This window comes from Dicentrarchus labrax, unplaced genomic scaffold, assembly GCF_905237075.1.
Source record: "Dicentrarchus labrax unplaced genomic scaffold, dlabrax2021, whole genome shotgun sequence".
NCBI classification, from domain to species: Eukaryota; Metazoa; Chordata; class Actinopteri; family Moronidae; genus Dicentrarchus; species Dicentrarchus labrax.
This window is the reverse complement of record NW_026136706.1, coordinates 16783435-16927613: the sequence shown is the minus strand read 5'-3', so window position 1 is coordinate 16927613 and position 144179 is coordinate 16783435. Positions and strand designations below refer to the sequence as shown.

Below are 144179 nucleotides of genomic sequence, written 5' to 3'. Positions count from 1 at the left end.
TTCAGTCTGATAGCAGCACTATGGCACTTACAGCACAGAAACATGTCCTTTACACCACTTGTATCAAAATGGCCATTAGTGATTATTTTTTAAAGGTGGGTGTGACTTAGACAGGCAGTATTCCTGTTTCATTTAACTCAGTCTGCTCTGTAGTTGAATACCACAGGCGTTACAGTACATCATCACTACTTTCATCTTCTTTTTCCCCCCCTCGCCACGGTCCTGAAATGGAACTGTTCGACAATAATGTGCAGCAGAGCACAATGTTTTGCAATGTCAAGGCAATGTGAATGTACTGTGAAATTCATCAATTATTTATAAAAGGAAGTTGGAACATTAGAAAGATTTTAAATTTCTCCAGCTCTTTCATCAACTGTCTTCCCCAGCATGCCTCTGGATGATTTAATGTAGTAAGGACAGAATTAATTTACCAACAGCAGTCTTTCCAGACATGTTTGTGCATGTGTGTTTGTTAGTGTGCTGCTTGTGTGTCTGTCTCTGTATTTACTCCCCTCGCATATCTCAGTACCTGATCCCTGAGTGTTTGAGATAATGTAATTAATCATTATGCAATCGTTAACACATCACTTTAAATTTGTCTACCAGGCTTACTAGGGTCTAATTACAGACTGAAATATGAACTACCATAAGCAGAAGATGGTTTCCATGTGCTTCGAGGCAATTGAGGTGGACAGGTTTATTTCATGCTCAAGGGTTGACTGTACATCACTTTGTGGTACACCATTAAAGTATAATCTACTTCATTAATGCTATTGCAGTATTTTGCAGTAAATACAACTTTGAGACCAAAAAGCTCAAACTGATTATATAGAATGCATAAATTGAGATATGTACAAGTAAACTTTCATGGTTGGATGTTTTTTCCAGTTCCCGGTGTTGCAATTGCTGCATCACCTCTTTTCTACTTCTATTTATGATAGCACTACAAATTACACTCATACATAACAAAAATACACCATAAATTTGTCAAATAGAAGAACCGCATGTCCTCAACTGCCAGCATTAAATATAGTCACATATTGATATTAACCTGGAGGCTAAATGTCTGTTTGCTTGATGAGCTTCTAAGAAGGCAGGATAAGCATAAACATGATGTGAAGAGCCTTCATTTTGTGCTGTGTGGGCACCCTTTATAATTTGTGCCTTCAGTAGGCTTATAGGACAATCAATGGAGATATATTAGGAGTAAACCAAGCAATTCCCATTGCCATTGGATTTGAATTTAATTTTTTTGACATACTTCATATCTGTTTTACAGCAATCTGTATTGTCAGTAATAGTGGTATAGCTGCTGGAGGATTAATTTAAGTATGTGTCTACAAATCCAAAATATCTGTGTCAGAATTGTATGTAGCATTTTGAAAGTGTTAAACTAGACTAAACATGGAGATCCAAATAATATTGCAGCTTAATCATCTTTAGTATCTTTAATATATAGCTTAACAAATATCAACATAGCACAGGAGTTACAACAAATGTGAAACATTTGTTACTAATTAAGAAATTGCCTGAATATGTAAACTGAATCTTGTTCATGTTTTTCATGTTTATACATCTTTAATCATTTTGTTTTTCCTTTATATTATGTTACCATGCTGGGAAAAAATGTCAGAAATGTTAGTTTAATTAGGTCCTTAATATACCTCAAGGACCATCATACCATTGGTATCATTTAGGTGATTATCCAGAACAATATATGTACAAACTAATTTAAAACCCTGCAAGTGCTCTGTATCCTGAGCTTTTGCTTAATGTGCCCAAAATAAGGATGTCATTGATCCATCCCAAAATTGCAACTCTTGGTCCGTCCGTTCTGCAGCTGTTTCTCATCTTCACCCATCCTGCAGAGTAAGCATCCTGAATCCTGATATGTGTCAGACTGAAGTTTCATTGCAGTGACTCAGCTTTTGTTGAAAGTTTTTAAGCCCCGATAATTGAAGGAGAATGCATCAACCCATTTAATACCCACATAAAGAATAAGTCCATCAATCTATTCATCTGAAGCTCTCAAAATAAGCTTGCAATATCTTGTAGGTTTTTTTGTGTATCGCTTGGGAGAGTGCTTTGTGTTTTCAGTGTCTAAAACCACACATACAAAGATACTTTTGGGGCATTTTGCGTGTATGTTTTTTTGTTTTTTGGGGGGCAGTTGGTCAAAATAGCAAGTGCATTTTATTAATAAAGGTCTAAAAGTGCATGCAACACTGGTTTCTGTCTCTCTGTATCATTTTTAAATGATAAAGTTAACAGTGTTACCTGACACTGGCTTTTCTCTTTCGCATCACGTCCAAAATGTGCAGCCATTATTTCCTGCAAATCCCTTGAGCATGGTTAACATATTTGAATTCCTCAGCAAGGCAGACTCCACCAATGACAAAGAAACCACAATATAGAGAGGCAATTAGTGTGCAAATACACAGATTGGGTTTTGCTGGAAAAAATACCATACATAAATAGTACAGAAAATGGGATATGATGTAATGATAGACTTATTATAACTTTATGGTTTGATGTAGCACTGTCATGAAATGAATCAAAACTGACCTTGAAATGCCTTCCAATATGCCAGCCAGACTTTACATGATTATGGAGTTTTATAAAGGGATGACCCCCTTGAAAATGCCATGTGGAACTGTATTACAGTGACTCCGCTGTTACACTTCCACTCTGTTTAGTGAGCTTACATCAATCCTGCTTTGAGCTGTAATGATTTGTGTGACCAAATGATGAGTGTAGAGGGACAGCAATGTGGTTATGCAATACAATGCTGTCTGCACAAGTGTCATCTTGAACTTATCTCACGCAGGGAGTGGCCCACATAATGTTAATTAGCTTGAAAACACAAGTGTTTTTCTTTCAATACCATCCTCTTTTACAAGCTTGCTAAAAATAGCCACTGCGTTATGAGTCAGAGGATTTTTTAATTACAACAGCATATGCTTTAAATACTGTAATGTCTTCTTCGCAAATGTTTATTTCTGTTGAACTTCTGAACTGAGTTGCCAAGCTGCATATTGTCATTATTATCTGTGTTCAGCCTTCTCTCTTTAATGTGCCTTCTGGTCATGATTTTTTCATGGGCCAACAGTTAATGCTTCTATGGATAGTATGAATTTACAAAATCCATGAGAAGCAAGATCTACAGACGTGAAAATCTTAAACATCCCCCTGCTATGTTATGTCAAATGGTGTAATAAGATATCAGCGCCTGTGGTTACATGGTCATATCACATATTTCTCTGTCTATGCCTGACTATAGCTTGAGTAATAGTGCATGACATTCTTCCCAAGCATCATTATTTATTTTTAAGTATACAAAAATACAACGCTAACAATCCAAATCCACCGTGTTATTGAGGTGAAAAGGTTTATCCACTAGGATATGAGGAACCGAGCGACAAATCTTAAACTTAGTTAATAAAGGCCTATCAATAGCAGCAAAGACAAGCGCTGAATGCAAACACTCCTTGTCAGTCGTGTCCCTGCAGCAGTTGGTTTAGCAGAGTGTGTGTGTGTTTGGAATCTTAAAGGCAAGGATCCAGACACATTATTGAATGCCACTGAAGGGGTCAGAAAGGAAGTTGCACTGAGAGGGACTGATACAGAAACATGCAGCACACTGGCAGTATTTAGCGCCAGCATAGTGCAACATTGTGATGGGGATCATTTGTTGTCACTCTCAAGGGAAAATAATTTGCATATATCTGGTTAATCCGTACTTGCTTCCCTAACTTGTGAATGTCAAGGATCCAACACAATGAAGTGGATGTAGTAGGGGTCTTGCATCAATGCTTAAAGAATATGTGACATTAGGATTTGTCTGTTTCATACAATAACCTAAATAAAGGAATTATAGCATGCAGACAGTAGTATCTCTATTCTGAGATAACTTAAGAAATGTTGATGCAAGTCTAGCCTACATTCAGACTGTGCTGGATTAGCTTCCAGGCTGAAAAATGCAAAAGAATTGAAATGCAAATAAGACGGGGATTACTGAGAGAGCATTCACTCTACCAGAGCCTCCTCTATTAATGGGTGAAATACTGGTCACATTTTAAAATAGTGCCTAAGCCTAATGATTATTCTCTACTTACTACTTATTTGCTTTTGTTTATACCAAGTTAATAACTCAATAAATGTCTTGTCATCAGTGAGACATGAACAAATCACGGAACGTTTAGCACCTTGCTTGGAAGACTCAGAAGACAATATAATAACAGCATAATGATCTAATCTAAGCTGATAATCACTCCCATTACTCCACACACACTAATAAAACTACTGCACTGTGGCAGACAGCCCCTATTCCCTAAACATGTTTGCCCTTGTTAGCGTCAGCCTGAAAACATAATAGAGATGACACATCAGTGAGAGAGGTAACGGTTTCTCCCTACATGGATAAGGGATTTATTTGGTGATCCATTGAGTTGCATTTGAATCCAAAGAAAATGGTGCTAAATGAGAAACTGAATCATCTCAACTTCAAAAGCTTGATTCCTGCACACCCAGAAGTGTGAAATTTGTAGCTGCAGGGATGGCACTGACTTGAAAGTGCCCAAATGTGAATTCTCTTTTGTAGTTTTTCAGATCTGTGAAGAATAGGAGAGGCATTTATTGACTCTTCTCTGCCTTATTAAAATGTACTTACTGCCCTCAAATGCATTTGTCTCCTTTGTTGGGTCTGCAAATTCACTGTATTGTCAAAAACATTATGTAATATTGACAAAACACATTTTTTTTTTTTATGTTATACTAAACTTGTTAGAACTGTTTATGCAAACATAATAAATATTTTCTTGCATTCATATTAATGTGAGTTATAGGAAAATGTTCTAATGTCATGAAGTCAAGGGACTGTTTGTCCATCATTGTCAGTCAGACAAAATGGCCAGTTTCCTAAATAGAGAGTGCCCTCTGCTGGCCAATTGTAAGGATAGCATAACATTCATTCTCTTCTCATTCATCCTGATCAGAGAGAAATGGCAACAGAGCAACCAAAATGTCCCATTTTTCCCAGCACCTTCCTCCAACTTCTCCAGGGGGATCATCAAGCGCTCCAACACATGCTGACAGATGTAGTGTTGATTGAATTTGCCTCTTCTACTCTACTGCTACTCTTCATGCCACTTGTCTCCCATCAGGAAGTGAGGGAAAACCAGAGAGAGAAGGAAATTAGGACAGTTGTTTCCCACTGTTAAAGCAGCCCTAACTTAAATATTCAGTCCAATAACCAATTATAAAATCAAGTATTCCAAATTCTGTCTTATTTTCTACCGAGCAAACAAAGAGATACAACGTGCATGGGGCAGGAATATACTGTACAAGCCCTACAATTGGCTACTTTTATCTTGACGCTGCAGGATTTTTTTTCTTTAATTCTCTAAGTGGGTAAAATGAATGCAAGTTGTGTCTGCAGGATTAATGGGCATGCCATTAAAAAAAAAAAACTCCCTGCAAGATTTTCCTTTCTTTCAGACGTTTCCTAGCTGGAGACCTTGAAGCTGTTTTTGTCTCTCACAGTATTGGGACAGCTGGCAAGATGGAAGCACTAACACCAGTTTCTGGGTCACAAAGGAAATAAGGAGGTAGGGAGGGAAAGAAAGAAGAACACTTTTAAGGGGAACAGAACACACCTGTAGTCTCTCTAGTGTGTCCTTACCCCAAGGTCTCATCCCAGCTTTTTCTTCGGGGAGTTACAAGGATATCCTGCTTACGGATGTTCCCAAACATGGATATGACAGTCAGCTAAACACAAGATGGGCTTTTTTTAATACCAACTGTTTGTTTGTTTTTTCAAATTTGGTTCATTGTTATGCTTTTGAAAGCCTTTGAATAAAACAATGTCCTTCAACTAATTCAATTTTGCCTTACTTTTCTTAAAAGACCGAAGCCATTACTTGTAAGATTTGTAAAGCAGAGAGTTGTGAGTAGATGTTTTAAAATATTCTCATTAATTCCAGGCAGCCACAGATTGCCATTCATGTCAATACACCATGAAAATGAACTTCAATCCAGAAAATGACTTATAATTTTTCCTTTGTGGTTACAATTTTTGTCTAAGTCACTTTAACCTTGTGTGGTAATTCATTTGAAACATCCAACTCTTTTGAAAAAACACTGATTTAGCACAGGTTTCAATGAGAGACATCTCAGACCTTGGGCTGTCGAACTGCATGGCATTCCCAAGAAATGCTGCCAGAAAAATAAAATCCCCAAAACTCACAATAAACAAACATGTTGTGAATTTGACAGCTCTTTACAATAAAACGGTTCTGTTCAGCAACCCACTTTTGTTGCTCTTCTATTCTTACACTACTTCATGTTTATGCAAGATGACAGAACAATATCCATATCAATATATAGGAAAAAGTATGACAATCTATTTCTACCTCAAAAAGATAAAAATAAAAACAGTGACATCTGTGAACATCCCTAATCCTGCTGCAGTAGTGCAATGAGAAACGGACAGATGACCTCCACAGCAAAGTCATCATAAAAGCTCGGAGGAGTCAAACATGGGAGCATCAATTCTATCCCAGTGTGAAAGGATTAATTTCCCTGTCACTTGGTATGCTCAGTTTCAGAGGTGGTGTTTGCAGTTTTGCGATATAAATCATGTTTTGCATTAAGATTTGCCACAAAAAAGTGACAGTGGAGTGTACCTAATGTCATAAATAATGTTATACATTCTATTTTTGTTAAATCTTTAACATTGCAGCCTTCCATGGACGTGTTTAGACAATACTGCAGTGATTTGAGGGTTTCAGTTAGTGGTAGTATTGCATTATTTACAAATTTTAATCTTTGCTGTGCAAAGTGGTCAGCAATCTAATAACACTAGAAACAGATGCATTGACCTCCGAGGACCATAATGCATGAGTGAATGTGATCAAGTATGATGCAAAACATTGTTTTTCCTTAGTATTCTACAAATCCTGGAAGGTATAAGCAGGTTCTTGATGTCAGATTGAAGTACATTCAGAAAATAAAATACATTCCAAATATCTACTGTTATGATATCATACCACAACCTTAACCAGGATAGTAAGGAGTTCTTTTTATTTGAGTTATTTTCACAAAAATATCATTAAGAAATGTACTTTGTACAAGAAATCCATTGTGGGTGTGGATAAACAAACATCTGTCCAATGCCTTAACAGACCCTTTTTCTGTGCACATACATATTTAAAACTAAAGTTTGCCCAAAAACAAAAGTGCCAAGCCATTTTGAATTGCAGTCTGAGTTTGTTGTGATTTATTCAGGCTCCTGGAGGTCGGAGAATCATTCCAGACTCTTGTAAACTTTGTCGCGCAGGTATGCATGCTTCTCAGCCCTGCTTTTCCGTAGCATGGGAAACCACTCCTGATGGCTAACCTCTACAACCCTGTAGCCTGCCAACTTCAAATGCCTCCTCTTCATCGCATGAAGACCCAATAACTGCTGTGAATTGCAGCAGTAGTGGTTCCTGCTGGATACCTGGATAGCAAGTTTGACAATGCCTTTCGAGACCTGGGGTTTTGATTGCAAGACACTGGGTTTGATAAGAGCGTCTGTAATTTCAGTGGTCAGGTCTACCCCTGTCTCAGACAGTCTCCACCAATCACGCTCTACTTTGTGAAGAGACGTAGGCTTAACCTTAGGAGATGAGGTTAAAGGCTCTGTGGTGTTTTTGGTTGGTATTAGCTGTGAGAAAAGATCATCACTTATATTTACTTGTACAATCCTTCTCTTCCGATGAGAAGGACTTCTGGATGAACTGTTCTTTGGAGATAATGTGGCTGTGTTAGATGCTGGGTTCAGGGCTATAGGCTTTCCTTTTGAGTCAAGATGTACTTCGAGGTCGACGGAACGAGTGTGGGGCAGAATCATCCTCTTATGTACAAACATTTCTCCTCCAAGCATATCTTGCAGAATGGATTCTGCTTCCTGAATCTCTGGTTTCTGGCACACGTCTGATTGCGCAAACTTCCACAGCATTTCTGTCACCTCCTCTCTCAGTTCACTGCTTAGCCATGGGCCAGTCCACTGAGGCAGTTCCAGAGCCACAGCTCTTTCTAAAGTGAACAAGTCTTTTTTCAGTTCCAGCTGTGTGAAGTTCAGTGCTATGTTGACAAATTCAGGACTCAAAGCTAATGCAATTAGGTCCTCTGGGAACTGAGAGACAAAGGCCAGGCCGAGAAGACCAGTAAGTAGCTGCTCTGGGTATCGCCCGAATTCAACTTTCCTCTGTCTCAAGGAGTCTGTCAGGCTCGAATATAAGTTTGGGCTCTGAACTGGGAGAAACATTAATGTGCCAAAGGCCCACAGTAGTTTGCATGAGTCTTTAACCCTGCAGTATGGCACCAGCGATGGAACTCTCTCAGCAATTGCAATTAGGATTTTATCATTGTAGTAATGCAGTGCTGAACAGGTCAGGGCCACATGCATAAGTCCTTTGATACCCATACTTTGGGCCCGTCGAGGAACTTCCACTGCCATGGCCTCCAGCCAGTCCCTGTGGTACAAGTATCTGAAACGCATGTATTTAAGCACATTCACCATGGCAAAGTCACTCATCTCCTCCACAAAAGAGTGTGCCTTATCAACAATATGAATCACTGCACCTTCAGATATTGAAGTTTGGGATTTAAAAAGCCCCAAGCATATTGTACCAACCTCCTCAGGGTACAGTTGCTGTAAATTACACATGAGGAGCTTCTTTACAGGACGGATCAAGTCTTTTGGGAACTGCCTACCCTCTCCCACTATATACAACAGTTGCACCAACTCAGGGACCCCCATCTGTCCAAGGTACAGAGGGATTGAATTAAAGAGGTGCTGTAAGAACTCTGGGACTTGCCTCCTCATACAGCGCCATAAGTCAGCAGCTAACAACAACTGGTGCAAACTCATCTCATCAGCCCTGCGGCACAGCTCAGCCTCATACAACCCGAGTACAGAGTGGGAAGGGGGTATTTCCAGCCACACAAACGACTGCATGACATCCAGCAGTTGAACTGTAGTAAAGAGGCGAAGGTTTTCCACAGAATATCGGAGGAGCATGGTGAAGCGCTGATCACTTTTCAGTAATGAGATTTTGTCTGGGTGTAAGCAGCTGAGCTCCATGAGAAACTGCGACACATCAGATGGTTTCATACTGCCCTTTAAAACAGACACTTTTTGGAGCAGCAACCAGGCCTCTAACCACTCGATTGAGCAAGGTCGGTTGGTGAGGTTAAGGGACTTGGAGGCATACTCTGGCCGGCATTTGAGGAAAGCACGTGTATCTACCGGAACATCTGGCTCTATGGGTTTTCTGTGGTACGGTGAATCTGATGGCATCTCACGTTTGGGGCCTTTGCTGAAAGCCAAGTCAAGATGTGTGTTTTTTGAGCTGGAGAGATGTCGCAAGCAACTAGCACTGAAGCGACTGTTCTGTTTCCAAAAGGAAGGTGCAAGTGTGGAGAGACACTTGTCCTCGTCATTATCTGTTTGGCTCTGGGAGATTGCTTTGTTCCACAAAGAGTGATGATATGAGCTAGGGTTGTAATGCAGCCTGTATTCTTCTGGAAGAGATGCCTCCTGGTGTTGAAATACTCCTTTCTTCCCCCCCTGATCATCAGTCTCATCCACTCGTTTGACAGACACGTGCTGAGCCTGGATAAAATCTTTTCTCAAGCCTGGGAGGTAGCATAGCCTCCGCACTGGTCGACAGAGCACACAAGCAGCCATCTATTCACCAGACTGAAAAGACAAAGGCATGATATTAAAATACTGCTGAAGAATGACAAATTAAAAGTGTTAAGTTGACCAAACGTGTATTTCCTAATATGGTTGGCAGTAAGTTACAAAAAAGGGCTAGGAACTGTTTTGGGGGTTTATTATATCTGTTCTTTTTTTTTTTAATGCATTCTTTGGGGCTTTTAATTTCTTTAGTGACAGCTATAGCGTGACAGGAAATGGGGGAGAGGGGGGATGACACGCAGCAAAGAGCCAAAGGTAGTTGCAGCAAGGACTGAGTCTGGGTACATGGGGCGCCAGCTCTACCAGGTGAGTTATCAGGGTGCCCCCTGTAGATCAATTTCATCACAAATTTGGCCTGGGATGTCGAAGGCCAGTAAAATTGTTTCTAACAGAGGGTGAAAGGTAGACATGGAAATAATAAACACGCCCAGCGACTCCATTTAAATAAAATAATAAAATATTAAGCGGATAGTTAAGCGTATTTTGTTTATGTGTAGAAATATTTGACTGATGTCAAAAATATCTATTTACTTGTAAACATCTCATACAAACATTCAGTTCAGCTGTCATATTTACATTTGTATGTACAACACCGCTTATAAACAACTATCATGAATATTTCCTGCCTGAAACCCAGTTGTTGAGTATATAAATACACACATATATATATATATATATATATATATATATATATATATATAAATAGTATTATACACAGTATAGTCATACAGTCATAGTCATAGAGATGACCTATGACTGTCTAGCCACGTAATTTAAAACTAGCGTTTCCCTGCAACAAGGTTACTGCCACTTAACATAGAATATAGCTTACTTTGTATAATTGTTCAGTGTTATACTCTTATATGCATGTTAGTGTACTCTATATAGTAGTATAGTAGTTTGTCTATCAGTAAAACAACAGAGAACAGCCACCTTTTAATAATAGCCATGTGGTTTCAGCCAGCAGGTAACGTCCAAACATAAACATAAACATAAAACAAACATAAATCACATTACACACATCTGTGAACACGTCGTTAAACTCACCTTTAACTCTCCGCCATCGACACGAGCCTGTTGTTAAGTCTGAACATGTAAAAACCCCATGAAATCATGAGGAGTAGAGCCACGCGACAATTACACCGGAACTCCGGTATTTCAACCTTCACAATAAAAAAACTAGACATTGTTAGCTAGACGATGTACCCATCAATGTACTGAAAACAAGTTCAGACACTGTGCTGTAATGTACATATTGTAATAATATATCGGAGTATTCAGTTTCCACGTTAGGTACTATGCTAAATTACTGCAAATTATCGTGTCGGACTTGTGATGTTACATTATTGTGGAAGGTTGATGTGGCTTCCGTGGAGGGCAGCCATAACTGTACAGCGTGTGACCTACGGCAGATGGGTAGGTTCAAACATCAGGACGACCAAACGCAATTTTTGAAAAAAGAAAAAAACACTACGACAAAAACTTGATGTAACTTAATAAGATTGGTCCGCCCTGTTATAGTGGTTGAATGCGTTATTTACAGGTCACTAAAAAGCCAAACCAAGCTGTCTGTTTCTTTTTCTTTCACAGTCTGGAAATCACAGTGTGAAGGAAGATTCTTACACCAAACAAATGTATGCCTGTTAATAGCTTTGGATACCTACTAGACCTACCAAACATTTGTTTCATATAATTGTATAATTATTGTTATACACATTCTATAACCGAAAACCTTGTCTGCTAATAAATACAAACCTTCAAGAACAAAAGATTAGGCCAGATAGTTGTTACTTTAATCTAATTTGTCTGATTGTTCCTTGTGTCTAATGTATTTTCTAAAGCTAAATAATATTGGTATGGGTGTGGGGAAGGGACAAAATCATTTTAGCTTATTTGAATTACCTTAGGGTATATATTGATTTTGAAATTATATTTCCTTGCAAACAGCTGTAATTTAATTTATATTATTTTGTGTGAAACTCTTATTATTTCTGTTCTTAACACTTCTTAACACTTAAGAGAAGACATACACCGTCATTTAAAATGTAAAAGCCTATTTATTTAAAATTAAATCAGTCATCAGTTGGCCAACAGATTCATTACCAACTGGCTCACATGTTTAAATAATCAAATTAATGATAGCATAATGACAATATATTCCATGTAGCTACTTTAGTTTCAGGGTCCTGTTGTTGTGCATGCTGGTTCATGATCACACTATGGCTAAATGGGGACACTTACACAACAGAGCCATTGTTAATGTTATCACCTGTGCTTTTCCTAAAAGACTATTGCTGGGAACATTTAAATAGTCGGGCAACAAGTTTGAAAATAAGAAGATCATGTTGTTTTTCATGTATGGGCAAATAACTTGAAATATTTTAAGTATGCTGAATATATGTCAGGGTCTACAGGCCATTGATAGTTCTGTTATAATAACAATAATAATACATTTATTTTATATGGTGCTTTAAAAAGGTACTCAACACCAGTTAAACCCATATAAAACAATAGGCTGTAGTTGTATATTTGTTTGTTTGAGTCATTGGTTCATCAGACAGAAACATCATTATCACTTTGGAAATATGCATTAATAAGCATGAATGCACATAAATGTTTTAATCCTCTCTACAGAAATGGTGCCCATTTTCTACACTGTGTGTGGTCATAAAGTAAAATGTTTTTTGTTTTAAACCAGAGTCTGCATCTGTGTCAGTCATTTGGTCTGAGAAATATCTACTTTAATAGGTTGAGCCGTGGCTTGTTTTGTTTTGAAAGTTTTTCCCCCCAAACAATTTATTCATAATATTTTAAATGTTATATAGTTTATGTTGCATTGCATTCTTTATCTATAATCTATCATTTTAGACTTAATTAATCTTATAGGTCAGACATTAAAATACAATTTGTTACATTTGTTGAAAGATACACTTTTACCAGAAATTAGGTTTCAAGGGCGGTTTCCCTCCCTGCAAAGAAATTATATCCCCCGGCCCCATAATCTTATAAATAGTTAATTTAAATTACAAATGTAGTTGTGTGTTTGTCAACTAATTGTTATCCTTTAACTCTAGTTCTTTACAAAACTATAATATCAGAGAGACAAGAAAGTATTTTGTCATCCCCACTGCCTCAGTATACCACTGTTTTGTGTGAGTGAAGTAAAGTGTAATTATATGTCACAGTAATGCATTTGGAGTAAGGCGTTTAATATAATCTATTTACGATTTATTTAAATGTTGCTGTCAATTTATATTATTAAACAAAATACAAAAACTAATAGTTTATACATTTAAATTGCAGTGGACCTACTTTTGGGCCTCTTGCATTTTCCAGCTGTGTGAGCAGGAGGGCAACTTCAAATTCTGTGCCTCCATTGTGTTACTTCACACATGACTGAATCTGGAGATGAAAGGTGAATTAGACTGACCTATGGTCATAAGCAAGACAATTCCCCACATTTCTGCTTGAAGGAGGAACACTCATTCCCTTTCAGTGGGAGGAGCCTGACAATTTAAACCATCTTCGTGGCAATGACATTATTTTTTATTAATTTGTGGCCTTAGTTAGAGAGTGTGGTTTCAATGTAACACAAAAACTGCCCAGAATAAATCAAATTGTATTTGACATTATACTACAGAATAAGCTTTGTTGTGAAATGCTGATACAAATTATGATTTCAAATCGCATTCTGCTCCTATAATGAAGAAATATTGTGTGGATATTGTTTTTGTATGTGCTATTAAAATCGTCTACAAATACAGGTCTATGTTTAATATTTTATTGCTGTAATAAAATGGATACATTGTATAACAATTTTCAGTGCTAACATTCATTGACAACGTATACTACTATAGTCTAAAATTAAATAATATCACCTAGCTTCATGGGTCTGTATCCATAAGCCTCATAAACATATAGAACAGACAGCACTATATTCACTTTTTTCCCCCTTTTGTTGAAAATGTAATGTTCATAACAACTGGATTGTAACTTTTTTCATTTGTTCCCCTTTTAAGGTGTATTGGTAACATTACATTATTGCTGAGACATCTGGTTTGCATTTTAGTTAGTAATGTTAGTGTTAGTATGTAGGCTTTATTAGGTTATATATAGTTATAACCCAATATTCTCCACAATAACGAATAAAAACAATATCAAACTATACGAATGAATTAATAAATAAATAAATATATTATTTTTAGCTTTCTATATGCTATGATTATACTGCAGTTAATCTTTTAATTAAGTTAAATAAAGCCAACAACTCTGTTGATTTTTGTAAAGAATTTGTGCAATAAAAAAATTATATATAAAAATTTAATTTGCTATTACATTACAAAGACCTCAAATAATGTGCAGCTAGTAAACCCAAAATGATACCTCTTATTACAGAAACTTCTGCTTGAAAGAGTAATAAGTTTTATATGATAAACATAATTATGTAGGCTATAGTGAGTTGCCATGTTAGTACATAACAAACTGATCTGAGTAAATGTCTTTTTCGTTAGATTGACTGATTATATTTATTTCTAGGGTTTATCCATACTCACAAGACATTTTTTGTCTCAACGTTACGCAGGAACAACATCAAGAAAAAATAAGGTTAGAAAACTTTGTTGATGTCGCCTGTAACAGCAACCTATTTGCCTCTGCGTTTTATAATGGGGTTGTTTGTTGTTCTCCCTCGTGAGGAATAAGTTCGTAGTTTCTGTATTTTACTACCTCTGCATGTTTACCAACAGGCAAAATCAAGGGGTGAAACTTGAGAGTCGCACTTGGAGAGGAAGTAGTTGATTTATGCTAATGAAGGAGTTGGGGGTTTAGCTACGCTGGCTGGGAGCCGCCCTTCATTCACCACATGGTTAAACCTCGAGTGTACTCGCGCCACTTTCGCAATCTTACTACGATTCCCAAACTCCTAGCAAATCATAATAGTAGCACATGGTTGTGTTTTTTGGATTATACGTCCTAGCTGTTACTCGTTTTTTGGTCATGTCTTTTTTTTCTTTTCTCAGTTTTGCAGATAACCCCCGAAACAGTGTGAGTAAACGGTAAGTCTGCACAAGTGAGTGAAGATGGTGGATTTTTTAGGAGCTAACGTTAGTGTCTTATTACGCGCATGTTATTGGCAAGAAACCTGTTGTTAGCCTTATCGGGAGATGCGGTAAACGTCAGGAAAGTGAAATGCTCGCCAATGTGTGCCACAGCGGAGCCACACTTTCACGTTAACATTTGGGGAGGGGGGGGATAAACACGTTTTAATCACCAGTTTCCGCATTTGAAAACAATGTTGTAAGAGGCGCATGGCAACCTCTCCTCCATGGTTGGAGAATGAGGGAGATTTGAAAAGCATGTGTTGCTCCGCATCTCGAGAGTCGCTACCTCGGGAAAGTGATACTCACTCGTGAAAATTAGGCGTTACACAGTTTGGTAGTAGCTGCAACTCATAGACTCCCGTTGTCCTGTTGTTGGCCACATGTTGAGAGAATATGGAGTTTTCGGTCGATGTGTGCGCTGTGGTGTACACTTAAAAGTGCCTCCAGAACAAAGCAGCAGCACATGGGGTTGCAGCAGGCCGCGCGCCTTTGCTATCCCGCGAGCTGCCGAGTTAGCTAGGTGCTAACGCCACGAGAAGATATCGTTAAGTTATATTACCGCCATTGGCTTCACTGACCATAATACGCGCACTTACGCGGAAATTTGAGTGTTTACAAGCACCCGGGAACATACGCTGATATTTAATGTCTGCCTGTATGAGTGTAGCTGGCTAGGAGCGACTGCAATGCTCTGGAGTGGATGGTGTTAGCCAACATTAGCCTGGTGACTTCATGTGTGTTTAAAGCGGTTTGCCCAGGTGCCGTGTGTTAATGTGAGTGATGTGTGGCTTTGTACAGCTTGTACGGACAATAAACTGTCTTAAAGTTGACCTTACTCGCAGGTTAGACTCTCTAGTCTCTTTGGTTAGCACATGCTCGCGCTGGACTGTTTTGATGGAGCTCGCGGGTGCTAATAGCTTGTTGTGCGGTGCTTTCTGACTGAAGTTTGCAGGGGCTCGTATCATGTGCTTGGTGCGTCTAGTCATGACTGCACGGTTCACATGCACCCGATTTCAGTGTTAAGTGCACATATATTTTAACGTGGCCCATTTTTAGCTACACTCATGCTTTCATCCAGTCGGTGGAAGTAGATTTCTAAAAACGCCCGAAATGCGGACTCCCAGGCGCCATGTTAGCGCATGGGGGAGGGGTACAGCGATGTGAATGGAGCGCAAGTGTTGCTATCCTCTAGCAGTCCTGGTTCACACTCAGGTTTCCCATTGAACTTTGTTATTGAAGACATTGGCACATGTGGTCGTTTCTCGTGTGTGTGGTTTTGTTTTTTCTTTTCGTGAATTCACAAGTGTTTTAACGACAAAATGTTTTCTGGATTATCATCTGCGCCCATATCTAAAATCAATTTACACAGTAATGGGCAATTTGGCGGGTTGGAGGGGGGTACCTCATTTCTCGGAGCTGGATCAGGGCCTTGTGCAGAGATGGACGTGAATGAATCCGTATCATCACCTGTTACACGAATATAGTAATGTTTCATATTGCTGCTTTCAAGTGAAACGCTAACAAAGGTTGCAGGATCTTCAACAATTTGTCATCCAAATGTTGCAAATCTAGTGTTCAAACTAAACATGTATTGCAAAAAATATATTATAAAAAAATATATATTCATGTTTAGTATTTTTGTTTTATAAACGTGCACATAGTTTTTTTTTTTTTTTTTTAAATATCTTGCAGGCCAACAAACGGCACTGTAAACATAACCTCCTTGGCGGAGGTTACAAAACCAGTCTAACATAACAAGGGTCATTCTGGTTGGAGATAACAACTCAGTCAACTGACACTATTTAGTCATACAATGCTCTCATTGCTAAGTTACTGGTAATATGAAGGAGTGATCCGTTATAACAGATAGCAAATCTACAAACATTTTCATGAATTATTAATCTTAGCCTGATATTCTTTGGTTCCATTTAGTTTGTCTGTTTTACATCATTGTAAATGTATTTAAACTATTTAAAGACATCAACCAGCATTTGCAAACATGCAGTTTTTACAATTTCTTGAAAATCAAACAAATATTTTTTTAAGGTCTAATGAAAGTCATTGATTTAAGCCCTGTGTTGAAGTTGCTGACATCCTCTATCCTATCATTTATGCTTGCAGGCCCTGTGCACATCTGTATCTTCTCTGGAAGGCTCATCATTGTGGATTTAAAGGCAGTCTAAGTCCCCCCCCCATGAACAGTCACTGTAGTGTCAAAGTGCTTACAGTGCAGGTAGTTTCATACAATCTACTGCAGTGAAGGCACTTTCAGCACTATTATGATAATTGTAACTAAATGATTATGCCAGTCCAGGACAGACTGAATCCAAACACTCCCAGTGAATGCACATCTGGAAGGACCTCGTCTCCACACTGTGGTGAAGGTCGGCACCCCGCTGTTCCTGCGTGAAGCAACTGTCTGTAGCGAGGCCCCTCTTATCAAACATGCTTGATATTTGTGAGGCATCGGGTACCCTGTCACCGTTAATACTATTTCATAATTTAGCAGTGTATGAAATCTGTTGGCTATTGAGTGTTGCCTTTTCCCCTTTGAAGTTGGCAATTAACTACAATGAAATACAGACCAAATAATGTAAAGCTGAACTTTGTTTAATTATGTTTTATGGAAATGTACTGTGAAATGATTGATCATTTATTACGTGGGTGTTCAGCATAACTTAATCTGCGTGCCTTCCACTAGTGCTTATGCTAAGGTGCATCTAGTGCAGATAGTGAAGTAGACTAGCACCTACTGCCCTAAGTGCTCCTTCTGGCATAAGGGGCTAGGATTCTCATCTGCTCTGTATTTAATTGTGGCAGTTCTCTGTTAGTTTTGCATAGTTGCGCTGCAAGAAGAAATAAGTTGTGCAAATCTATGCAAAACTGACGGTGGTCTGTGTTTCCTTCTGTGAAGTGTCTCCGTGACCATTGTTTCTTCCTCCATGGTGGCCGATCAGCTCTGTTAATAAGGTAAAGACAGGTTTCAGTAGTATTAAAGTGCTTATAGTGCAGGTAGTTTTATGAAATTCTACTGCAGTGTGAGCACTTAAAGTACTTCTAGACGCACGTTTCTTCTTGGACAACAGCGGAGGTAGTTTGTGCACATGGGTCTCTGGTTAGTTTTGCTGGTTTGCTTTCAGCTTTTCACTCTACCGCTGTGCAAATCCATGCAAAACTGATCATAGAACTGAAATGAATCTATCAGAATTCATCCCTTTCTGTGCAGGTTGGGAGAGGTAGCAATGCTCTGTACTGGTGCGGTATTGCACTTGTCCCGGCCTGTTGAGGAAATGGGGAATTGTTCTGCACCAAGTTCTCCTGTGAAGTGGCCCACACATTCATCTGGAACCTATGTATATTGGACCATTTAGTTCTGCCACCAGTCTTGTCTGATGTGCTGTTATCTGGAACAATAAAACTGCTAAACGTAGGTTATTTATTTTGCTCCATTCAGCCACTGGATATCTGACAGTTACAATGTATAAATACAATGTAGACTACTAAGCATATTTTTTTGAAATGCCAGAAGACTGAATACAGTATGCTACTGTTTGTGATGAATATTCAATATTAAAAATAAAACACTTCCATTGGTTCACTGAGGTATTTTTTTGGTGTTTGACCAGATATATAACCCGTTGATCTCGGATTAAAAGAACAAAGTGGGGTTTTTTTTTACTGTAAAGAGGAATTCATATATCCTAGTGGTGTTTTGTTTTTTTCACAATATAAAAAAATACTTTTATTTTATGTTAAATTAAGTGTTACTTTCATAAAACTGGATGTTAAATCACATCCCATTTTTCAGTTTACAAAGAGTCTTAATCTAGTATCTAGGCAGCATGCGATTAATATTTAATTCTAACTATTATCCCTTTGTTCCATAATCACAAAATATGTATTGTTTCTCACTACACCTTATTTCTATTTTGTTATGCAAGTGTTTTTGGCTTTTAAATGCCTTTTAAACTTTTAGAGTGTATAGTTAGCTGAGCTATGATGCACACAGGGTGGAAGTCATTCTGGAAACACCTGTAAATCTTGTATGCATATATATACATACATATATATATATAAATATGTAGCTGGTCTTTGTTCATTTGGATTGTTCCTTTAAATTGAATTTGCAGTTTGAGAAGTGTCGTTATGCCTACGTCCAGCAGAGGGAGGTATCTGTATACATAATAAAATATGCCCTACTGGATGGTGATGAATGAAATGTTACAAGCTGAATCAAGCACCATACAATATAACAAATATTCCATCTTCAGACAACTTATTGTGTAAAAGATGAGGGTAGCTTGAGTTTTGTGCTTTGAGAAACCTTTTGATGAGTCATACGGGGGAAGAATTAACTATTGCAACTGAATTGTATCATCAAATGTTGGCCTTCAAAAGAATTTAGCCTCTGTGTTTGTCCCGGTGTACAAACTGGAAGGATGTTTTCTGTAGCTTTTTACCTAAATTCCACGGTCTCAAGAAGATATCAACTGTCTACATCCTGCGCGCACACACACACACACACACACACACACGCAGATATACATATACACATACACATATCCAACCTCAGGCCAATAAGCAGAGTTTTCATTATACGGCATTGTATGGTAGGCTGGCAGAGAGAGCCATTCACTGGAGTGTTCACCTTTCATTATCATGTCCTCTTTACTTGACAGTCAAGATAAATGGGAAGCATCCAGAAAGGACATGAACTCAAGGATGCATTTCTGCCTGTCAGCCCATGCCGATTGCTCTAGCAACCTCTATTTACTTTGATGACTAGAAAATGTTATGCCTTTATTAGACATAGGATGCTGCATGATTGTGGGTTGTCAGGAATGCCACCTGGTGTTTTAAACTTGTTGTGCTAATGTGGCCAAACTGTGTTAGAGATCAACTAAAACAGCATTTATCCTGATTTCAAATGCATGATATTTGAATAAAAACACTCAGAGGAAAGCTCATGGTAGACAAACGTAAACAATTTTTGGAAGTGCACATTAAAACCCAGCACTATTAGTGGCATGAAAATGTCTGATGGTCAGTCAGTTCATCTACACCTTTGCTCTAGATTGAACAACTGCTGAATGGATTGTCTTGAAGTTTTGTAAAGATATTTATGATTCCCACAGGATGAATCCTAAGGATCTGCTTACCTTTCCTCTGTTTCTACAATGAGGGATTGTGTAAAATATCATGAACTATTTGATGGAGTGTCATGAATTTCAGGATGAATTGTAATCACTTAGGGTGAAAGTCCTTTACAGAGGAGTGATAGAGACCCTCCTGCATGGAAGCATTATAAACTGACAGGGGATCTGCACAGCCCAGGACAGGAGGACTCTGCAGCGAGTGATTAAAACATCTCAGAAGATAATTAGTACTCATCTATAGATCATTAGTGGTATTGGTGAGGTGAGGTGCCTGGCCAGAGCCAAAAGGATACCAAAAAAACAGCAGCATGTTAACATGTTGATGACGTTGATGCATTGGGCAGAGCATCACTGCATAAAATTAAGGCTGTCAGTATTGTGATATCAATACCATTATTTTTCACCCAAAAGGAAGATGAAAAGAAGTCACATCACTCATATCAATAAATGTACAGTAAATAGTGAAATAGTGTAATTTTTCTCAGTAAAAAAAAAATCTCACTTGATTGCCTTTGTCAGCCATATTAGAACAGAAATCATAAGTGAATACTCCTAGAGGGGTCGTGCTGAACAGATGAATGAAAAAGATGAAAAATCTGGCGGCACGTTCATGTTATTAAATATTTCAATATGTTGTTTGGGACATGTCATCATATTACATTTTCTATGAGATGGTGATAGGAGAATATCTCTTCATGAGCTATTATTTGTAGCCATGGGAAATGAACGCCTGTCTCTTTCCAGATGCCAGTTGTCTCAAGTCATTCAAAGGCTGACTCTAATTAAGACACAATCCTCTCAGCACAAAAGTGCTCTTTGCTAGATGTGTTGGACTTTCTGCTTGATTGTGCTGTTCATCTTGCAGACCTATTCCTCCCTAATCTGTATTCTGAGTTCAGCCTCTCTCTCTCTCTCTCTCTCTCTCTCTACCTCCCTCCCTCCCTCTCTCTTTCTCTCTCTCCATCCATGGATAGAAATGATAGAAATTTTACTAGCCCCTTAACCCATGATGGGTATTTTCCAGCTCCGGCTAATGCAAAACTGACCTTTCATTGTGAACAGTTATTGCCCTTGCACTCCCTGGATCAGAGAAGATGATAGAGGACACAGCGGCTAAATTAACAAGACTGTTCATTCGTTGTCTGGATGAGATATGCTCTCCTTTCCTGAGCAATTACCGAAATCTAACACGAAACAAGAAAATCAATATGGCGTGATTCCTTGATGATCAGACTGATGGGAGACTGTTTGTGCACGCTTACATTTGTTGGGTTCCCTGGTGCAATGCAATTGTTGTCGTGACTCTGGCAAGGATCACACAGGAGGATGTATGAGTTTGAGTACTGGTAATTTTTCATGGAGGTTTGTACTTTGTAAACCATCTTTTCTCAAACACATCAAATGATGCTATTCAGGATATAACTGTAGTGTAGCAGCTGTCTCTTCCTCTCTTTCCTCCTCTTAGTTTTCTGGCCAAATTGCAGTACAGAGGAACATTTTATCTTTTTGGGGGTTTGGACGAGCTGTATAGCCATGGCATTTGGTTCTACGTCTTGGGTTTGGGTTGGTCAAAGGCCATATGGGGCAAATATTCTATGTGTATCCCTTCAGCCTTCAGATTCTCTGCAGATGACCCCAGACCCTTAATCAACATAAGTCCCGAACACAAACCCTTGTCCTGATAGTCATCAGTCTGCTTATGACCACAGAGTATGTGGCACTCACAATGGTCACAATTTAGCAGCTTTAAATTTATGTTTTCGCTTGAGGAGTTTTTAACCTGGAGTTAAAACAAGTACTTTCATGGTTATCAGAGTGTGACTGATTTTAGACAAACCTGGTTAGCCCATCTTTGTACTTGCAGGGCTAATTGAATATTCAGAAGGGACCTTCTGTGTGTTGATGTTACGTCTCAGGGGATTGTTTAATTCTGCTAACAGACACAAAAAAGCCTGTGTCAGTACCGTGATGCTGAGGCTGCAATTCACTGCTGGCATTCACTGTGATGGGGGTCTGTTCCTTCAGTTGACCTCTGTGAGTTAACCGTGGCTCCATCTCGAGGATTGTGTCCGACCGGAGAATGAACTCCCAATTTTACGTATGCATATGGCACACCGCAGCTGTCAATTTATGCTAATGCACTTTTGAATTAGCCATGAAAAACAATTAATTTTCTGAGCAGGTTGATGAGGAGTTTTCACAAGAAGCTTAATCACAATCTTTTGTGCGAGAACACTTGCTGACTGTGTGGCTTGTGAAGCAAGACATGGACAGAATTCAAAGAATGTCCATTCGAGATTAGGAAACAATCTCTTGACTGCTGCTTAAAAATACTATACACACACTTGATCTGTTGTGATGTCAAGACTTGACCCTTCTGATTTTTTTAGTTGGTAATAATTATATCAGTAATTCTAAGTGGCTAATTCCTGATAATACACATATTCTTACAGGATAAAGGATCTCTGAAAAGTTTTAGAACATTTGACAGCAGTACCACATATTATACATATTAAAAAATCCAAACTGGTTTTAGACCTTAAATGAGTAATATTTATGACATAATATTTCAGTAAAACATAGAAACCAGACAGATATTCATGGTTCCACCAATAATATGTTTCGGACACGCTATTGAGTCATACTGTTGCTCTGTGCTAAAACGATATAAAGATATTTCAACCATATAAGATTTTGACCAAAAATGCAGTCAAAATAGTATTACTCCTATAATGAATGTATGATTTGGGCAATATACAATGGTTGCAAGTTATATGTGGATCTTGATGAATAACTTGTCCTTGTAAAATATAGGCCAGTTTGGGAATGATTGTGGGAAGCTGCAGTCTCATGAAGGGCCCCAAAGGCAATGTGTGCAAGAGAGAGCACTGCTGTGGTTATATACTGGGCTGCTAAATCACACAAAATGTCTTTAACCACACTATTTCACAGCTACCAATCAGTGTCCTATTTTTCACTCAACCCTACTGTCACCTGTCTCTCATTTCCTATCCTTGGGGAGTCAAAGTTCCCTTTGGCTTGAAAACCTCTCCAATCTTTTTTCATCTGTCCAACTAATTTCCAGTAGGCCAGGCAGTAAGATGGTACTGGCAGAGATTTCAGTACTGCAGATGTTCAAGCACCAACTGCTCTCCAGTTTTCTGGCCCTGCAGACTAAGAGACAATTTCAGGGTTGTTACAGAGGGGACAGTGCTATCTAGTCAGTACAGCCACACTGTTTCACTGTATTTGTTTTTGTGTACTTCCTAAGAAGCCTTTTGTCAGCTACACCAAATGATGCTGTTGAGGATATATTTGTTGTGTAGCAGCTGTCTCTTCTTAGAGTTTTCTATACAAATTGCAGTGCGGAGGAACATAATGTGTTTTTATGGATTTAGAGAAGCTGGGTGGCAATGAAATTGGGTACTATCTCTTGGGTTTGGGTTGTCAAAAGGCCACACAGGGTAAATGGTGGTGAAACATCTGGGTGTATTCCGTCAGTATTATATGGTGTGAGCTATCCAAAATGTACCATCTGGGCTTTTGGTCACATTCATAAACAGTGGCACTACAACACTATCTTGTCTCAGATCTATTGTTCTGTTCAGTCAAATATCTCAATGGCATGTGTGTTGCCCTATCAGAACTAACCTACGTACTGTATATAGACTATACATTAGGTGGCAGGGTACTGTAAAGAAGCTACTTGTTACTGCTAAAAAAACAAGTTGATGAGAACAGCGAGACTGAACCAAAACAGTAATGTTGTGGACCTAGGGTTTGGAATCTTAGGGTTTGAGAACAAAATTAAGTTGTTTTTTTAAACCCAAATCATGATTCTTTTCCTTACTTTAAGATGCAACATTCAGGTTTTGAAAGACAATGACAAACACTGCAGTATATTATATAATTTGGTATGGAAGACTTACTTGATACATCTCCATTATGTTGGTAGAAGTAACCTAAATAGTGAATTTAAGTAGTTCTATACGTTTTTCACTCTGGACCAAAGCAACAAAGGGCAGCACAGCTGGTGGTTCAACAGTCACAAATCCAGCCATTACTGTGAAATTCAGTCATACTTCACTACACAGCAAAATAGCTTTACTAAATTCTTTTTAGTGGTGGTCAACTTGCTATGCATAGCAAAAACTGCAAGAAAACGGCCTTACATACAGCATTCTTACAGTATTTGGCCACCAGACGTGATTTTGGGGCGAAATCTAGTGGATTACTGTATAACACAAAACAGGAAGCAGGCTGTTTCCAGAACGAATACCGCAAATGTTTTCAAAAGGGTTCTGAATGGCAGATGGTGGATCAAGTGAAAGCCAATACAGAAATCCTTTTGATGTATTTCCTCCTTAAAAAATAGAAAGAATTTGAAGGCTTTGAAGTGAAGATCCTAATTAAAAGAAAATTTGTTTATGGTAAATGTGATGATGAGATGGAGGCTACCATCTACCTCAACTACTGTTTCAAATTTGTTTACAGTTGAAACATTAGCTTCATTAACGCATGAGTACCACAATAAATCACATTTTCTTTTCTGTTTTATCTTTACTGAGTGAGCTTAAAGCATATTCACACTTTTACAAGAATAGCAACTAGGCTGACACATCCTCATATGGTGTCTCATGTTTCTGTCACCTTACTTTTTGTCCTCAGTTACACCACTAGTCATCGTGGCCAACAGCAACATTGAAATGTTAGATAAATGACGGAACATTGTCACTCTGACAGTGTGTCTGCAAGACATAAAGTGCATTTTTGGAGAAATATATGTATTTTTCTTCCAACAAAGAAGAGAAAAGAGTGCAGTTGAATCTTTTCAGCCCATTCTCATGTTTTATAATGGTAACATGAAACATAGGCTTAGCCTTATCTCACTTAAGGCATTACATTGTGAGAGTTATGTTCAATCGAACAAAAGCAAAGCTTCATTTTTAGTTGCCAGCATTACTCATTTCCCCACAAAGATCATCTTCTCTCCAAACACATACTGTATGATGTCAGCTTGAAGTGTTAAATCTTTTAAGTTCTGCAAACGATTATCTATGAGAATGTCACACTGACAACAGATCAACTCAAGGAATGCTCCACTGATTTTATTGTTGGCTGCAGAGAGAAATAAATTGGGGAAAATGTTAGTTGCTTTGTTTCAGTTTCCCTCTCTGGCTCTGTTGCTCAAGAATGCTGTGTTGACTGCTGAATGCTCAACAGTTGAGAAGCCAGGTCACCTGAGGTAAAATGCATTGACCCTTTCAAGTCTACTCTGTTTTTTCGTGAGATGACGCAAGAATCCACCTTGCCAGCCTTTAAGCTATTGCTTATGCTTTTGTCTATTTGCTTTTTTTGAACCACAGTGGTTTAGACCAGGAGCTATTGGGGAGTAGCTACTGGCAGCTAAGGAATGAGCTACGGGTGTGGTTTAACACTAGGTGTGTGTGAAGTGACTTGGTTTTTTGCACCATGCACCGTTATTGTTGCTTGTATCATTAAGAGACAAGGGTGAAAACAGTATATCACTCCTTTAAGCAGCATAATCTGTGAAATTTTTCTGTGTCTCTCTGCACACTATATGACATTTTTAATACAGAGGTCTCTGGGAAATAAAGCCTTATGGCAGGAGAGATTTATTGACAGCTCAAATGACACATTGATTTTCTCTGAGGAAACCAACTTAGTGGAGTGGAGACATGAGCCCCATAGCCTAGTCTCATTAATTAATAAAGTGTCTCAAAAGGGAAAATAAGTGGTCTTATAACAGTGCATCCTATGTACTCTTGCAGGGCACTGTGGGTGAGAAGCAGAAAACCTCAGTGATTTATAAAACCACTGTCCACTTATCAACTGTAATCTAGAGACAGTTTGATAATAGGACAATGCTCAAGCCATTTTTAGTTTAGTGAATTATATATCTCAGCATGCTGTATTATATGGTATGCTTCTTAATGTAAATTGGTTTATTCCATGTTAGTAAGAAACACTAATTGACAACCATTTTACTGTATTTAACCTCTTAAAATAACCAGGAATTGTCACAGATGTTGTAAATTCTACATGTACCGGTAAATGCATATTGCTGAAGACGGACGAGCATTTGTTCTCCTCCTCCTACCCCGCTCACAGTGAAAAGATACACTTACAGTTCCACTGTGGCCAATGAATCAAATAATTTGTCATCACAGAGTGATTTCCCTCTGAGCTACTATTAGATTACTATGTCTCCTAATTGCTCAGTGTGAATTAGCATAATATTTCAACTCCATCCTCTGAAAGTTTACAAAGTAAAGCTGCAAGCAATTATCTGTCACCATCTTCAGTCTGGAGAATTGACGGTTTGACCCCACTTGTCTGAAAATCACACTTGACACACGTACTCCTGCAGGCAATGTCAAATGAGACAGCTGGGGCCAACTCTGGATGACACACATCACTGACTGCTGCTAAAGATGTACCATTTGTCAGAAATAAACTAATATTTCCTTTTAGCAACTGCTCTCTGTCCCTTTACATTCCATATTTGCTGCAAGGCAATTCTGATTGTATGGAAAGATGTGGTACACATACAGCTGGAGTACTGGCATGCCCTTTGTCCTAGATGCAAGAACCTGTCATTCTGCTAATATGATCCAAAGAGTTCTCATAGAGTCTGGTCGAGATTCTCTGTCCGACAGTTTTGACAAGAAACTTGGCTATGCTGCCAGACAGATTTCTGAAAGGACTTTGACTTGCCTACCAGAGACATCACAATGCATTGGGCCAGACATTGTGAAGACAGTTAAGTTTATCATGACCTGCCTCACTGGCACAATCCTGCACTCTTTACACAGAATACTAAAAAATATGGTGCAGCCTTTACACAATGTGGTACACCAGTGTTGGGATTTGAATTGCCTTATGCATGCATATCATTGTCAAAGAACAGGAGGAATCAAAGAAAAATTCCTACTATAGAAATGCGTGGGATTACATGAAAACAGGAGGCTTGAAGAGCTTATTGATGAATTAGTGGGTGGATTGTATTCCAGGCATATCTAAACCTGCAAAATTGCATCTTTAATGTTTTGTTTCAGGCTGACTGTGTTTTTCATTAGAAAACGAAGAGATTTTACTACATTAAAGGAGATTTTCATCGCAAGTAATAGCTGCTCATTAAACAGGTGAGCATCATTTTAGTGTACATTCACCTATAAGAACTGGAAACAATAATGGAATCCACCTTAAGCGTATAGCATCTATTATGATGCCTAGCCCTTGTTCTGTAAATGATGAGCCTCCATCATCCCAGTACAAGTAATGCAGGCTTTGAATTAATGAGCTGTAACCTAAGTGGCAATGCCATCTTGGTAATGAAGCGTGGACTAAGTACACATCCTTTCACTGTAACTGAGCGAAAGACCTAGACAATCCAGGTAAGTTTGTAAATGAAGAATGATGTGGGTTTTAGTTTAGGATGGGCAAATGCATTGCTGCACCAGGCTTTATAACAAGACCCTTAATTACAATTATCAAAATCCTAGGTACTTAAAAAGGAACAAACCATAGACTAATTTATTTTACAACGTGCATACTCTGTGATTCAACTATAATTACAGTGGAATTTAATTAAATCAACACTGTTACCCTGTTTTAATAATATGTTATTTATCCCTACAAAGGTATCCCCTGCTATTCCCCAACCCCTTGTCTTCTTCCGTTCTACTTGTCTCTGTTTAGTTACCAAATAAGTATTTTATTGTTACTTTGTATAGATTAAATAATTACTCTGTAACACTCAATTAAAGTGCATGGAGGAGGAGGGCCACACAGATTTTCACTCATCTGCTAACAACACCCTGTAATGAAAATTGCTAAGGATTTTACACAAATTCAATAGGGCAACATACAAAAGCAAAAAAAAAAAAAAAAAAGCCTGCATTCATTTGCCAATACTGTACTAAATACAATAAAAGGATAAGACAAGGAAATTAAAACCACAACCCAAATTAAAATAGAGATCAGATCAGATGTGGCCCTCTTCTCACCAACGTGTTAGCTGGTGTGATACTAAGGCCACAGAGAGTTCAGAAGGAGGTAGGGCTGAGTGCATCAGCTTTCAGGACTATCACATAACAATTGCAACATAATGAAAAATTAACACATATCCTTATGTCTATGCCATCATTTAGAGATGACTGTATTTTTAACAATAATTCAACTTCTACCGCAGCCTCAAGCTAAGGATGTGATAGGTAAGGTTATTCCTGCCTCATAGCACAGCATGACCGTAATAGGTGCTGATATATATGGCTTCAATCCTGCCTTTTCGAAATGGCAAAGCATTATATTGTTCGGATTTTTCATTTGGATGTACATGGCTTCTTCATTAGATCTCTGCTCTGATCCATTGATTCTCTTCTTTAATTAGCTGGTTTCCTGGCTGGCTTATTTATTTCAATTACAGGCACCTGTAAACTGCCAGAAATCTGTCAATTGCTGATACAATTTCTTGGCTACAGATAGAAGTCGATTAATGTACTATTAACTTTTTAATTCCATTATCTTCTTGCCCTTGAGTAATTTTTTGACTCTACCAACATTGATTTCACCTACAGTATGGAATGATCTAAAGTCATTCTCCTGCCAGTTATTTACAAGTGATTTTTAAAACCAGTGGTTTTATATCAATGTTAGATAAAGTAACCTTTGACTTTTTCAAATATTTAATGAATCCCATCAAGTTGTTAAAGGTCCAGTGTGTAACATTTAGGAGGATCTATTTGTAGAAATGGAATATAATTTTCACATGTATGTTTTTATAAGTCAGAATCAGAATCAGAATCAGAATGAGATTTATTGCCAGGTAGGTTTTTACACATACGAGGAATTCGTCTTGGTGCAGTGGTGCATAAAATATACAATCACACAAAAATATACAAATCACACAACAATCACATACAAAGTGTATACACACCTGAAAATAAAAATTGTTATGTTCTTGTTATCTTAGAACGAGCTGTTTTCGGGGAAGTGAGAGAGTTTCAATCTGTAACTACACCACTAGATGCCACCAAATCCCACACTGGTCCTTTAAGGTCTCGAACCTTTATAATGCACATACTTCAGACTCTTATTATAGCTTTCTTATTTTTTATATTTTTATCTTTTCTATATATATATATAGTTAGATATTGCCATACATATTTTAACATTCTTATTATTATGATTCATATTTCTCTAATGCCTTGTTGAGCAGCTTTAGCAACTGTAACAGAACAAATTTCCCCCTGGGGATCAATAAAGTATTTCTGAATCTGATTCTGATTACCATATGTTAATTCTGCTGTACTTGCCATAACCAAACAAGTGCTTACCTAAACACAACACAACACTATAGTTAACTATAACACAAGAAACTAAAATTGATCAGACCTTGTGAGGGATGTTAATTGACTTTGAATGCAATGGCGTGGCCTCTAAAATGTACTTTGCATTTAGTTTGAATACCAAACGTTTGCAAAGAGTTTATTATTGTCCAGTAATTGCTGGCCTCAACTTGGTGATTTATTCACATACATGAACTAATGTGAGTTGGTTGACTTAAATACTTTAATGATACATCAATTATTAATGAAACGAGCACTTTACCAAATCACCACAGGATATGATAGCAGTAATACCATTGAGCTCAATCTCAACTTTTACTGAAATAAATAAATCTGATTTAAAACTTTTAGATTTTTCTCCAAGCTTGAATAAGTTTGTGACTTTCAAATAAAACATTGTCTAATTAAAAATTTGGACCATACATAAGCTCCAAACATAGAGGCAGATAGTGTTTCAAACTTGTCAAGTATATCAAGGATTCCTTAAGGTTTTCCCCCCACATCCAACTTCCATTCATTCAAAGGGTTTCTCATTTTTGTTGCAAGCAGTTTGATGTTTGAAATTGAATGTATTCTTGATGAGGGAAGCTGGGAATTGGCTGGCTGTCAGATCAGCACTATTATCTGCCTTTTAGGTTTGAGGCAAATTAGACTTGGGGTCCCCAAGGTGCCTGGACCCTTGCATACTGGCAGTGTGGAATTCTCAGAGCGTGTCACTTCCTTGATGGAAATTCACTTTAATCAGAAGAAGATTCACAGCCCCTGTGGACTTGTTCACAGCTTTTTGATTTGTTTTCAGGGCATGTCACAGAGCACATTTTTCACCTGAAACTAAGAAATCTTCAAGTGTATCAATTAAATGCCAAATGACATTTTTGACCAGTTATTAATGTGGTGCATGGACACAAAAAAATCTGGTTATTATTTAGCTATCACACCCAATGAAATCACACAGAAACACAACCTCCACACATGACAGGCCCAAGAGTGATGAAGAAATACTTTGATGTTGCAACATGTACCAAGATTATGACAGAAAAGTGAAACTAAGATAAAAAAATATAGGCAACATATAGGCTAATGGATAACTGTGGGAAAGGTGTGTATTGTCTGCCATGAAAACAAATGGGCACAAATCATACCGCAAAAAAACTTGGTAAATTAAACTGGTTACACAGTTAATTTTAGCTGGCTAAACATTGGGCATTGAAACTTGTGCAGTATGCCAAAACAGTTTGGGGCAGTGCCTGGCGTAGTCTTGCTAGTGCATCTGTGAAATACACAATCAAGTTTTCTGTGGTGGCCTTTGTTGAGGCAGACAAGGCTATTTCTTTTCTTTTCAATTATTACAAAAGAAAAGGAAATACCGTCGTCTGAGACAATACACTGACGGTATCCCTGGTGAGAAAGCTTTGAAAATGTAAATATGTCTTCGGCACTGAATTTTAAAACTGACGCAGATGCTGCAATTTGACTTAAGAATAAAATATAAACAACACAACATTGTTAATAGAAAGAACTGTGTTTGTTTACATTGCTCATGTTGATGATTGTTCAGAAAGAAGCAACAAATTCAAGTGCCCAGATTAAGTTCGTTTTCAGGAACAGAAATAACAGAGGTAAGTAAATGCCTGTAATAGGCTGACCTTGATTGTTGGGCTGAGTGAGTGAAGTGATTTTTGTTTTGGACCTTGATGAAAAGAATGAACCTCAACCCCCTCCAGCACACACAAACACATTATGCTTACACAATGACGTGCACACATGCTTTTTCCACTTTTATCCTCCCTGTGCTTTTTCAGAAACATGCATGTGCACACAACAACGTAAATTAAACACATGCTATCAGTGCGCTAACTTGGACATTTCAGGAACAGCACAGTTTGGATCCCTGTGCTCTTTCTCCATTGCCATCCATCTTGTCTTATCTGTGTTTATAAGCCATCAGGTGTATTGTGTCTTACCGATTCCCACAGGTAATTTGCAATATATTTTCAGAACATCTTCCAGGCGTCCAGAATAGTCCAAATCATTATGGTGTCTGGCAGATACAAAGCTAGCTAAGGATTAAACCAGAGAGGAGCCAAGGAGTGTCAGGATTTGGTTTGTTTGTCCCAGCTGTGTTGTTTACAACCCCCTGTGCTATAGTCTGCTCAGCCCAGCACAACAGACAGCAAAGAGGCGTTGGACTCCAGGAGCTTTGTCTCCTCTCACACTTATTTGCAGGCTCTGCGTGTCCACTATTGGAGAGTGATTGACCACTAGCCTTAGATTGAAATTGATTGCATCTTTCATTGTTATAGCCCTTCTATAACAATGAAAGACTGTTGATATTCTGGCAGTGGCAGTGGAGGAGTGTCAAAGGATGGGATACTGCTGTCACTAGAACAACTGGGTTCTATATTAGCGTATTGTCTGTAGTCAGATTCCTAAGATGGGAGGAGGCCTTTGATCCCAGAGATACTGTGTTTCTAATTGGGTTGTATTGATCCATCCTGCTCCCGTTCATGACGGCACAGTCATGATGAATGTCAGTCTGCTGTACTGAATGAAAAACTGAAGTAACCGGCCAAAGTTGCCTCGAGTTCAGCTGGGTTGTCTGGGTGATGTGTGATACCAGGATTCTAGACATTTGGAAAAGAATGAAACTTAAGTGGCAGAAAAGACATTGTTACCAGTCTGCTTTAAAAGTTTTGGATCGCTGCTGTTGGAATATTTTAAACCACTTCAGGGTTGAGTATCAGTTTGTTACCTACCTAATGATTTAATTGATGATGCTCTTATTTATAACCTTTGCAATGTCTTTTCTCCAATCATTAAAATATAATTAAAAAGTGAATTAAATCAAATTAAATAATTACTTTTGATGAAACTTCTTTAGCCAACATTTAGTACAAAGTGACAGACGGGACACATAAAAACATATGCCCTGAGAGACAAGGATACCATCCCTCCTAAACTTAACAATTTCTTATTTAATTTTCAATTTTCATATTTCAAATCAAACAATATTTTGTAATAATGTAGGGTATCTAAATTAAAAAGTTTAAAAATGTATGTTAATTTAAAGCCTAACAGAGAGCTTTTCTATTTACTGTAAAATATTGTGATATCCATTTGGAGAGGCCCATCAGAATCAGAATCAGAATCAGATTTATTGCCAGGTAGGTTTTTACACATACAAGGAATTTGTCTTGGTGCAATGGTGCTTAAAATATACAATCACACAAAAAAAATAAAAAGATAAATATATAAATCACACAAAAATATACAAGTCACACAAAAATCACACAAGAATAAAGTACCTTTCTTTTAAAATATAGATAAATAAAGATAAGAAAGATAAGAAAAGATAGGAAAACTAATGGAAAATGCCTGATAATAATAAGAAACAATTCTGTCTTAGTAAACGATGGCATAATAAAAAAAAACCTTCATGTGAGTGTATGCAGTGATTAATGTTGTATAATACACACAGAAATATGTGTGAATGAAGAAAAAGGATAAACCTAATCTTGCCCTGAAAGCTATTGATTTCATGTTGCATTCATTGTTCTGACATTTGTGTATGACTATTGAGTTACACAACCCTAATTTTTAGACATGTTGTGTGGCATTCATGTTAGCTGCTCCGAGCAGTTGACATTAACTAATTAGTCAGCTCAAAGCATGTCTCTCAAAATTCTGACATTTAGAACTCGCACCACAGTGGTATACAAATCACATGTTTTTTCAGATCATTTAAGAAAGTTTCATAGACCCATATACCACTGACGTTGACACAGGTTTCATCTAAGAGTATCTGCCACTGATTCATTACGCTGCATTAGATGCCCTAGGAGGAGGGATGGGGCAAAGCTTGACAGATTGCACAGCATATTAAATCTGTCTTGCTGAACGTCAGTGAAGAAATCCTATGAAGATCCAAATGCAGATATAAAATAACAAGTCGCTGGTTGAAAATTACTTTTACCTCACATGCAATCCTGGGAAATGGAGGGTAACATAAATTGCAGCCAGATAAAACAACCAGGTTAATGTAATGTCACTTACTGTATGAATGGATGATTTTATTGATGGATCTTTGTTGCCTGCAATGTTTTAAAACACCTCCCCATGTCCCACTGCAGTCATTGGATGATTCAAAGCATGATACTGACTCAGTGTCTTGCATGTGAAAATAATGGCACTGTCATGTTTTCAACGAGAGTAATTGCAAAGAATAAACCTATTTACTCATCAGTAAATTCAATTATGAAAACGTGTTTAAGTATTTCATCTTCTAATATTGGCAAATCCTAAAGCAACATAATGAAAAGTTCTTAATTATAGCCAGCTAAGTGTTTGTACTTGAAACAAACCACGGTCTTTAAACACCACCACCATAAAAGAGCCCGACTAGACTGGGGCAGCCAAGGCCATCAGACTAAAGATAAATCATTGAAATGGTCAGGTCTAATGACAGCACACTTATCTTTATGTGCTAATCTACCCAGCTTTATTGCTTTGCCCAGGCTGTTTGCTAGTGTTTGCAGGTTCTGTCAGGTGGAATTCCTCCTCTCACTGTGGCCCACGTTCAGAATAGACTGCAATCCAATGTTGCAATGTTCCAATGCCAGTGAGTTAGGAGCTTGGCCTTTACTTTGTGCAGAATTGGAAAGGAAAATAATTTAAAGCTATGAATTTTGTAAGTGTGTTAGTTTCAAATGTTTTAATTTTTTAATGCGCTGAGTTGCAATGGAAACTGAAGCTCTCCCTCGTCATCTGTCTTGTGCTTTCCTCGTTCCTCACCACCACCACCACCACCACCCGTGAAACAAGGGACAAGGGAATACGAGGGGACAGACAAGAGCATGTCGTGCTGCGAGGCAGCGCCCCAAGTGTGTCTGTTTGTTTGTGTGTGAATGAGGACACACTGGTCCGAGAATGTGTGTGTGCAAGGTTTGAAGAGGGATTCTCAAACAGCATTATTAACTCATCAGACAATGCACCCACACCAAGCGGACCAATCACAGTTGTTGCATTCTGCGTCGCCGTGAAGTGCAGTTACATTTCTGGGTTGGTACACATCAGGCTAGGTTATGAGACTACCACCTACGCTGTGCCCATTATATCGATTCGATGCCAAAGTATAAATCAGGCTGTAGAATGACAATCTGAGCCAGTCAGTAGCAAAACAAGCACTTTTAGTGCTTTAGTGCTTTAGTACTTAAATGGGCACATTTGTCCCCAAGGATTAGGTTACGTTGTCACCGCCATTGCACCTAGCTCGGTGCATTGGTAATTGTTGGAAAGAAAAAATGTTGAGAATATGTGTTGGTTGTGCTGAGCTTTATTTTGTTTCTGTCCAGTTTGAGGCATGTTTCACAATTACCAGTTAGGTAAAATTACCGCTTTTATAGAGTCTGGTCTGCTGTAGAGCCCATTGTTTTTCGTCTGAAAGGCTACTACTCTAGTGCTAAATCTCTATATATGTATAACCTTCATAGGGCTATGCTACAGTGCCTTATAGCAGACATATGATTCATCATAAACATTCGTTTTGTTGTCTGCTGTATTTTCACACTCTAACTGTTGGTCACTCCTCATTATATAATGGATTCATCTCTCAAGTTATGCCCCAAAGACATGTTTGTATCTAATGCAATGAACAATTGCTGAAGAATGAATAATGAAACTATATTCAGAGTCTCCCTTCCCCTTTGGCCTATGCAGAAGGTGTGGGGACCTCTCTGGCCATACTTTACAGTAGCTTCATTGGTGAACCACTTCAGGAAGGGAGTGCTGACGCTGTCACAGACGCACAATTTTGTCAAACAGTGTGATTTTCACACTTTTATATGCAGCTATAAGGTTCAGATGTCAAAAGAAGTCAGAAGAATCAACTATATGGGAATTAATCAACACAATGCACAAGTATCATTCTTGCACAAGACTGTAGGCTACATGTCTTTATAAAAAGTAAATAAATACGTAAAAGTAAGATGTTGTACAGCAGTCTCATCCCAGCCATAAGCGTAATGAAAAATATGAATGAATCTGCATTGCTATAGACCTTTAATATCTCCCCTTGTGTATTAGTTAGAACTGCTTCAGATGTGTCTTTCATTTAGCTATGAATAAAGCCATGGATGAAAATAGTGTAACCCCTGACACCTTTCATCCATGATGGCATCATGTGATTTTGCCTTTCACATTGATAAGCAGAGTATGTATCTACTTCATGCTTTACTGTAGTTGCTGTGCTCTTTTTCTTCTGTGGACTGAAAAAATTATGTAAAGGTCCAGTGTGCAACTAGGAGGATCTATTGGCAGAAATGGAATATAATATGCACAGCCCATGTTGAAGTGCCATGTTTCTACAGTCCCCCGGAATGGACAAACCAAACACTGGCTCAAGATATGGCCTTTCTTTCTTACTTCTTTTTTGCTAGTTGTTGTTATTGAATTAGATACAGTCTGCATCTCACTGCTACATGCCATTGAATTCTACACACTGGTCCTGTAAGGAGACCATCCTCTTAAATAATTATGACAAGACTAAAGGTTTGCATCATCACAAAGCCCAAAAAAGTAGAAAATATACATGAACTGGCTCAACTCTACCCATATCAATAGTGTATCCTTAAGATAATGTGGGTATATTTAAGGTTGTTTTAAGTTTCTTGATAATGCATTTCACTCTTGTTCAGCCATCCATCATGGTGGAACTGCCTGAAATTATCTAGAGTCTTGTGACTTCAGATTTCATCCGATTACCTAAGGTTTTCATTTCTTTCTAGAGTAACAATTAAGGGCTGTAAAGGATCTTAATTTCTTTGTCCCAGTCTGAACCTTTTGGAAATTAGATCATAAACATCACAATGTTAATGGAAGACAATAGCATATTATTACAGTTGCTTGAGTCTGAAATATGCAATAAGTAAACCCTCAGTGTATTTGTGGTTAAAAACTGATTTAATTAGAATCACTTGACTTGATTTCAGGTGACGGCAATTAGCTTTGTGTCTGTTTTTGAATGTGATTAGTTCATTTCAAACATAATTACAATGTGTGTTGAAGTGAGGTGTTAAAGTTTTCAGTTTTTAATGAGTCATGTTATCCCTAAAGGAACGTAGAGACAGAAGTTAAAACTGATGCTGCCATATCATTTAATATAATATGATACATTGTAATTTAATATAATATAATACAATATAATTTAAACAATCAGCACAGTGTCCCATTAAGATACCTTGTTATTGCAGTTGTCACTTCGAATTGAGAATCATGTGACATAAATACATTTAAAAGCTGAATGAGTTATAAATCAAAGGCCATTTATAAAAGGAAAGTGAAGATGATTCTGCTTTGTGTCAGTTTTGTGGATGGCATGTGTTGTATCCAGCTGCTTTCATCTCTTGCTCTTCAAATGAAAATAAAAAGGCTTTCAGGACTTCACTCACTTAAATTGACAACTTAATTCAGTGCAATGTGCAGGATTTAGTGGCATCTAGCAGTGAGGTTGCAGATTACAACCAACTAAAAACCTCTTACCTCACCTCCCCTTCTAAATATGTATAGAGAAACTGTGTTGACTTGCTTAAAACACAAAAATCCCTACCAAGAGCCAGAGTTTGTCCATTCTAGACTATAGAAACATGGCAGTTCAACCTGATGAACTCCAACCTGGTACCATCGTCCACCATGTTTTGGCCTAGGCGTGGCAGTGTCACATTTTTCGAAATGTGCTCATTCCAAAGTTAAAATAACCTACAATACAAATGCAATGTCTGATTACACTGTCCAAATATCCCTTGCTGAGACCATAGTTGGGTTAGGTTTAGGCACCAAAAACTACAAGGTTAGGTTTAGGAAAAGATAATAAGTTACGTTATGTACCTGACAGGTCAATATATGAGTTTTTGTTTCACATGGAAATCAAATAATCTCCTGGCTAAAAATTTAATTGTCCTGAAATTTCAGTCTTTTTATGGTGGAAGGGTTTGTGAGCCTTGGTAACCATCTGGTTGTTTTGAGCTTTGTGCTCCTAGTAAGGGCACCCAGGGCAAAGTGGTCTCAGGTGGAAGTCTAGGCAATAGCAATTCAAGAAGAGCTCTAGAAGTGATTTAATAACTGAGTGAACCTCTGGTGTCCACTCCCGGCTGGGGCTTGGTGTACACAGTCAGGGGTTTGGTAACCCCTTAGGTGTAAGAAAAGTCTTATTATTTTGATTACTGATTAAGCATCGGTAAAGCCAGTGTTTGTTTATTCTCCTCTCAGTGGATCCTCAGCCTCCCTGCTCCGCTGAAACAGAGCAGCTCGTTTCACTGGGAGTGGATTAAGAGTCCCTGTCCTCTGAGCATCTGTTCAGTGCAGCAGGAGATGTTATGTCTCCCTGCAGCTCCAGACTGCTCATGCAAAAATCTTTTTTCACATCTCCGAGAAATCTGAATGGGGACACTGGTGCCAAAGATACAGTCTGATACAGTCTATTTCTCCCAGGAAGCATTTCAATCTTTCAGTGCCAGATAATACAACTAAAAACTTGACATCAAATAAGAATTTCTAACAGACAAACACAAAAACTTTTTCATATGCACTTATTTCCCAGTTTGTAAATGTTCAGAGTTCCCCAGTGAGGGGTGGGTTGGTTTGGCAGGTTGAGAAGTTTATTGCATTATATAGCTGAAAGTAGCTGATTTATAACTGAATGTTCAGAGGCTCTTAGTTTGAAGTAGGTCGGTTTGTGGTTCACTTGAAATGCTTCAGAGCAAGGATGAAAATAGATTCGGATTTTTAAAAAGTATTTTTGTATAAAATAGCTGTTTATTGTACCCCAGAGGGGGGGCTTAGGAAGTTTGTGCAGTTCATTCCAATATAATATATAAAACCTTTAGGGTGGAGATTATTGTTTATGGCTACAGTTGTTTACTGCTTAGCTCTTTTCTCTTTGTCTCTTTCTTATCACTTATGAATCCTCTCTAGAAATCTGGGAATCTAAAGTTAATCAACAATGCAATACTTCCAGAATATTTTATCCTATGAGCACATCATGCCAAAGGAAACTCTGTGGTATGTGATGTATTGTTAAAAAGTCATCTACAATACAACATTATATACATGTTACTAGAGGAAAAAATGCCCCTGAAATGGCAAACAAACATAAAACCCAGGAGCCACTGTATTAATATATAAGTGGCTCTTGTACATTATCCGAAGGCCATGGTGCATTGTATGAAAAGGCAGTTTTGCAGAGTTCAGAACCGAATGTCGGTACACTGAACTTTAGAAATAAAAGAAAGCGTTTTTATTATTTTTACAAGGTAGGCAGGAAGTAGCCAGTAGCCAGAAAGTAAGAATGGCTTTAAAGGTACATATATATATATATACATATGACATCTTCCTTACAGTGTTTTCAGTGAAGTAAATCCAGTTAACATGTTTGTTCATGATTGTACAAAATAAAACTGTAGAATGAATCAGTGAATGGTAGACAGGACCAAGCCTGCACAATAGTCAATGGGATACATACAGGATATCAACAAAATCTAAAACAAACATTTAAAGCAACCCATAATTGTGTATTTAAGTGTTAACATAATACAGAGATACACTGGCAAAGGGATTAATGTCTTCAGTGAAGAAAGGAACACCTCTGCCTCAGTATTACAACAGAACATGTCTCAGTAATGGTGTCTGTGTGAGAGATACATATTGCAACAAACTCTGTCACCAAATATTATGATACAGATTGTTTGCCCCACCCTGACTCTCTAGGCTAGAAGCAAACTTTTTTGCTTCCAGCTACACTACAAAGTGCTGTGTCTTTCTCTGTGAAACCATCCTTGCACATGAAATGCTGATAATACATATTTATCTGAATATTTACAAAAAACATGCCACAAGACTATAGCCTATGGTAGCACCATGACACGAAGATTACATGAAACTGAAAGCTGAGGGGAAAGTATGACTTTGAAATGTACTGTGAAGAGGGAGTCTTATTAATCATACAATATATAGCACAAATCCATGATTATTAATGATGATAGTCCTATAAGTAACCTACATAAACATCTTGGACAGCTTTGCTCTGATTACTGTTCATAATTATAAATTATATTGGTATGTAAAGAAGACTGGCCCTTGAAGTAAATAATTGAATATATGTCTTTTGGTTGTTTAGATTCGTTATCGTTGATTCAAGTATGTCTTTTATTTTGACAATAGCAATGGAAAGGATTGCAAGGAAAAAAAGTCTCAGCTATAGGGTTAACTCCAGGGACATGCACGGACATTTTGATTGGCAGCGGCTCAGTTACTCAGATTATTAGTGGCTCCTTAACATAAATATATAATAAACTCAGCTAACCACAGTAATAAGGAGTGTATTACAGTGTTGTCATCTGTACAAAGATAACTAATCAGTTACTTCCATAACACATAGATACACGTGGTTGTAAAGCTGTGATTGGTCTTTTGTCTGACTCATAAAAACTAACACTATGTAATATATTGTAACCAGGCTGTTGTTCAGTTTAATGTTTTATTTTATCAGACCTGCAGCTATATTTATTGGCCTTTTTGGGTAGTGGGTGAAACTGAACCATCAGCTGATTTGCTGGCAAGCTGACTCATATCACGAAGGAGTTTGGTGAACGCTTGTGAAATGCCCAAACATGATCATGAGACAAAAAATTGCAGCATTGCTGATTTGTTTGCACACACTGACGGAGGAATTACACTACACATCCTCCCTGGTGAAACCAAAGCCAAGCTAGGAGATTTTCAATTCAAGAGTAATATTAGATTTTAGAACAATAATCAGTGTTTTTACTTGAAATTAAGAGATCACAGGGATTTTCTGACTTTCTACATGTATTGGGATATTTAGTGAAGAGACAATATTGTGAGATACCCCATACATTGAGAGAGGGCTGCTTTCATTTTCTTGAGTCAGTCGGGTTTTTGCAGATATATTGTCATTACATTATCCTTCTGGTTTCATTACATCATGGAATCAGCTCTTGGATCTCCTCACCTCCAAGTCTGACACCTTGGTTACTGCCATGAATAAACATTTTCCGAATTTCTCATCTATATGAGGAGTGAACAGCTTTCCCACATACAGACATTCAGTAACGTTAGGTAAGGGTGAATCAATGCTCATTAGGATGGCAGTCAAGTAGAAAACGTTGACTCATATTCAGTAATTTTGTTGTTTCGGGTGTCATGACTCAGAAGAGGGGCAGAAAGCAGGTAACCTGGGTTTGACGTCAACATTCTCCATATCAAGTTTCAATTTCCATCCAAAAACATAAATCTATCTTACCCAAGGACACTCTCCAGTCTTCAAAACTTGTTCCACCTTCTTAACTAAATAATCGTGAGTTATTTTGTTGTTCTTATCTAGCCAATACAACGTACAGAGTAACTCACTACTAATAAAACACAATAATAAACAGGATTACTATAGTAAGTCAACACAGAGATACAATACTACAATACACATGACAAATTTAACTGTTGTTTACATTTTGGCTCTTACAGGTTGAGGAAAAATGGGCAACTTTATTGTCTCCAAGGGGACATTTGACTTGCAGCCAACACCATACACTGACCTGAATATAAAACATAATAAAATACATAAAACATATCACAAAAGAATGTAAAACATGTGATAAAAAACCCTCCACATAAGCTGACATAGAACAATCTACATCAGCACATTACATATAACCATTGGTCATAAATCCAGCCATCATCATCACACACCAATATTATATGGAAGGCTGATCATCTGCTGACTCATCCTGAATGTTTAACAGTTAGGAGTCTCAACTGCAGTAACGCATGCTGGATCACGTGGAGATCAAACCACTTTATTTTTCATTTTATCTTGCTTATGACCCCAACGAGCTTTGGCTGGTGACCAAAAGTATAAGGTTGCAAATACAATCAGCCTAACAAGGACTCTCCACAGGTGGTTGCACTCCCTCTGAGATGTACCTGGTACGGGTGTGGCGCTCTCCAAGGTCCTGATTATGCAGACATCAGTTGCACAGGAACTGTCAGGCACTCACTCACAGTTAATAGTAAATGCCAGCTGGAAGTAGCCAGACAATGACTGATTTAATTATTGGATCCACCTACTTAAGTGGTTATATGAGTTATTTCTCTTGGTTGCTAAGTCTTCAGTATCTTTCCTGGTGGGCCTTTGCCTGACAATGTGTTTTGTGTTATGAGGTACTGTTAAAGTGTGACAGTTTGGAGTATAATTCTATCCTGTTTGTTGCTTTGATTACCAAAATTATAGTCTAGTGACCTTAATGGCTGCAGCTTTTGTGGTTTTACCAAGATAATAAAACTCAATTTAGTGCACCCTCAGTGCCCTGCCTTGTAACTGCACTTGAGTTTTAACTTTCCTTTGGAGGAATACTGACCAGCTGGCGGGAGACCCCAAGATAAACCCAGAGCACACAGGGGGGGACTACATCTCAGTTGGTCTGGGAGTGCCTGTAAATCCCAAAAGAGCTTGGGAAAAACATGTCTTGGCAACCCATATCAGAAATGAAATGAAATACATACATTATATTAGAAACAGCGTGCACAGGCAGCCCTGAAGGCAGGCCATATGCCTGCACACACACATACATACAGACACCCTTCCTGCAGTGCTTTACTAGGAACTTGACAGCTATCTTAGCTCAGAATTTCCCATGAAATTAATTTTTCATTGTATTAAAAATGTTCACAGGATGAAACCGTCCCTTGAGTTTCAAAGTTGGATACATTAATTAACTGTGACTTGTCCAGGTCAAAAAGTCTCACTATAAAATTAGAGCGGAGAATTCATGAAGGGAGCTGTATGGCTAACCACTGTCAGCATGTGAGACTAAATTTGAGTAAAATAGTATTCAACTAGTTTATTTTCAATATTTGCAATGATGCCATGCACATGCACTCATCTGAGACAGATACACATGGGAGTGAAAATCTGTGTCTTTCTGAATTTGTTATGACTATGCCATCTACCAAAGCTTACAATGCCAGCAATTGTTTTCCACTATTTATATGTGTTTTGGGTAAGGAGGAGATTCAAACCTGCTCTTGTGACCAAAGAACATAATGCACCTTGAACCAACATGGACATACATATAGTATAGTATAGTATTGCAAAGTATCTTAAAATATTTGAACAAAAATGACTGACTTTTCAAAAGCAATGCAATATTGACCTCTCACCACACAAAAGGAGAACCTGTCCAACTATTTCAACCTTATCCAACATTTCCCAGTGCAGTGTCACCCTCTGAAACAAGCCAACCCCTTTAAAGTACCTTTCAAAATGTGGTATCCCATACCAATAGGAATCCTTTGCACAGCTATGGCAGCCATGTTAATCCACTGTTGATCTACCCTCGGATCAAGCTGTTCCAAAATCAATAAAGTCATGAAAGCTTGCCTTCTGGTCTTCATTACATCCTTTACATCCTTTAGTTAATACAGTTTGATACCGTGCTACTGGTCTTTCGCTTTGGTGTCAGATGAATGTGATGAGAAAAAAAACTGCCAGCATTGTACATTTTCTGAATTCAGTAAAAAAAAATAATCCCCATCACTGGAACATTAAAGTAGGCCTATAGTTAAAGAAAAAAAAAGGAGCAAATCAACCACATTTACATTCGATAAAGTATTGAAATATACAGTGGCCTACTATTAAAAGCAACTCAAATGTTATATTAAAAACAACTGGAATGCATCTATAATACATTTATGATATGTATATTTTCTAGTTCACATCACTGAATCCCTAATCATCCCCAAATAGTCCTATACCAATTAAGAGATGTATTTAATTGTTGGAAGTGAATTCCAAATTCACAGAAATTACTTCTTTCAAACCCTGACTGATCTTTTCCATTGCATCCAATTTGTCCACTTTACCTCCCTACCTATGCATTGTGGGTTATGTATCTACATCTGTATTGGTCGGTGCCGACCAGCAGTCCGACAGTGAAATGGATGAGGCTGGATTCCACTCCATATTTTGTGTCCCGCTTTGCCTTGCCAGTATATCTAATGTGAACACGGAGCGCTCCCCTCCACACAGCATTTCTACTTCAACACAGCGACCAGACTGCTTCATGCTTCTGAGCGAAGTTGAGTCAACGCGCCGGGAAACGCACCGCCTGGATTCATGTGGCACCTCCATGTTCGCAGTCCTCTTTTCTGCTGCGCCGGGAGGACTTTTAACCACTGTCGGTTGCGATAGAAAACCCGTTTTGCTTTGTGGAATGTGTTTGTAGACACTAATAGTTGAGTTGCAACCATTAAACGCCCAGTCATTAAGTACCTGCGGATCTACTGCAGGGGAGTTTTTTTTTTTACCGGCAAGCGGGATACTGCAGATCACCTTAAACAATAAGGATCTTCACAGAAGTGAACAATGCTCAGACTACAGACTATCATTTGCACTTTTTCTGTGCTGTCTTTTGCAGCAAGAGCAGATTTTAAGGCACGGAATTGCAGCGAGGTGAGAGAGGCTTGTGTCGGGAAAGGCTTCAGCTTCGCACATGTTCCTCTTCAGGAGATCCCAGGTAAGGTTGACCCATCAGGTAGGCTCACGACCTGCCAAACAGGCTGTTTATAAATACCCTCAGGAACAGGCTTTTGTGGAATGAAAACGTCTGTATTTGATGTTAAACTCGAATGGAAAAGTAAAACAAAAAATATATCCCATTGCAACTCATTTACGATGCAAAGTCATTCCTGTTGGTGTAGGTCTTTGAAAGGCTGCAGGGGTAGCCTGCGTCCGCATCAGTCTAAAGGGTAAATACAGTACCTCAACCACCTGTCACTCACTAAGTTGCAGTAAGTCTAACTCTAATTTTTAAACCGCCCACAAAAGATATAGGTACTCAATTAGAGCGCCAAAATATAGTCCTAATTGGCCTGAGTGGATGAGCAGTCTCCTGCATCCCTCAGCCTCAGTGAAGTGACAGAAAAAAGACCTCATTTAGAACCGAACACACAACCTGGGGCCATCTGTGAGCTGCTTTACTGATCATATATTCCTGCTGCGATAACAATATCCTATCAGCCGGCCATCAAGGCGGCTGTGGTATGATCTGTCTGCGTGTGCCCAGTAGAGGTCTCCGACTGCGCTAACCAAGCAAAGATAATGAATGGTCAACTCTGCAGATGAACTCTTGTCCTGCGAAAATTAAAGCGGGGGGGGGACTGCTGGTTTCTGCAGCGCTTTAGCAGCAGTCCGTAATCTCTCATGCGAGTCATTCTACATAATTTAAGCCATTACCCTTTGGAGCAATTATTTTAAACGCCTTAATGAATGATTGACACATTTAGGCCCGTCTGCATATAATACAGGTTTAATAATGTTTAGTTTGATTGCCTATTGGCTCTTGGGAACATCTGTATATTCTGTTAGTGGATATAAATACATTCTGTTTTAGCAGTTTGGATCATTTTTTAATAAAATCAATAAATACATTAAAAAGGAGTCAATAATATTAGATTTTGAATTTTAGAATTTGTATATCATTTTACAAGAGTTAATATCTGTGATTTCACATACTTGGCATATTATGTGGATATGTGTGCATCTAAGGAAAATTAATTAGGATTAATGGGTGTATTTTCTTTTTATTACCCCAGCTGAGTTGTCTCTCCAGGTCATCATTGTTATGCTCCAGGGCCAATGATTCTCTATAAAGCAGGAAATCTGGCACAAGTAAAGGGCTGCATATTTGATAACAGGCACACCTGTTCAGGATGGGCTGAATAACTAACTGATTAAATCCTTTGGATCCATGTCTCTGACATCACAACTAATCTCCCAAATGAGGGAAAAATTCAATCTCTCTCATCTCCCTATGATGTCACCCTGAATAAACGTCTTTTGATCTGGTCTTTGAATGAGTCATAACCTTACATGTCTGCTGGAGAGACAACGCATTATCAACAGCTCAGCAAATTCACACAGTGATGGGCATGTCCTTCAGGCTTTAACGTACTGCCTCTCACTCATGCAAACAACGTTCGAGCTACGCCAGATCTTGACTAAAGTAAAAGTGGAAATACTATTATTATTAAAAGTTAATTAAAAAAAATCTAAAAGTATATCCTAAAAATAAGCTTACATTTAACAGTATTTTTTTGGAACGTGCCTGCTTTGAGTCGTCATTGAATTATTAGTATGTAGTTTCTCTAATTAGAATGCACTCAGTAAAGTGCACTTACGTTTACAATGAAGGAATTACTGTATAGTTAAAGGATCTATGAAGGACGAAAAAGATTATCAAACATTATGTTATCCTTGTTTGGGATTTGGGCACAGCACGACATGGACACACAAATTTGTACAGGCTTTATATTCATCATTCATTATTTTCATACAGCAGGTTTATAATAGTAGCTGTTTAGGAATTGGCACTGAAGGGGTTAAGAGCGCCCATGTGGCAGATGAGGAATATCTTCAGTGATTACTTTGGAGTTAATATTCAGCACTTGTGGATTAGTTGGTCTGTGTGTAGAGTGGCTTTTAAAACTTTCCCTATAGCTTATTTTTTCTGTCGGCCTTACAGCTGCCATCACACTCTGTTTAAGCACTGATGATTTAAAACATCAACCTTCATGTTACTGGTCCACATCTACAAATGATGCTTCTACATACTGTACATTCATGTTAAATTACTGCTCTTTGCTGTTTGATTCCTTAAAATCACTGTCATTATCTGATCTGCAGAGCCTTCAACATCATATTGCAGTGACAGACAGATGTATGTGCTCTCGCTGCTTTTGATGTAAGAGGCCATCAAGACCATGTTAGACATGAAAATGAGATCAAAAACTCAAATTTTCAAAGTTACATATATGCCACATTTTTTTTAATCTGCTTTATCTGTTAAAAGTTAATCAGACGACTGTTGATTTCCTAATCCCATTTATGTTGGTTGTTGCCTTTCACATTATGATTATACTCTATGCCTTTTGGCCAACACTTTACAACTACAACTACAAATATACTAGAGAAATAACAGCAGGGTATTACTGCAGGAGTATTGTTTTCAGCACCACTTAAAATGCTCAACCACTGCTACAGTATGTTTTTTATGAAAAGCTTAGAATCCCAGATTTTTGCTGTTGTGTTCGGTCAGACAGAAGGAATCAGGTCAGGTGGAATGACAGCAGTGGAGTCAGTGTTATTGACAGAAACGTTGTTATGATCCAAAGCCTAAAGGCTCAGTTGGTACAGTAATTCTACAAGACTTAGGCGATGCCTCTGCCTGCTGACCAGGCCAGGCTGGAGGCTGTCAACAGCTAGGTGGTGAAGGCATTTTAAACCACGGGAGCATGAAGTTGTGGATTGCTCTGAAAGTCTTTGAATGTTTGCACATTAAAAAATGCCCAGAGCATCTCCCTCTCCACAGCTGACTTCATTTGTATCTATTTAATTCAACAAATACATAAAATCCTAGCCTTTTAAATCTACTTCTTCATGGCTCTGGTTAAAGATCAGACCTGCACTCAGTCTTGCCCCTGCTGTCTCAGTTTCCACTCAACGTCTGAGACAAGTTGGGAAGATATGGAAAGTGAGTCATACAGCAGACTGCTGGATTCAATGGAACTTCTTAGCATGTCATATTCTATGCTATCATTTGACGTCCAGCTCTGTTTACTCCCAGCCAGGAGATGGAGACGGGACAGAAATAACGGTGCTGATATTTTATGTGATACTTCGCTGCCTGCACCACGAGGCAAATGATCTCTGCTGAAGCGTGTAATGTGCGCAGGTTCTCTACTGTCATGTAATGGGATGGAGAGGATTAAAAAGGACTAAATGGGAGTGCCTCCAGAGGAAATGGCCAGGTGACTTTGTTAGCCCCCGCAGCATACGCTGGTATTGCTGTGATGTATCGCCAGATCATTGTGACCTTCCTGTCAGTCCCACACGTGGAGATTGATATGGGTGTAAGTCCTGAGAGCTTTTGGTGGGTATATGGTGTTTTTATGCTTTTACATTTCACTTTGCAAACATAAAAATATTTGTGGTAGTATATTAGATAATTGGACTTTTGGGATTGAGTTTGTGCATGGTAGCCTTAGCATTTGTGGCCGCATTCGGCTTTATAATGTAATGTGAATGCGTCCTACTGAGAAGCGGGGGGGCACTATCAGGGGAGAAGAATCGAAACAATCATCACTTTTCCCGCGGCAGAGGGGATTTTTCAAACTCTGCCTCCATCTTTGTGTCATCAATCATGCTCATGAATGCCAAAATGGCCTCATGATGGGCTCTCTCTGCGGGTGTTCCCTCTGAGAGCTGCAGGAAACATTGTGTCCTGCAAGTGTGTTAGGGTTGAAGCAGAACAACACAACACTCAAAGCATATCAAAAGGTTTAAGGAGGGGTATGTTTGATGGTTTTAATTTATTTATTTACGTTTGTGCTTCATTTGAAATGTATGAGATACAATCTGCTAAACTATGAAATCAATGTTTTTACTGTGTTTTTTATGATATGGAGTGCAGAGGTGTAACTTATTGCCAACTTAGTTGTTCTGCATGAAAGGCCCTGAAAACTTATTTTCTCACTCAATTTCTTACTATGAACCCTGGGATCTGACATGAACACAGACCTTTCTGCCAAAGTTTAAACAGTTTTCTTTACTTCATGTGTTTGTGTATTTGGGTTTTCCCCTTACCTTTATCACTGGTTTGATCTGGATAGGGATCATTTGGTCACTGCCAGTTGTATACAGGTGTGGTCTTGTTTGGTTCAAATGTGATATTGAACTGGAACACTCGCATGATCACTTTCTTAAAGCCATTAGCTTATTTGGTCTGACCAACAGTCCAAAAGTCAAGTTATTTTATTCCGGCATACTGAAACCTTTAATCTATGCAGCAATGCTGTCAGCTTTCAGCTCCCAAAGGGGAGATGTGGATTTTGATGTGTTTGAGTTTCTTTAGAAAACTCATGTCTTCAGGGTTGCTTTTTTTTAAACACCAAACGTAGTTTCAGGATAATATTTCTAAACCGTAATCCTGTCTGTGACCCAAACTTTCTGTTTATTCCGTTTGTGGCCTTCAGCAGGGTTTATGTCCAACTCTGTGTTGCTCATAACCCTGGTTGCTGAGATGTTAATACAGCCTACACATTTTGAAACCAAACAGGGTTTTATTTGGCAGTTGGGCAGTTATTCACAATGCTGTTTGTTTTTTCAGTACATATTATGTGAATATGGAATTCATTTATCAGATATTTAAAGTTGAATTTAAGTTTTTTCAATTTAACAACAAAGCTTTTTACAAACACATTAAACAGACGCTGGATTATTGGAGCTTGACCAAATACTGTAAGCCTGACATGCTGTGTTTATACCAATGATAAGCAGCTGTTGTCATATAGGTTACTGCAGGAATGATGCTGCTAACGCAGCCATGAAGAATTAATGTTTGTCAAACTCATTTGAGATAAATCGACCGTGAAAAACAAGGAAACGGATTGAAGTGATTCTCCTGAGACGATATGGCAATAGCTGTTTAATGGTTTAAGAATCATTGGAAATGTGAAAGAATGAGTGCTCCTGCTGTCAACAAGAGATTGAATAGATGTTATTTTGATCTATTAGTTCCTGTCAACAACTGTCCAATTAAATCCTAACCTGGAGCCATTGAGAAAGAGCGTTTTCATCCCCCATTTAAGAAGCTGGCATTTCCACTAGTCACTGATCCTGTTTTCTTTTTTCATTCCTTTTTTAAAAACTTTTGACCAGTATAGACTACACATACCGCATGTTACGTGCCTGATTTGTGACAAGAATATAAGCATTAATTCACTCCCTTAGCTTACATCTTATTACAGTCTATTTCAACCAAATGTAATTGATGCGGTGGATCATTCTGTTCACATACTACAAAGCTCAAACGGACTTATTCATTTCTTAAATTGAAGTAGAAGGTAGTTGAGAGGGCTGACTGTGGATAAATTGTGAGTGTCATATATTTTCTTGCCCACAAATCCCAAACCATAAAATGCCACCAGAGTTATGTTGTCCTGTATGTGTAAGATTATCAGATGACTGGTGTTGTCGCTCAGACATTTTTGGCACATATCTCTTACTTGATATCTGACTACCTCGTCTGATTCTATTTATTTATTTATTAGAATTGTTTTCCAGTACTTGACAAAATTTCACTGTCTTTTTTCAAGCCATCCATGGATCATCCCTGACTCCCAAAAAAAGGATCAATGTGTGTTTCTTCATTGACATGGGGATCAAATTTTGGCTTATGTCTGTGACGTATAGCTGGTGCTTTTCCCCCAACACCTCATCTGCCTGTCAAAACCTAGCCACCGTGAAACAAAGCTCCCCTCAAATGCCTCAATGCTGTCGTTGGATCTATCTTTAGCTACGTGTCTGCCACTTCTGTCTTGTTGACAACGTCTGACTAGACATGATGTGCAACTGGAGAGGATGTTTGCCTTTACACTGCTCCTGAGGAAGGTTCAGTGTGGTGTGTGTCAGCGAGCCGCCGTGGGGACCTGTGTGTTGTGCAGTTTAGTTGTGGCCTCTCCCCCTCAGTTAAGCAGTCTGCTGACTACAGGACACTTGCACTGTAACAAGGTATCAGGGCTAATAATGGCCTGTGTCTAAACTTTAAGTGTGGAGTGTAAGGTAATGATCAGTGCAGGTCTCAAGGCCCTCCAGGTCTCCAAACAGCCACCAGATGCTACCTGTAGTGTAGTCCTCAGCCATGCTCCACTTAGCAAGTTGACGCAGAAGAGAGTGGCTTGCCTGCTCTCGTCTCATTCTCAGGGGCTTCTAGGCGCGTTGCCTATGTGGATCAAATATCCACACTGGTCTCCTCATGCCTCCACGAGGCTTTTTTATTACATACTCCTCAATAAATATCAAAGCCATGGCATAGTGCTACATACTGTATGCTGATTATACGGTGCTTGTCATTCCTAAATGTGCTGCACATGGTGTTAGGGAAAATCCATACATTAATCTTAAGTATAATGATATTGGTGCACCTTGCAGAAGGGTATGGTACATGAATATTCCACTGTTATTACCCTCGAGGTCAAACGTAGTGTACTTTTTGGTTGTATATTTATCTTCTTGGCAAAGATTTATACAAGGATAGTTTAGCCTTTGTGTATTATTTTCATGTGTGGGATTGCCTCACTGTACAATATAACGTAGGGTTGAAAAAATATTAGTAACTATGAAATTTTTGTTTCATCTGACTAACAATTAAAAACTGAGAAATAGTGAGTTTACTATCATATATGACAGCAAAGCAAATCCTCACATTAAACAAGCTTGATGTAGAAAATGATTGGCATTTTTGCTTTTCTGACTGAAATTTAAACTGAACCAATTACCATAACACCTACCCATCAATTTTCTAATACTGTGTTCAGCTCAAGTGGAATACAGTCACATTTAACTTGTAGGGTCTGCTCCTATTCCTTTGAACCCAAAGGAGTAAGTATCAGTTGCAGCCTCAGAGACAGTTTTATGTTCAAATGTCATAGTGAGACCCAGTTTTGGGAACAATAAACTTAAAAACAAAATATATTGTTTATAAAACCTATTCCTCTACAACACTTTCTTCAAAGCCTCTAAAAAATGTTTCTGCTGCAGTGACAGAGGGCAGTTATGCATTTATATTTCTCTCCTCAAAGAGAATTTTTTTATCATACTTTTAAAAGTATTTCAATATGAAACACCATACCGTTGAGTCACAATGGTATGGTGTATTGGCTGTTTTATCATGCACACAGCCTTGCACACGGCATGTTGCAGTGGAATACCTTGACATATTAAAAAAAAAATACTGACACATTTGCTAGGAGTATGAAACTGTTCCAACATCTTTATTCCTGTCCTTTTTCCCTTCACGCTGACTCTCCCGAGGATGAAGAATACCATCATACCATTGTACTGTGCTGCTTTATTGTAGACTGTTTTATGTCAGTGAGAATTCATTTCCTCTTGAACCTGTCCTCATTCACCCAAGGACATATACTCCTCTGTATCAGCATCCCCCAGTTATTCAAAACGCAAGCATGCCTTTCATTATGACTTCTGACATGACCCAAAATGTGATAGGAATAATGTCGTTCAATTCTGATTGATGCGAGCTCTAACTTGAGCAAGAAACTTGGCTATTCTGTACACAAAACCCTCTAGAGACATTATTAAAAGTGTAAAGGAAAGACTGTGTGGAATACACAGATTTATAGATCCATGTAGATGTTCATATGAATTGACTTTCTCATGTACTGCAGATCCTAAAGATATGATGTAGTTTTCTTGTCGAAGTCTGATTATCCATCAGTCAGAGGTCAGGTTTGAGTGCGCTATATAAAGCGAGGGGGGGAGAGAACCGCTGCTTGCCTACTACATTCAAACTATGTACATTAAGTTCTTTGGATGTCTGAAAGCATATGATGTTGAGTGAATGTGATGAGTGTTGGATAGAACAGTGATTTACAGCAACCTCTGGCTAACCTTTTGATTTATTTTTAACAAGGATGTGAAATGAGTGAGTGTTTAGGGTCAGATATAATGAGATCCTTACAGTGTATCATTTATAGATATGACGCTCATGAAGCCGGAAAACAACTTGCATATCAATATATTCACACAGTATATCCACTTACTTCCTTGCATCAGACTAATTCATTAATTCATTTGGTTGTGCATTTCTTAGTTAGCCTGTTGAAGCATATGTCTTGTGTTAGCCAGCGTTATTAAATTGCTTCCCCTCCGCTGCAATAGTGTTTTAAAGTGAATGCTGCATTGTGTTTGTGTCCAGGCTATGGATTCAATCATGTCTTGTGGCTAAAATAACTCTAGTCGCGCTGAAGCCAGCCTAAATCTCTTAAGCTTAGATTCTGCAACAAGATATTTATCAGTGAAAACACCCACTGAGAATCGCTTGAGCCCATCAGTTCGAAGCTCTAAAGAAGTTGTATAGAAGCTGTCTTTATGATAACAGAAATGAGCTGTATTGTAGTTTGTGTATAGCTGTGCCTGGTTAAAGGCCATCATGTTGCACATCTGGCAAGGCAGGGAATTGGATTAGCCTTAGATAGACTTGGAAAGCCTTTTTATTGGGTTAGACTAACCTAAGCAAGTGTCAGCTGAACCATTTCAGGCCACAGTGAGCACAGCAAAATTTGATGAAACTGGAAATCAAATTACTTTTTTCGACTTGTCTTTATGTAGATTTACATGTTTTTTGAGAATTTTCTTCAAACAAGTGACTGTTGCTAAAATAAGGTGGATAAATCCCAAATCTCCAAGATGATGAAGACGAGGAAAGAAATGCATTGAATTTTATAAAAATGTATGTCTACTTAATGTGTTGGTCAGATAAATATTTTTGTAATCATTTGTCATGTGTGTATCAACTGGAACACCAATGAAGCAATGGAATACATGGAAGTTTGTGTAGGACAATGTCTTGAAAAAGCTGCCAAATTTCAGATGACTTTGCACTTGCCTTTTGGGGTTAAAGTGATGTGACAAGGAATAAGAAAAACCTGTACTGACACTATGTTGATCTCATTTGGACTGAGTGTGTCTTCCAGTGCGAATCCATAAAAAGTTTGTTGGGGGAACCATGGGACACAGCAGATGGCAGAGCACATATGCTGTGGGTCTCTTTGGCCAGGTACACTGATGAATGCTTCTGAGAGTTGGCCTACCTTTGCTGGTTGGGCAAGAACTCGGACACTTAATTTAGTGAAGTATGTACAAGCCACAATGTCTTCCTATAGATTGAAAAAAAACCTAGTAGAATCATTTCTAAAGTAATGTTATAATTTTACTTGAAGGGATATGGAAGTGTTAACTATTAGGTGACTGCATCCTCCCTATCACCCGGCCTCCTTCATGTGTCACATTTCAGACAATTTAACTGAACGGTCATAGGACACAAATAGCATTAATGTTTTTAATCAAAAAGTGGAAATACTTGCATACAAAGTTTAGTTGTGTAACTTTAAGGCTGACTCTCAGAGGGCTGGGCTTAGGTGCAAGGCTGCGAAAGAACACAGCTAAATGTGACAAATTTTGATAGGAACAGTTATGTATTAATATATTCAGTTTTTAAATGATCATTTACACAACTGTTGTGTTGGGGGATGGGGAGCAGAGAAAACTTTGGAGTTAACATCAAATCAGGCTCCTCTTTCCTAGTGACACAGAAATTGCGTATCTGTGACTCGAGCCTTTACAAAAATAGAGGGGTTATGGAAGGCTGGTAGAAGTGTTCATTGAATGTGCTGGGCATTTACCAATGACAACAGGTGCATCAAAAAAGACATCACTGGCTCCTACAAATCTGTAAGAAAATGAACATAAAATGCAAGCAACAGTGAGTCTAAAACAGAGACAAAAAACAATTTAAACTCTATTATGTTATTACACAAACAAATCCTCTCAGCTTGCCGCCAGCAGGTGAACATTAAGAAGCTTCACATTTAGAAACTACTTAACCCTGCTGAAAAATGGGGAAATGGTGAAACCAATGCTTACAGCAAAGGAAATCCTATTCACGTTGTATTTGTAATTCATAAAACAATTAATGCTGACAATCTACTATTAAATGGCAGGTACGCATTGTAAAATGTGAGCATAGCTCAGCAGGAAGAAGGTAGAATTTAAATATCTTTGCAGCACTTCATCAGCAGTGATAATAAGCTAGCTGATTTGACTGACACTCCATTTGATTACAGACATGGGAGTGACATGAAGTAATTGCGACTTATGATGACTATGCTTGTATAGGTGTTAATAAAGCACTGAGCGCATGCATAAACTGCTCTCATTAGAACTCAACTTTACATTTTCCACAGTGTTGGTGCATGGTTAACAGTGGTGACATAAAATTTGCATGTATTGAATCTGCTGCCTGTTTTGTTATTAATATGTTAATATGTGTAGGATCTGCTGCTCTGTATGCATGCTAAATATGATCTGGTGCCATGGCTTAATGTAAACTGAAGTTATGCTTTGTCCTGTTCGCCCTGTACAAATAAAGGACAGGGAATTGGTTAGTACAGTAAAGTTAGGCAGGGAAAAGTCTCCTTGTTTCACCCTTACAGTCCTCTTAATTCTGAATGACTCGCCAAAGGCAACCTTTGATACAAAGCTATTAGTGAGAAATAATTTCCCCTCAGCTGCTAAAGGATGTCTTGCTTAGGATCACAGACAGCCTCAGGTGAAAATAATGCTTGGTACCATACCAGCAAAAAAAAAAACAAAAAAAAAAACCTCAACTGCAAGACTTGGCTCAGTGCAGATACAATGAGTAAAGAAACAAGCTAACCTAAAGCTGTGCTAAGACATATACCTTTCCCACAAACCCTTTGCAACTTAGTCAGTTTTATTTTTCAGTTTAAAAGATGGAACATGGAGTGATAGAAAAGCTCATGCTGAAGTTTAGATTAAGTTTAAATGAGTAAACTTCATCATATAGAACATATTTTTAATTCTGTACACTTATCCAAAGTACTGTGACGTTACAAAAAATAACGAGCCCTGCATTTCATGATGTGTGAGAGACAGGAGAGAGCGAAGAAGCATTACTTTGACCAACAAGCTGTTTAATGTTTCACCTCCACCCAAAGCTACAGCTATAACAGTAGATTATGTGATTATGTGTTGTAGTTGTACAGTATACTTAAATGATAGAAAATACAGCACTGTATCAGTGCCAAATTCCAGTTTATTTGGAGAAACTTGCTGAGTTCCATAGAAATGCTAACAATGGCACTGTATTCAGCCAATAATGTCTGGCGGCGGACTTTAGTGCACCACCAGCTCTAACAGCACAGCATAGACTTTTATAAATACTTTTCCTAAAGCTATGGACCAGTAACGTGTATATGTACATTGTTGATCATCATGAACAAACATATGGCATAGAAGTGGATTTTGCTGCAGGAGTTTCTGTTCCATCACACACTTTGATTGTTTGGGAGAGATACTAGTATGAATGCAGTCAGAAGCAAATTAAAAATAAAAAATCCCTAACTCAGTCACTCAGGAAATTTTAGACCAAAACAAATACATTTTCGGAAGAAAAATATGGTGTTTTTGCTGGGAGATCAACTGCTGGAGAATCCGGGCAGTGAAATGTATAGCTGGAAATGCTATGAGTGAATAAGCACCTATAGGAGTGTTAAGGAGGAATAGGTCTGGTATGTGTATACTTGGTAATAAAGAATAATGGATGGGTTAAAAAGTGTTATCACTGAAATGAGCAGAAGTTTCAATTAAAGTGTAAGCACTGACAGCCACTGACATGTGAGTGAAAGTATAATTAAAATAGTAAAGAGTTGACTGTTGAATGTAAGCAATTAAAGCAGCAGTGTTTTGTGCAATTTAAGCTGCAGTTTACTAAAAGGAGTTTGTGTCCATCAGTTTGTATTAGTTGAGAGGAGTTGAAAGTTGAAAGTCTAAAGGCTGAATTATACTAGAAAACAAGTGGTTCGTATATGATGTGCTGTCTGTACATTATGGGTTTATGATATTTCCTCATATGATACTGTATAATATTATAGTAACTGTAAGTCTGTGCTTCCTGTCCACAGTCTGTTCATATAAAGGGTTTAGGTTCAAATGTTCCTACCATTCACAGGTACCACTGCAGCACCCAAAGCTGAACAGATTTGGCAAGAATATTCATAAAACACGTACATTAGGATCACTACACCCAACCTGGTGTAACTGAACTTTACTACCTCAGAGAAACTAGAGGCCATGCAAAGCAATAATCCACGCTGCAGCCTGTCAAACGGAAGCAACATCAACATCACTTTATCCAAGGAGAGCGCACACCACAGATCCAACATTGATTTTACTCTTTAAAACCAGCATCAAAATACTAGCTACCATCATGACTGTCAACAATTTGAATGCACTATGAATAAAAGCAGCAGTCCCATCCCTTACACTAAGATTACTAGAACAGCTTACAGCCACACATCCACCACTTTTAACTTTTTTTTCTGTTACTGTCACTTTTACAGAGAAACACACACAGAGAAACTCACACAGCTGTGAAATGCACACAGCTGTGTGAGTTTCTCAGATATGCCTGCTGGTTCAACTTCAAGATAATGATTTACTCAATAACTCCAAAGAACACGCTAAATACATGTTGATATCCACTTTTAGATGTCCAAAACACACAACAAGGTTCACAAAAAAGCTTCTCTGCACCAGATTTGTTGCTGTTGTTGTTGTTCTTTTTAAATTTTTTTACACACTATTGCACAGTAAACCTATGGGAAAATGGGGCAAAGATATGTCAAATGTATTTTGCAACTTATATAACAGACTCATTGATTTTAAAATCTAAACAAAAATGTTTTTTTGAAATTTGAAAAATCAAGGAGGAAAACTAGGAGGCCTTTAAGGGGTTTCAGACAGACAGCACTGTAGGAACAACACAATGCCACCAGAATACGAGGGTAAAAAATGACAGATGCATATCCCTCTGGTTTCTGAAACCATTCGACCATCTGACAAGCACTTATTTCTTCGCACTGACAGAGAGGCAAACTCTGTAAGCATAAGGGTGCTTAAGTCGACTGAATTCACATTTAGTCATCCTTTCGGTTGTTTTAAATGCATTGTTAATAGAAGAAAAAAGGTATTTAGGGAAATATCAGAAATACTCCTTTCTGTCTCAGCAGGCTGGAGGTGTGTGTAGATGTCTGTTTGATTGACAGCAGTTTTAGCTCTGGTCCAAACGCCAGCAGGACACAAACTTGCACTGTCGCTTACAAGTCATGGGCAGACAGTGTGTTGTTAGCAGCTCTAGAGTAAAGAACACAATAGCAATTAAATGGACCAAAGTAACCTTTGCAGGTAAGTGCAGCTATATATTAAGCTATCTAGCCCATTGATTCCCACCCTGGGAGGTTGCTAAATCCAAATCGACCATTTTACAAAAACTTCCAGCAGTTACTGCAATCACTATTTGGGTTAATTGTACATTTAATATATTAAATATATTTAATATATGAAATATCCCTAAAATAGCCTACAACCTGACGTTAACGGCACACTTTTCGGCTGTGAATGTGTGCTTGGTGTTGAATAAGCTAAGGTGCAAGTGTGTTCATGTTTGTGCATTTTGAGCACTTTCAGATTATTTTATGAAAAGTGCTTTTATGAATTATTATTATCATTATTATTATTATTGTGAGATAGGCAAGAACGAAACTTTAGGAAAACACATGTTGTGGCTGTGGCTCTTGTGTAACAGTTTGATGTCTGGCTGCCTTCCTATGAGACAACGCTGATGTTACTTATTTATGCAAAACTTAGATTTGCAGTATAGAAACAAGTTCTTTACATAGCTATACGTTTGCACTGTCACGAAAATTTAAAACATATAGCCTTTCTGGTAATGTACTCCCATGGGTCTTAAGGGGCAGGTACTGGTTTGTTCCAGTTGGTTGCATGTGTTCGTGCTTCTCCTAAGGAGTAGCCTACATGAAGTTGCAGCTGGTACGCGATAAAGAATATTTTGATAAAAGACTCAAAAATAGTTCATTGATTAATTTCAAGCTTCATGAATTGAGTTATGGGATTGACACAAAGTAATGCCTGTTTTTATCATAAAGAAGGAACATACCACCAATGCAACAGTGTGGCTCACTAATGTGTTTGTAATAGTTTTTGGACAACAATGGAGGTCTAAGGCAGGAAGGACTATGCTATATCTGGCTTTTGCTACAGGCAAAATTGTTAGTGGGATCAATCCATTGTTAGTTTTGGTGTTTATAAGTCACAATAAATAATGTAAAATCTCCCCAATATCATTAAAATAAGTTAATTTGCTGGGAAATCTTTATATGACACTGCAATAAACTTGAAGATGCATAGTTTCTCTTTGCTGTAAAAGAACAGTCTTGTCCACACTCCATCCTGTCTCTTGCTAATGTGTGGTCGGTGTTCCAGCAGATAGATTATCTGTGAGGCCACAGTGCTGTTTTAACCTTGGCGAGGAAGGTCGTGGCACTTTGCTGAGTGGTGAAGTCCCTTGAAAGCGCCTTCCCATATGTTGATGTACGACAGGCTTATTTTTAAGTGATGTTTTGCTCTGTTGAGACTGCTGGAGCACATAGTAGTTTTGTTGTGTCAAGATTTTTTTTTCTACTGACATATCTGATGAAAAGGAAGCACTCAAAATATGGAGCTGGAGGGACTTGCCAGAAGCCCAATCCTTTTTTTCAATATATTTTTAAATAAGTGTTGATTTAAAACACTAATTTTACCTGCTTTACAGTCAGTGCAGAACAGATCAGTGGAGGAAGTATGTAGAGAAAGCGAGGCTATGATGCTGGAATTGTGATCTTTATTGGCCGCTTTCACACATCATGCTCTTGTTTATCAGAACCATAAGACTGCAGTTATCTGGGGAAATGTAATAAAGATATATTTAAACATTAAATACAATGTGTGGGTTTGTATTGTATGGGATGTTTATTTGATTGATTGGTTGTGCCATTCCCTATGCGTAGCAACTATCACTGCCTATTGTAAAATTAAATATAAACAAACTCCCATAGTGAAAATGATGAAAACCTTTTAATTTCATACAATTATTTTTGATGGAAAGCAAACACCCATGGTGAAAATGAAACATTTTAAAAGTCAAATTTCCAACAGTATATAAGACAAGTGTTATTAGAATCGTCTACCACCCGTTGTTTCATTCTATGCCTGGTGTACCAACACACACAAAGATGCTCCCTTGCTACAAAACATGTTTTCTACAGTTAATTTTATGTGTGGAAAATTAATGTGTTATGTTGAGAATTGAAAATTATGTTCAGTTCATGGAGAGCGACAAGAAAATGCATGTGATGCAGTAGACAGCAACAAAGGGCCTGTCCTCACGAATACGCGGCCTCACCCAATACGATGTCGTCTCGAGAAAAATCTCCGTAAACACTGCGTCGTTTCCAGAAATATCTGCGTCCACGCGGATTCACTGAAACTACCCGAAACGCTGTAGTACATATGCCAGGCTTGTATGTGGCGCTGTGACACCACCACACCAATACACTAAAACTGGAAAAGAAGCCATGGAGCATGCGCTGTTTACAAGCAAGTAGTAGTAGTCCGCCATTGTTGTTGTTATGACGCGTTTAGCGGCGGCGGCTGAGGTTAAAGGCTAGAGAGGCGGGGCTAATACGTCATCGTTTCGGCAAAAATCAGTTTTGCTGTTTTCTGGCGTTTTCGGATTTCCCCACTCTGGGACCCGTTTCCAGAAAATACCGAAACACCCTGAAAACGCTGTATCTGTCTGGATGCGAGGCCGATACGATAAAGTATTTATCCGGAATCGAGAAAAATTTATTTGTGAGGACAGGCCCTAAAGCACAACAAACCCATGCACACAAACCCACCATACGTATATAAAAATGCCTGTACCTATTGGTACTGAATATAATTTGAATAAAATCATCAGCATTTCTATTATGTTTTGTCAACCAATATTAAGCCTAATAACCTTAAATCAAACCAAAACAAACAAAATCATGTCCTGTTTTATTGAGAGACTGATATTACTATTAAGAGAATGCCCTGCTAAACAAAATGTTAAGAATATGTTATGACTGTTCATAGAAGAAGAAGTTCATTCTTAATCTTGGCATCAGTATGTGTGACAAACTAATCTCACACTAAAGGTCTTCTTTTTATAGCTTTCAACCACATCTCAGAGTCTTCATCATCCGGACCTGGCTCACAACAGCTTCTTATCACACAACTGACGTTACACACTTCGGTCATATAATGGCACCTGAAGTACTTCCATTTGCTGAAAAGACCTTCAGTTAATATTACTTTGTCAAACACTCTAGTCACCATTATGTATGTGTTTATCATCACCTTTAAGACCCAGGCAGCACATGCTTGTTCATTAGAGTCATCAAAAGAGTGAGTGCTGAATCTCTGCATTCAGCTTCCATGGCTGTGAACTGAGTCATAGCCCAGAAATTTAATAATGGATGCTGGCCTTATTAAACATACACATTGTTCTAAAGTACCTTTCACACCATAGTCATTTTCATCTTTTTTTTCTCAGGCAATTTCTGTCAGTTTAGAGTGAACAAAATCAGCATCAATTGTTGAAGCAGCACACAAGGTTGCAGCATTTATAGACAGCCATATTGGTCTGTATTATGTTATCAGAATAATTAAAGAATCACTGAGATTTCCATTTCAATGTAGGAATTTAATTAAATTTAGACTAAAGTTCTACTCTGACATGCTTGGTCCACAGAAAGCTGGTGATGTGTTTAAATGTTTTCATCTCTTCCTCTTTTTAGTAGAAAGGTAGCTGACGAATGTGAACATGGCAGTGCTGGGTGCAATTTGCTTAGAACATATTACATCCTGGTCATCTGGTTGTTTCTATAATGTTACCTTATGTTGCCATTTGCAGATGCCAGTGTGCAAAACGATCTTGTGCTGATATATTGTTACTCACTCAGTATGGAGCTCACTAAGTGAAATCCATTTCTTGTTCTGCTGCTGTGTAATCTGTTGCTGCATGCGGTGAGTTGCTATCTGCTTACAGCTGCTTGCCTGGTTGGAGGATCATGCTCACTGTAGACATTAGATCTGCATTTTTGAGGGGAAACTGAAATCTGGTTTCATTGTGCTTTGTGTGGGGAAGATAAATCAGATTAAAATGTGTGTGCAGGGATCACAACTGAAAAATCAGAAATGTCATCCATGTAAGTCATAATCCAGAAACAGAAGATATGCTAATGTCAGTTGTAAAGGGAACCTTGGGTCTTGTTGAAATGTGCCACAACTAACAGGTGGCACATTTGCCTTGAGCTGATTTGAATTCCAATTGCTGTCTTCAGTGAAATTCTTTATCAATAGCTTGTTTTAAACATTTAATCACATGTTTGTATTTCCATTTAATTTCTTGTGCTCAGCCTCCCTCAGTTATATTGGGTTTTTAGTGTATTGACGATATTTAATAGAGCACAAAACAAATTGTGAGTGCTGCTCAGTCCTAAGCCTACCATTGAGTGTGCACAGGAACAGATTCGGCTTTTGAATATATTATTCCTCTTTAAAGAGTGATTGACGACAATATGACAATTTAGCACAGCATATGATGTACATATCTTATGCTTAGATGTCTTACTGTTTAATCTACAGTTTCAATTAGTGTGGGCATGTTAATCTGCACTGTATATTGAAGCAAAATTCGGTAGGCTAGTTAATGCATACTGGTATGTCAGATTTGATTCTGAATGTAGCCACAGCCCATTATGATTTTATTAGTAGTAGTAGTAGTAGTATTTGATTGAACCATTGGTTTCTTTTTAATCCCACAGTCAGATCAGATCACAGTAAACCCAATGGCCCGATATCAAGCTCATTATGTTTCTGAGGGCAGCTTTCAGCTCAGAAGTGACAATGAGCCTCATTCATTAATATTTTTTTCATAATTGTTTCTAGTTTCTGCTTAAATTATTCAGAAAAATGGAATAAAGAAAAAAACTGGAAATTCTACATCTGGTAAAGAAAATTACACTAGAAATGGAAGTACAGAAGAAGAGCGCAAAATAGAAGAACACAAAGCTAACACGGCCAGTATGATGGAATTACTACTAACTATGATTGCTTTTGAATTCATTTGACTCTCAAAATTACCCAGCTGTAATGACTTAAAAACTAGATCCTTTTCTAACAGATTGAATGTTATTTTTATCATTTAGTGCCAACGCATTTATATGTTTAAGATAATACAGACACTAAATACTTATCTCTGTCTCCATCTGGGGGTCAAAAAATGCAGCTGTCTCAGCATTTGTTCTGAAGGAAGGGTCTAACGGGATGACCCCTTCACTTCTAGGTCAGATTGAACAGGTGACACTCTGCTCTCAGTTTGAGTTTGCACTCAGGGGATTCAGACTGCTATTGAGTGTGTGCGAGCAGCTTTAATTATTACAAGTGTGGAAATCCCTCTAGACCTTTTTCACAGCAGCCATTTTAATATGAAATATTAGGATAAACACAGGTGTTACAAATTATATTAATTCATGCTCTATTCCATTAAGTGTAGGGTAGGGTATCTGTGTTTACTCTACTATTTCATGTCATGAGTAGCTGCTGTGAAAAAGGTTTACTGCTTGCTCTGATTTACACAATTCCTCTTGCATGCTAAAATACGCTCACGATTCTGTCCTTCCTCATGCACAAATCTAACTGTGCTCAAATCTGTGCCTGTGCACTCTCAAGAGTTGACTTGCAGACTGAGTAGCGCTCAAATTTGTTTTTTGCTTTCTCAAATCTTTTGTCATCAGTTCTTCCGTAGGTTTTAGACTGTGAAATGAAGAAATTAATGCTGTTACAGACCAAGTCTGCTTTATCTATGGCTCTTTGAAAATAGCTGCTTGGGAAAATGGAATGATGTAGATCATTAACTTTTGATTCTCTTCAGTGTTTCCCCAATGTCATCAATTATGTAATGTGCAAGAGAATATTTTAAAAGAGTGTATCTGTTCTCCCTTGTCAATGGTAGGCTACTTCTGTCAGACCAAATGGGAAGAAAGAACCATTGTTCTTCTTCTGTAAAATCATAAGAATGATCCTACATGGCACAAGCTGTTGTTTTACTCTGTTCATTTCCTATTGCATATCTCATTTGAGGTGGGATAAATGGTCAAGAAACAAGAGTTTGATCTCGGTGACATTTCAAATCTCAGTTAGTTTGTGAACTACTGAGAAACCAAGGTAACCCTAAGAATAGGATTAACTATAATTCATTGACATGTGGTTTATGCACTATACTCTATGGTTTTGTTTAAAAGAGATCAAGTGTTTAAAAGGGTATCTAATGAACTACAATTCCCTAATTCCAATGTATTATATTTAATCATCTACACCGCAGCCTTTGACATCACAACATGGTTGCAAAAAAGTCAAATTATTCTGCTACTCTTTTGTGGTGCCATGTCTCAAAATTATGCAATTTATGTCTATGGTAAAACAAAACCAAAAGCAAAATTTAAAAAATGTGTAAACCAGTGTTGCCAAACTATGGAATGCTGCTAAAGCCTGCCCGTAAGACGCTAAATGCCACTAGATTACGTCACTTGCTAATCTGCATATTTGTGATGTCACTGTGTAAACATTGTCCGGACACTGGAATACACTCACTTTTTTAAACGGTGTGAAAAACAAATAACAAAAAACTCAGGACAGAAAATGGGGTTTGGTGATTGAATGTTGGGTATGTGAATGTGAACTAGCTGCTACATTAAGCACTTTTTTGAAAAAAAACATTACTTCCAAGGCCAAGGGCTAGAATATCAGAATATCAGCAACCTTGGGTTATAGGTCATGAAAGAGCCCAATTAACACACATACATGTACATACACCTTAGTATACACATTTAATGCACAGGACCAATATACACTTCTCCTTATGTCAACCATGCAAACACTACTCCATTCACATAAAACCCCTTTTCTCTGGTGTTACTATTGAAGACATTTTTCTTTATCATATAACTAGGACTTGGCTCCGTGCTACAAGAACAATACTGTTTGTTTAAAATGGTGAGGATGCTGTTACTTTGCCTGGGACATGCAGCTTTAGCTTCAATCTTTTAGCATGATATCATGTATATAGCCAACAAGAAAACATTAAAAAGTCACCCGGAGACAGCATTTTCAACCAACTGAAACTCAAAGAATTCTGGGTAGTAAATCTTCAGCAGTTATCATTTTAAAGTGCATATGTACCATGCATGAACAGTAAGTAAGGAGGGGTTGAGGCTTAGCAACCCGCAGTTGCACTGCCGCTAATTAAGACCTGATGCTGTGATTGTGCAACAACAATCTTTTCTTGTAACATAGAAGGCTTATGGGAGAACATAAAAGTTAAATACTGTTTTCAGCTTAAATGATTGTGCATCCAAAATGAGACCTGTTGCTATAGAAGTTTCATTGAATATTTGAGTAATCTTAAGCATCAAGGCTGCTGAAGTGAAAGCTCTGGATTTTAGAGTACATTTTATATTGATGCCATAATGCAAATTTAACTCAGAATTAGGGGACTTAAGAATAAGACTGAGATGCGGAAAGAAAGGATTTCTTGAAATGGTGCAACGGTGTTGGAATTGTTCTAATTCTGTATACCCCAGTCATGTTACATCTATTTGAGTCACTTTTGGTATAGATACAAAAACAGTTTCTCTGTCTATTTTACAGGTGAACATCTTCGTGTCTGTCCTCAGGGAAACACATGTTGCACCCAAGAAATGGAGGACAAATTTGGCCAACAGAGTAAACAGGACTTTGAGAATCTTGTTGATGAAATGAGTCATGAATTGAGAAGCACGTTTGTTTCCAGACATAAGAGATTTGATGGTAAGTCTGTTTTGCCTTCATTTACACTCATTCATTTTTCTATTTTCTCTCCCTTTTTCAACAGTTGTAATGGTCAGTCACTGTATAACAAAATGCTCCAAAAAGAAAAATCAAAGGATTTGAAACTGTATGAGTTAATTTGAAAAGGTTCACTGTTTGTAGCTCTGTAGCTGTCCTCCCTAAAGAGGAGACAAGATGTGGAAATCTTATTAATATGCCTTGGAGTGTGGAACCTTCTTATTGGATTAGACAAACATGGCTTCTTTCACAGCGGATTGACAACTTGAACAGCAGTACAAAGCCAAGTTTTACATTATTAAGATAGTTTGGTGGTCTTATGCTGTGTGTGATCTTGTCTTAGCCCCATGGTGACTGTCTTGACCACCAAACATCCACTGAGCTTCTGCAATGGGAGGGGATGTACTCATTACTGAACCAAGCCTCACTCTACCTCTCTTCCCTCTTGGTATCCTTCTCTATGGAGTCAGCTCCTTCTAGTTACAGTTTAATGAGAAATAATAATCCCTCCAGCTCCCAATATTATGCTGCGTGGGAAGCAGCAGCTTATCACTGTGGACAATGGTGAAGGGTGGTGGAGGTGAAAATTGTCAAGCATAGCCACCTGTTAGCATTGTCAAACAATTTATTAGAATGAGTTCTAATTAAGAAACCTCTGAATTATTTTTCTCCAAGTGAATGACAGGACACAACGTAACTCTTTTGAAATTGTTTTGTTTCTTATATAAATAAATAATATTTGGTTATAATAATTTCCTAATGTAGGCCTACATTAAGAATGATGAGGTACATAATATGAAAAGATGCTGTCCAATATTATTAATAGTACTTATCCCTTGGTATATACTGTATAACAAGCCCCTGTGTTTAAAACCAAAGATCAGATTTTGCTTCCTGTTGCTGATAAATGTGTAGTTAAATCCTTTCCATATGAATAAATAGCAAAGCTGCCTGTAACCATCAAACTTTGGCAACTGAAAGGATGGGTAAGAAAACTTCTTATGATAGCAATCTCCAAAATAGTGGTTACAAAGAGCTTTACAGGAAATCACAAAGTATAAAGTTCTATGATCAAGCCAAACAAAACAAGAGAGTTTAAAGTTTACAGATGCTTTATAAAAGTGTCCTGAGATGTTTGCGGGAGGCTACTCTACAGTCAAGGAGCAGAAACATAAAAAAGCAATGACCTGAATAGGAGGGTATCGTACTGCCATTTACAACTACTCTACCACTGTGGTTGACAGTTTACATTTGAAATTGAATTAAATTAAGCAAATTATTTCTGCAGTATATGGATCACATGTAGTATGATTAATACATTATCTTGACTACCTGTAGCATGTATGCCTATACAGCTGCATATAAACAAACATCCTGCTTTAATGTAGGAACACATGCTCATAAACACGAAAAACATTATTATCAAATCATGCATATTATTACCGTGCTTGCTGACATTTTTCTGCTCTTTATTTTAAATGATTGCTTGCTTGTCATCTGGAATTCAAATAAGAAAAACAAACAACAATATATAACTGGGAAAATAAAGGGGCCATGAGTCTTGAATTTCCTCTGAATTGAAAATTGTATTGCCAGTGCAGAGCTGAGACTACTGCACTGATGGTACACAATATCAGACTCAACAACGGCAAAACAATACGTCATTGACACAACACACAGACATGGTTTCACAGATTTTATATAACTTCTTATTTTATCTCAGGATTGAACAGCAACACTCCCAAAATATTCAGTTAATCCACAAGTATTTTTGATCTTTATCCAGTAGGAGGTCAAAGCATAGATTTTCATATTGGGCTATCTAAATATATCCAATGTCAATAACTGAATAATGTTTGAGTGATTAATAGTGCAATTTGATACTCACCAGTCAATGTCTTTTCTTTCCAAGCTCATTCCTTTCAAACTATTCAACATAATATATGAAACAAATACTATTCAGTTACAGCATGCAACTCTCAGATGATTGCACATTGCCCAGAAACTCAATGTCACAATGCCTGGGTGATGTCTGTCTGTTTTTTCCAGGAATATACACTTCTTTAGCTCACATGTGATTCCTGGAAGCGTGCATAAATAAATAAGTGTTATTTTGATCAGCTGCTGTCAGGATAGTGAATGTCATAAGGAGGACTCCAGTGAGGGAGGAAATGGGGTTTGTCCAGCAGCACTTAGATGCATGACTCCAGGCACCCTTCTTCCTCTTGGGGTTTACTGCCACTCTCCATAATTTCATCAGTGTCAAAGCAGATACCATATGCAGGTTTCAGCTCTGTTGCCCTCTGCTGTCTGGAGACTTCGTGTCTGCTGAGGGTCTCAGCTGACCACCCGCTCAGGAAATCTGAGATATTGATCGCTAGATTTGAATTTCACCCTTATCTTTATGTGTCATTAAATGAATCTGAGTGGTTAAAGTTGTGAGGTTATTAGTTTTGAGCAGGAGATATCAGATGAGATTTAACCAGCAAGTAAATATCACGAACAAAAAAGTATGTGAAGCATAATTTGTATATTATATAAGATTCTGTATTTATACTGAGTCTGCACATTGTTAAAGATCCAAACAATAGAGAGCAGTTGTTTTAATTAGATTCTCTTAACCATTTATTTAGCACCTGGCTATGGAGTAACACCTACAGTATCAGTATATGTGTATATGTTTTTCTCTTTATGCAGAGTTTGTGATGAGTGCTACTGTAGCTGACAGTAGCTGGCCAGCCCACGCATACCTGACACCATAGCCTATGTGTCACAGTGAGAGGGCACAGTCTCGACTACGCCGAGACCATCCGGGCAGATATACAGAAATATCCTCAACAACCCGTGTTACACAGTACAGCTGTGTGGATCAAACAGCATCATCTGAAAATTGTATGCCAAACTTGCAGTGACTGTTACTGCAATTTCTTAATAAAATCATGTCTGAATATTCTCATTGTTTTTACTATAATACCCCTAAGACCCCAGGAAACAACAGCTTAAAGACATTAGAGAAATGGCTGGTGCAGAGAATTCTTTTCTACTTGCTCATTAAAGACTAAGTCAGGGGTCTTAATTGCTAATCAATTGTTGGTCCTCCTCTGACCATGGTGCTGGGTAGCCAAACAGAATATTAATGTGGTCCACCCTCCGCCATTGATCTGTTGGAGTTACTGACTCGCACTCTGTTGTCACTTCTCAAAAATATCCTGGCAGTCTATTAAGGCAATATTTAGAAACTGCCACAAAATGGCATCAGTTGTATTGCTGCAGACAGAAAATTGCACACTGGGTCAAATACCCAATACCCAATACCCATGTTTAGAAAACCACCAAAGTCAATGGTTTGATTGTACCCAGTGTTATTGTTATTTTTTGTTATCCCTGTTGAGAAATTTATGCCAACTAAAATATGTCACTACTTGTAACAGTTTAAAGGTAAAACTTCTGTCTGACACTGATTTTGGGAAATAACCCAACATTAATATTAAAAAATAACTCCTCAAAACAACTAGTATTTTAAGTTAACTCTGTTTTGCATTGGTGCTATATTGATCAGAACTGGGTACGTTTTTACAAGTGAGTGAGTAAAACCTAAAGCAGCCATTGTCCAGGCACCCTTGAGCAAAGCACTTAACCTGAAATTACTCCTCAAAAGCTGCCAACCATAGAAGGCCCGGCGCACTCTGCTGGCCAGCTACCAGGTGTGGATGCGTGTGACTAGATGAATGTGAAGCTAGGTGGTGCTGAAAAGGGCATGCTTGCTCAGCAAAACGCTTCCTCTGTTAGGAAGTCCTATTGGACTATTCAGTTGGAGACTGGAAGAGTAGAAATGCAACAGAATCTCTGCACACGATAGGGTTTTTATGTGGAAACACATGGGACTGTAGTAGGATTTCTGATTGAGAAGCTGCAATGTTTGTAAAAATATATAAGATTTCACAGGGCTGAGTGATGGAGGGCAGTGTGTGAAATCCCAGTTGAAGAAATGATGAGTAGGAATTGCTGTCTGTAAACACACGTTTCAAAGTTGGCCCCTCCTCCCCGGCTCAACGAGAAAGAGAAAGGGAAAGCAGCAGTGGTCGAGCGAGCTAGAGAGTGAATGAAGAAAGGCAAACAGTGTTAGCGAGGACAAAAGGGTGAATCAGATAAATCAAATGTGAATTTCTGAATATTTCATGGCAGTTATGTTCTAAAGTACAAATAAACACGTCCTCACATCCACGCAACCCTGCGGGAAGGAGCAACGATGTGTAGTGTGTGTATTGTTAGTTTCATGTGCAGGCATGAGAGCTCAGGGAGGTTGCATACCAAGCCGTGTGTTATTTAATTATGCAGTTTCCATAATCACTAAGCAAAAGATGGGCTACTTCTTTGATTGGCTGTAGTCCTGTTGGAGTGGCTCTGCTAAATAAAAGAGGTTTGCAGTTTACTGAGGGCAGCTTTACTGATAATTTACTGCAAGATTTGACAATTTGTTGCTTACAGGAATGTGTATTACATAGATAACATCTGACACATGATCAAAAATGTCTTCTTATACTAAATGAATTGGCTTTATTGGTGTGCAATTGCACAGAAGCTATCCGAGGCAGCATTTACAATGGTAGATCATTTTTATATGCAGTATTTTAGTTAGTCCCTCAAAGAATTTATAATTTTATATTCAGTTGAATTAATGAGAATTCAGCCAGTTTCTTGCATTTCTGAGCAGTTCCAGAATATTTCTGCAACAAGTTTTCAAGTTTTCAAATTGGAAGAATGCATAAAATAATCCAATTAAGATTTTACTAGAATGAGGACTAACACAGTCCAACAATCCAACTATACGTCCACCAAAGTTGTTCTCTCAGGCATAGGGTACTCCCAGGTTTACCCCCTAGGGTCCCATTCTTCCAATTTTAAACACAAAATGAACAAAAAGTTTTTTTCATCAGCTTTTATCAAGAAAGCCTCTGCAAATACATTTTTGCCTGAAATTTTCACAAACATTTATTTTTGTACAGATTGGTAAAGGTTTTACCTTTGACAGATAAAGGTGAACAATGAACTATGTTCCTGAGATTTTGCTGTAATTAGATTATCTTATGGTACTGATTCTAAAATTGCACTCTTAAAAAACATCTAGCTTATTGTAATCAGTTGCTTAGAATTTAACTGTGCTGCTGTATGAACTATTCCTCAAATTTTAATGGTGTTAAGCCATAGCCTACGATATGGATATCCATTTTAGGTGTTGGTTGCTGCCTAAGTTATGCTTTTGATTACTTTGTTTATGCACAAATATATATATAGATTTCTGCCTGCACAGATGTCAAATGTGGTCTAGTGAGAATGTGGCCCAGCAAGCTAATGCCACAGTTTCCTGACCACACTGTTTTTTTTTAATCATAGATTGTAATTACTCAAATTAAGAATAGTGAAGTGTGGCGGAAAACCAACCATTTTTATCCTCCTAAGTTATGGCTGGTCACAGTTCAGGAGACTTTGCAGTAATTAATTCTGCAGGAAACTTCCCACAAGGTTCCTCACAGGTTGGTTATGTGCTTAGGACCAAATCAAGTGGACTCCATAGTCTCTGTGATTTGCTGGTAAATGAAAAGCACTGAACTTGCCTTTTTCCCTCATCCAGCTCAGATATTTTAAATAGGAATGCTCTGTTTCAAGAATGCCAGAATAGAGACTACTGACATCTCTGACATCTAGGAGAGCATCTGTCAGTAGGTTTCTGTGAGAGCAAGCAGCTGTGGAAGCACAGAAACACAGGCTTTCTCTTTATCACACAGAGAATGGCTCTGTGTAACCTCTGTGCAGCTCTGTGCGCACAGTGAGGAATTGGAGCCAAACTGAGCTTTATCAGTGAAATGTAATGAACTCTCTGCAAGTTGGAGTATTTGAATAACCCCTGTCCAGCATTTCAGCATCATTATCCTCTGTTTGCAGCTCTTGCAGCTGTTAATTTGGACAGACCTCTTAATTACTAAGACGTGTTAATGATTTATGAAAGCTTTCCAAATCATTTTTAGTCTCTGACATTTCACTACATTTGCTATTATAAACTATGATCCCTCTCATGAATTGTCACTAATTTGATTAAGTTGTCTTTTTTAACTAAATATTTTAATCACTGAATTATACTGAGGTCATCCATAATGTAATTATTCAATGTAATCACTCCAAAACAGAGCTTAGAATTACATCCAACATACTGTCCACATTAACTATAAATTTAGCTTTAATTACATTGGTTATATTCAATTAATATTTCAGCTGATGCACTGGGCTAAGAACTTGACTGCATAAGATGTTTTTTTCCAAAATGCACATTTTTAAAATGAAATTAGTTTTGAAGCCTTCATTAATCAGTCTGCATATCGCTCAGCACCACTGACTATTAAAAACGAGTTGCTGAAGCACAAATCATGCTTGGAGCTCATATTTAAGTAACTGCTCACTGTAGACTTTCATTTACTATAGTTTCAAGAATGCTAAAAAAGAACCATACTGTGGCCAGCATAACAAGTCTTTCATAGTGTATGTAAAAGAAAAAGTCATGTCCTCTTAAGAAAGCAGTGTGAAAGTGAAGCTAATTTTATCAGGTCCCCAGAGGACGTATTACAGTTTACACTCACTGGTACCTGATAAGACTTGCTAATGAACATAATTAATTGTGATAACAATAGAGAAAGCAAGTCTTTAACAAGCATATAGTATGTGATAAATCAGAAGCAGGTTTGGACTGAATAGATTTATGCAGGATTAGAAATCTAGCGTTTCTACTGTGACAAATGTCATAAACTCACATCAAGTGAGTTATTATAGCTGCTTGTTGCAGATAAAAATACATTTGTCTGTCAGGTACTAACAATTTATGAAATATCATCCTGTGTGTTCTATACCTTGCAGATGAGGCATATTTTTCATATGCAACATATCTGTTGGTGAGCAACAGCTCTTTATATAACTAATCAGATGTGATTTGGTCTTGTGTAATTGAGAGTCATGCCATTTTGTTGCTCTGCTGCTGTAATCTGTAAACTCACCTGCTTTGCGGAACACTAATGACCACTTCAAATCCATTACAGTTTTGTCAGGGCTATTCTTATGAGTGACTGTAATGTGCATTGCTCAGAGAGATGGATCTGTTAGTGGATATGTGAGATCAGAGTATGTCATGTGACTGTGAATTGCTTTACAGATGCTAATTCGGAACACACTTATTGTGAGAAATATAAGGGTGTTTATATTAACACTGGACCAAATTATTATTTTTAATGTGAAAGGTGTTCCCACAGACAATTATCACTGTAGTCATTCAGGTCATTGCTTTGGTAGCATCAGGTAGCTGTTTCAGTGACAAAACTCTAATAAACCCACTGCACTAAAAGTAAACTTCAGCAAGTAGACTTCATAGTAGTAGAGTTAGTTTATTTCGTCACTGTATAACAGAATCACTGACGTCTCGTTGTCCAAAACACAGAATAAATAACTTCCAACTTCACTATTACAAATACTGGCGGACTTATCAATATGATGGATGATAATATTAACAGTTACTTACAAATTAACTCGCTCCTCCACCTGTAGAGTCCTGTGATGGTGTTGGTGGCTGTGTTTGGTCCCAGTGTCAGCCCGGCTTAGTTGCCCTACTTTGGCTAAGCTTCCGGCCTCACTCCCCAGCAGTCCAAAGCCTGTGGTTTAAACAAACCTCCCTGTTACTTCTAGCTCCCAGTCCGGGTACAGTCAGCTAGGACCCCTATGCTAGTGGCAGCAGCCCATTATCAGTTAATGCGAGCACATGCAGCAGAGCTGTGTTAGGATTTGTGTTACAATAATTTACCCAATGACAAAGCAAAGCTCCCGCTTTACGCCCTTTTTGTTTTTCTGCGAATATCCGACTAATGAAAAGTGCGTCGACTAGGACTGTTCTCGTCAACTATCAGTTACCTGACTATTAGGGGACAGTCATAGAAAACATGCATATGAGTATTATATTCCATTTCTGCCATTAGATCCTCCTAAATGTTACACACTGGACCTTTAACTATTTGCTAACTATTATCAACTTTATGAAGTGATAATATGTTAACGCTTTGTCTACAGCTCTTTCCACTACCTCCAAGTGGCCAAAAAATCAATCAATTCATGTTGCTTTATAGCTTTGGATTGGGCATATTACCCTATAAAAGCATTAATTAAGGAGTATAAAAGACTTTCTGTAATCTCTGCCATCCTTCACAGGATTGGAGTCGCCTCTGACTAGGCTTGAACTATTTCACTTTGCAGTTAAATGTGCAGAGTTTTGAAGCCTATTTAAATTTTAATCTCAGTCCTTGAAAGCCAGGACTATCATTATGGATAGCAGATGGTCAGAAATATTATCATCTCATCCCAATTTCTGGTGAGTCATAGAGGTCATGAGGCAAACAACAAGTGGTACCTAAAATGGAGCTTGCGGAATGACTGCACACCATACAGACAAACTGTATCGTGGAATTATAATCATTTTGAAGGATAATTTATTGCACTTCATCTGACAGCCTTATGCTTCCTGCATATTGAGAAATATGCCTTGAGCAATAGCCTATATGTCCTTTCTATCAGGGTACAGGAATGTATTTTGGGTTTAGAGGTGAGATATGGACAACACAGACCTCATATAATGCAAACACAGAACTTATTGCTTTCCAGAAATATATGAGGAAGGCTCCCATTGCAATGTCAATAGTGGTTTATCGGAGATAAAAATCAACAAAGCTGTGAAGTCTTCAAAATGAAATCAACATCAGAAGCCTTAATTGATTTGCTATTTTGGTATTTTTTGGTTGTCGGCGTGTTTGCTGTTGGCATGGCAATCAAGCAGACTTTCCTTTTTAAGCAGCATTCTGTCTTGCAATCAGAAACATCTAATGTCATTTTGCCGCATTTCTATTTTAATCTGAAATGTAGGCAATGTTCCCGGTGCATCTTATCAAGCCATATCTATGTATGCCATGTACAGTATAATCTATACTAATGCAGTTGCACATGAAAGTAAATCAGATGATAAGCAACACTTTTCTTTCTTCTTAAACCAGAATTCTTCCTGGAGCTACTGGAGAACACAGAGAGGTCCCTGAATGAGATGTTTGTGAGGACTTACGGCAAGCCTTATATGCAGAACTCTGAGGTCTTTGAGAACCTGTTTGCCGAGCTGAAGCGCTATTACACTGGAGGAAATGTTAACCTGGAGGAAATGCTTAATGACTTTTGGTCGCGGCTGCTGGAGCGTATGTTCACGCTGCTCAACTCCCAGTATGTCATCACTGAGGACTATCTGGAGTGTATCTGTAAGTACACCGAACAGCTCAAGCCCTTTGGAGACGTGCCCAGGAAGCTCAAGGCTCAGGTTACCCGGGCATTCATCGCTGCACGCACATTTGTCCAAGGGCTCTCTGTTGGTCGGGAGGTGGCCCAGAGAGTGTCTAAGGTAAAAGTGCTCACCGCTTTTAACTCAAAATTTTACTGTATCATAAAACACCTGATCGACTTTTTGCTTCTGTCATTTATCTAACAACCATACTTCATCAGATTTCACTTGCTGATTCTGTTGGAAAACATTCAGTGTTTGACCTCAGCTGAAATTAAGACTTACTATGTATCCACCCCCCCCCCACACACACACACACACACACACACACACACACACACTCTAACCAGCCCAAGGTCTTGTTTGGTGTTTCTGCAGCAAGCACACATTTCCCCCTGGTTTCTCTACTGCGAACAAGTTCCTCCCAGATACTTTTCTGACTAATGTGTTCTCTCTTGGTGCATGTCTTGAGGAAGTTTTGGGCTCAAGGCGGCTTGTTCAGGTGTTGTCTAGAAAACATTGTTGAAGGGTATGTGGATTGCTCAGGAGAAATGCCCAGACAATGAAAAAGGAGAGAGAACATATTTCTACCATCACTGTTTATTGCTCTATTGCCTAATATTTGTTCACCCAGTACACAGAAGCCATTAATCATGCTGTAGCCTTAGTATTCTGTTTGATGCGATGTAATCTTAATGCAGCTTCTGCAGTATATCATACTGCCCTGGGAGTGTGTGTAGTTTTGATCATGTACAAAGTAAGATTAAAGGAAAAGCAAGAGGGTTGAGGCTTGGATTTAGTCACACTCAACAACAACAGGGCTGTTTCTACACGTGTTCTTATGGGATGAGAGAAGCACTGATAAACACCACGCTGCAAATCCCCTGCCACCCTGGTTTCCTTTCACTACTGTATTGATATCAGATATATTGAATTATCAACACTATTATAAATATTTATAGACCTGCTGTACAGTAAACAGAAGCCAATGAAAATATAGTAACCCTCAATCATCGGAGACAGAGGGAAAGGCACTGGCTGTTCTCTAAAAAATCCAACATTCATTTTCTTGTAGTCCCACCATGGTGCACTCAGTGAACTTTAACCACATTCCCTTCACTGTGTGTGTCAGCCCCCCCTCACCAGTAGTAGCGGTAAGGCTCATTTGCCACAGAGGATGTGTTGTTAGTATGCGTTTACTGAGTTACACTCTGCGTTTCTTACAAGCCAGCATGTCCCAGCTTCACCTCTTGACATTTCAGTGAGACCTGAGATCCAGGTCATGTGTCTGGGACTGTAGCCCTTTGATCCCTCAGGGTATAAACTCATCACGAGGGATTGGGTGTAAGCATAATGGAATAAGACACCCTGCTAGAGGTGACTATTGCACAGTGCTAAGATGTGACACCCATGCTTATTGCTGCTGGGATATATATTGAATTAAAGTAGATGATGTAGTACTTTATTTCCTTTCATGGCTTAGGAAACAAAACAAAACCCAACGGAGCTTTGAGAAAGCAGAAACTTGTTTCTAGAGTCTGTATCTCACAAACAAAGCTGATACTTATCCCAGCTCATTACCCATAAAACAGTACAGCTGCTTCTGTTTATTTGTAAGCAATTAAAATCATATCATCTTTCTGGTTATTGAAACTTAAAATATTTTAAATTCTGGGAGTGACTAAAAAGAATAAGTTTGTTATCTGACTGCACTTACTGTAGTAAGATGGCAGGGATTTGACAGATGCTGTATTTCCATTAAACCCACAGTGACCGTTAATGGGCTGAATCAACTTTGCGAAATGAAAGTATTAAAATATTGCACAGTAGTTGCCAGTGTATCTGTTCCTAAGTGAACCATTCCCACAGGAGGATTCATTCATTCAGTCACTTAATTGCATTTCTATTTTATACAATAGAATGAAGAAAAGTCCATTTGTGCATTCACTTCTATTATTACTAGCGTTAATTAATATCATTTGGAGGATTTTCAAAGCTGACATGTATATGTGTGGAATTATAAGGGTGTGGAGGGAAGACATTTTTTATTGATAAAATGGTAAAATACAACTATATCACAAATTAAAATGATGAGTCATGATGAAGGAAAATTATTTACTCAGTTACAAAGTTTGAAATTACATATTAGATCATTTCTCTTGACAATGTCTAAACAATGATTATTTCTCCTCATGACCTCTAAATCTGTTGAGAACAAGTTCTAAAACCGTCTATTTTGTCAGGCTGCCCTACACCTGTGTCAGGTGTGATGGATGTTGGCAGGAGCATTTTTAGAATATTCAGTGTCAAGTTAGTATGTGACAAGTCACAGCAGTAGTCTGTGAGGTGATGTGTGAGGGTTGTGTGTATCTGAGCCTTCCTTGTAGCCTGACTCTGTGGGGCTACAAAAATACCCCCACTGCTCTCATTATGATACTTACCACAAGGCTGAAAAAGAGGCAAGCGTCCAAGCACATCAAACATTAACACATATCGCCAAGATCAGGTCATTTGTCTTATCTGCAGAACTGGAGAAGGTCATCCATGTTTTTGTCTCCTCCAGGATTAACTACTGTAACTCACTTTAGTCTGGTCGTAGCAGGTAAAATATCCACTGACTGATAAGACAAAATGTTGCTGCCAGAATTTTATCACATCAACAAACAGAATACTGGCACTCACAGATAAATAGCGGTCTTCTTTATTGTGGGCAAAACAAGAATGCATTTTCAGCTAGAAGCCATCATTAGCCTAATCAAAACAGCAGAAATAGTGGTTTATATTAGCAGGTGAGGTTCAAACATCAGTCAGCAAAGAGAATATAATTGCATGCAGGATCCATATGTGAATTATTATGGCCTGCATTAAAGAAGAAGGCTATCTGTGAGTGCCATTATTCTGTTTGTTTTGATCCTAGCTATGACTGATACAGTGTTTAAGATTGGGAGCTGTGTGCGCTGCTCCTTTTCACAAGATGTTTTATCACATTCCAAGAGAATTTACCTATCTTTGCTGCAACAAACTTCCCTCTGTTTTAGAATTGGTTTTAAGATTTTATTGCTTGTTTTTAAAAGGTTTGCTTGGTCAGGCTCCTGCTCTGCGATCGGTTAATTCCCCACAAGCCTTATTGTCGATTGAGATCTTTTGGCAGGGCTCTTTTAGCCTTTTAGTGGATCCAAAATATGTAATGGGCCCTTGTTGTCTGGACCTCTCAAGCAGACATAATCATATTTTAAGTCATGAAACTCTTATTTTTTTTGTTGTTGTTGTTTTTGGAGGAATTATAATTGGCAGTTCATTATTTTTATTTATTTATTAAACCATCTGTTGCTGATTATTTGTTTTGCTGCAAATCACCATATAATAGTGTTTTGAAAAGCGTTTTATAAATAAGTAAAATGTCATACAATCAGATGTCACTCAGAGTTAAACTTTTAGCTAAAAAACATTATATGACAGTACAGTTTTTTTTAAAGTAAGATACTCTTGAGCTACTGTAGAAACATGGCGGTTCAGCATGCCGGATTCCATGGAAAGCGGAACCACGGATGTAGATAAAAATGTCTCATTCTAAGGTTATAAAAACACAACGATTCCAGGTGATTATACACTAATGAAAACATACCTATGAATATTAGATTCCATTTCTGCCAATAGATACTAAATGTTACACACTGGGCCTTTAACTGATTCTGTGGTTGCTCAGCAACAACAACGCAACAAAGGATTACCAAGAATGTCAGCCTTGCATCTATCAGGTTCATAGGTTTCCACTAAAAGAATGAAAAAGCACTCTGTTGAGATAATACAGTTACTTTCAGTTTTCATTTCATATACTAAAACTCATTCTTTATGTGGCTTGGGGTATGCTATCATACCTTAGTTTTCATACAAGTAAAGAAGCCTATGATGTGTTGTGTCCATCTTCTCACCATGCACACGTACTCACATAATGCAAGGCCTATGGTAATAAAATGTGATAGGAATTTCTTATCTTCAGGGTCTTTAAATTACATCCATTTAGCAGAAGCTTTTGTCCAAAGTAATGTATGCAAAGTGCATTTTCTTTAAAGATTGTTGGTGCCTATAGTCCCTTCTTAAAAGTGTCATCACTGTCTGTGTTTAATTTTTTTCTTTTTTTTGTAAAGCAATGAGACATTAGTAAGTGCTTGCATGACCTGTCTGTATATTCTTGAAATGTGGGTTTTCAGCCTGAAAGATGTTTAATAAAATGATTGTTGGTGCATTATGGAACGCATTAGCTGCAACCCAGGAACTGTCGCTTCAAACTTCTTGACAGGGCTCCAGAGTGGAAGCATTTGAGTGTTGAGTATAAAAATTTTAGTGCAACACACTCTTTAGAAATCTGTAAAATTCCCAGGTCACACAGTCAGTTTTGTATTATATCTGAAATATCTGAAATGTCACTATAGTAGCTTACGCATGGCGTAACAGAAAATCACTCATAAAATGTTGCACTTTTGGTGTGAATCTAATACAGCAGAGAACAGCTAATTCAACTAAAGATCCGCTGTTTCCTGTAGTTTGTTCCCACCATACCTACCCCCTTATACCAATAACACCAAAGTGACCTACAGTCTATTCAAGTCGTACCAGTCAAGTTAAGTCGGTTTTATTTACAATAAACAAATTGGGGATTTTAGAATAAGAGGGCTTTACAATTTGTACACTTTACCGCACTCCCTATCCATTGACGCATGAGCTTTTTCAAGAAAAGAGCCTGAATGAGTCGGATGCTTAGTTTGGATCAGCTGCTTGCACTTGGATGGTCAGAGTGCCACAGTGCCTCATTAGGCTGAGAATTCGTCTAATTTGTCTCCCTGAAAGGACTGAAGTATAGATCTGCACACCTTTTTCATTGTTATAAATCTGTCTGAGGTGATAATCTGTCTTTGAAACATGTCATGTTCAGTGAGTTGTATATGAATGTGTATGTGGAGCTCACTTTTGTATTAATATAGCCTCATTCTATGAAACCAATTCGAAAAACTCAATTAGTGCCACAATTGATTGTTAAACTGACTCATTATGTCGTTTTCCACTCTCTTTAATTATGAAATTAATTGTGGCTAATGTATTCGTTTAATTTCACCCACTTTAATAATCCAGTGGTTCTGACCAAAACCACTCAAATGTGAACTGAGATAGTGAGTATACATCTATACGAACACAACATAATAATACATCTGTGTTAGCATTGATCATATGTCCAGAAATACATTATTTTGTTGCAACATTTCTAAACTAATGTTTGTAAAAGAGCATGTGTGGTTGCTGATTTATACACTGAAATTATCATCAAATTATTAACAGAACCCTTTTTTTAGGGCTGTTTTTATGAAGATGTTAAACAAATACTGGTTCAATTTAAGAGTTTTGAGATCTCAGTGGCAGTGTGTGCTATTTATTAGTCTGGTTTTTTTTTATTTCCTGTATGTGTGTTTATGACTGATGAAACTTCACTGCCTTCTTCAAACTCCACCTGTCACACAAAATCATATTTTTTTTTATATGTAAAGTAATGGAAATTAAAACAGAGAAAGATAAATTACTGAAAAACAAAATGCCTGATAGCTAGTTCTGGCTGCTGAGTATTTGACATATAAATGCAGCTCTAATTGTCACACAGACACAAACATTCAAAAGTCTTTGGTCAGCAGAACATCTCTCTTGTCTCAGCTCTTGTGGCATTTCTGAACGCGCACACTGATATGAATCTCTGACTGCAGCCTTTTTCAAAATACTAAATTGACAATAGAATTCTGCAGTGTTTAAACTGCGACAATTAGACAAATATTTTTTTCTGGAGAACTCACTCTTCTAATTGCTAAGAAATCTCAATTGTGGTGTGTTTAGGCAAAGTGAGTTACATTGCGAAAAAAGAAAATGACAAACATTAAAATCCTCATGGAATTAATGCAATCATTAAATGACAGAATGTGATTCAAATGATTATGGATTCTGAAGGAGCTGTCTGGGTTCTAATCTGCTAACCGGGCTGCTGTCACACTCTGTGCTCTTGCAGGTGAGCAGCACTCCAGCATGTATCCGAGCACTGACCAAGATGCTGTACTGCCCCTTCTGTCAGGGCATGCCAGCAGTTAAACCCTGTAAAAATTACTGCCTGAATGTCATGAAGGGCTGCCTGGCCAATCAAGCTGATCTGGATCCAGAGTGGAACCTGTACATTGGTAAGTCTTTTCAAGCGTTACTCCTTCACCTCGGTCCTGCTGTTCTGTTATTTCCCATCATATTAATTCAATGTTTTTATAAATATTTATGCCAGTGGCTCTACTGCATGGTTAAATGGGATTAATTGATGTGGTGGATATGTGGAAAAAAGCACAGAAAGCATGTTCCATCAACTTAGCACTCACTAATGAGACATAAGTAGATTCAATTTTCATGTTTATCATTTCTGTATGTATCAGCTACTACTGTTGGTCACTTTACACAGTGTTGCATGTTAATGGCAGGCTGAAGCCAACAAGTGATATGAATTAGTTTGAAAACTGTACCAAAAATAGTATAAGTTAAATAATCTTATAAGCTGCATGTTTTGTAACAGCAAACCACTGTATGACAATGAGCTGAAAGCTGCAGACGGGGGTGTTGATTGGGTGAGATCAGCAATAGCTGCGAGCAGCCCTTTTACATTGCAGTGAGTGACTAGATTCAATTTAATATCACAAATATTGCTTAATGTAGCTGTACACATTTTGTCTGTGTAAATACAGGGGCACTTTGAGGCCGACGTTTGATGGAAGCAAAGACAGGGCCTAATAATTTGAATCGTGTAAGAAATTGAAAACCAAATGGTGAAACCACAACTGAATACTTAATGTTGAATTTATAGAACTAATATATTTTTACTTTGTAAACCATCTATCTGAATTTACATGGTGTCAGTTTTCCTTTCTGAAAAATTTAGGAGGTTAAATTTCCCAATCAAGTATTGAGTTGCTTATAGCATTCAAATGATTATGGCCTTTTAATTCCATAATGTTCGGTGTTTCTATTGATCCCAGCAAGCTGAATGTGTGTAACTCTACAGTAAAGCGATTTACAATGGTTTTGATCAAAATGAACTGATAAATAAAATGTAAAAAGATGGCTCGGGTCAAAATGTTTACCTTGTAAGTCTGCAGGATTACAGAAATAGGTGTGTTATGTTGTTGAGTTTGACTTTCTATTTTAAGAGAGGTTACAGCTGGTGCTGTGTTGTTATCATGTTTTGACAACATCAGTTCAATTGACACACATTGGGACCTCAGATAAGAAGGCGCTTTATTTGTCATTCTTTTATCAACATTTTCCTGCATAATAAAAGATTTTATTCATGGGATTCTGCTCTCCTGCTGGGCTAAATGGGGACTTGTAATAGGGCAGAAGTGCACTGCGGGGAGTGTCAAGTTTTATGAAGGGAAGTTCAATGGGAACTTGTTCAGCTCTGAGACAAAAAGTACAAACATGAATGTAATATTTATATATTTATTCAATATTTCATAGAATGCCTTACACAGATGATTCCTGCTGTCATTTAGATCATCCTGTAGGCTTGAACTACAGCAATGACAGTGAAAACGTGACTAGGCTGCTGTCAGAAATAGGAGAAGGAGCTCTGGTTGTTCCTTGCTTGCCTGTGGCAGATAAAACATTGAAATCCAACCACTCAAAACTGAAATTGCATACTCGGGGTGTTTATAAAGAAAATATGACAAAGCAGTTTTAACTAAGAAGTTGGGATTTTTAAGCAGAATTATCCAAATTAAAATACAAGTTCTGATCCTGTTTCCATGCACTAATTATTTTGTTATCTCTTGTTATATGTAGAATACATGACCAAAAAAAGCATTTATATTTGTCTCTCTCTTTTTTTTCTTGTTAATCGTTGAAATGTTTTGAATGACTCATCATGCACACCGGGATGTTTACACAAATTGATCCAAGCAAATGTAATTTGTACCAACCAGTAAAGCCGTCCCATCATGTAAAAATACACTGTCAACCACCCCTCAAAATGATTCTCCTAACCACTCCGTTTCAAATATACCGCAAATTAGAAATATGTTGTACAACAGAAGATGCTCTAACTGCCTTTCACCAGGACCTAAAGTGATATTTATCCACTGTTTGGCAGAAACATTCATCACAACAGAACCCTCATATTTTATAAAGTGAGTGTTAGCAAACTGATTACACATCCAGCAGACTCAGGCTACTCTACAAATGTAGCTCACTCCCCTTTAGCTCTTGTTTAGTTTAAACTTAGTTTTTTTTTCTTGTTTGATGTTCAGTCCTCCTCACCAGTCCCTCATAATGTTTGGCACATGGCCATTTTACGCCTGGGGTTTTAGCATAAAACCAGCTTGTGTAAGCTTGTGACCTTGGAGCGGCTGCACAAAGTTTTGTGGCAGTCTTCGTGAGAGCAACTGGGACAGTATGGACCAGCGAACCAAAACAATGAGCAACTCAAACAGGGTGAAAGCCGAAAAGAGCTTCAGGGTGGAGAGTTGATTCTCAGTGGGATCAGCAGCACCACCAACATTTTCACAATACAGTCATTTGATTCCCTGTTAATATAGAAAATATCTCTTCATGGAGCTTTAAAGATAGATTTGATACACACATACTGTATACATGTAGACTTTGAGGACAACTGTGAGGAATAATAGTAAATAAAAGTGAATCCTTTATTTTCCTAGCAGATAACAAAATCATTAAGTCAAAGCATATAAGTTTTATTGTTTAAGTATGAAGTCTGAAGTCAGGGCAGTTTTGCTTGCTTTACAAAACACTGGAAAATAACCAGTTTTAACAGATTACTGCGATGATATACATATAAAATGTACTCTGCCTTTATCTATAGTTCTGTGACTATACATTGTCACATACACAAAATGTGTGGGTGTTTGCTTTGTATACATGCATTCAATAATGTGGAAGTGGAAACAGATCTGTTTCACAAATAATCCATGGTGGCCTGAATGTCTGTATGTTTTCAACAAGCACAGGGCAGAGCAGCTGCAGTGCGGCAGGGGAAAGGACGAGACTGACAGATGCCAGCATGTGTTATGTTGGGGATCTTTCCCCTAAAAGCAGAGGTGTAGTGGAGTGTAAACCAACATTAATGAAGTTTACCTACCCCTGAAAACTTGAAATAGCATATACTTTCAAGATTTCAGTACTTGCACTTCTACTTCTATCTTTTGTAAGCTCAGGGGTCTGTCATTTTGTCTTCCATTGCATTGTGGCATTTTCACATGAACATGGAGCAAAGCACCATCCACAAGTGGGAATAAAAGCAAACACTTTTCTGAGATGAACACTGCAAAAGGACTGACTGGTGCAGATTCCAAGGGACACACAAGATATTGGTAGTTCAGGCAGATCTGTTAGTATTTCAAAGCTGACATTTTCAAAAACTGATATTCTTAGCTAAGCTTTGGAATGATAATGTGGATGTATAATGAGGGTGTATTCAGCATATATTTGGACAGTCAAGCAACTCAAGAAACTTTGTGTATATACTGATAAAGTTCACTGCATATCCAAGTGAGCATTTTGAAAATGAACTACAAACAAAATTACAGATTTGATTTGCTCACTCCATCTTGTTGCAAAATAATACATATTATTAGATTTGTCTAATCCTCCATATCAACACTATTTTTATATAGTTTTAATTAACATGAAGATTATACTTGACATATTTTCCAGAACTACTGTATTTATAACCTTTACTTGGGCTTGTGGAAAGCAGTGTACAGGGACATAGTGCGCACATACATTACTGTTTCAGTTTAGGTTTATTTGTGTTATATTTTATGGGATTCTTACTTGTAGCTTTTTATAACATATTTGATTGAAAAGACATCCTTAAGTTCTTAAAAAAACCAAAGGCTGCCATATTTGATCTTTCCTAACACCAAAGTGGGAAATTTCTGTTGTGTTGACCTACATCATTAAACATGAGTTGTTGTGAAATTTAAAATAATTTAATAAAAAATTAATAAAACAACAGTGGCTAAATACATGAGTTAGCCCACTGCCTCACAGTACATGAAAGCTAAGAGATATCTGCATTTGACAAAAAGAATCTCAATATGTATTCAGTGTGTGCATACCTTTTTCGTTCACACAAATCAATCATTATTATTTAATATGTTGTTTGTTTAATTTTTGTATCGTATTTGTTGATAAATAAAACACTATATACTTGGTATATAATACAATATGGAATCATTTGGAGAAAGTTAACCTTTCTAGATACATTTCAATTTAATTAAGTTAAATTTTCATATTAGCTCAATGCTGAACCTTTATTTTGCTCACGCTGCATCTCCTGGCTTGTGATGTGTTACGACAGCAGCACATGACCTTTCATGGGGTTGGTGGTGATGCTGGAACTTATTATAGCATTTGGTAAAAGTCAGGGAAAATGTTTCAACAGGTCAGCAGTCTATCACAATCAGTGTGTGAACTATACAGTCCTTTTTTTTCTCTGTGCAATAATATAGGACTACTTGCTTTATGTCAGCACAGAGTTCACCACATACATATGTCAATAATAGCCTAATTTTACACATGATCCATGTTCAGAAAGAAAATAGAAATGCATGGAAAAAAACAGCATATGGTCTACATGAAGCCCCAAAATTTCACAAATAATTTTTCCGTGTCTTATTAGGAGGATTGCCTTGGCTTCCCTGTAGTAAGTTAATCACAATATTTCCAAACATTCCCACTTACACTCGCATTGACACACATTTTGCCTCCTACAGTATTGGCCTGTTACTGAACTGACTTTGTTGTTGTGGCAGTGATGTGATCAAAGTCCAAACATAAGCATGTAAAAAATACATTATGATTGGTCTACACTCACCACGCTAGATTAGATTTCATTAATCCACAGTGCACACTTTGGTATTTATTCACTCAGTCATGTGTTTCACATACCCTATAATAGAAATACAGTAAACATTATGCCTTTACTGGTTGGACACAACACCCAATTCACAATAATAATATTTTTATGTGATACTAACATTAATACAACTGGTTTACTAACTCTTCAGGGCCAGACCCTGAGTTATTATAACAAACACTGTGGGGCGAATACACAAAAGGATCGTGCAGCTTTTGTGGCCTGTAAACCTGCACAAATAAGACAAGAGAAAGCGTGTAATTCACAAAGCACCCACAAAGGGTGAAATGCACCATTAACTATGCTGCCCTAGCAAGTTTTGTCTTGGTGTTCTTGGTGTAGTATACATACATTTGGTGCAAAATTGCCTCTTTCCTTTGCAGCCCAAGTAGCCACATGCAGTTCCGAGTAAATTTATTAGCGTCTTCAGAGAGTTGGTAGTAACTGGAGCACATTTATAAAGGGTGTCAGACAGGGTGTCGTGTGGCAGCAGTGATTGTCGCCAGCTGAGGTATGTCATATGTCATATGATCATATGTGCACAGATAGATATTCACCATGAGGGAATGAAACTGTAAAACAACATAAAACCTACAGCTGTGAGAAACACAGTGCGGTTATGCACTGGAGAGAAAACAGCATCCCAAATAACTCTGAGGAAACACGCCATACAGAGTGAGTCATAGAAAAACAAGAGACATCCCGCAGACAGAAAGAATGAAAAAGCCGGAGTTAAAATATAATCAGAATAGTTAGTAATATATATATATATCTGTATATATATATATATATATATATATGTATATATATATATATATATATATGTATATATAATATAATAGTAAGCTTTCTTTCAAATCAAACTGTTTAAGATATGAGTGGGAAGTATTGTTCTTGCAACTGCATTTCTAAAAATATTTTAACTCAGACATTGCCTAACCATGTCATGTGATACTACTTCAGTACACTTAAGAACAAATATTACTGGGACTACTACAGAAAATCGCAGAACTTTTAACGGATGCAAAGAAAGGGCAAATTTGTGCTCTAATATCATTAGCGCTATGTATTGTCAATTGGACCTTGAGACGGGGCGGGCAGATAGCGGTTGCAAAAAATGCTCAATTCATAGTGCGAACAGTGGCCATAATCCATACACCCCGGAATGTGTTGTTACTCTAAACTCATGTCTTTACTTGTGTACATACAATATTAAGTTTCCAACAACAAATGCAACTCAGAAAGTAACTGAAATTAAAATACTTTCATATCACCAAATTGCAACAAAAATTAATTAACTGATAAAATCTCTATGTATATTTAATTCCATTTTTGCCAATTATTTTGTTGTATTATTGATTGACAATTGTTCAAAATATTGATTCGTCAATTAAGTAAAAAAAATATCTGTAGCAATTGTCACTATCGATTGATTTGAAAATCAAAGTGAGTATTTGCTGCTTGTATCAGGTAGACTTAATATCTAGCTTTAGGAACGTTGGTCAAACAAAACAAGATATTCGAAGACGTTACCTTGGATTCTGGAATGTTGTGTCTGCCATTTTTCACTATTTCCTGACATATTATTGACCAGTTGCTTGATTGATTAATCAATGATATAATACACATTAATTAATTAATTACCCTAAGTGTATATTTTAAAGTAAAAAAAATATCCAATACTGAATGAACCTGTAATATAAAGCTGTCCCAACATAAACCACTGCCGGTCTACTAATACTGTTGCTTATGTTGCTGTTAAAGCCCAATAATGTACAAAATTGGTTGCTAAGAAACACCTGTCACAGCTTACGATTAATGTAAACAGGGAACCATCAGAAGCTGTCACCGCACTAATAGAAGGCTAAACAGTAAGTCTGATTCTATGTTTCTTTGTGTAATGTTATTTTCCATCCTTCTATTTAAAAAAAAACACTTGTTTTCAGGGTCAGAGGTATACCCTGAAGTACTTCGGTGAGATGACACATACAAACAGACATTCACACTCAGATTCACACCTACAGACATTTAAGAGTCACCGTTTCACCTTTGCTGCATTTCTTTGGACTGCGTGAGAAAACCCACGCAGAAACAGGGAGAAAATGCAAACTCAAACTCTCTCTATGTCTCTACTAATATAATATAATACAATACATATTACTGAGTGAGATTACACAGACCAACCGAGTATATTTCAGTCCACCTAGAAATGTCTACATTTGTTCTACTAGCAGAGAATGCAATTCAGACACAGCTCAACTTGAATTTGACAATTTTGCGTTTCAGGCATTAATCCTGGAGCAGCGTTCATTCTGTCTTCATCAGGACTCTTGTCAATTGGATTATTGTTCCTCACTGTAGATTAAATGCCAGTTCTATATCTTTTGGCGCTGACATTTTATGCTCATTAATGGACGAAAGATTTTCAATTAGCTTAGGGTCTAACCACAAAGAAGGTATTGACTTGGTTCTTGGTGTTAAATTGTCAGGAAGGCTCTTTCATGTTCAGCTCAGACAGATGGATTAGTGTAATGTGTAATGCCATATAGATGAGCAGTATGCAAATTTGAATCATACTGTACAAATGTGTCATTCTCATACAGAACAGTAAACGATTGTTACTCAGACATGACAGCTAGCCGTCTTGCCTGTATTTATATGGTGCGGTCAACATGAAATCAGATCATATCAGCTTATTGAAAAAGAATAAGGAGCTTTGGCTCGAGGGCTCAGAGAGAAATTGTGAGAAACACCTGAAAGTCCTGACACAGAGCCAGTACAGACATGAAGCTAAGATATTCATCTTGAGTCCTGTGGCATCCATTCAGACCAACATCATATACCTGCTCCACTGACCAGAGAAGACAAGATATTGGGGAGGCGAAAACTAATCCAACCAAAGAGTGAAAAATCCTTCAAACCTAGAGGCTGTGTGCCTGATAGCAACGATTTTTCCCTATAACACCTTCCTCACTGAACAACTCCACTTGCAGAAAATAACACCTGCTGATTAAATAAATTCCAACCTGTGACAGAACTTGAACAAAAAGGAGAAACCACACCAATACACATTAACCAAGGCCTCACCTTCATTCATCCATAATGTGAGGGTGAGACAGAAAGAGGCTGTTGTGGCACCACCAGGGGCTAAACAGATGTGTGTTTGAAGAGCAGCTGTATTGCTGTACATTCCTTCAGCAATGTGAAATGTTTCAAAAATGTCTCTCAATTTCTATGCCAGCTTTCTGCCTCTGTACTTCACAATCAAAGAAAAATAACCAGTTCAAGTTTCTCAGCTTTGATTTAATGTTTCACTTTCTTTGAAATGTATTATTTGTTGTTAAGGCCAGTTTACAATAAATTATGGAAAAATGGCCATCCTAAATCACATTATTCCTGTGTATTTGTGTGGATGTGACATACATTATGCATATGCATCTCAGTAAGAATATCTTAAATATCCACTAACAACCTTATATCAAATGTCCTTGTGCATATTCTTTGTTTTGCTTGCCCCTAAGCGAGAGATTAATTAGACAAGCAAATAAAATATGACCAAGAAATCTCATTTAAAATGTGTGCTGACTCTAGGCTTCAAAAGGCCAATGTCAGTTGTGAGTACACTGGTCTCCCATCGTCATTTCAGATTAATTTAGAAAGGTGCTGTTCCTGGAAGTAATACAGCTTTAGTTCCAGAATGTCATCTGATTATTATTGTTGATGTGAAACGCTTTTGCTCAGTGGTGTAACTAAATATTTGTTCATGCAGAAGCTATGATACCTAAAAACTAAACAGAGTGTCAGTCTGTAATCTGTATTTCTTCCTTAATGTTGCGCTGAATAAATCAAATCTGAATAAATCATACAGTAGATTAAACAGGCTCTGCTGAGTAGCCAGTCTCTAATCCATTTGTTCCCACTGGAGGACAAATCCTTGCTGACCTCTCCCCATTCTGCTCCTAAAGACAAGACTTGCGCAGGGCAAAACAGATGCTAATTAAAGTATGTTTTTAAGCAGTATATAGTATGCATTCTTCTAATAAATTGCGAAAATACCAGAATTTAATTCAGAAATCAATTTGCAGTAAGTGCTTTGCTGCCTATCGTTAAAAACATGCATTTAAAGAAGCAGTGCATGTGCAATTCGATGAGATTAAGAGTTGGATTAGGTTTTAATTACATTAATTAGTTGAAGCATGGAGCGACTGATGAACAGCTGTCAGTCTGTTTATTGCACCTGAGAACTCCACACTGAACATAATCAGGACCCACACGTCAAGTCCTCTGGGATATATGGAGCATTATGCTTTCTGCATAAATCACTGAATATCTGTTTTAAGATGATCACTTTGACAGTGTTTACTTGTCTTTGTGTTGTTTAAAAGCTCTTCCGGTTGGATATTCTTTTTATTGAAGAGTGTTCTGAAGCAGGCTGTTTTTAACCATTTTTGATGTTATTTATCAGGCTGTCTGTCCAGATGTCTTCTTCCTTTTAGGTCGTTTTAATATCAGTTGCCTGCTCTGGTGATGAATATTGTGCACTGCAGTTTACACCCCACATGTCATTATCATTTGTTTGTGTTGACAGGTAGTCGACACCTATGATGGAGCTTTTCCTCCCGCACCGTCACAATATTCGCAGTCAGACTTGCGGTTGGCTCAAAGTAATTCATAAGTGAACTGGTTGACTGTGCCACAGCTTTATTTGCAATCTTGTTGCACTGGTGTTTACGGATTGTTGTTGTTCTCTCTTGAGAGACGTGTCACCACATTGGAAGTGATCTGCATCTATTCTATCTGCTCATTTCTTTTTAATTAGATGATTTGTTTCACTTGGTAACTGGAGCCAGCCACAACCTCACTGTTTATGAAAATTCAAGCTAGCAACATATCCTTTCCTTTGTGAAAAATTCCTCATGAATAAAATATAGAGTAGAAAAACCTTCTCTAACACACTGTCAGTGGACAGCCCATGGCTGAAAGTCAGACCACACGAATAGATCAAAATATTTTCTGCTCACAAGGAGGCTGAAGGATTTTGAATTCTGTGCTATTACCAGCATGAATCCATATAATCTGGCATCCATACACTTGACCATAATTAAGGCCAGCTAATACTCCTTTCACACTAACACAGTTCAATGTGCATTGGCAGCCAATCTGAATGGGTCAATGTTCATCATCCTGGCTTAGTGACTCTCCTCTGAATGAGGTTCAGACAGTACTCGGCTTTAGTGACCAGGTGTTTCTATTAAGCACAGGAATATAATTCAGTGTTACATTTTTTTAAAATAGATTCAACTGACTCTCGGACTGATCTGACAAAGGAAGAGTTAGACAACAGCGTATGAGTGGGCGATTGAGAGAGCAAGTGCATTGAAAGCAAAAAATTATCCCTCTTCAGTTTTTATGTAATATAATTGCTTGTGGAACTACAGTTGCAGTGATAGCCACTGATTAACAAGTGACAACAGACACCTATAAAATAATTAGCTATGGAAGAAGTATTAAGATCCCTTACATAAGTACTAATATCACACTGTAAAAATAATCCCTTACAAGTAAAAGTCCTCCATCGAAAATGTTATTTAAGTTAAAGTTCATATTATATACTTATAATAATACATACATATAAAAAGTTATGAATTAGAGAAATAAATGTTATATGGCAGTTATCTTCGTAAGCACAAATAAAGACAGCTGCACCTCGGCTGCAGGTGCTGCATTGAGGGGTGCAGTGAAAACAATTAAATTACCTCTGTCTTTGTTTTTCTTATTAAAGATGACAGAAAAGATAGTGAATTTAAAAGAATAATATACCTTGATGGCACTTTTGGTCACAGCACATTGTATCAATGATTTACATCATCAGACAGTCAGACAGACCTTGCATCTAATAACACATCTGACTGTGTAAGCCCATGCAAAACCCTGGGCCCAGACACACTTGAAGGCAGAGTGCTTAAAGAATGTGCCACTGAACTAGGGGATATAATGACCCAACTCTTTTAGCTGCTCAGATATGGACATAGTCCGCCATTATACCTGTACCAAAAAAGTCAAGGCGCTAAATCATTACCGACCAGTAGCGCTAACATCTGTAGTATTTAAATGCATGGAGTGTGTGGTGTGTGACCAACTTTCCACTAGCAATAAAGCAAAGTGAGGGGCTGAGGAAGCCTGCCTACTACTGGATACTGCGACCAAAAGTTTGGACTGGACTCTATTTCTGGAATTCTTCTCAGCTTTTAATACAGTGAACATACACACTTTACTTGACCACCTCTGGTCTACAGGTCAAAATAAAGCTGGTTCTATGGATAAAAAACTTTTTGCAAGAGGCACCCTGGTAGGTCACCTGGTAGAGCTGGCACCCCTTGAGTCCTTGCTGCACCGGCCATGGGTTCAAATCCAACCTGTGGGGCTTTGCTGCATGTCATCCCCTCTCTCTTTCCTGTCACTCTTAAGCTGTCACTATCAATTAAAGGCAATGAAAGCGCCCCCCTACCCCCCCCCAGACAACATCAACTGTAACACTGACAAACTGACACTTTACGACATGGCCCAGGTGGCCTATCTGACTGATGAATTCCTTGTCAGCATATTGCTAGTGTGTGCTCTCTGATCACCCTCATTGATGAGAGCTCTTTAGAGGCAAACATCTTAAATGACCAAAGAACTGTGTTGTGGGATTAGACTAACATCTGGTAATGCTGCCCACCCACTGTTTGAACCCCTTGAATTGAAAGGGCAGGTGGTGGAGCAGGTGGGGGCCTTCAGACACCAGGGCACTGAAATAGACAGAACCATGTCCCTGTGTAGAAGTGACTCTGGGTACAAGAAGGCCCTGTTGAGGAAAGTTTTTATGTTATGAAGGACATTTTAACAGCTGTCTCCAAATCACTCAATGAATCAGTCATAAGTGAAATCAGAGAGTTTTTACTCTCACAAGCAGCAAAATGCAGCTACATTATATATATTTAAAAATAAAAATAAATAATAATATATATTATTAGTTGGCATTTAAGTTCCCCAAACTTTCAACACCCACAGATAAAGGACTGCAGTTTAATTGAACATGTAGATTTCTTACAATTGGTCATCATTGTCTTCACCTTGTGGGGTAATGTCAAAAGAAAATTAGTGTCAAGTAAAACCAGCTGCATCCTCTGCTTTTGAACAGCAGTAACTTAGAACAGCTGTGCCTAAAAGCCATTTTACCCACACCTTTAGAGTTAAATGGATTTATAATGGTTATTTGCACTGTCTAATCTTTGTGGCTTGTTTCACCACCCATGGGCAGAAAATACAGATCTGCACTGCAAAACATCTCCCTCTATAAACTAGCAGAATTTGATTGTATCAAATACAAAATCTAATTTATAAAATCTTGATATATTAAAACTTTAAAAATTTTAAAGGTTTTTGAATAGATTATTGTTCTTGTTCAGCACAATTTAAGATATAAAACCTTGAAATTATAAATGAATTCTTCCTAAAACATAATGAAAATGAGTCTTGAGTGTCAGGAGTGAGAACAATAAGGCTTACTAAAAAATGCCGAGAAGTAAGTGCAATTTTTCTTAAAGTGGCTGTAAACAGAGTATCCTGGTAGCTCACCTAGTAGAGCGCATGCACCATTTAAGGCTGAGTCCTTACTGCAGTGGCCAGGGCCCTTTTCTGCATGTCATCCCATTTCTCTCCCCCTTCCCCATCTCTCCTCAGCTGTTTCTATCCAATAAAGGTAAAAAAAATCCTTCAGAAATTTGGCTATAAACGATATTTGTATAATAGCAATCATTACAAGCCCAGACCCTTTTCATATTAACATTCGATCCAAATGATAATATGAAAGGGGTCGCTTGAGACATGACTCCACATGAATGTTAATGTTGCTTCGTAGCTGCTGGATGTGTAAATAAGCAACAAGTTTTGCCTTTTTAACTTAAAAAGTGATAATATGTCAATCTTCTGTTCGCAACTTGTTTCTGCTGCCCTCAAGAAGCGGACAATATCTGTCCAGTCTAGTACTAGTGCTGCAGTCTGCATTATGATTTTTCTTGTTCATACTGACCATGAAGTAATTCCTTACAAAAACAATTACACAATAAAGTTAAAACTTTAAGATCTTCCTACTTCCTTGGTACTAAGCTTCTGCAGTGGAGACTGTGCCTTAAAGCAGTTCAACCTGTTGGTTGAAAAAACTTGCAGTGTTGTTTTTTTGCTGCCTAGTTTGATCTGATTCTTGGAATAAACAACACCATCTAGTTTTTCTCAAAACTGCAGAACTGAAAAATATTGTAGAACATATTGCGCTCCTTCATAAGCCAGCGCCGGGTGAACATTGTGCTCTTTCTCTGTTTTATGTGCAAAGGCATCTGTAGCGAAAACATTAATTTCCATTTTGTTTTATAGTTCTTTGCGTTCCTAATCACTCACAGCTACACAAAGATGTGGTTGAGTGGATCTAATTACAGATTCACTTCCCACCTGTGCAATTACAAATCTGCAGAAAGAGAGAAATTTTGTGAAGAGAGAGAAAATGATTCTCTCTGGTGTATTTATGAGCAGCGAGGCCTATTATTGTCTTTGCTCTGAGCTGCTCTTTTGTCTTTCCTGTTGAGCTTGTCCAGAACATGTTGCTTTTACAAAGTGCAAGCGAGGAGGGTGACTGGGGGAAGGGCTTCTTCATTATTTGTGGGCAAAATAGTTGAAACACTCCTGTCAGCATCCATAGACAGAAATTCCATGACATCTCCAACCCCATTAGTAACACGATCTGCTTGTGAATCCCTCATTATTGGATTGGTTTTATTAGCAGTGAAGTACAGTATCGGCGCTGCTCCAGCTATGGCTTTCACGTTAGTAGCCTTGCATGTTCAGTGTGCTGTTATCAGTCCATAGCATATCTGTAGAGTAATAATGGAAAAAGAATTATGATGAGTGTGTCATGCTTTATTTAAAAGAGACTACAGTGATAGTGTCAGCTCTTTGAACTTTTACTTACTGTACTGAGCTAAATGCTAACATTGCCATACTAACATGCTTGCAATGACAATCCTGACATGCTGAGGTTTAACAGATAATTTAGACTCTTAGCATGCTAACATTTTCTAATTAGTACTAAACACAGTTCAGAATAGCTCAGGCTGATGGAATGTCTTGCAGCTATTTAGGCATAAACCAAAGTATTGAAACAATAGAAATGGCAATAGATGAAAATGTGTCTGTAGAGAATTTCATGACAATCCGTCTGAGATAGTTAGTGGTTGACTGACTGACAGACCTGTATTGCTATCTCTAAGCTGTTATGGTAAAAACAGTAAAACTGCCTCAATAGACTGCATCTTCAGCAATAAGCTCCATTCTCAGGGTTCCTATAGGCAACATCTCTCCTCTCTCGCCATTTTCCAAACAGGCTCTTTCTTGTATTATGGTACAACAGAGCAGGATGTGTTAAATGGGAATCTGTCAATATTGTTAGATTTTTAGGGTAAGGATATTTCCACAGCGGAGCAGAGGAGCTCTGTCAGGAAGCTTGAACCTTCCGTGACATCACCCATTAGTATGTGGGGTGCCGTTTTGAAGCCTTGAGTTTGACATTATGGCCATTGGTGTTTTTTGCAACCAGCAGCTGTGACATACTGCAAGTTGGGCTGTGCTTGGTTTCAAACTCGTCTGTAGCAGGAAACAGCGGTGGCTCTCCAGGTCACACACTTTCTCATATTACAGATAAACAGTATACTAAAATATGTTTCTGGAAGAATTTGAGGCGAGAAATAGGCAATGCTGTAACAGAATCTTTATCAAATATGAAATTTGATCAGCACTGCCTAGTTTGACAGTTTGATCTGAATGTTATGCGGTGTGCTGGACAGACTCACTGAGAATGAGTCAGTCACAAGGTAGACATGTCCTGAAGCATACCCTGCTCCAGAGCCTTGGTCCTATGTGCTGTGTACTGTGTGTGTTGTGTGTCTTGATGCATCAAGGTAACTGGGAACACCTGACCAGTGTTCCCAGCTACTAAAGCCCGTCTGCCCAAACGCCACTCACCAAGCTCTGTTCTTTGTTTCTTTGCATTGCCTTAATTTTGCTTCGCACTGACAACATGCACCACACATTAACCACTGTACTCATGCACTCTCACAGACCGCTGATCCTGACTTCCACACCTCATTGTTATTGTTATTATTATTAGTATCTTTAAATTCTTTAATAAATTTCAGTTTTTCAGCGTTAGGTTCAGCGTGCATCCCACTCCTCAATAGTTGCTTTGCATACAGGACTGCAAATCTACTGAATATCACATTGTCTCCCAGACTTTAAGCTCCACAATTTATAGAAAAAAAACTCTTCTTGTTGTGTGCTGTTGATACGCTCTTTGTAATCCTTGTATTAGCTGAGGATACTTTTGATGTACAGTATGTTGACCTTTTCACTGTCCTTAGCAAGTCACTAGAGGTTGACAAGAAAGATGAGCATCACCACCAGCCTGTCTGTGACAGTTATGGAGAAATTCAGTTTCTATGAGGTTTTCACAAAAGAAGAAATTGTCATTTTGAAAAAGCTTTTAAGGTTTTGTAGGAAAATGAAATTCTTGATGGTCTGGTTGTATCGTCCCTATTTTATTACTGTTAATACTTTAAAAATGAACGCTTTTTAAAAAAAAATACAGTATGTGGAAATGTGTACACATATAGTGTGTGTGTGTGTGTGTGTGTGTGTGTGTGTGTGTGTGTGTGTGTGTCTGTCTGTCTCTGCACAGAGTACAGTACGTGTATGTTCAAGGACTTTTTTGATCAGGACCAAGGAACAACATGCATTTTTTTCTTTTCCATTTTTATACCGTTTCATATAGCACCATTAGTTGGTTGACTGAACCACAGATGAGCTATGCTTTACAGAATCCAAATTACACTAGAGCAATTTTTCATTCGGTGAAGCTCTTCCCAGGCAAAGAGCCATAGATGGGCCTGTTCACTTTCCTTATTTGTCCTTGTCTGCTGGAGGTTGCCGCTGGCTGACATAGCCTGAATTTAAGTGGACATCAATCTCGATAAAGAGGCAGAGCCCAGAGTAATATTACCTCCTCAGATTTTTTTTAGCTGTTTAGCAAGACAGCGCAAATAAGCATGTTTCACATCACAAACGGAAACATTAACCTCCAATATGAAACTAAATATTTGAATCACACTGTCGTTTCACGGCAGTGGTGTCTTTTAGTTTCACATGTCTATATCCAGTGAGGCACAGCCTTCTAAAACCTCTCAGCACAGAACAGGACAAGATGCGTCTATTTGCATGGCTGTGTTGTGACGATAAAAAGATTTCCTCCGGCTGGCCAGTGGCCTATCTCGCTGCTGCAAAAGTGATGCAGGGAAAATTTGGCTCAGAGTGGCAGCCATGCCACAGTGGACTGGACTTCATGCACTCCTCATAAATGAGAGTCATTAATTCTCCATGTAGGTAGAGTTTTTCCACGTGCAGTGCAGGAGCCCCTCTTCCTCTGGGACAAAGCCGTACCCTGGCCTGACTCAACCCAATCAGCACCACTTCACGTTCTCCTCTATTCTGTCTCCATTCTTTCTCTCTCTCTCTCTCTCTCCCTCTCCTCTGTCTGCTCTTCCTCAGTTATATATGAAGACAAAGATCCCAGCTCCTTCTGTTTGTAGAGCCCATCTGATAAGTTGCAGATAAGTCACCACTGTTGGGAAAGATTGCCATCAACTCTGATGCTAGAGGCACTCTTCTTTTCTCTTATTATGAAATATGAGTTGTTCCCAGTTGGCTCCCTTGACCTAAATTTTTAGTATTTGCACTTTATTTTCAAGCTTGCGTTTCTATTTAGATATATTTGTGTGTGTGTGTTTGTCATAAAGTAAGCAGACATACCTGAGGCAGTTGAATTAATTTGCATCATAAACAGATTAAGTGGCAATCTGTATGGCAATGCCAAATTCAAATTATTTTCAAAAAAAGAAAGTAATTCTGTCTTAATTGCAGTTTATTATCAAGATATACATTATAGCAACCGATCAGCATCAAAGCTAAGTAGCAAATCTTTTTTTGTTTTTTTGATTGTTGCAGGTGTCATCTACTCATGGACCATATGGTTGCACAGTGGTGCGATTAAAGTGCTACTGCAGAAAACCATTTGCCACTGATATAGCCTGTATATTAAAATCTCAGCAAGCATCACAGGCTATTTGCAATCCACATTGTAAACAAACAGAAGAGCTCTTCAAAGGCTCAAACCTCGACATAATTGGAAAGGAAATGGAACCAGAGCTGAGCTAATGTTTCTTAGCTCTTTTCCTCTGCCATTAGTGATCCCAGGTCCCAGAAGAATGAATAGCTGGACAGGTCTGCTATCAAAGAAATGGAGTGTAATTTTCTTTTTTTCTTTTCACATTCAGTATCTGTCTCCTATTTTCCCTGTAAGTCTTTAGCCACCTTTTACAGAGTATTCGTTTCTTTATCAATTAAGGCCCAGTGTTTTCATATATATGATTTTTACACTGTTTCAGTCACTGCTGTTTGATCTATTCTCTGGAATATTATCTGCCTTCACAGTTTTGGAATACATTATCTTGTGATGGGTGAGGTGGTGGGAGCAGTAAGCCAAAAGAAATATATAAAATATTCTTCAAAAAAACTACACACTGCTCACTGCATTTTAGTGCAGATTAAATAAATTGTTAAGGAAGTAAGAGGCATGAACACATCCATTGTTTCTAGTCTCCAAATGACAGGATGACCTTATTTAGTAAGGAGGTAATTGAAGAGTCATTATGACAGCCTGCTGGTGAGGTCTTGTCCTGGGAGGTCTGTGGTAGGAGAAACCTCTCCTGACAGACTGCCTAAGTACTGTCTCCAGATCTGGGACTTACTCAGTTATGAGTTAGTGGTTTGGTGATGTCCAACTCCCTGTGGCACGCCATTCAAACGCAGAGCTGCCATTACAGAGACACATTAGGGCTGAGAGCACTTAAGCATCGTTTCATGGCAATATCAATTAACTCACTTAGCCTCTAAAGGACAACAGCTGTTGCCTAACCATCGGCACCACCACAATATTAAATATTTTGAATGCACCATCTTTTTATAAAACAATCAGAGGTGTTAATTGAACTTGATGAAGACAAATGGACTGTGGAGGTGGTAATGGCAAGTGTCTTGTGTTCAACAAGGCCTTCTGGCTTGTGTCCACACAAGGATATTAATGAGCTCTGACCTTATGTATTCATTTCCTGAAGCGGATGTACATAAATGCTTGGCTTTCAAAAGTTCTATTAAATCAATGAGTCATCAGCGCTTTTTGTTGCATGCAGCATAACCAAATTTTGTTGACTTGATTGAGTTGATCTACATAAAAATTGAATTTGCCCCAAGAAGCATCCATGCTTCAAAAGTGTGTGTTGGTGGACTGTGAGGAGAAGGCAGAGGTAATTGACAATACTGTGTAGTAATCAGAAGGCAAGACACAATAGTTTGCTGTTTGAAACTATGACCTTTGGTAAAACGTTGCATAAGAAGCTAACAATTATTTTCATTATTTGTTTGTTTTAATGTATGTAATGTACAACATTGTTTAAATGACAGAAAAAAGTGAAAAATTACCATAACAATTTCCCAGAGACCAAAGTGACATCTTCTAGTTTTTTAGATTACAGCAAATGAGAACCTGGAACCAATTTTGATCCACTAATTGTTTTAGTATTAATTGAGCAGGTACCATTTTTAGTATTTAACAAGATTTAAATAGATAGATGTCTGCAGTATAGCAATACGCTCTTTCTTTGGTTGTCTGTGGAATCGACTTTTATTTGCTTATTTTTATTGATTTATTCTTTACTTTCTGTGCAAGCTGACAGAGCCTGGTGCTCTCCAGCTTAAGAAAACGCAAGCAACAAGAGAAAACAGAAATAAATAAGGAAAACATTCACCAATTTGACAACATATGCATTACATTTTGGAACGCACTTCAAATACAGAGAACACACATAAACAAAATGCAAGCAATTATACAAAACACTAGCAGTACAAGAAGAAAATACAAATGCAAATATAAAAAAGCAAAAAGCAAATATAGGAACACTAATGTACATGACTGCACTGAGTAGCAACACAATAAAAATGTTTCCAAGGACATGAGTGGAACCTTTGGATCCTGCCACACATGACAGTAATGTGTCACTAAGCATGTATTCTGGTGACATAATGCATCTTTATTAAAATACTGACCGAACATAAAGACATTCAGGTACTTTCCGATGCAGTCATTTTCCAGGTGAGATTAAAATCACTGCATGGAGTGCTTAAAAAACAAGGTTATTTTTGTATGTTAGCAAATGACCATTTAGATGCCAGTGAAAATAGTTTTTTTAACTGAATCTGCTCTCCTCCTCCCAATACCCCACCTTTTTTTCCTCTGTTATGACAGATGCCATGCTGCTGGTGGCACAGAGGCTGGAGGGACCTTTCAACATTGAATCTGTCATGGAGCCCATTGATGTCAAGATTTCAGAGGCCATCATGAATATGCAAGATAACAGTGCCCAGGTTTCCTACAGGGTATGTCAATTAGGTTTATTCCCCAGAGAACAAAAGAAACACCACAGACAGGTTGTTAAAGTTAAACTTTTTTTTTTACAAACTGAAGATAAACTTAGCAGGGGAGCTTGCTTTAAGTCATACTGGGCTGTGTCTAAGGTGTGTAATACAACACGTTCTAATTATGTCCAAGTTTAGGTCTTGTATTTGAATTATATGTTTCAATTTGGTCAGATAATCTTAGTTCAACTAACAGTAGTTAATGTGTTTCCTGTCTTTTACTGCATTTTTCTTTCCCCACAAAATTGGAGTCAGAAAGAAAAAAAAATGTAGGTGGTTGTGAAGAATTTTTTCTGCCTACACACTTTTGGATGCCAGTTCTCATTCAAAGCTAAATGCACTGTTGGCTTTCCCATGCAACAGATGCAGTTTTGTTTATGGTTTAAGTATATGTGGTAGTTTCCCAGAAGCCCGTAAAAACGTAACTCTGTCATCTTAAATAGCATCGGTCACAGCTCCTAGTTGAATCACCTATCAACGTGGTTACCTCAACTTGACGAAGGGCACTGTCACGCTGGTAATGTGGGATGAATGCTTCACAAGACCTTAACAAAACAGCATGTTTTCCTTATTTTCTGCATCCAAAGTAATTTCCACCCCTGACAATTGGGTGCCCATGTTTTTGTAATTGCAGGTTTTTCAAGGTTGTGGCCAGCCAAAACCCGCAGGAATGACTAGGTCTGCCCGTGGTGTTTCGGATGTGTTCAACGCTCGCTTCAGGCCGTACAGCCCAGAGGAGCGGCCTACCACTGCAGCTGGCACAAGCCTAGACAGACTGGTAAGGAGACAGAGCCAGTGCTGCTGTTTTCAGGCGAGACACTGCTTCAGTGTAAACATCATTTGTCTTTCTGACTTGACACTGTTGATTAAAGCTGGTGATTTGCCATCGTAAGCCCCTAGAGCCGGAAATTAATTCTTTGTACTTGTCCTCCATTCAGGCCCCTCTATCGATTTGTGTTTGTTAACGAATCAACAGCTTTACCCCAAGAGGGCAGTGGAAGGTGTGGTGCACTGCATTCGGTGCCCTTCTCATCTCTGTGTGCTTGGTAAACAGAAAAGAAAGGGATGAAAGAATTGATGGATAGATTTTGTGAGGCTGACCATATCAATTGTTTGCTGTAAAGCACACCTTTATTTTCTATCAGATTAGCTGTATGTTTGTCGGACTGATTCTTGATACATGGATTTCCATCTCAAACAACCTTGAAACCTAAAATGCTGCATCAGGGTAAAGGTTAACACGGAGCTGACAGACCAATTCAGCTGAGAGACAGTTCTCATCATGGATTACCTTTGCAGCCACAGTGCCCTTCCTTTCTCCCCTCTAGCCCTTTTCAGTGTGAATCTTTTCAAATCAGTTATGTCGCTGTTTAGCTATTTCAGTCAGAAAGCAAAAATGTATTTTGTGCGTTATTGACCCTTGAAAAGTACGAAAGTTATTAAATCTTTTTAGTGGAACGGCAGCCTCACCCACAGTGTTTAAAACATGTTAAATCAAGTGCTTTGTGTTGGGTTAATAATAGGTTATTTACTTAATGAATACATAATTTGAAAAACAGCAGTTGCTTGCCATCTGGCTCTTGGAATCCCACAACAATAACTGACTTATTTGTTGTATTCAATACTAATTATGTTTTTGCGCAATCTAATTAATTCTGCACACATTTTTGATGTCTTATATGCAGCAGTTGCCTTTTTAGCTTTCTGTGTCCATCAACGATTTCTTCCACCTACACTGAATTAATTAAGACTTTCTGTTTCCCTGCCTTTATGCTGCAAACCAGAGGATTGTTTGGAATGCGATGCAACACAGTGTAAGGTTCAAAATTTTATCCTCATTTCAGTTGTTTTTGCTGGGTCTATTGTCAGTGACTGTTTTATGCATTGTGACTGCAAGCAAAAATTATGTTTTCAATATTGTGTGGTTGCGGGATGCATAGGATTGCCTTAAAATCATTAGAGATTTACAGTAAACTAGCATTGTGACCTGTAAATCCCAGTGGTATGCAGCACTTGGTGTGCTAAGTGTCAGCCAGAGTGTCATTTTCATCTCACATGGGTGTCACCTGCTCTCATTGAATTTGCTATGACGGAGCATTTTGTCTTTCATTTAATAGGGGTTCTAATGCAGGAGCTCTTTAGGCCTAATGGCCACTGTAGTGTATTATGGCATCAAAGTATCCGCTATTAAACACGGTATTTTACAGTCGAGTTTCTAACATGACAGGGATTGCTGAACACATGCCATGGTGTCCTCAGCTAGTCAGGATGCCTCTCTGGAGATCCAACATGAACCTTCGTCAACCACCATATCTATTCTAGACACATCCCAGTCCAGGACCCTTATTGCCATAGCTAATAGAGTCAACTCCTTGAGGAAGCCAACCAATCAGCAGGTGACCTGCTCCGTCAGAGCTGGCAGAGGGGAGAGCTGTGAAGAGTTGGTGGGAGAGTGTTGCAGCCAGCATCTGCTCTAGCTGTACAGTGAAGTGGGGGCTCCAGACTGCTCATGAATAACTGGGCAATTAGCCTGCTTGGAGAATCTCACAAGATGGAGCTCAGTGACAGGAGCTTATTTTTGACATACGATAACTAGCCTAGTGTACCTGAGCAGAAAATTCTATTATCAACATCCGTGTGCTAGAGGAGTCCATGCTGATCATAGTGGCCACAGGAAGCTGTGAATCGTGACATTTCTCTAATGTGCTGTAATAAGGGCTGCTTGGTTCATGGAAAGAAAGAGAAAATGCTTGGTTTGTCTTTTGGCAAACCAAAACTCTACTTTTCATAGATTTAGGAATCTCAGTAAGTGTTTGAATGTTTTTGGAATATGACATGTCAGAGAAATTACTAACATGCATGCTTATTAAGCTGTATTTAATCAGAGCCTAATACATTTATCCTCCTTTAACGGATTTTTGTTTGGCTACTTAAGGTAACCAAAACTATCTGTAAACTCAGCACTAACATTTTAAGTAATATGGCGAACTTCTTAGCAAAAAGTTCCAGAAGATACAGAGCAATATTAGCCTTCATTTGGAGTTATTGTTCAGGTAACTTAACAAATAATCACTCCGCTTCAGCTCAGTTTTTTGGTCTCAGCTAATTCCTGGGGGAAATATCTGGCTCTTTAGCCACTAAAAGCACCAGTTAGATGTTAACTGTGTCGGCTTGCTGTTTGGTTCTGAGCAGGTTGTGTATAGTGGGATTTAAGAGCTGTTTCACTGAAAACCGATGCCTGCTGCGTCTGCAAAAGTAGCAGGCTTTAAAACCAAAACAACAAGGACCCCTCTTACATACAAGTTTATACACACACACACACACACACACACACACACACACACACACACACACACACACACACACACACATACATCTGAAAGGCACTGTGGAAAGAATACTGAGACTATAAAGTCAGTGATAACACCTCCGACTTCTCAATAGAAATATAAAGTCTATCTATTAATATATAATAACTTCAATATTGTAAAAATAAATATAAAACAGCCAGCTGTGTTGTTGTTGTTTTTGGTGACAAGTTTGTACTCCTCCTGTGGAGTGAAAGTGTGAGAAGTGTTAAATAAAAACTGAAGCAACAGCAAAAAAAGAGAGAAGCTAAATCAGTGCAGCATCTGTAAATGTGGGAAGCTTAACCTCACTGAGCTAAGGTTACGTGATGAAATAATTAGCTCTGGGGCATCTTGGTGGTTGAGTGGTTAAGATGCAACCGCAACGTTCTGGGTTTGATTCAAGTTGTGAACCTTTTTGTTGCATGTTATCACTCCCTCTCATTACCTCTGCTGTCTTCCTGTTTTTCCTGTCTTTCTATTCTCTTATAATATCAAACAAAGGCAAAATTGCCATAAAAAGCTGTGTAAAAAGGAGATAAAATAGTTGCTCATGTATAGCTTAGAAATGTAATATTGATGCTTGTAGAAGCATCAGTATTACATTTTTGTTTTATGACCAATTAAAAAACACTTTGTAGCTGCTTTGAAGGTTTAACTTAAACAATTATGTTGCACCTTTGCCACTCAAAACAAGTTTAAAAGAAACAAGTAAGTGTGTTATATGAGTACCATAACAGTAGCAACTGTTTAATCTCATAAATGAAAACTGACAGTAAATTAATCAGCCACCGTGGTAGAGTATTAGTCAGCACCAAGTATTCTCTTCTAAAGATGGTAAAAGTTATGTTCAGTAATACCCTTCATCATTGTGATGAGTCATTTTGTGGAAATATTGAACTACTTTAAGGGTGGCATGGGGTTTGTTCAGCTAACATAGAATTATGTTGGTTGAGGTTATATCTTACCACACATCTGCTGTGAACTCACTCCTGCAGCTTACCTGAAAATACAAGCCTCACATTTACAATATACATTTCTAACTTGTGGAAAGTTAGATGTATTTCTATAAAGGTCCTGTAGTTGACATCACAGCCACTAACAGCTACCATAGTGGCAGGCAGAAAAGTTGCTATTCTCGGTCTTGCAGCATAGATGCATCAACACAGACTGCTGACACATGAGATAATCTTACTAAAGGAATTTCAAATTTGGAAGAAGTACCTTTGCAGTAATCAGCTGAAAATAATGGCTTGTCAATCAAAAGTTAACTGCAGACATTCTTTAAGAGAGAAAACTGCATTTGGATTTTTTACAGAAGGTGTAGTACAGTGTGTCAGGAAGCATAAGCTGCTGAACTAGATAGAATCAGTTAAGCCATGTTGGTCAAATGAAGCCTGTGTTTATATGGTCTCATTAACTAACTAGAATAGTGAACCCAGTAGAGTGCAGGTCTCCACCAGACAACAGATGGTGAAGCACCTATGTCTGGACAGTCCTGCACTTTGTCTCCACAACGTAATTATGAAAAAATGTAGTATTATGCAAATTTAATTTCTAGGAGACAAGGTTGGTATGCAAGATTAGCCTCGGATGTACACAGACACACATGACCAAAGGCAACATCCCGTGTTACACCGAGATAACAAAGAGCTGTTTATGGTGTGGGCTCGTCAGTAGCTATTTGTTATAATTTATGATTTAAAGGTCCCCCATTCTCCATTTAGGAGAATCTATAATATTCATAGGTAGGTTTTCATTAATGTATAATCACTTGAAAAATAAAATTCCCTGTGTTTTCTTTACCTTAGAGCGGATCCTCTTCAATGGAGTTCATTATCTTGAACTGTCATGTTTTTACAGTAGCCCAGAACAGACAAACTAAACACTGGCTATAAATAGGGCCTTTCGCAAGTTTCTTCTACACACTTGGGAGGCAAGCAGTATTAATGTGGTTCACCACTAGATGCCACTTAATGGTCCTTTACCATTCAATTATTTTCATTAGTTCGGCAGTGTCAGATGGATGGTTTACCTGCTTGCTAGTTGCAAACATTTCCTGTGTATTCGGTTCCTGTTTATTCGGTTAAAGGACACATGACACTTTTTTTTTTTGTTTGGTATATAATCAATTGAATAGCGGCAGTAGGCATCACATGTGTTTCCCCTCCCTACCCATTGTATCCTTGTGGCTCTCTAGAGTTAAAGTTGGACAGGTGGTCAGTGGGTGGCTTTTATGAAAAGCAATTTATTAGCCATTGTTATTCATGAAGCTAGTTCTTGCTTCTTCCCTTCAATGTAGCAATGCAGCAGTACACCAGAGGAATGTTGGTCATTTCTTGTTAAAGGGTCTCAGCTATTGAACAAATATTTTGTTCAGTATCTGTGAAGACAGGTGTGTCAGTCTGCAACTGTTGTGTTGGGAAGGTTCTCTTTTCTTATTCAGCATGCAACAGAATACAGAATTTCAAATGTAAGTTGTTGCCAATAGCAGGTCTTTGGAGGCTTGGTAAACCTGAGAAATATCCCAAAAATACAGCAAAGAATCATGACTTTTGTTTTACCTTTCTGTCAGTGGGTGTCTTAATTGAAACTGTTTTTTTTCTCGCCTCTGTGCTGTACGCTAGGTGTAGATGAAAAATGTTAGTCTCGTTTAGCAGCTGCCTCCTGCTGTCATTAGTGTGGCAGCATTTATGTGCTTATATTGCAGCAGAGACATGGCTGGGTTCCCTGTGTGAGTACATCTTTGTTGTCCCACACACTGTCCTCCTTTACATTCTGGCACAGGATCATTACCCGTGACAGTGACACTGCTCAGCCTTGTGAAAGTTGACAATAGTTTAAAGTGTCCTTTGATAAGACCTTCTTGTCTGGATTTACCGCTAAGTTTGTGAGTCAAAGAATGTGTGAGGGATGGCAGGGAGTGCCGCCGTTCATTTCTTCTGTTGCCTATAGAGAAGCCTGGAGGAGCGGGCCCACCTCCAGCTCAATGAGCCATGACTGTTTAATTGCCTGACATTCTGTCAGAGCACACACCCTCAAAGCTCCGAGAGAAATGGAGATTTGAAAGTCCAAAGAGGGGATAAAGGCACAACAGACTGTCAGGCTCAGAGGCGCATTATAGATAAGAGGTGGAGCCTTTAATTTGACATTTGTTACAAGTTTGGTGCAGTTCAATTTAGTGTAGTTTTATTGGTCCTTTTTGTCTCCCTTGTGAAATAAACGGTTCACATTTTATCAGCACGGTAATATAAACAATAACAGACAGCAAGACACAAACAAGACTAGATTGTAGAAAGAGCCTATAGGGAACAATATTTGTCAAAAATGAATCCTTTGATCATTTGGCTCTCCATCTTGTCCATACAGTAAATTCAGTCCAGTATTGGACCCCCTTTTTATGTAACCCTCAGAAAACACGTCTTTTTTAACTGATTAAGTCATCACCTGCAAGTACAAGGCTAGGTACATGTTCTTCTCTGATTATTAATAAATGAGACCCAAGTCATGGCCAGCTCAATCATCCATGATGAATTCAGAAAACTCTCTTGACAGAATACAAGGCTTTTTTTGATAAATGTGTATGTCTAAGACTCATTTACGTTTTACTGAATTTTTCAGAAATGCCTGGAATATCTGGAATTTATAAAAGCTTGATTGAAGTTCTTGTGTTGACTGCTACAAGGAGACACTGTTGTTAGTGCACCTTAAACAAGGTCTTCTTGCAACAAGTACTCTTCATGAAATGCTCCCAGTAAGAGACAAGAGACAAAACAAGAACATACAGTTGTGTGTCTGATTATTGATTAAGTCGCTTTTTGCAAATGTGTATTTTTGTTTTTCATAAAATCTGAGTTTCATCAAAATGGTTTAAATTTCATACATTCAGTTTTCACTTGTTTCTTCTTATTATATTCAGATTTTACATAAATGTTTTCTGTGCTTGATGATTGTGACTGCGTAGTCGATGGAAAAGCTATATTTGTAAACAAATTGCAGCTCCCTTTTCATCTGTTCAGATATAATTTACTCCTGCCATTCCCTTTTCTTGTCTCTTTGCCCGTCTCACCCTGTCAGACGTTTTTTGTACTGCTGGATAAAGTAAACATTTTTGGAAACCCAAGTCAACAATCACCCGTGGCTATCCAGCATGCATTCAGGAATACACCCCAAGGTTAGTCTAAACCTACCACAGTAATTCCCAACTCCTGCATGAAAACAGAAAAACACTGCACAACATATTGTAGAAAATACTCTCCATGGAAACTGCTCCTGAAAACATCCCAAGTGGTTTCTAACCTGAGGTCACAAAATAAGTATGAGGGGTCACATAAGGGTAAACAAGATAAAGATAAGATTATGTGTTTATTTTTCTAGGTTTTGCCTAACCTTTGTTTTTTTCTCGTGAAATACTACATAGATTTAGACAACAACAAAAATCACCCCTTGGTTGAACTGCTCACATTTCTTTTTTAAATGGCACCTGCTGGAATGTGACTGGCCAGATGAGTCACAAATCACGCTTTTACGTACATGTCTTAAACTCAGATTTAAGATGATCACATACAAATGAATGACAGCAGATGAATGCAAAAACAGCCTCTAGTGTCAAACTCTGCACATACATCATTCTGCACAGTGAAGGTCAAACATCTGGGAGCAAAAACTATTTTCGAGTGTAGTGGGACTTAACCCAAAGCCACCTTTCTTACTGTTACATTAGATCAAGAGCAGTTTGCTGAGCGTTATATCCTTCGGCCAAAATCCAAATCACGCCAATGTGCATTTCAGTAGTTGGGAGACTCTTGTCCTCTTGGCTAGCCCTCTCTGTAAAAAAAAGGTGGCAGCATGGTGGATCAATGTTTAGAATTGCTGCTTCACAGCAAGAACGTTTTGCACTTGAATCTTGGTTTTCAACGTCTTTTCTTTTCTTTTTTTCTCTCGAGGTACTCCTACAACCATGCCATGCAGATCAATAAACTGCTGTTAGGTGTGACTGTGTGATTCTCTGTCTGTGTTTGTTAGCACAGTGAGAGACCAGTGATCTGACAAGGGTTTTTCCTTGCTTTAGCCCATACACGGGCCGCAGCCTTCTGTGACTTTGATTAGGAGTACGAGTGTGAATAGTGTGACCGAATGAATAAAAGGTGCAAACTTCTTTTGTACCTATGGTGTGTGGTGGAAACTATGATATCACTTTTATTCTCTGCACATATTCATGTTAGGATAAATTATTCATTCATCCATGGATAACTTGTATTAAGTAAAACTGAATATTCATGCACACAATCCTTTTTTCTTTTTTGTCTCTCATTCTTTGCCATGTTCGGTAGGAAACACTGACTATAAAACATCCGTGTGTGGTTTGTGAAGTCAGTTGTCAGGAAAAAAAGGACAACCACTCCTTTCCCAAAATCTTGACCCTGGCATTATATTTGTTTCGGTCCAGGAACATGTCAAGCCACTGAAACATTCTTGTTTTGGATACAGCTTAATGGAAGTAAAGTGGGCCTGTCCACAGTTCCATTCTCTGAGTTGTTGTATCTACAGACTCTTGCCCAAGCCATGCAATTATGTAGATTCCACAGATTCTAACATAACTCTCTAAAACCACATTAAAATAAATAGTCTGGAAGTGCACATGTGGCATCATAGTTTAGAACATTGTTTGACCCTACATTAAACAATTCCCTCTGTGAGGAGTGGCACTTAACTTAGCACTTACTTGGTGTAAATATTGAATTGCTATAAAACTATAAACTGATAAATTCTAAATATACCTTTAAATGTAAATTATCTCTTCAGTACCACCTGGAAACGGAGGTTTGATGTGACTAGATTTGTATGTAAGTGTATGTAAGTTTAATAATGTATTTCCAGAGAAACTACAAAAACCAACATGAATTGAAAAGGTTAATTTGTGATTGTTTGTTGTCATTATAGAAAGTCAGTAACCTCTCTTACTTTTTAAATATGACCAGTTTCTTTTCAAGATAACCACCTACGCATTACACACTAGTCATGCTTCTATAGTGGCCTTTGTGTTGTATTTTAAACATGAAAGACCAAAACATAAACAACTTATCAGAGCAAACATGCTGTCATAGCAAAATGTTCTCTGTCAAACAGCTGTGTTTATTGTTTATGAGGCTAGAGAGACAGTAACTTCCATTTCTGAGCATGATACTCCGGTCTGATATATTCTATTTTTCATAATAGGCAGTCACCTAAAGGCACATGTGCATCTGCATTATTTGCGCCCACACAGCAGTGAAAGTAGCTTCTTTTTTTCAAGCGTTCATAAGCAGTGTCTCAAAAGAGCCAGCATGCAGAAGCACTATCTACTTATACCTACTGACTCATTGTCCATCACCCACAGATCTTTAAAGGGACGCATTAGGTTAACTGCTCATTGACGGTTAGGGAAACAGAGGGGGTTTGGGTGGAGTAAATGCGGGCTAGGGTTGAATGCCAGGGATTGAGATACATGGGATTTCCCAAGATTGGGAAACCAAGATTTGTAGCATTTTGCACATTTTTATGCATATGGCACTCAATGGTAAAGTTCAATAATTATTTCAATCTTCAACACAGTGACAGAATCAGTCAGGATCTAATGGCAATTCATGTTTTGTTATTCCCAGGTAAACAGTAAAATTCATTTTGGGATATGTTTATTTTCTGCAGAAAAACCTCAAAGAAAGTCTATTAAAACCATTTGATGTTGTACTACCACATAAACTAAGAAAAACATTTGAAAGTTAAACTAAACATCATTATACAACAAATTTTAAAGCTAGACAAGAAATCCTGTAATAAGAGTGATATATTCCTGGAAAGTAATAATTTAAAAATTACAGTAAATTTTTAGAGAAGTTTCAACTCCCATTCAGCCAGGCTTTTCTTGGCTTACTCAAGTGCATTTAATGTCCCCATCGAATCAAAAATATTTTTTTCTTGTTGTTCCTACAGTCAGATGTTGGAGCTTCACAGTGCAGCTTGATGTATGTGCAGATTTTGGCACTAGAAGGATGTTTTCACATTCATCTGCTGAAAGTGGAAAGTTTCTCTGTGCTCACTGAAAATCAGATTTTTAAGGGGCGGGACCTAAAAGCATGAATGAATGAATGAATGGATCACAAATAGTTTAATTTCAAGCCTGGTCCAGTTTGCAACTTATACAAGTGTGATGTAGAAACTTGAAGCCACCAGTGCACATCCACTGACAATGAACTTTTCGGTGAAGTAGGAGACTTGCATATTCATAGATTCTGGGTTTTTTAATGAGTTAGAAGGAGTAGATGTCTTTTCAAGGATTTTAATGTAGAAATTATACTTTTTGGGGGAATTATTGCTCCAAGCACACTATATGTATATGTCCTACTACTGGAGGTGATATTTAAGTAATTCAAGTATTTCCATTTTGTCCCTCTTTATACTTCAACTCTTTTTTCAAGTTTTTTTTAAAATAGTTGCTAGTTAGAATAAGATTTTACATATGATGCTCTATGATGAATCTACCCACCACTATAAAGTAGTTAAAAGTTACTCTACCTTCATGAGCCAAAATGCTGCTTAAATGTCAATGTATCAGTAAAGACCACCCAAAATAATTACTGACTGAGTTTTCCTGCATATTGAGTACTTTTACATTGTACATGTACATTTTGATACTATACTTTTACTTGTAATGGTATATTTGTTCATTGTAAAATTGCTACTTTTACTTGGTAAGATCTGAATACTTCATTCACAACTGACAAGACCGACATTAGGTGTTAATTCCTAAACTTTATCATAAATAAATACAATAGTGTTTTATTTTTCTTGCTGTCATTGTTAGACATTCAGTGAATTCCATATCTGTAATGTAGAGGACATGATGAAGAGATGCACAGGAAAATATGCATGTCAAATTCAGATGTAAAGAAGTGCTAGCTGTTAATGGCTCAAAATTACAGCTCTCAAAAACAGCAGGTTTCTTACAAAATGAAACACTGATGTGCACATGTACGTCATCAATTGGATCTCCAGACCGAAGAGCACTGAAAGGTGACACACCTCTCTTATCCTGTTAACTCAGTCAGTACTACTGTTGGCACCTATAACATCAAACTGCTCCAGTGGAGCTGCCCAATGGCTAACAGATCAGACTGTAATCGTACTGGACAGCCTCCAGTTGTCAACGTATGCAATTGTGGAGTAGGACAGTCCTTGAAAAGAGCATTCAACCTCACTGAATCTAAATAAGGGTTTTTAAAAAAGGCCAGTTTGTGTGGGTGTGTAACCATGCAGATGAGTCTCTCATCTTGCACACTACAAGGCGTATTCATGTACAGTCAAGACTGCACACTTTGTTTTGAATGGACCTCTGGGATCTGTACTATATTAAAACCCACTTACAGTGACCAGTAACCACAGTAACCACAAATCACCACATCTACCAGAGCAGATGTATTATGGCTATGAATGTTGTTATCTGATTGCATGAGTGAAAAGTCTCACCTTTTGAGAGAGAGAGAAAGGAGCTGTGCTTGTAAATGCATAGGAAGCTGAGTCCTCCATCGTTACACTCCCATCAGTTTGTGTCAGGTGGAAGGGCATAATTAAATAGGTGTCTGACGAACATGCAAGGAGACGTCTCCCATTGCGACACATCTCAATCGGGATCAGAGAACTGGGGTTACAGCCACACAGTCCACCAAAGCTTTATGACCTTGGTCCTGTCTTGAGATAAAGACATAAAGCCAAAAGGTGCAACAACAATAGAATACTTATCAGCCACAGTTCACTGTTGTCATTCAAAAGGCAGCGCTAGTAATGTTGTCAAGGAGACAGTCAGAATTAAGAAACAGCATTTGTGGTAGCTGGGTTGAAAACAACTCAGGTTTCTGGAAATTATAAGAGAGGAGTTATAGAAGTAATAAATAGTCACCAGTATTAAAAATTCACCAGATCAATTTATTCTCTGGGACACATTGAGGCATATTTCATGCATGCATATGTGCAATGTGAAACTAAGGATTGAACCATTTTGAAAGCCCAGTCCAAGGTGGCTGAAAGTAAGCTTTAAGAAGGAGAACTGAGGTCTGTATTAAAAAGTGAGTTCTGAGCCAAAGTATTTTAAATATATTTAAGAAAGCTCTACACCAAAAGTGAAGAATAAATCACATTTGTCAAACAACTCAGTGCTACTGACAGCGAGTGTAGACCTAACTTAAGAGTAACTCTCAAGCAATCGTGTGATTGTTCCGGATTGATCACATGTACAGAAAACCAATCAAGTCAGCTTTATCATAGGCCTGCACAATAGCTCATTCTTGAAACAATTTTTTGTGGTTTGTTATTCTACAAATGGCTGTGTGATTTGTTTGCATTAGCACATTTTCACATGAAATTTGAGGGAATTTTAAGAAAGAAAAAAAAAAGGAAACCCAAACTGGAGCTCAGAGGAAATTCTGCAGCTATGGGAACATAACATGTGACAAAAAATCCCAACTCAAAGGTTGACTTACTATATTCTTCTGAGTTTCTCAAAGCTGCGGCTCTCTCCTCTACCACTGTTCCACAGTTTGATCAGTCTGGGCCCTGTTGTTCACAACGACATGTACATAACTGTATGTTGTCTCAATCTTCAGTGATGTATTAACAGTGAAAAGGTTGAAGTTGCATGGAACACATCTCTCATCCTGTCAGGGATCAAATGAACTCAGTACATTTCATATGCAACTGTAAATGCCATTAATTTATAATCATAATCCATAATCCATACCGTATGCAGTCAGTCAGGAGTCTGTTCAGTCCGTTCAATCTATGTAATATTTAAGATGACTTTAATATCCATTGTGCATTTATAACTTGTTTCTACCAGATATTTAAATGTGAGTATGCAAGTTGTAAATGCCTGCAGAATACATTGTAGCCAGACCACATCTGGAGGTGGATCTGGGCTAGATGCAAATGCAGTCACATTCTTAAACAAATATGCCCAACAAGTTGAAAGGTCACCCAACTAAAGGTTCTGTAATTGTACAAGAATCTTGAAGTTGCATTGCTCTGCTGAGCACAATTTTGCAGTCACAAATAAATTAACAAATCAAGTTAAGAAACAATAGACATGGTTAATTAAATAAGAACGAATGCTGTAGAGAGAGGAGTGTCTGGAGGTGAAGAGTTTATTTGCCCATGCCGAAAACGATCATTTCATTATAATTTGACTTTAATGGTTCAGTTTTTAGCTTTTCCATATGCCATCATCATGTTGATAATCAGTCCCTGTTCAAAGGAAAATCAGAGGCCAAGTCAACCAGCAGTTATAGTGCCGAGACTAGAATTTTTCACAAAAAAAGGTCAGTGATTTTATGAAAAATAATTCCATACATTTCTCAGGGACTAATGCTCATGCCATAAAGGCTCTGCTACTTTTCATATCTGTCAATACATTAATGAGACACTCTGGGCCCATTGCATTCTAGGCTGCCTGCCTCTCTGGGGAACAAGGGCAGCAGGGAGAGAGCAGGCCTGCCGATGATTGCTCTGTTCTCCACAGTGCATAGCTTCCCTTTAATCATCTCCCTTTTTCAAACTTCTCCTGTCGTAGCCCTGGGCGAATCACAAGCACAAACTCACCAGTGTTTCATCAATATTATGTCATATTTTCTCACTGTGTGATAAATTCTGCTCACCATGATACACCACATTGGCTAACTGTGCAGATACCAGGGGACTGGTAGTAAATGGTTTGAGGCAATATTATGTAAAATGGGCCACTGAATATGTTCTATTGTACACTGACAGTATGTAAATACTGAGCTACAACAACTTACAGAGGTTTGTCATTTATGAGTAATGAAGCATCATTTAAACCACTGGGTTACCTTAAATGTCCCTAAAATCACGAATGATAACTGCATTAACTTTAAGATATTATTAGTTTTGGGTGTGTGTGTTTTGTTTGTTTTTATTTAATATATTTTGGTAATTGTTATTATTACTTACTCAGTACAATGATCAAACCTGATCAAATTAGCCTAACAACACAGCTTCTGCTATTTTTGGAACCAGTATTGTGTGTGTGTGTGTGTGTGTGTGTGTGTGTGTGTGTGTGTGTGTGTGTGTGTGTGTGTGTGTGTGTGTTTTACACAGAGATGCACCGTCACATTAAATTAAAGGCATGATGAATTCTTTCTCCTACAGCAGTTATGAAGATTGTTGAAAGTTGAAAATAAACTTATACCTCGAGGGTGTCACAGAACTCTGTGATTAAATTCAGTATTCAGCTTTTATTCACTGAAGTATGCAATCAAAACTAAATTTGACAGCATAGTCAGCCAGTATGGGAGGGAATCCAATATAATGCACCTGTGAAATTACATTGACACATTTTGAATTTCTTTAATTTCTTTAAATCTTAAAGCATGTGTAACACTTCTAAGTGATAAATATGTGTTACTCTTATTTATTGCCTCAGTAGTATCTCCTCAACCTCTGTCAGATATACCATTAAGATGGATCGCACAGCATTTCCAAAACAAATGCAAAATAATAGCCAGTTTTCAATAACAAAAGAGTTTCACTGTATGTGTCAAGTATCCATTCCCAGGAAGCAGCATAATAACCAACTCACAGTGCTGTCACTGTCAGTGCTGTCACCAGAAGATGTAAGAAAGATATACGCAATGAGGCTTTGTTGAGATGTCCATGTTAAATCATGTTGTATTCTGCTGTGGCAGATTTATGCGAGGACGTGATGAGTCGTAATCAAGGGGTACAAGGAGAGCGGCTCCAGCTGAGAGTTGAAAAAAGTGCGATGGCCCGCAGAATGAGGCTAAAAATGGCTTTATCATGAACACATGGTGTGTAGTCTGGCAGCGGAGGACAGAAACCACATATAACACCACATTTTAGTTTGCAAGTGGTTGTGCTGTTTTCTAACCACGATTTGCTTTGGTGTACCGTTCCCATATGTGTTCTGCAAGATAAACAGCTGGGCGATGTCTTTCTAGTCTCGTCTATTGTGAAGTCACAGAGGGGAAACATATTTGCTTTAGCCCCTTTGTTGATGGATATTGATTTGATGAAAACAGCCTACATCTATATGCACTCTGGTAGTCACCTTTGAGGTGAGTGTTTCCAGACAAGGACAAAAGAGACCTGACAGAGAGGCAGACAACTGCTACTTAAAACATTATCACAGAGGTCATTTACTTGGTGTGCTTTGGGATAGCCAATATTATTTCTACACTGCTGATTTTTTAATGTGCTAAAAATGCTCTAGAGCCAGATGGCAGGTCTTGGATGAGAGAATCTGCTGTTTATGGGTAGACCTATGCCAATGAGGAGGACTTTATGACGTGTTAGACACCAGATTAAATAGCCATGTCCAGGGACATACGCCCACAGGGCCTCAGCACCCTGATACTCGACACTGTAGCAGTTGATCTGTTGGCTACATTAACACATAGCGCACCCAGACTTAGAAAGCAGTGTGTATTAGTTTTTAGGATTGGCTCAGTCAACAATATAACTTGATCAAGAATGTGATGAAGAGGCAGAGTTATTCTTACTGTGGCCTTCCTGCTTGTGAGAAACTATTCGGTCTGTCCTCAAAGTGGTCACTGGTCAGGGAAAGACTTATGGCATGGCCAAGGTCTTGGTATGAGCACAACCGACTCCCTGACCTCTGTAATTGAGATGCAGGAAGAAAACTGCATTCGTATCAAATGAAAAAACTATTTTAACGCAGACAGGAGGAGCAGTTGCCAGGGAAAATAAGTTGATCGAGGAGTCGTCTGCCCCTCGTGGTTTCGTGGCGAGACCTGCTGCCGAGTCTATGATTAGATTGAACATGCACTAATTTAGCTCAGACTTGCAGCAGAGGGATATGCTCTGTGTCAAGCCGCGATGACATCCCCCAGATAGTTGCTTAAAAAAAGGACTAACTGTAAATTTAACAAGATAGAGGTGTTTTAACTAGCATGAAACAGAATGTCTGATAAGCCCTTTTTTTTTTTCTGTGAGCAAGAGGAGATTCACCAGCTGACAAAGCAGCCAGGGGAGACACTGAACACTGTAGGTCAGCTTTGGCAGCGCTGTGAGTGTGATGTGTTTTGAGTAAAAGTTAGAGAGATAGTCTGCCCACATATTTCTGTTTTTTTTTTTGTTTTTTTTTATTGAAAGGCAGATAGCATGTCCGGGCATCATCCCACGGCCAGATAAGAGCTTAGGCCCCTGACATTGTGCTGTTGCCAGGAGTGTGACTGCAGCTTCAAAGCCAGTGACACGTCAGCTTTTTGATCTGCGAATAGGCAAGGGCATCTGAAAACCACTGGTTAGTACAGTTTACTCACATTTCAGCTGAAAGGTGGCGCACAGCTGCCACCCTGTTAACGCGCATAACAAACTCGTGACCTGCCTGTGTGCTCACTCAGCTACATACACATACAAATCCAACTGATGATAAATACATGGAGTATCTGTAAACACATAGACTATTGGCCTGCTAACACCATCATTGACTCATATTGTTGTTTTTGGAAATAATTATTCTCTGTAAACATTTCTTCATGTTTGTCCATTCAAGCTAGCCAATTACTTTTTACAGCAAGTAAACAATGTACTGTATATCTGGTATGTTTGGTTGGATTCTATTTGTAGTGGGGGGTGGGGAATCAAGTTTAAAGGTGAGTTTATGTTTGGATCATGGCACGCTAAGCTGTGTGAGCTGTAATACATTAGAGGCTCCTTTTCAGTACTGTTCACTGCTGAATTAATCTTCGTATCGTATTGTGGCTCAGCTGTTTGGTAAACTTCCTGTTTTCCTGTTCCTGAAGAGACAGAAATAGCAGGAACAGAGAGAGAATTTGATTACATTTATGATTTATGAATTCATATTTAATAAAAGATTAATCGTGTATTAAGTGGCAGGAAAACTGAGAGCAATTACAAAAAAGGTGGAAGAGGGAAGAAGCTATACAGTCCAGAGATGAGCATACACAGTTATATTACAGTTGAGGGAGAAACTGGAGGATTTATTCACAAAGCTCCTTAGAATAGGAGTCTGGTTTAAGATCACGGGTCAGCTAGCCATGAAACCTTCACTTTCAGTTAGGACTGTGGAAGAGAAGAGAAGAGAGAAGAGACCAGAATTACAGCAAGGGGGCAGAGAGAGGGAGAGAGAGAAACACAATGAAGTAATATATGGCTCATGACAGGAAGCAGGGAGACAGAGGGTGAAAAGAGAAAAAGTATAACTTGAGAAGAAAGGAGCAAGCGGGCAAAAGTACACCTTGCTGCAGCTTTTCATCCTCAAGGTTTAAATTGATGCTTGATCGTGAATAGTTTCTCTTGTTTTAGCTAAACATGGCATTATTATCCACTAAGTCGCACAATAAAGACAAAAACCAACAATGAATTCATCCTTACGTAGCCAAAGCCTGACATATAGTAGCTCACAGAATATCCTTTAAAGCTCCATTGTTGTCCAAAAACTATAAAAAGCACATCAATGAGCTGCACTGCGTGACATGTTCCTCCATTACAATAAATATGGCCACTGTACCATCCTGCTGCTGTAAACACTCACTAGGACACAAAGTGTGTGTTTTAATCCACCGCTGGAAAATTGTTCCCAACAAAAGCACTGCATACTCTTGTTTGAGTAACTAAAGACTACAGTGCTCAGCTGTTTTAAAAATCTACTGAGCCTTTGTTTAAAAATGTAATTATATAAATGTGTAAATCGTTTTTAAAGATTTACATCAAAGGGCTTAGGGCTGAAACTGACAGATGGGTCGGGAAGTATTGAAAGAGAGACAGCAGCAGTGTTGGTTTTGGTCTTTTAAAGGGGTTTGTTGACTTTAAGCAAAATATTTAAATAACACCATACCTTTGAATTTTATTTTTCACACTTCGTGCAATGCGTGAGACAAATATCTAAATTGTTGTAAACAGCAGATCCACTGAGACCTTACAGGACCTCCAAACCTGAAACAACTTTGCATTAACATTTGCAATTATTTCCATCCCTCATGTGAATATCTAGCAGTATTACTGTAAGTTAAAGGCTGCTGAAATTTCAGTTTTATAATGAATACCAATTAAATAAATAATAAATCAATTTGACTTTCTAAATATCTGTTCATGGATGTCTGAGAACCGCTATAGTCCTTAATGTGAAGCAGAATATTCTCAGTTCTTTCTTAAAACATCTCCAGGCATGCATTTTCACAAAATTGTAGGAACATTATGCCTTTAAGAAACATAGAATATAGATGATGTGATGCATAAAACAGAAAGAGAGCAAGGCCATGTACAACCCTGTAGGATGAGCCTTCCTCGTAGAGACCTTGGCAAAGTAGAAAATGTATTCAATTCTTCTTTGGATCTTTCTTTTAGTGCAGTACAAGATAGACAAAATATTAAACTATGACTATGCAAAAATGTCATAATACAATTACAGAATGATTCCAAAAGATTTTGCAAAAGGAGAAAAAAAGATGAAATGAAAGAAATATAACAGAACAATAACTGTAAAACTTAAGTTTACCTTATTAGTTGTATTACTACTACTAGTAGTACTACTATATATGTATGTGTGTATATAATATATATATATATATATATATATATATATATATATATATATATATATTTATATATCAGTATAGTATAGTATATAGTACATTTCAAATTTAGCTGCGTACAACTCCATTATAAATGGTAAATGGGCGGACTTAAAGTAAAGTGTAAAAATTATTATGTAAATTATAAATCTCCAGATTTGGAGATATTTGTTTTTATTATACAACAGTAAGTACATTCATGCCCTAAGTGTGAGTGTGTGTGTGTAGCAGTGTGTCTAAACAAATTCATATCAGTCATATTTAAAACATTATTCTGTGTCAGTGGAAGAGTTTATTCATTCAATAATACATGTACAGTAAATGCATATAGAAGCTGTGCCTGTCTTTTCCCAGCACTTCTAATACCTCAAGATGCATATGTTGGCAATGTTTTAATGTTTTACAGGAACAAATTATAATTTAAATGGTGTCTCCTATCAACTGCCTTGTCAGCCCTTATTACACAACCATAGGTATTACACACTTTGATGTCACCAGGAATTAAAATAGCTATCACACATCCTGATTATAGTAATATTTTAGGTTGTCACTATAAACAAATAGAATTTAATATCCGAGTGAGGGACGAGGGGGAGGGTGTTTTGTCTGTGATCTTCATTATGATTTTAATGAGAATATTAACCCTGTCTGTAATAAGCAGCTGATTGTAATGAGGACCTGGGCTCCACATACACGTCCTCTCTCCTTTCTCACATACCATCACCACACTCAAATGATATTATGGAGTTTTCCTGTTTATACTGATTTTTGTGTATACGTGCTTCATTAGACTTCCTTCCTGCATCTGTCTCCATGGCAAATATGTCAGACCACATTAGGATTCATGTGAATGTGAAGTTTGATATGAAAGAAACACATTAGTGAAGATAATTGGTATCAATTTGAAAAGTGTTTTTTCACTCTCATTTCCTTTATGTATTTTCTTTCTGGCTGCTTTCATCTCTCCATTTCTCAAAGACATAGTGCCATCTAGTGTGCATTGCAGCTGGTTGCATGCCAGGGCTGCTTGTTGCAGTCGTATTATTTATTTATGGGCAATGCGCAATGAATTGAGAGGCAGACTTTTCCCAAAGGCATATTTATTATTGTGTGAAAAGGCTCAATGTTTCCTCTTCGTTTTAAACTTTTCTCCTGTAAATAGGGGGGTTTATATAACTGCTAAGACTGTGTGTTTGTTGTGGTTTGTTGAAATAGGAAATGTTTGGTCACTCTAATATATATATATAATATATATATATATATAATAGATATGTGGCTGAGTACAGCTTTATGTGTCAATACTGCACAGCAGAGAATATTATTAAAAGTAATAATCATTAAGACATTGCCAGTCACCTCAGCCCTTTAAATAACCTGGAAGAAATTAACCGTTTATCTATTTTCAGCTACATGAAACATGGCAGTGCCATGTTTAGCAGAGGTGCTAATTTAAATATTTGCATTACTAAAACATTAATATGTCATTCCTAGTTAAATTCACACTTTTTACCAACCTGGTTTTGCCAGCTGATCCTGTGAGAAAATGTGAGTTTCTCACTTGTTAAACTAAACTTAATGTGTGAGGTTTAGTCAAACATTGCCAGTCAATCTCTTGCATTGAGTGCAGCCTTGACCCTCTGGGCAGTATCACAGCTGCTGAAGTGCTTTGGCATCAGTGTGACAGGATTAACACATCAAAAGCAGAGTCGGGGCCTACAGCAGCGTCACACAGTCAGTACAGCACCTTTCATGTTCTGCTCAGGTTCACTACAATTTCACGTAAGCCAACAGCAAGTCAGACGGAAAAAGATAATGGGGCCAACCTGCTGCTATCAGGCTTTCCCTCAGCTTCAGTGAAATATGTCAAATTCTGTGTTTGATGAAAGATTGGAGTTCAACAGGCTCAAGTCAGGAAACGATATCTGACTGTGTCACATGGCCGGGATGCAAAGGAGCATTTAAGTCTGACATTCAAGCTGAAATTATTGCTGCAAGCCAGCATGGTCTTACTTTTCATGATGCAAACATTCGATAGTCAACACGGAAGGAAAATTAAACCCAAATCATTTTTTTGGGGAGTCAGGGAGTTAAGATGTCTCAGGGTCAAATACCAAGATTTATAATCCCTTTGATAAGATGTGGTAATAAGTGAAGGCGGGGCAGTTTTATAATGAGTTTGCAAATTAGATATATCAGAGAGTTTAAAAAAAGACTAAAGCTCAGTTAGGTCATAGACGCTTGATTCATACCTACCATTTTTTATATATATCAGACACTTCAAGGATATCTTTCATTGTCTGTATTTTCTCAGATGCTTTTATAAGAAGGGTAATTAGTAATATTGTTGTCTTTGGGCGCTACAGCATAAATATAGGTATGGGAGGGGTGTCATTGTCAACACTCGCTATCTTTTGTATTTGATAATGAAAATAAATAATGGGTTATTAAAATAGATTCCAAATTGGTACAAATGTACATCCAATTAATGTTCACATTTTTGCACTGATATTTCTTGTATTATGTGCTGTGTATATATATATATATTATACATGTATCATTTTCAGCTGTACAGTAACTCCAGGGCTGCAGCTGCTGTATTGGATCACTAACTTGATTTGTTTATGAAGGGGTTTTTTTTTCCTCCCATGTAACAACCCCTGTCTTTGCTTAAGGTGCTTGACATAAAAGAGAAACTGAAGCTGTCAAAGAAATTTTGGTCCAACCTGCCCGAGGCGATGTGCGTGGAGGACAGAGTGACCGCTGGAAATGCCAGTGATGACGAGTGCTGGAATGGACATACCAAGGGCAGGTAAGTGTGCCAGTGCCCAAGACAAATGCAATACAAAAGGTTACTAAGAAGTCCAAAGTCTATTCGACTCAATGGTAATCTGTCTAATCCCAGAATTAAGGACCAGATTAATTACTTTAACTGATTTAAACTCAGCCGTGCAAGAATTTTCGTACTTTAACTGTTATTTGTCAACTACACAAACAGGATGTGGTCTCCTAAATACTCCATAGTTGATCATTCTGGTTTGGATTCATCCTTTACTATATAGCATAATTTGCTTTGATGCTTTTTGCATTTTTGTCAGTGTTATTTTATAGAATTGTGTTTTCATTCTCCTTTAAAATGTGCAACCAGCATGGTGCATCCCTGTTAATCTGATTTTCAAGGAATATATCATCACCAACGCTCCAAATGCCCACAGCCATGCTGAGGTCACGGTTAATTGATTTGAGCTGCTTTTATTCATAACATCAACTTGTATGATCAAAAGATGTTGAGAATTCACATTATAAATTCTTTGAATAACCCTTAAAGCTAATAATTTACCCTGTGTGGCAGCTGCTGCTATTTTCTGCGACCAGGAAGAAAAGAATATCGTCAGTGAAATTAGTCAAATGTTACGACAGACAGAGCAGAGACTTCTGAGGTGTATGTTATCCAGAGTGACCTGGGTTTTGGGGAAACAAATGCTGTTGTGTGAGACAACATGTGGAAGGGCCTCACATGATGGCCTGCTGCGTATTCCTATCAAGCAGGAATACAGGCAGCTGTTGTTTTTCCCTGGAGAAGTATTTCACATCTATGTCAAAATTACCCAACGTGATTAGGTCAAATGTTGATTATGTCAACACTGTTATGGCCTCAAAGAGCTATCCTTATTTGCTGTATGAGAATTAGAGCCAAAGTTTAGGCTTTCTCTGGTCTTTCTTATTGACAAAGGACTTCTGATGATGAGATTTCTTTGCATGTACGAGAGTTCAGAATCTATAATAAGTTGGTTCACTGTCAAAAATATTATTTTTTATTCACTAATGAGCACTTGTCCTTTTAACAAGCACCTTGTCATAATTAATTCACAAGGGTTATTTGGTTTGTTGTATTTTCAACCTAAAAGGTACTTCCCTGAAGTTCAAAAGGATGGACTGACCAACCAGGTGAATAACCCTGAAGTGGGTGTTGACATCACCCGCCCAGACACCTTCATCCGCCAGCAGATCATGGCTCTCAGGGTGATGACCACCAAGTTGAAAAATGCCTACAATGGCAATGATCTCTCCTTTCAAGATTCAAGTAAGCAGTTTGACGCTTTCCCCTCGCACACACATGTGGCAACATGCGGCTTAAGGCAGGAAATGTATTTTTAGACTTGCCCACCCTGCCCCGGTTGGTCAAGTTCAACTTGTCACTCATCCTGATAAGCTGTCCAGTTTGAAATACTACTTAACCTTCAGGCAGGGGTAATCAGCATCAGTAAAGCCACATGAGGCCATGAAAGAGCAAATAACTAACACAGACAGCGTGAAATAAAAAAGAAAAAAAACGCCACCAGCTGCAGGGCCTCTCTCAATTCTCTAATTTGTGCGCCCTCAACTCATCTCTTCTTTGTGTCTCTCCTCACCTCCTCTGCTTGCATCTCTGGTGGGAGGGACTAAGATGTAAGGAGAGGAGGCAAGAGAGGAATGGATGTACAAATTGGGAAATGAGAAAAGGCCTATAGTCTTCATCAAGGTAAGTGAAACGCTGATGAAGACAGTTATGGAACAATTTGGAGGCAGCACATTGGGTGTGCCATATTCTCCCTTCATGTAGCCATCACAGAAAATTGGGAAAGAAGGATTTGGTTCAGCGTCACAAACAGACTCCATTAACCTCCATTAACTTATTTTTTTAGCCACTTGGGGGCAGCAGAAACACGCAGTAAACAAATCACTGACATAATGTATCACATTTGAAGTTGATAGGGTGAGTTTATAGCAAACAGTGGCTTATTTTCAAATCCAGCAGATACAGAAGACTATTAGCAATACTATGGAATGTGTCTCCACTTGATACATGTAAGTCCAGTATTTACTCTCTTTTTAGCTCTCTCTTTTGGGTCTCCACCAACTGTCTGGCTGAATGCTCCACCATCTAGTAGTATACTGTATGTCTATCTGAGCTGAGTTTTGTAAAACCAAAACAATAAGCTAAAAGACACTAAAGCACTCCATAGAGCTGAAAGGAACAGAAGACGAGGTGATAATTCTCTGTGTGTTCATCATATGAGCAACACTTACACGTAGCTATTTGATCCATTATTAATATAAACATTTTTTAATTATAGCTACAGCTCACAGCTGTAACTTTAATGTGTAAGCGTTGCATATTGGTGCTTTAAAGCAACAGTTTAGGATTCATTGTTGACTAATGTTTTCAGTGATGTGCTCAGCTTGACTTGTGTTTGTTATGGTGTTGCAGGCGATGAAGGCAGTGGCTCAGGCAGTGGCAGCGGGTGCACAGAGGTCTGCCCTACAGAAATGGACGGTGGTGCCACTGAAGCCCCAGTGGTGGAAGCCGACCGCAGTGGGCCTGTGGATAACTCTGCCTCGCTCCCTGCACCCTCTGTAGCCCTGCCAACCATGCTGGCCCTCTCAGCCCTGGCACTCCACCGACAATGGAGATAATGCTGGAGGAACTGGCTAAACATGGACAGCAGGGTTTTTTTTTTCCTTTTTTGCAGTTTTTGTATTCAGGCAGATTGGAGCTACAGTCAAGCAGACAGTATTCAGGCTGCCAGCCTCAAGGCTAGAAGAGTCTGCTCTGAAAAAGAGAGCAGTCATGCATCGTGATTTCCCACTTTCCCAAAGATCGTGCAGTGCCATCCTTAGACTTGATATTTTATGGCATCACTTCACCATCTAACACTGATGCCGACCCAACAAACTCTGCTTCAGAGATTTCTTGCACATATGGCAGGTATTAATGTAGGTCTCCATGTGGAAAAATATAACACGCACTTTGATTGTTTTGATTTTTTAATGCAAAAATCTGTTGGTGTGTTGAAAAACATTGAGAATGTGGTTATTTGATGCACCTAAAAGAGGCACGATAAGTTTAATATATGTTTAACACTATATTTTGAAACAAGTACAAAGCATATTGAACTAAATGATCTAAATTCAGGAACATGAGGTTTCTGCCTAAAATTTTAAGTGAATCCTTGTTCCACTGTCATTAAATCATGTGCCAATTATTGATTTTTGATTAATCAAAGTTGTTATAAATCCATACTGGTTTGAGATCAAATACAGGCACATGTTTCTTATGTTTCTCAATAATTTCAACCATTAAGTTTGGCAAGAGTGTAGGTTAAGTATATCATGGGTTGGTCCTGGATCTGCTCTGCTCTTAGTTATCCACTGAAACTGTTCAACAGCCACCTTGTGCTAAAACCAACATTTTGTTAAAAGGGATAAGACTGACATTTTTATGTACTCATTTGCCTTGCAACAAATGTATTATCTGCTAAATATTCTCATATCATGCTGGTTTCTCAGGCTTGGCTTCTGGAGTAGAAACCCTGGACAGAATTCATATGGAGTCACTATTGACACACAGAGAAGGTGCCACAAATATACAGTAATGCTATGCATTAACATAGTGATGCTGGTTCTGTAGTGTTGTGGGGTGCATGTCCTAGTGTGTAGTTAATTAATTCATGTCCGAGAGGGCTAAACAAATTGGAATCCTTGCTAATATATGATTGCTCAGTAGTGTGTTTCCATCTAACCACTTTATAGCATCAATGACCTGCATACAAATCCATACACAGCCAAATAGAGATACGCAAATCAACTATTTATAGAAGATATTTGAATGGTTCTGCTAACATGGAGCCTTATAAAGACAAAGGGACACACTAATGAAACTAATGTTCTGTTTATGTATAAACGGACATGCACATCTCAGTAGGAAGCACCCATTCAATACAGAATCACCATCACCAGTCTTGTGCTGCTGTACTCTTGCTGTAATTTACAGTATTTTGGGGGCTATAAAGTGTTTCCACAAATATTCAACATTTTTAGAAGCTCCAGCAGTTCTGGATTTGCATATACAGGAACAACGCGAAGGCATATGTGATTGAATAGCCAAAGCTTATCCTGTAACTGCTTTCACAGTTTGGATAAAATAGTTGTAAAATAGTCGTCAAAATGTGCATTGCATTTGAAAAAGCTACAAAACTGAAATACTGACAGGTAAAAAGTTTAAATGTTGCTATTTTTTAAATTTCATTACCATAGTTATGTAAAAGGTGAGAAAATTATTAAGAGAAGAAGTAGCAAACTGCACACAGTGGTTACTGGAAATGCAAAGAAAGGGTCCCTAAATTTATCTGTAAAGCTTGAATGGTTATGTCTGCAGCACAGACAGGCTTGAAGCCAACCACAGTCACCTGTGAAATGAGAATCTGTGGAGACTGGACAGGGCTGAATGCTTCAGTGAAGCTCCTCAGTAGAGCGTACTTACAGAGAATGTGAGAGGCCTGGCACTGCTGAGGGGGGCGGACAAAACCAGCCTGTATGTACGTCCACTGTTCTCTGAGAGCCGGTCAGCTCCATAACCACCAGGCCAGCTAAGCTTACATATCCAAGGAATTAACCAGTGTTATGCCCTTAGCAGTATATCAATGAATATTTGTTGAGCTTTTCATTATTACATTTACATCAGCGTTTACATACACATTGCAAGAACAAAAATATATAAAACATGTCAAATGTGTCAATTAAAAGGATTCTTTATTATGAACATTGATCTTACAGGATGCCCTTTTTATGTTTTGTAACATTTAACTTTTAATGGTAATATTTTTGCAATAAAATATTGAAAATGGATGTGTGGTCAGACAAATTATCTGAAAAATAGAATTAGCTGGAAACACTATAAAGTCAACATTTTTTACAATCAATGCATTGCTGTATGAAGTAAAATTTGAATCTAGGAGAGGTGAAGAACTAGTAGAGTGAATATGCCTTATTGTTTTTCAGTGCAATTAAGATGATTGCATTTGTGTTTTGTTACGGTTCTTGAGAATAAATATTTATTAAAACATTCCAATAGATTTGTATTTGTGGTGACTCTTAGAAATTATAAAATATGTATAATAATGAGTGGGGTCAAACAAAGGAGAATGTTACTAAACCAGTTAAAGTATATATTCATTTTGACTGGTCTCACTTGAAATGTTGTATTAAGTTACAATTAATATTTTCCAAAGGATACTATAGGATTCTCAATCATTCTTGTCTTCTATGACTTTAGATTTAAGTGAAAAGTAAAAGTCTAGTTAGCTTAGAGGATTAATATTTTTCTCTTGCTTCACAGTAGGGCCCCAGATTGGCTCTCTTAGGTATATATTAGTGCATTCAGAACAACAGGTGAAGCTACGCTTCCTCCGTGTACTTTCTATTTGTGAAGTCTGCTTTTATCAGAGGTTCAAAGCCTCTGTTTCTCCGCTGACGCAGGTAGAGCACAAAGATAAGGAGAACCACCAGGAGACCAATGAAGACTCCCCCCAGAGTGGATCCCAGCACAAACACAGCCGGACCTCCATCTGCGTCTGTAAAGATGAAGTAAAGGCAGAGATATTCATAAAAAACCTACGCACATTAATTACATACATTAGTAATTATGTTAAAATAAGATGTTTAAAATGTCTGCTCCGATATAACAAAGAGGGATTTGACGAGGCTGTGAATCAACATCAGTGACTCAATGTTATTCAGCGATTAAATTATACTAATTCGAAACTAACTCTCTTACTGTGCCAATTTCAAAACACTGAACTTGCCGACAATATAGGACTGTACCTCTAGCAAGCATATATTCTAAAAAAAAAAATAGACTTCATCAGTGCCAGACTCAACTTCAAAAACAAACGAACTAGTTCACTATTTTCCTATTATTAGTAAATTAAACTAAGGAGATATAACATGTTAATCAGTCAACTTTAGAGGTGCTAGTAGGTTGTTTATGTTACCTTTGGACAGACCCAGGCTAGCAGTTTCACAGCTGTTTCCAGTCTTCATGCTAAGCTAAGCTAACCGGCTGCTGGCTGTAGCCTCATATTTAATGTACAGATATGAGAGTGGATTTGATCTTCTCATCCAACTCTCAGCAAGAAACAGCAAATAAGAATATTTATCAAAATGTCAAACTAATTCTTTGAACAGAACACATTCTCTTTAACACTTGCTCACCATCCAGGGCAGCAGCATAGGAATATCCCAGCTGCTCAGATGCAACATATATCTCCTCGTTAGTGATCGGAGGGAAAAAGGGAACCATGTTGTAGTCTCTGTTGTGACCAATGGGGGCCATCTCATCTGGGTAGGTGGCGTTGGATGGAGAAAATCTTTTCATCCACTCGTCAAAAATGGCATCAGTGAAAGTGTGGAGCACCTGCAAGACAAACAACCAGAAACACAACGGTGATTTTAATGACAACAACAATGTTGTTTCAGAGTAAACCATGAAATCAGATTCTGACCAGAAAGATGGGGTCGTTGGCTGCCGCATGAGACAAAGAGCTGGTTCCATTGAGCATGGAGTGGACGAGGTTGTGGAGGTTATTGACTGATTCATCAAGTTCTCCATCTGGCTTTTCATACCCTTCAAGAGCATTTCTGTTTAAAAGCACAAAGTATGTTAAACAGTAATTTGGCAAACTGGCATGTAGACAATTGCTGTCAGAGTGAAATAACAGGTATACTTAAAATTATAATTGTACCTAAAACTGAAGGAGGAGTTGGTGAAGTATGGAGGGCTGTCAAAGTCTCTGATCCCAAGGCAGCTTCTGACGTCATTCATGGTGGGCAGAGACCTGTTACCTCTCTCCATTATCCCTCTCTGAATGGAGCCCTCATTAGTGCCGTTACAAAGAGTCACCAAGCGATTGTAGTCATCCAGACTGGAGGAGAAAACAATTTAAACATTGAAATGTTTTCTAGCATTCAAAACGCATATTAATTTGTCACACAGTGTTTATTTCATCACAATCCAACCAATAATTATTGAGTCTTTTTCCTTTGCATGAAAAGTTTGTGCTGACCTGTTACATACCACCCCCCATCTGGAGAATCTGGACTGGTTACTGATGAGGGATGGGTTGTCTGGGTTTCGGCCTCCCAGCAGGGAGTCGGTACACACATCACACTCACTCTGCCCTGTGGCAAAGTTCCAGTAAGGGATCCCAAAGTTCTCATTGCCAGTCAATCTCTGCAGGGAACAGACCGATTTTATTGATACTAGTTTACATTAGTATTACAAATGTTAATTTTGGGCTTTTGACATGCAATATACAAGTGCTGTTTGCTATGCTGTAACTGTGACTTCCTTAGTCTAGGATCTACAGTATATATCCTTTATTTCTCTTCCCTGACCCTGTCCTGTCTCTGTCTTCTATTTTTCTAAAACATTTTACCAATTCTCTGTGTGTTAAAAATTCATTCAAGAGTTATAAATATTATATTATAACTTTTTTGTTCTTGAAGGACAGAGTGTGACACTGAAAAACTCTTGAGTGTGATACAAATAAAATGTCTTTTAGGTAGGTTATCTGCTCCTTTGGACAGAGTGATTGACTCCAGCAATATGATATCAGAGTATCCGGTATTTGTTTGTGCCTTTAACAATGTATTCACCAAACTGTCAATGACTAATATACTGGATGGATAAATTGTGAAAAAAAAATAAGAAAGAATTGTTGAAGGATTTTCTGTAGCTGTGACCTAAATAACTTCCAGATACGGATTTACAAAAAAAATTTAATAAACAAAAAGCCCAAGTTTAAAGGTTTAAATTACTAAGAAAAAAGCTAATATTATATATAAGTTGATAACATAATTAAAAGCTGACACACTTACATATTCACAGCCGTCTGGTTTCATTATAAATTACTGATCCCATCCACAAGTACAGTTTTAATAACATATTTTCAGAACATTACACATACCTGTAGCTCTCTTTCCAAGCTGAGGAGGTGATACCTGTGCCAGGTAATGAATGCTGGTCCTTTGTGTGAGAAATCAATGGCTTTGAATGGACGACCGGGACCTACAGGGAGACAAAGGGTTTGATGAGCTCGTCATGTGATCGACAAGGCACTAATGTGTACATCACACACTATTGTATGTCAAATAAATATTAATATATGTACCAGTAAACAAATTACTTTTGATTTCTTTTGTAAAAATTAAGTCACAGTCTAAATCATATATTTTTATAATTTAGGGACTAACACTAGCCGATAAATAAATAAATCAATGTGGTAAATGTTTTCTGATGATGTTCAAGGAATGATTACTTCCATAATGTTGAACACAGTAAAAGAGAACACAACTAAGAATTTAAAAAAAATCTATTGAATCTATTAATTATAATGATTTAATAATTTAATAATTATGAATCTGATTATACCTCAAATGTATGTTGTTGAAGAAATTATAGATTATATTAACTCAGATTATTTTAAAACAGAACAATCTTAAAACATAGACCTTCGATGATGCTCCAATTAATATATTCTATATTATATTATATTCCTTATATTTTTTTGAACTAACCAGTTTTAATAGTTTTATATCAAGAAATGTGACCATGCTCATTTACCAAGAAGTGTGTCTCGGACAGAGTAATAATGTTGCCAGACAAAGAAGTCGTAGATTGAGATGTTGGCAATCTGGGGCTCAGTTCCATTCGGTCCCAGGAGCCCCAGCCAGTGCTGTGTAGCAATGACATAGTCTGGGTGGGTGGTGGTCTTCGCCAGTTCCAGAACATCAAGGAACTCCTGGAGCTCTTCAGGGGTCAGGGAGTGGATGTTCTTCCGTACCACAGGAGCTTTCCTCTGGTCACAGTTTGGTCCGGTCCAGCCAAATTTACACTGACCACAGTCATGCCCTGCAAAGTTACCTGCAGCACAGACAGCAAACTAAATGTCAGTGCTGTGCAATAAAATAACATAAATAAAACAAGGTAACATAGTATAACAGAATACTATCCCACATAAAAATAAATAAGTAAAGAAACAGATAGAAAATAAAATGATGCTATAGCTGAATGTACTTGTTCACCAAAGCAGTATCCTAATATAACATGACTCACCAGTACATCTGCAAGTCTGATTGAAGAATTTGGTCGGCCACCTTTCTCTGTCATCAACATTTCTCAGTCTGTACGGTCCTCCCCAGGGTTTGTTGTCAACTCGAATAGCCAAGCAGCTTCCTCTCCCCGACAGAGAGCCACACACATTGGCAGGATCTGAGCCCAGAGCAGGGCAGCACTGCTTGGACAGGATCCCCTCCACTGTGCAGCACACTCGGGGAAACTGAGCCTCTGCAAGCTCAGGCGAGAGGAATAAACAAAGAAGGGCAAGACCCAGTGCATTCATCATATTTCACCTGTTTGTTTCCTCCAGTCAGTGGTGACAAATCAGTTTGTACATCAACTTTCAGCAGTAATACGGTCAATTAGTTCCCCCAGAAGAGTGTGGAATCTCAGTCTGCTACGGTCCCCAGTTGTGTATCTTTAAATTAGATTCACTGATAGTTTTAACATCGGTGGAAACAACACTTAAAGCCAAATCATGTTGTGTTCCAGTTGGTTACATGCACATTAAGAAAGCCTCTGATTTCTGTTCTTGCTTTTGTAGAGAGGAGGAGGATTAAGCCAACAGTCTTGTGATGATCACCTGAGAGCAGAGCAGTGAGCTGGACTAAGATCTGAATGAATACCAAGGAACTGCCTGAAGGGACTATTAAGTGCTAAATAGCCACTTTGTACCAAAGTGATGATTTATTATATAGAGTTAATTAGAAAAAAACAGGCAAGTACATGAAACTTGCCTCAAGCAGAACTTACTGTACAGCCACATGTACAGTAAGTTTTGTAACATTTGGTCACATACAAAATGAATTATATATTTATGTGTGAACAAATACCATTTACAGGATAATTCTGATAACAAATTTGAAATAGAAGCAAATTAATTGGTTTGTTGAGTCATTCCCAGCTAAAATAATTGAGTGAAAAACAAAAAACAGTTTTGTGAGACAGCGCCAGCCAGGATTTGTTGTGTAAATCTTTATGGGGTCTAAGCACTTTAATCCAGCTCGAATATACAGTTTCCAGAGTTTTTTGGAGCTTGTTATTGTAGTGTGTGAATGGTCAGTTTTCTGTCTTACTGATCAAACGTTTCACTCCAAGTCTCAGCTGACTGCTTTCGCTGTGCATGTGAGCTGAGAAAAAAGCAAATGTAGGATCTGTAGGATTTTATATTTTAGTTTAAAAGAAGATGATGTTTTAATCCATATTGGTATATACAGTGGTCAAAATTAAAGTAAAGTAAAGTTTAAGGGCACTTTTCCATTTGATGCTACATAATAAAAATAAAAATACAATATAATATTCATGTATGTTTTCATTATTTTATAATCACCCTAATATAGAAACTGATGTTTTATCTATACTTTAGAATGAGATGTTTTTACGGGTCACCTTCCATGGAGTCCACCATATTGAATCGCCATGTTTCTACAGTAGCCCAGAACGGACAAACCAAACACTTGAGTTTTTTTTGCGAATGTCACAGCCACCTTAGTTTCATCTACACACTTCACAGTCTGTTCTCATTCCCAGGTCGTCAAATACAAGCGCAAGCGGGCTTCAGTTAATTGCAATCTTTTTTTTTTCCTTTATTGATAGTGACAGGTGAAGATAGACAGGAACAGGGGGCAGAGAGAGAGGGGGGATGACACGCAGCAAAGGTCAGATTCGAACACGGGCCACTGCAGCAACTCCGTACGTGGATCTCTAGCTCTGCCGACTGAGCTAACCGAGCGCTCGTTACTTGCAATCTTTAACTTCACCAATAGATGCCACTAAATCCTACACACTGGTCCTTTAAACCACTGGTTCCAACATTTTTGACTTGTGACCCAAAAGTAGTGCCTAGTCATGGCCCATGGTCAAGGATCAAAGATGTAAATGTATCCAATTCTTACAAAAAAACCAAAAAGAAATACCCAATTTATCATCCCACAACCCCTCAGATGTATCGTGTGATCCTTTGGAGGGGACCCAACTCCTAAGTTTGGAACCACTGGACAATGTTCCTAACTATATATAAGTTGGCACGATGCTACTTTTACAATCCAGTACAAATCTAACCATAACATAACCCTAATTCTTTGGCCATTTTTTTCATCCATTTTATCAAAGACATTTTCAGCATTTTTTTTTTTAGCATTAATGTTTGTGTTATGTGTTAACACAAAGACGCATTTATGCAGGCGTTTTCTTTTCTTCTTCTTTTTCCCCCACCCATTTACCACGAAGAACAATTCTGAGTATTCATAGATCAGTAGTGCCAGTTCTCAGTACTGGTGAGTAGTGACTTATTTCACTGTTTAATGGAATAAAAAAAACAAAAACAAGTCAAAAAGCTCAAAGTTTGGTTTCCTTGAAAGAGTGTGAACCACAAAAATGGCCAAAAGGCAGGTTATTGCTGATAATAGGGCACTCAAAAGAGGTCTTCAAATACAAAAGCACTATACAAATAAAGTCTTATTATTATTATTATTATTATTATTATTGTTGTTGTTATTATTATTATTATTATTATTATTATTATTATTATTAGAATGATGGATAATGCTGAAGATATATGACTGAATTTCATGTGACCAAGCTGAGATTTTCACATTTTGTTGTACAACATAAAATATGTCAGTAAATACCCAATTCTTCTTAAAAAAGTTAGTAACAAGTGGCTAAATGAGACTACATAGGTTGTTGGGGACATTAAATGTCATCATGACAAAAACTTAAAGCTCATATGACATTGGAGAAATCAATGATATTTTAAAGGACAAGTGTGTAGGATTTAGTGGCATCAAAAAGTGTAGTGGCAGATTGCAATTCCCTTGCGACACCCTCACCTTCCAAGCCCAAAGGAGAAACTACAGTGGCTGTGAAACTTGCAGGAAATACAATTGGCCATATGTAGAGCCAGTGTTTGGGGGCGGCTGTGGCTCAGAGGTAGAGGGGGTCGATCCCCCAGTATCCTTGATACTGAACCCCAAATTGCTCCCGATGTGTCATAAATTAGTTAGTTTCTGTTCAATGGGCTTCGCCATCACTGTGTGAATGTGTTTGAAAGGGCAACATGGCAGCCTTTGTGGAAGACACCCTGTTATGTCTTTAGATATAAAATGCTCATTCTAAGGTAACAAAAACACGTTTCTTATTTTCAAGTGATTATAGATTAATGAAAACATACCTACATACTTTATTGCTTAAAAACACAAAAAAAGGAAGAAACTCTTCTTTCTTTCTCATTACATTTGTATTTGTTTGTATAAGTTATCCCTCACTGCCCAGACATCCACACTACCACAAGGCTTTACTTATAACTTAAAGCCAGATAATCACCTGCTTTGTGCTTTCGTCAGAAGTCATTACAGATGGAGTCATGGGAGGATCATATCATATGGACATGATTTGTGTCTCACTGCCCTCTAGAATTTCTTTCAAACAGCCTTTGTTTCAGAAGCAGGGGTGCTACATTTCTTGAAGAAGCTTTATAATGACACAAACTCCTGTGACACTCCTGATGCATTTCAGTGGTCTGGCATGTGACTGCTGACAGTAAACACATGCGGATTTTAGAGTTAAGGGGAGTCTTTGTTCCACCATCACAAGAAAGTTACAGTTTTTCGCAAAGTTATGTACTTATTGTCATTATTATGAAAACTATAAACTGATGAGCGGTAAGCATTTAATGGCAGGATTAAGAGAAAATTATAAAATAATATTCCAATCCCATAATTTCTGGTCTTGATGAAGTACCCCAACCATATACAAGAAGTGAGTTTTCTTGCTTACATCTTATATAGTTGATTATTGTAAAAGTTTCTAGTCTCAATATTGGTGCCATTTCACATATTCAGTTGACCTTTGTTATAATACGAAATCCTGGGGTCAGAATCTAAACAGAAATATAAAAATATTGCATAAAATATTTATGCAGTATGCAGTATGCAGTCAATATAGTTTATACTATTCAGATGAATCAGATTCACTTTTTTGGGTCATTACATTACTGAAGAAGTTATTTTGAAGTTTAACATCAATGTCCAAGCCTGGAATGCCTTTTAAGTGGTAAAGTATCAGAGAAACATGAGTCAGACATAAACACAGACCCACAAGAAAACTCGTGTGTGACCACTGAGTCTTTTACACAACAGGTCCTGTGAGGTTCACTGCACTCAACAGGATTAGTGAGCAGAATTCCTGGAGCGAGTCAAATGGAATGTCTCTATAGAAATTATTTCACATTTATTTCAGTGAACAAGTCTGCGAGCGTGGAAGTGAGAGGAAATTGAATGATCAGGCCTAAGATGTTTGTGATTCTAATGAATTTACTTTACTTGATTGTTGTTCATCACAGTCATGGGTCGTCATGTGAAGGAAAAATGTATGTTTTGCAGGCAAAAGTCAGAATCCATTTCAACGCAGTACACAAACTTAAATCAAATTAACAGTAAGATTAAATCAAATGTTATCAAATCAAAAAACATACCGACTTAAAGGTTTAACAAACTTGTTTGAAAAAGTGAAAAAGAAATAAAGTAGTAAATGTGTACAGAAATGAATGAACCTTTTACACAAACTCACACAGTTGCTTATAAATACAAACATACTAAAGGCCAGAAGTCCTTAGATTTAAGATTCATTCCTTTAATTTGAACATGTTCATGCTTAAGAAGTGGATTAATAAAGTGAATTAAGTATTTGAAGCTGATTTTTTTTTGCCATGCTTGTCTGCTTTTAAAAATGCTAAAACCCCAAACAGTAAATCAACATAACCCTCTAACTTTACTAAGTAGCAACAAACATACTAATAAACACTGGATTAGTAACTTTCAAAAATATACCATCTCTAAATGTTTTAAGCTCTAAGTGTTTTTATTCAGTTGTTCTTGAGATTCTATATAATATATCTATATAGTATATATATATATATATATATATATATATATATATATATATATATATTGCAGTTCACATGAAGGATATATATTTAAAATAGTAATAATTCCAATAACACTGAATTGAATCGGTCATCTGACCATTAATAAAGCTGCAGTGTGTAAATATCAACGTAATGTTAAATTCTCTGAACAAAATATTTTTTCTTCTTCTTTCACGTATTTTGTTTCCATTATTTCAACTGGCTACTGGAAATTTCTTAGACACAACACTGACTTCTTTTAAATGTGTAAATAAACAGAATCCATTATTCCTACTGAAACACAGGGTGGTGCCAGAGAGCCGTGGAGAAACAAGCTATGTATGTATAATGGCATAAAATGTCTGTGCGGGTGAAAAATATTTTTTGTAATACTGGGGGTCTTTATAATTTAAAAAAATATCTGTCCGCTGATCAGTTTAGGAGAGTAACAGCCAACATAGTTATATGATTATCTAAGGGTATATTGTGAATTCATGTAAGAAATGTATGACACAAAACAACACAATAACACATTTTGAATTGTGTAGCCTATCACTTAGTTATTATAAAACTCATTGCATTTATTCACTGTCTTTTCATATGGAGTTCCCCTTCTCAGGTTCAACATAAGGATGTGCACAATAGTCCATAATGCATCTTTGGAGCAGGACAAATTAAAACCTTTCTGTTAATGGTCTTTCAAAGAGAATCACAAATGGAGATGATTATTCATTTGTACTTTATTATCTACTTGTTACCATGTGGATGGAGAAATGCATCAATTTTCTTGACAGCTTTGTGAATATTGCACTTAACACTGAACCCACTTTGCATTTGTTTTATAGGAATATGTGTTGGGTAAATAATAGAGGGCCTTTTAAATTTTTAATTGAGGCCACTTGAGTTACATTTACAGAGAACAGAGCTCGGTGATGTAGAAACTGGTGAAAAGCAACCGATTCAAATGTTTTTGCTTGTTTTTATTTAGTATTATTTCATTAATGGTGTTTAATGTGAGGAGCCACTCGACAGTCCCTGCTGGGCTTTTGGGTTTCTTCTCCATATTCATGTGAGGTTTTTTTGAGCATAGACCAGTATTTTTACTCTTGTGAAAATGCACATAAACTAAACTTTAAAAAAAATTGATAGTGGACAACGGGTCATATAAATGTTGGTTGTGGTTCAGTCATTTCTTGCATGGAACCTCATATATATAGAGAGATACTTTATTATAAAACAAATAAATTAGATAAGAATAAACAAAAAATACACAATATTATTCAAAATAAGTCTGAAGTTCATTAAAAGTTTAAAAGCATGGCACAGGTCATGTGATCACCTGTAAATTAGTGTCTCATTGTGACAGCTAACTAACTAATTAAATTAAATACCTTTAACCAAACAATGTTTGTAATTATTTCAATATTGAGATTAAACTCTTTGAATGCATCATCCTGGCATGACTAATTCTTAAGAACTTCTCCAAATACACATCTCTCCACACAACTGAAAATTATTATATTCTATTAGAAAACATCTAATCCACTTTCTCTAATTAATGTCCTTTACTTACATTTGCAGCACACTTTCTATGTTTATATTCCAAAACAACATTAAATCTCCCACAGTAGTCTCTTATCTCCTATGTGGTGTTTCAGTTATGTTTGTTATGTTTTTTATGTGGAAATTTCCAGTTGTGGCATTTTTTTAAGGATGAGCTTTTGTCCTTTTTGTGCACGAAGAAACCACAAATGTCAAAACAGCAAATCTTTAAAAAAGGTGCTATGCAAATAGTAACAGTAGTTGTGGTAGCTGTGGTAGTGCACCTCTCTTATATTCACAGTAATTTCCAGTGTGAAAGAAAGAGTGACACTGTTCAGACAGAGCGGGAGATGCAGTATCTGTAGACAATAGCAGGGGGGCAGTGTTGCTGTTTCTGGTGGCCCTGGTTCACTGGAATGACTGGCCCTAACAGTTTGCATTTCCTTCAGGATGCTCCAAGAAATATGCCATGAAATAGTCTAGGATTGGACATCTTTGTACTTTAACTGTCACCATTTCAAATCTCAACCATGCCAAGCAATGACTGACAGTATATACAGTGGGCTGGGTGGTATGCAGTCATATGAAATGACTAGCCTGTATAGAGTTTTAATCCTCTTTAAGACTCCTATCCATCTCCAAATTAATATCTAGGGGCCACATATCCGTCTGCACTAGTTTGTACTCTGTATAACCCACTTCTCTTGCAAACTGATCAAATTATTCTCTGGAAAATAAGATTAATAGTTATGCTGCAAAACATGCTCGAGGTCAATTATTTGGGAGATCCCAATGATATAGTCATTACACTATAATGCCAATTCAAGGACAAGCAGCATGAAGAACTGTGTTGTCGAATAATTTCCATTAAAGGTCAACATGCATTCAAATTGATGAGGATGCTATCAATTTTCATCGGTATGAAGTGCACAGTATATAGGAAACCTATAATTCTCATTACATGCATTTAAATGAGTCTGTCCTAATTACTAATCAGTCTCTTGTACCATTAGAGATGGAAATTAGAAATACAAAACAGACCCCTGGGCATCATTCACTCAGAATATATTAGTTTCTTTTCATACTAGTGTTAGCATTTAAAAAAAGGAAACCTACAACCCCTCAAAACTTTGTCAAATATTATAATATTTCGAAGGCAGGAGTCTCACTTTTTATTACATAAGCTAAAATCTCTGGAAGTATGTAGCACTAAAAAAAACTCTTGTTTGTAAATATAACAGAGTAGTGTGATATATTTTTGTTTAACTGGCTTCTAAAAAACAAAACTATACTGTTTATTTTGCTATGCCCCAATCAGAATATTGGCTAGACCCTTCAGTGATTCTTTCTTCAGTGATTCCCGCCCACCTCTCTGGCAGCTTACCGATTTACATTTGAGCATAATGCAAGCATTAGAGGAGGCACAAGGCAGCCCTGATAAGTTACAAAGTGCTCCAGGGGTAAACCTCGTAAGAGAGGGTTTGGAGTTATTTACAGCGTTCAAATCCTTCAAAAATTCATGTCTGGAGGATGAGATTGGTTTTGCAGTTGATGCTTTGCACACAAAGCAAACACAATGCATGTGGAGGGTGTTTAGCTGTAAATGACCAGATGACATTAATTCTAATTGACTGATCTCATCCCATGCTTAGGACCAGTGTGTGTGATACTGCTCAGGACACAAGGGTCCTGTCAAGGCACAATGTTATACACAAAGCAACAAAACAGAAACACTAAAAATGGCTTAAGAAATGAGGAACACAGGGGACTAAAAATGATTTTTAAATGCAATTTAATTTTCAATGAAGCAATACTTAAGTTGTGTGGCATTTTCTATTCAGAGATATGTTTTGATTGTGCAATTCTCATAATAAGAGTGCTCAAAAATTGCAAAGCCATTACAAAAGAGGTTAAAGGCAATGGAATTCCTTCTTATCAGAAATGCTCTCTGTACAGTTGTTCCATTTGAAATGCATTTAATTGCAAATAGAAAAGAAGAGAGAGAAAGCCAACAATGCAAGGGTCTGAAGCATTTTTCTCGTCTGCTTTGAGTGAGCGTATTCAAATCTAAGCGGGCAGACAATGAAGGAAAGGAATCGTGCTCTGAATAGCCTCTCTCTCTCTCTCTCTCCTTTTCATTCCCAGGCCAATTCACAGCCTTCCTCTTCTCTGCTGTTAGGGGCGGGCTTTGCACTCGCAGCTCAAACTTCCCCGCCACTGTAGAACAACACATTCACCTGATAGCACAGCAGTATCACACATGTAGCCATTATTCATCATGTCCCCTGTGAGAGACCTGTGTGGGAGTCTGGGGTCCTGTGTAAATATTGTCACTGACAATCTTCATGACATTCTTGGAGTCCGTGTTGTGCGTCCACAGAGCTGTTCAGCCACTTGTTTGACAAGGATGCCGCTCCTCAATTGCATCAGGCTTTGCCAGGCCCTTCCTCTAAAGCCATGGCCAAGCCTTGACCCAGGATCCCTCTCCCCACCCGTTCCACCGAGGGGAGGAGTATCTGGGGATCATGGGACACAAAGTGCTTGAAGCCTGTGCCTTTGTTGGGGCAAGCTGGGAGAGAACACCCCCAGCAGATATGCTGACAGTCTCATGGGAGCAAGAGAAGAAGTTGAAGCAAGAAAGTGCACCCTTCAAACTTTCCAGTGCAGTGCTAGGAATTCTATTTTTTCTCAACAAAGATTTATACATATTTATACAAGCCCAAATACTGATAGGAAGGTGCTAGAAAAAAAATCTTGGAATTGCAGAGGTAAACTATATGTAAATGCCATAAAGTAATAGACTTGTAGTGCAAATCACACCATTTTATCTTTAATTTTGCTTTCGTACCCTCCCCACTCTCCCCCCCATCCTCTTTCCTCTGGCTTAAAGGTGCATCAGAGATATGCATTTAAGCATATTCAGAACACGGGGCGTGAAATTAAATGTGTGGCAGAGTGAGAAAAATATACAGACGCTGGAGATGCCTTAAAAATAGTCATTTATGCAGATGGAGAGGAGTGAAATCATTTGCAATGGGATGACCCTCTCTCCAAGCATTTCTCCCCTCACTGTTCTTCCCTAATCTTGCACTGTATCTTCATTTTTCATTGAACTCGCCAGTTTGCTGCTAAGCAGCCTTGTAGATAAGGCAAAGTGCTAAAAGGAGACGACAGAAGGAGCTCAGTGGGCCCGTTTCTATTGCACTTTCACCCAAGGCAATGGGCAGAATTTAACGGATTCCTTCCAACATATGTTTTTGCCAGATAAGTAAACAGTGTGTGTCGGAAATGAAAAAAAAGCATTTGCAATTTAATGACATTACAGCTCCCAGCTTAGCCCGCCGTGCTGCGAGGCGAGGAGCAGAGAAAGGGGAGAGCGGAAGAATGGAACCGGGTGTCATCAATGTTTTTTTTTTCTTTTCCCTTGCAAGAAGCAGCACTGAATTCTTCTTATTCTTTTCAAACCCCTTCCCTTCTCCATCCCTTCCTGCTATTTTGTTCTCTTGCCCATAGTTTCCTCGCCTTTGTTGGAATGAAATTATCTATTATTTTATTCAGAAAACTTGCCATCCCCTGCCATTCTACCCTCTCCAACATCTGATTCTCTCAGATTTTCTGAGCTAAAAACACATCTACCCTGGCCATGGGTGCTCTCTCTCTTTCTCTCTCTCTCTCTCTCTCTCTCTCTCTCCCACCCCACCCCCGCTCAGCCTCCTTTGTCTGGCTTCATCAAAGTGCAATAGATGCTTGGCACAATAAAGAAGAGCAAGCCTCCATGTTGTCATAACGTTCAGACCTAATGTGAGGACCAGTAGTAGGTGATGAGTTGGAGAGAGAATCGCCTCAGAGTCTATATTTCAGTGGCAGTAAACGATCCATCCATCCTATGTGAAACTCAGTGATTTCCTCTTTTCTCCCTGCCGGCTGTCAGGCAGCTGCCTTATTATAGAAGGCTAATTGTGCAGGAAAGCAGATTATGAGAGTGGTAGGATGTACTCCTTGACCATGTGCTAATGTGATGACAAGTTTGGGGACCCTCTAAGCAAAAGGCGTTGCACGCCAGGGCACTTTTGGCACTGGCTATAATCTGCCTTTGGTATTAACTCAGCAAACCGGCTTGTTTGAGTATGGATCAATCGCTCGCTCATTATTTTTACAAGAAAGCTTTATATTCAAGGCGCTTTCCTGGTGTTGATCTCTCATTAACCATGCTATGTAAATGCACTGGCAATCCCTGTGTAAGGGATACGTCACCCCAGGGCCCAGGCTTGCAGAAGCATGTTAAGGAGAAGAAGGGGCAGGAAATTTGGGTCAGTTGCCTTCGCCAAAACTTGAATTTCAGGTTTTGCTTAAAGCCCCCTGCTCAGCTTTTCTCTTTTAATGTGTTTTTGTTTGGTGATGTTATGTTTTAAATGTCAGCCCTGGAGCTGTCCAGCAATTTAGGAGGCACAAAATGCCCTGTCTCAGTATCGCTTCCAAGTGTTCATGTTACCTCTGTAATCGCTGCTGGCTGCAACATTACACACACTCCATTCACTCATGGTCTTTTATCACCTCTGAGTGTATTGACTGTACAGGTAAAAGGTTAGCTAGGGTCAGACTGAGGTGATAATATTACAGGACAAACAGAAACGCCTGATTCGCCGTGCTGAGAGGCGATATGGAGTTATTAGCTTCCTTCTACTAAACTAACTTATTAATCTGAGCAGAAAGGACCTGACATGTGACACTGGATCTTGAATCTGCATGAATTGAACTGGCTGTCAAGATGCATTGTGCATCAAATTAAGGGGGAAATATTTCAACTTGTTTACTTATTTCTTACATACACATAAGCCTACAAACATCCAACAATTCATGGTGCTCAGACATCTGTTTGCCTGACAAGAGATCATGATGCATGTGGTATGAGAAATAGAAGATTCTGCCATATTTGGCTTCCCTGTGCACTGGCATGGTGAATGACGCAACAGGAAAATGAACCTGACAGCACCAGGCAACGGCTCTGCATTTCTTTTGCGCCCTACATACATAAATCTCTTATTATTGCTCTCTGTTAGCTATGTATATTTTTACACCTGTCTGCACTAATGTCAAAGTGTAGAGGTTTGTGTTGAGACAGTCAAGTTCATTTGTGTCTCATATGAGTTTGTATGGGTGCCATCTCTTTGAGAGAAAAAAAATGCCTCTATTCCAAGGTTTCATTCAATTTTGAAAAGGACTGTCAAAGGACACTGTTCCACCTGACCCATTTTATTTTTCATACAAACAACTTCAGCGCACTTTTAATTAAAGTGTTGAAAGTTCCAGACACTGCCATGGATCTGCCATACGTAGTTAAATGTAACATGCTTTATTTATACCATACTTTTAATTGCTATTGGTAAGTTAGACTGCCATTTACGTTACAGAAGAAGAGACTGAATAAAACCATGATCCTACATGTGGAATTATAAAGAAAAACATTCAGAGAGGAGGACCTCTCAGTGGCTCAAAAGAGAAAGACAGAAATTTCTCTCTGTCTGCAGGTACTTCAGCAGCCTTGTAACATTTTTGTTAGCAGCACAGTGAGAGTGAAGGCCAGACTTTTGATTGCTTTCCCTGTTTCACATCCTTTTATAGATCCTTTTTCTTCAAACACACACAAGCAAACAAAGCAAGTGTAAATACAATGTTGAAAAGCCATTACCTTCAATGTAACCCTTTTTGTTGTAACAAAGAACATGGAAAATTTCCACAACACAATACGACTAGACACAGCGTGATGATGTGGCTAAAGAGTACGGGATGTCAGAGGACCCCTGCATTGGATGTCTGGTAGGACCATTCATAATAGATTTGTTCTGAGGACCTCTGCATTACTTCCCAATTAAGGTATGAAGTCATGCTCCTTCATCAGTATAACTAATGGCACGTTTCAGCAGCCAGCCATGTTTTGAGATTAAAGACGTGTTTTGCAAGTGTTGGATTTTCTGCTGAATACGATAAGGTGCCCCTACGAATTATTTTGCTGTCATTGAGGTACATACGCTTCCATTCTTTATATCGTCATTACTGAGGCATCTATATGGTTGTTCCAGTGCATTACTCCATGGCTACAAAACTGTGTGTGGAAAAGAAATTTAATATACAGACATGACATCAATGTCAGCTCTATTAAACACCACTACACATGACACTATACATTTCAACAATCGTACACAGCTGCGAAGAAATCACCTTTTACTGTTTGGACTGGAGTGTCTTCAATATGAAAAGTACTGCAAGCAGAATGACAAGCCGCCCTCCACTGATAGAGAAAAAATCCAAGTTTCTATCCAGCAAACACGTTCTTTAGTATTCCAGCATTTCAGTACACAAAGATTAGCTATGGAGCGACATATCATTTGGCAATGATCTATTTTGCCACTGTTAATTACAACAAGACTGCAGAATCTGACTGCTAAACCATGATATCACAATACAGGGTGTGAATCCCAAATCAAGCTTTGCACACCATAATCCTGTTAAAATGTAATAAATAATCCCTGTGAATTAATGTTGGCAATATTTCATTTTAATAAGTTCTTGTAAAATCGAGAGAGAGAGAGAGAGAGAGAGAGAGAGAGAGAGAGAGAGAGAGAGAGAGAGAGGGAAAATTGATGGCATTACAGCTCACTCACTTCAAGTGTGGTTGTGAGTGTGCAGGAGGAAATCATTCCTTCTCATTAAAGGTGCAATCTTCGAGCCCCCCAGATCTTTGTTGTAATAACTGGGGAAAATAATCTCTTTTATTGATAGGCACATGTAGCAGAAAGTATGCCAACTGACAGGTACTTATCTTTTGCCTGTGTCCTGTGTTATAGAAAGATATAATTCTTTGTGACTGGTCCTCAGGGCATCAGCTCTTCAACTTCATTATTTCTACTTATGATAGATATATTTTTCCTTGAAAACCTGAGAATTAATGGGAGAGCCAGCAATCTCTGCCAGCGGTCATTTGGAAATGGAACAAAAAATGTCATGTCAGTTTAAAGAACATTTTTTAAGGCTGCTCGCTGACATTATTCTAATTTATTGATGGATT

The 144179-nt window shown here is 38.1% G+C and overlaps 3 protein-coding genes across 4 annotated transcripts; 1 reads left to right on the top strand and 2 right to left on the bottom strand.

The window, feature by feature from the left end:
* Positions 1-7063: 7063 nt before the first annotated feature.
* Positions 7064-10911, bottom strand: LOC127366166 (FAST kinase domain-containing protein 5, mitochondrial). Its single transcript, XM_051404992.1, has 2 exons — positions 10793-10911; positions 7064-9745 (listed from the first exon to the last, which is right to left on the bottom strand). Exon 2 carries the CDS (start codon positions 9731-9733, stop codon positions 7304-7306), a length of 2430 nt encoding a protein of 809 aa, XP_051260952.1. The 5' UTR covers positions 9734-9745; positions 10793-10911; the 3' UTR covers positions 7064-7303.
* Positions 10912-43480: 32569 nt separating this feature from the next.
* Positions 43481-126618, top strand: gpc6b (glypican 6b). 2 transcript variants are annotated; one of them, XM_051404993.1, is made up of 10 exons: positions 43481-43953; positions 64671-64829; positions 73925-74316; positions 80243-80408; positions 99591-99721; positions 100395-100538; positions 101545-101574; positions 121403-121539; positions 122636-122811; positions 123979-126618. In XM_051404993.1, exons 1-10 carry the CDS (start codon positions 43803-43805, stop codon positions 124182-124184), a joined length of 1692 nt encoding a protein of 563 aa, XP_051260953.1. In that variant the 5' UTR covers positions 43481-43802; the 3' UTR covers positions 124185-126618. The 2 variants fall into 2 exon arrangements, with proteins under 2 accessions (XP_051260953.1, XP_051260954.1); XM_051404994.1 differs by lacking the exon at positions 101545-101574.
* On the bottom strand, positions 126283-131334 carry dct (dopachrome tautomerase). Its single transcript, XM_051404995.1, has 8 exons — positions 130663-131334; positions 130171-130470; positions 129515-129615; positions 128612-128778; positions 128291-128470; positions 128051-128186; positions 127761-127962; positions 126283-127120 (listed from the first exon to the last, which is right to left on the bottom strand). The coding sequence occupies exons 1-8, from the start codon at positions 130949-130951 to the stop codon at positions 126945-126947; spliced, it is 1551 nt and encodes a 516-aa protein (XP_051260955.1). The 5' UTR covers positions 130952-131334; the 3' UTR covers positions 126283-126944.
* Positions 131335-144179: the final 12845 nt, after the last annotated feature.

Bases quoted from the DNA above. Each gene is read 5' to 3' on its own strand.
- dct (XM_051404995.1), bottom strand. From the start codon at position 130,951: ATGATGAATGCACTGGGTCTTGCCCTTCTTTGTTTATTCCTCTCGCCT. The intron at 128,779-129,514 runs GTATGTGTAATG...TGTTCCCTGCAG, and splicing joins GCTTGGAAAGAGAGCTACAG to AGATTGACTGGCAATGAGAA. The intron at 127,121-127,760 runs GTGAGCAAGTGT...TCATCTTTACAG, and splicing joins CTATGCTGCTGCCCTGGATG to ACGCAGATGGAGGTCCGGCT.
- gpc6b (XM_051404993.1), top strand. From the start codon at position 43,803: ATGCTCAGACTACAGACTATCATTTGCACTTTTTCTGTGCTGTCTTTT. The intron at 64,830-73,924 runs GTAAGTCTGTTT...TTCTTAAACCAG, and splicing joins CAGACATAAGAGATTTGATG to AATTCTTCCTGGAGCTACTG. The intron at 80,409-99,590 runs GTAAGTCTTTTC...CTGTTATGACAG, and splicing joins AGAGTGGAACCTGTACATTG to ATGCCATGCTGCTGGTGGCA.
- LOC127366166 (XM_051404992.1), bottom strand. From the start codon at position 9,733: ATGGCTGCTTGTGTGCTCTGTCGACCAGTGCGGAGGCTATGCTACCTC.